Raw genomic sequence first — 102586 nt, 5'->3', positions numbered from 1 at the left:
TGCCTGGCTTCTGTGGGGTCGGGACGGGAAGGGCTTGTTCCCACCGTCCTCGCCTTCGCCTTGGACAGGGCGAGATGTCAGGATTCCGAATCCAAACCTCAGAGACAGCCCCCATCCCTCTCGCTACCTACCACCCCAACTCAGCAACAATAACGACCTGCATGTAGGGAAACGTGTGTTATGTACCGGGCCACACAGGCGTTATCTCACGTAGTCCTTACAGGCACCCTAGCAAGGAGATACTGCTGTTACCTGCATTTTACAGATAGTAAGACTGAGGCTCAATGCATTAAGGACTGCCAGGAAGTCCTGTCCTGTGGCCGTGATGATGGAAACGTTCCCTGTGTTGTCCAATATGGTCACTAGCCACAAGTGAGCACTGGAAATGTGCCTATTGAGACTGAGGAACTGATTTTTTCCCCTCATTTTGTTTAATTGTAATTAGTTTAAACAGTTACTTGTGGCTGTGGTATTGGACAATACAGGCCTAAGAGCTTCTCTTTCTTTGAGATGGAGTTTCGCTCAGTAGCCCAGGCTGGAGTGCAATGGCATGATGTCAGCTCACCGCAACCTCTGCCTCCTGGGTTCAAGCGATTCTCCTGCCTCAGCCTTCTGAGTAGCTGGGATTACAGGGGCCCGACACCATGCCCAGCTAATTTTTGTATTTTTAATAGAGATGAGGTTTCATCGCGTTAGCCAGGCTGGTCTTGAACTCCTGACCTCAGGTGATCCGCCTGCTTCAGCCTTCCTAAGTGCTGGGATTACAGACATGAGCCACCATGCCCCGCCCTGGCCAAGATTTTCAAGGTCATTAATGTTCAGAGCCAAATCCTGGCTGCCCTGGGAATCTGACCCCTCCTTCACTGTGGCCCTGTCTGGTGGAATGAAACCTGGAGGTTCTAATTCGAAATATGTCCCGGATAAAGCCATTCATTGTCCTTGTGCCCCTGCCTTCACCCTGATGACTGTCTCTGCATCTCCATCCTGCCCAACTGCACAGCCTCTGTTCTCACTGATTTCCCCTACAATCCTCCAAATCACCCTTTCTGAAACATCCATCTGATCATGTCACTCCTTTGCAAAACCAAGTTTCCCTTTGCACTCAAAACAACATCTGGCTGGGCACAGTGGCTCACGCCCAAGCCACCTGAGGTCAAGAGTTCAAGACAAGCCTGACCAACATGGAGAAACCCAGTCTCTACTAAAAATTTAAAAATTAGCCGGGTGTGGTGGCTTGTGCCTGTAATCCCAGCTACTCAGGAGACTGAGGCAGGAAAATCGCTTGAACCTGGGAGGCGGAGGTTGTGGTGAGCCGAGATCGTGCCACTGCACTCCAGCCTGGGCAACAAGAGCAAAACTCTGTCTCGAAAAAAAAGAATAACAAAACAAACAAACAAAAACAACATCTGAACGTCTTGCTCTAGTTTCTCAGGCCCTGCCTCTACCACTGATCTCAGCTCTTCCCCCCTCTCCATTGCTCACTGAATAACAGCCACCAGGGTCTGCTTGCCATTGCTGAAACATGCCACGCCCATACCTGCCACAGGCCCTTGGCACATGCCATTCCGTCTGTTTACAATGCTTGTCTCTACATGGCTAGTCCTTCTCAGCAGTTGGTCTCAGCTCAAATGTCGTATCCCCAACCATCCTACCTAAAGCAGTTCTCCCTACCTAGGCCTTTCTTTCTCACCATATAACAGATTCTTATTTCGTTTCTGTTATTATGGAACAGAATATTCCATTCCTGTTCTTGAATTGAAGCCCTATGAGGGCAAGAGATTTTTCTGTGTCAATCACTGCTATAGCTTCCACACCAAGAAAACTACCTGGCTGGCACACAGTAGGTGCTCAATAAATGTGTATTGAATGAATGGATGATGGTATCTTCAAACTACCAAATCCCGTCAGGCTCCAGTGGCTTACACCTGTAATCCCAGCACTTTGGGAGGTTGAGGCAGGAGGATTACTTGAGGCCAGGAGTTTGAGACCAGCCTGGGCAACATGGCAAGACCGTGTCTCTACAAAAAATAAAAAATAAAATAAAATGAGGGAGACCAGGAGGCTGAGGCAGGAGGATTGCTTGAGCCCAGGAGGTTGAGGCTACAGTGAGCCATGCTCATACCACTGCACTCCAGCCTGGATGACAGAGCAAAACACAAACACAAAACAAAACAAACAAAAAAAACTACAGAATCCCGGACCTCTGAGGCCTTGGGAACAGATAATTCTGGAATCTCAGACCTAGAGAATCATCCCACTTCAGAGTGGTTCAACTTGAAGCCTCTCACGACCCTTCAAGGCAGCAAGTAAAAGCTGGAAAAACCCATCCCACCCAATCACTGTTTGACAAGCCACCTAACAGAGGCCAGAGGTGTGGGCGACTGCTGGAGGATCTAGATGCCAGCCTGGCCAGCCTCCAACTCTCACCTCTGCCTTGCAGCATCCCTGGGAAGGGCGGGGCACTAGCAAGGCCGCTGCTCCCACCCCAGCCTCCCTGTCAGTCCTCACGGGCCAGCCGTGGGAGAGGGGCAGCCAGTGCCTGAGCCCCAGATGTGGCCCAGTCAGCAGGCCCGTGGTGGCCTGCTGAGGAGGGTCAATGCCACGACAGTTCTGGGGTTGGGGGAGGGGTGCTGAGGCCGGCGGGCGCCTCACAATGAGGTTTTGTCCCTCTGGGGGCCACTCTCGGAGCTGTTGCTCTTAGATATATAGAATGGGATTTTGCTGGAGGCCCCAGCTGTGTGTGCTGACCGCAGCTCCCCCACCACCCCCGCAGGGGCTGGGCTGAGAGGGGGGAGAGGGGCCACACTGAGACGCCTATTCTTTTCCAGCTGATACACCCCAGAGGTTTTTCTCCCTAGGCAGACTCCCTTAAGACAATTGTTATTCTCCACCCGCCCCTCCTCCACCCGGGGTCAGGCCTGCCTGTGGACAAAGTAGATACCCGCCTATACCATCCGATTCTTAAAAATGGATTTATGTTGGTCAGGAGCTGTGTGACTCATGCCTGTAATCCCAGCACTTTGGGATGCCAAGGTGGGCAGATCACCTGAGGTCGAGAGTTTGAGACCAGACTGATCAACATGGCAAAACCTTGTCTCTACTAAAAATACAAAAACTAGCCAGGCATGGTGGCACTTGCCTGTATTCCCAGCCAGTTGGGAGGCTGAGGCAAGAGAATCACTTGAACCTAGGAGGCAGAGATTGCAGTGAGCTGAGATCGCGCCACTGCACTCCAGCCTGAGCAACAGAGACTCCATCTCAAAAAAAAAAAAACAAACCGTAGCCCCACTTGGTGGCACATGCCTGTACTCCCAGCTAATAGGGAGGCTGAAGGCAGGAGAATCGCTTGAACCCAGGAGTTGGAGGTTGCAGTGAGCTGAGATCATGCCATTGCACTCCAGTCTGGCCAGCAAGAGCGAAACTCTGCCTCAAAAAAAAAAAAAAAGAAAGAATTTACATTTTGAGTTGCCTGGGTCCAGCCGCAGACCAGCTTCTCTATAAGCCTCCACGCACCCACGGATCTTTCCTCCATATCCCAAGTGCTGCATAACTGACCACCATCTAAGGTCTCACCACCATCCGCTGAGCTGCACAGTGTCCCTGTCCTGGTCGGCAAGGGCTGCAGGTAGGAGGGAAGACTCGTATTTTATTCCTAACACCCCAACTCCATCGCATTATCATCGATTAAGATTATAGGTGGTTCAGTCTCTGGAGTCGCCTTGAAGTTGGACAGGGCGGAATGGAGTCTCCTGTTAATCCCATACGAGCCGACCTGGAAGGAAGCTCAGGCCCTGCCATCTCCCCTGTTCCACTAGGTCACTGAGCACAGGAGCAGCTGTCCCCAGGGATTTTTATCTCTGGACTGGAGGAAAGAGGTGGCTGAAATTTCCCAGACTCAAGGACTCAGCCAAGAGTCAAGGCTGCCACCTGCCAACTCCATAATGAAGTTGGGGCCCAAGCTGCCAAGGCTGAGGCTAGGGCAAGAAGGTGGCTAGGTTGGTGAAAGGGCCCCAGGGGACTGGCACACCAGGACCTAGCGGGAGGCCCATCGATGGAGATAAGTCCCCATCTGTGCCCTGACTTCCCTACTGAGCCACAGTGAATGAGGGGCTGAGATTTCAGCCCTACTTCAGACGACAAGGCTGTCCCCTGTGGCCAGCGCTGCCTGTTCCCCAAGGCCTGCCCTCTGTCCTCAGATGCCTGATCTATAAAGCACGCTCAGTATCCCTGCCTCACAGTGGAGGTAAAGTGCTGGGTAAATGCTGCCCTCTCCAGTTCTGGTCAGCTCTCAGCACCCGTCACTGGCCCTTGAGTGGCAGCAGGGCCAGGAGGAGGAGACAGACAGAGGGCAGCGCTGGGGAGAGGGATGCTGGGACCTGACGGTTCATAGCTAATGGGCGTGGAGGCCAGCCCAGGAGAAGGTAGAGCCCTGCCCTCCCACCCCGGGACTCGCCTGCCCTCCCACCCCAGGATTCACCTGTCCTCCCCACCCCAGGACTCTCCTGGCCTCCCCACCCCAAGATGCTCTGGGCCTACCATGGACCCACCGCAGCACTAGCATGAGGCCATTTCAAAGAGGAAGAGAGGAGGGCTTAAAGTGGGGTGTGTGTCAACCCAGCAAGCCAGTGAGGCTGGAGGTACAGCTTGCCTGGACTAGGGTCTGAGGGCACATCTGAGTGTGGGGGCCCACAGGGTAGACTCCCCTCCTGACTGCAGAGGCGCTGGGACAGGAGGGGGCGGCTGCAGGTACTGAGTGGACCTGGAGGCAGAGTGCCTCTCTAGCCTTTCCCAGCACCTCCCTCTCAAGCCCCTCCCTATGCCACAGCCTGGCCACCAGCAAGCCACAGATCCTCCCTGGCCTTCAGTTTCTTCCGCCTGCGCTGCACTCACTGGACAGGATAATTTGCAGACCAGTGTGACCACCGAGGGCAAAGAACCTCTGAAAACCATCGATGCAGTGGAGGCCGGAGTCCTAGGCTAGGAGGCCCTGATTCTAGTCCCCAGTCTGTCCCCACCTCCCATGTAACCTTGGGCAGGTCTTCACCCTTTTTGGCTATTTCCTCTGGTGGGTGAAGACAGGCTCTAAGACCGAGGGTATTCTTTTTTTTTTTTTTTTTTTTTTTTTTTGAGATGGAGTCTTGCTCTGTCACCCAGGCTGGAGTGCAGTGGCGTGATCTTGTCTCACTGCAACCTCTGCCTCCTGGGTTCAAGCAATTAATTCTCCTGCCTCAAACTCCAGAGTAGCTGGGATTACAGGTGCCCACCACCATGCCCTGCTAATTTTTGTATTTTTAGTAGAAACCAGGTTTCACCATGTTGGCCAGGGTGGCCTCAAACTCTTGACCTCAAGTGATCCACCCACCTCAGCCTCCGAAAGTGCTGGGATTACAGGCGTGAGCCAGCGCACCTGGCAGAGGGTATTCTATCACCCTCCCCAGCCCCTCACCAAGTAGGGTCACTGGACACGGGCCAGAGATGGGGGCAGGGTGGGGGAAAGGGAAAGTATGGTCAGTTTGGCTAGGTCAGTGCCTGGGCAGGACTCAGCGGCCAAGGCGGGACTGGCTGGAGGAACAGCGCCACCTGCTGTGTGGAGGGGGCAGGCTCCACCGCCTGGGCCTTCCAGCCAAGCCAGGCTGGGCTGGGGTCTCTGGGCTGCACTCCCTGGGCTGCACTGTGCCTGACCAGGTATTTTGTGCCCTCTTAGGAAAGCCCTCAGCAAAGACTTCTAGTGGCCCTTATATTTCAGTGCTGTCCCATTGGGATCTTCATCCCTGCCTTCCCTGGCTGTCCACATTGTGGGGGAGGGAGGTGGCCATGGTCAGACCAGCCTGGTCCCCAAATCACCAGCTCGGCAGTCTTGGGCAGCTTATACCCTCTGAGCCTCAGACCCCCTAGGAGGAAGGGGTGGCTAGCAAACTGTATCCTTCCAGGCTGTAATATGAGCGTGCTTCCCCGGCACATCTCTCACATGGGCAGGACAGCACAAGTGGCTGCCTCCATTCACAGGGGGCTTCGAGGGTCTTCTATTCCCTCCCTACAACTCAAAGTGTGGCCCTCGGGCAGGGCAGGGGCAGAGCAGGAGCAGGTTAGAAATCTGCATTCTGGGCCCCAGCCTGGACCACTGAACTCACACCTGCATTTTAGCAAGTGCTCCAGTGAGTCATGAGCACCGTGAACTTTGAGAAGCAGTGTTCTAACCCAGCACAGCCAAAGGGCTGTACCTGAACCCCCCAAACAGACCTCCCGTCTTGGGGTGAAAACGGGCTCTTCCCAAGGAAGCTGTTTCCCCATGAGGCTTTCTGTTTCATCCAGGGAACAGTGGCAGAGGTCCCCCTGCTTCCCGCCCCACACCCACTGCCTGCTCTGCTGCCACCTCAGCATCCAATTTCTGCCCAGTCCCCACCTGATGCAGACATTCAAGGCAGCCAGCGTGCTTCTACATCCAGTTTATACACAGCTCTATACAATATACAGAAACCTTTATATACAGATATATTTATAGAATAAGCTATATTAATTTGTCTCTCCTTTTTACAGCAATATTAGTTTGGATCTTTCATACATTAAGTACAAAAAAAGTTCTGGGGAGAATGGCACGTAGAGAATGCGTGACGGTCTGTGAGGCCCGGCTGCTCGCTACCGATTGCATATGGAGTCACCTGGGCCCCGGGTGGACAGGCCTTCGCACTTGTGCTGTAGGTCTGGGGATGGAATGGGGGTCAGTCTGAGCCACACTGGGCTGAGGGGGGTGGCTCAGACCCCCCGGTGTGGTATGGGGCAGAGGAGGGAGACGTGCAGCAGGCCCATTCTTCAGGGGCAAGGTGGGTAGGGGGCAGGTTAGGGGTGGGCTGCCCCTGGGTGCCCAGGACTGAGCCCAAGCCTGCCCCAGCCCCAAGCCTGCAACACAGTGTGGCTGCAGCCTTGGGGGTGGGGGGGTCTGTCCCTGATGGCTCAGTCCTGGGATGGGTGGTGTGCCTATGTTAGCAGTCCCAGGACCCATCCTGGCAGAGGAGGAATTAAAAGGCCAGACAGCAAGTCTCTTCCTGTGACTGGCCGGGGTGCTTGTCAGATCTTTCCTCTAATTAAGTCTTTTTTCTAAACTCTAAGGGTCACTGATTTTGTCTTGCTTCTGTGCTAGGCTGAAGCTATGCCTCAGCAGGGGCAGGATGTCCTTGAGTCTGGCGAAAGTGGGAGTTACAGAGGATAAGGGGAGGCCCAGCTCCCAGGTCTCTGTCCCCTCTGTTAGGGTGGGCAGGGGTCCCCAGGACAGCCATCCAGGCCAGTACCAGCTGTGTGGGGAGCCACGGGCCAGGCTTCAGGCCCCTAGGTACCAGTGATCATGAGATGAGGGGCTCTTGGTCAGGGGAGGCGAGGCCACCCAGGGAGGCTGCGGGCAGGGCCAGAGTGGGAGGGACCATGCCACCGCAGAATGAAGGCACGAGCAGGCGGTCAGCCGTGCGGTCAGCGCCTTGGTACGCGCCAGTTTTCCAAAACAGGTGTCAGAACAGTAGGCGCAATGGGAACAGATGGTGTCTAAAGCTGAGCTTGTCCCTCGGCCCTGCCTCCCAGAGCCCATCATGCTCCCTGACCGTTTTCTTGGCAGGCTAGGAGGGGCAGCAGGCAGGCAGGGCAGGTAGGGTGGGCAGCCCCAACGGCCCCTTCCTCAGGAACGGTGCACTCTCATGCACATGCACACGCGCCAACACTAGCATGCACACCTACCCACCCCTCTTCTGGGGAAACACAAACACCAGGGGCTACCTCCCCAGCTGCTTCCCAAACCCAGCAGGGGAGGAACCCCTATGGGGACCTCAGGCTAAACCAGGACCACTCCCAGCCCCTGGCCCCTCCTTGGGCAGTGGACATGGGTCTCCAGCCAAGGCCCACCATACCCCACTCTCGGCCCCACCTCCTACCAACAGAACATTGTGGGTGGGAGGGAGGAAGGCCTGCTTCCCAGGAGGGTGCCCAGGCCAGCGAGGAGGGAAAGCTGAGGGGGGCAGAGACGTGTCGGTTCCAGATCCCAGGGCCCGGAGCTGCCTAGGTATGGTGGGGCTGACACAAAGGGGTCAGGTGGGGCCCCTCGAAGAAGGGGTCTCTCAGTGCCTTCCTTCCTCCCAGGGCAGTGACTCTGCAGCTGGGGTGGTCACAGCAGTGCCCACCACCCTTCGAGTGGCCAGGATCCTTGGGGGTAGAAGGTAAGCCAGGAAGCCAGGAAGTAGCCAGCAGGCAGGGCAGGCCTGGGTACTAGGACCCATGGGCAGAGGAGGCAGCATGAGGGGCACCAGGTGAAGGGGCGGCCCTGACCCCACCCTCCTCTGGCCTCTCCAGGCCCCTGGTTGCCTCGGGCCCTGCTTGGAGGAGGGCTACTGAACATATGATCAGGTGGGGGGCTTGCAAGCCCAGAACACACCCTGAGCCCAGCCCAGCAGCTTCTGTAAACATATACAGCACTGCAGGCCACCTCGGCAGGGGCACCCCAGGGGGCTGGCCAGCAGGCACCAGATCTGGGGGGTGGCCAGGGCAGAGACCGGCCTGGACCACATGTGAGAATGTGTGTTGGGGGCCCTGCTCTCCACCTGGGCCCTGGGAGAGCAGCCAGCAGGCAGTGATGGAGGCAGCTTGCCCGTGGCCTGCCCTGGAACAGCAGGTGCCAGAATGCCCCCATGGATGGCAGTCAGGCTGAGAGGGTGAGTGTGGCCCACCCAGCAGGCAGCCCTGGCTCCACATCCTTCCCCATCTTTCCCCATCTGCAGGGCCACCTTGGCTCTGGGGGTCCTAAGCTGAGGTAGGGATGCAGACCCCCAACTCAGCAGCAATGCCTGTGCCTGAGACTAAGCTGCCCCTTGGGGTCTTTCCTCAAAGCTGCCCGGCAGGGGGCAGCCACCAGCTGCCCACAGAGCCACCTGCTCCTGCCCGGGCCGGCTAGCCATGCGACGGGGGTGCTAGCGTGCTGAGATGGCCAGCTCATCCTGCTTGGCGGGGCTGGCCCCGTGGCCAGTGGGGGTAGAAGTCCGGATCTTGTCAGCTGCCAGGCATTCCTGGCTGCTGAGGCCTGTGGGCGTCAGGTCCATGAGCTCACCCGAGGAGCTGAGCGGGAAGGAGGGCGACAGCGAGATGCCCGAGGAGGGGTCGGCCGAGCCGGCAAAGAGCCGCGGGGGCTTGGGCACCAGGTTGGGCTCGAACTGGGCACGGAGCAGGATCTCTTGCTGGCTGGGGGACTTGGGGCCCTCGGCATAGTCGCTGGTGGGGCTCTCGGGCACCACCATGCAGTAGAGGTCCTGGAAGGAGCTGCTCTTGCTGTCCAGGTTGAAGAGGCTGTCGATGAACTCGGCGAATTCCAGCACCTGAGGGCTGGGTGAGTCCCCCAGGCGCCCATTGTGCAGCGCCAGCTCCCCGCGGGAGGCTGGCCTGCCACCACCACCCCCCACCTCTTCCTCCTCATTGGCCGCGGCACTGGGGGGCCGCTCAGGAGTGACGCCGCCGCTGCCCAGGGCCGCTTCCAGGGGCTGCGTGTCCTGCGAGTGCTTGGACAGGCTGTCAGCTGCCAGCAGCTCAGTTCGCGAGCTCAGGGACGGATTTTCCTCGGGGATGGCAGGGTCAATGTAGAAGAGGTGGCCCTCGTCACGCTCTAGCACGGCGTGGAGGCTGGGCGAGCCTCGGATGCTGCGGAAGCCGGAAGAGCGGCGCGAGTCGAAGCTGTACAGGGACTCGGTGTCCGAGAGGCTCTCCATGGTGGCCAGCGGTGCCCGCCGGGCCTGCAGCTCCGCAGCCAGCCGCTCCTGGGTGGACAGCAGCAGCAGCTCCACCGGGTCCTGGCGGGCTGCCGCTGCCGCAGCCACCGGCGACAGCAGCCGCCCCTCTGAGAAGCCCTCCAGGCTCATCTCAGACTGGGACTTGCTCCTGCAGAGGCAGGGGAGAGCAGGGGTGTGAGACTCGGAAGCGAGAGGGCACTGAACCCCACCCAGCTCCCTGGCTAAAATGGGCTTGTGGGGAATGAGGGGTACACTTCATTTACTTCATTTAGCAGTTGTTGAATGGTTTGGGGCAGGGAATGCTTATTTTTTTTTTTTTATTTTTGAGATGGAGTCTCGCTCTGTCACCCAGGCTAGAGTACAGCGGCTCACTGCAACCTCTGCCTCAAGTGATCCATCCACTTCAGCCTCCCAAAGCGCTGGGAGTGCAAGCATGAGCCACTGTACCCAGCTAAGAATGCTTATTTATTTTTATTTTTATTTTATTTTTGAGATGGAGTCTTGCTCTGTCACCCAGGCTGGAGAGCAAATGCACGATCTTGGCTCACTGCAACCTCCACCTCGCCCATTGAAGTGATTCTCCTGGCTATTATTGGTATTTATTTTATTTATTTATTTTTGAGACAGAGTTTTGCTCTTGTTACCCAGGCTGGAGTGCAATGGCGCAATCTCCGCTCACTGCAACCTCCGCCTCCTGGGTTCAGGCAATTCTCCTGCCTCAGCCTCCTGAGTAGCTGGGATTACAGGCACGTGCCACCATGCCCAGCTAATTTTTTTGTATTTTTAGTAGAGACGGGGTTTCACCATGTTGACCAGGATGGTCTCGATCTCTTGACCTTGGGATCCACCCGCCTCAGCCTTCCAAAGTGCTGGGATTACAGGCTTGAGCCACTGTGCCCAGCTATTATTTGTATTTTTAGTAGAGGGGATTTCACCATGTTGGTCAGGCTGGTCTTGAACTCCTGACCTCAGGTGATCCACCCACCTCAGCCTCCCAAAGTTCGAGGATTACAAGCATGAGCCACCACGCCTGGCTGGGAATGCTTATTTTTTAAAAACAACTCACAAGAACGCAAGGTAGAAGACAAAAGGGTTGCGGCTTGAGCCAGGATGGGGACCCTGAGGGGCTAAGACCCTGCTGGCAGCACTGGGGCTTCGGGAGTGCCACTGGGGTTCCCTGCACCAGAACCCCCATTGCTGCACCGATTCCAGAATGAGGCTCTGAGAGACTCCCAGGCCCCAGGTCACTCATGAGGCCACAGTAGAATGGAAGAGAAGAGGGAGGGAGAGAGGGACAGAGGGTAGCAGGAAGACAGGGAAGGGAGAGGGCCCTGCCAGGAGCTGCCCCATTGGTTCCACCCCAGTCTCAGAGAGAGCACCCCTGGGTGCTGGGAGATCTCATCACTTCCTTCCTCATTTGGGTCTCCTCCTGCCTCTCCCATGGGCTGCAGCCCTCTGCTGGATGTGGAACCCTGGAGTCCCTGGCTCCGAAGACCAGCCTGCAGGGGGTGAGTGACAGGGTAGGGAGTGGGTGGCTGGCAGCAGTCACTGCAGCCGGAAATGGACACTGGCTCCCTCATCTGGTTGTGCAGCCACCACAGGAAATGCGCAAATGGCAGGGAGAGATGTCCCGGTGTCCCTACCAAGGGCCAAGAAGCAGCCTCTTGGCCGGATCTGTGACCAAGGGCACAGGCCTGGGTGGGAAGGTCCTAGAAAGGCAAGACAATCCTCCCCTCCCCTGGAAGGACTACCACTTAAGAGCCTCACACCCTTCAAAGAGTATGTGAATTTGTAGAGTGCTATGGCCTGCATGTGCACCTACCTGTGAGTGTGTGTGCTGCACCTGTGAGCCTGTGCCCGTACCTGTGAGCATGTGGGCTGTACCTGTGAGCATGTGTGCATCTGTGAGCATGTGTGTGCATCTCTGTTCATGTGTATGAGTGTGTAGGCCAGGTCTATGTATGTCAGCTGGCCCATGTGTGTCCCTGCACCTGTGTGCCTGGGTCTGAGCACAGCTGTATTCATGCATTGACATGTGTGGCTGCCTACCCACTTGTGTCCTTGTATACCTGTGTCTACACCTTTGTCTTGGTGTGTGTCTTGTACGTGTGCACATCTGTAGGGGGTGATCTATATACTTATCACTAATTGCATGCACATGTATATGTGTAAGCTTAGATACAAATATGTAAGTAAACAGGTGCCCATCTGTTTGGGTCTAAGCGTGTACGAGTGAATCTGTGCTTTTGTGGCCCAGGGTTTGTGGGTCTGTGTGCCTAAATGTCCCCTAGCTCATGTGGGCTTCAGGGACAGGAGGCCGGGGGACAGCTGGAGTACAGCAAGAGCTCTGGAGCACAGAGGGTGCGTTTGATCCCTCCTTTGCACATGTGCAGAGCTGAGCCTGGTGCGTGCACGAAACGCATGTGTGCACAAGTTTGCGTGCTTTGAACCGCACTCGCCCTGGAAGGGCCTGGGAGTAGCCAAGCTCACCTGACGCTGCTGTTGCGGTGCTCTGCAGTCGGCAGCTCCAGGGCGAGGCCAGTGGGCATGGGCGGCCCTGTGGGGAGTGGCTGCTGCTGGAAGATGATCTCAGGAGTCAGGTCCACCTCGGTAGGGCTCACCATGACCTTGGCAGCAGACAGCAGAGCAGTCTTCCCCTTGTTGTAGTTCTCCAGCACCTGAGGACAGGATGGGGAGGCTGCAGGTGGGGGAGGGAGGGACAGCAGGCCCCACCCTGGGGCCGATGTGGAGCCAGAGCCCAGGCCTCGCAGGCCAAGCAGAGCCTCATGGTGGCACTTGGGTCCCACTCTCTTCCTCCTGAGATCACTGCTCCCCAAGGCCTGAGACTTGCCCATCTAGTCACGACGCGCCCCACAGCCTGGCTCCTGCTCTTGCCCTGGCTGCCTTCAGCCTTTCTGCAGCCAGGGGATGGCTGTGGCTGTCACTGCTTGCCCATGCGGCTGTCAGGTGGCCTTCAGGGCCTCTGAGCTTAGCTTGCCTCAGGGACAGGCCCCTGGGAGTCTCCTTATTTCCTCCTCACCATGGGGCAACGTGGTGATGTGGAAGGAGCCAGGGGTGTGGGGGTGAAGTGTCTGAGTGGGGCTTTCTAGCCCAGCCACCTACTTCTCTGAGCCTCAGCACCCTTGCGTGTAAAACGGGGCAGTGCTCCGACCTGCAAGGTGCCTGCGGGGCTCTGCTGGGCGCCAGGCCCTGCTCCCCAGAGTGGCCCTGTCTCGAGCTGCCTCACCTTGTTGAGCCCCTCCATGACCACATAGGGCAGGTGCTCGTGCAGCATGGCTGGCGAGATGATCACCTCATTGAAGGCCTTGTTGTCGCCCCAGATGGCAAAGTACGTGGGCTCCTCCTGCTCACAGCAGCTGAGAGGGACATGGACAGAGGGGAGCTGAGGGTGGGGTGGTGGCCTGGCCCTTGGTGCCAGGGCCTCCTGGCTCTGCTCTCTGCCCTGCTCAGCAGGGCTGGCATGGGTTTGGAGGCCCCAGGCCTGCCTGGCAGCAGGGCTGTATTCCCGGCCTGGCTCCTGTCCTGCCCTCAGCCTGGGAAAAGCTGACCTTGAGCCTCAGCCACGGTCCATCCGCAGCCTTCAACCTGCTTTTGGCCTGGGCCACGATGGCTCCACCTAGGGCAGGGCCCAGCTCGCCAGCTTGTGTCAGGGGAAGCAGCTAACCTGGAGGGAGGAGCCAGGCCCTGCATCTGGAGGAGCACAGGAAAGGTCTGCCCTCGCGCCTCTCCTGTTCCGCTCCTGCCCTGGCCCCCACCTTGCTCACAGCTGTCTCCCAGGAATCCCCCTGGTAGAGCCAAGTGACAACTGACAACTGAGGGGTGAGCCCTCCAGGGCACCCACTTGTAAATGGACCAGGAGTGGGAGAGCTGCCGTGGGGGACTGACACTGGAGGTGAAGCCAGACTGTGGAGAGAGAAGCCTGCTCAGGGTTGGCCTTTTGTTCCATTTCCAGGACCCGAGGCTGCGGAAGGCCTCTGTGGGGGCCCTGGGCCATCTTTTCCCAGCCTCCACCCCCAGCCCCGAGGGGCAACTGAGTCAAGGCCGGCCCTACCCTCCACTGCCCCTGCCCCGGCCATGGCCACGGCCCTCTACAGCAGCAGACCCTGGCAGAACCTACCAGCACTGCTCGGCAGGGTGGCTGTGGACCACGTGGATGATGCGGCCGGGCGGGTAGAGTGGGGTGCTGGCTGAGAGGGCGATAGTTAGGTCGCTGGGGTGGGTCCAGAGCCGCGTGCTGGCCAGGGTGGTCACCTCTACCTCCTCAGGCAGCTCCGACTTGGGGATGCATTTGGTGGCCCCCACGATGATCCGCCACTGTGTGGGGTGGAACAGGGGAGATGGAGCAGGGCTAAGTGGCACTGGCTGGGGGGCAGGGGCAGGGTGCTGAGAAGGGGGGCTCAGCAGGTGAGAGGTGGGAGGCGAGATGGCAAAGGGCAGGGGAAGGGCAGTGGCCAGAGCGTTAGACGTCGGTGCCCACCTGAAGAGGCAGTGGCTGAGGTGCACGGTGGCCAGACGGCCAATAAGGTGCCAAGGACAGATGACATGGAATTGTTGAATTTCAGGGCTGCCAAGGGGCTGGAAGCCCAGCCAACCCCTCATCTAGTAGATGGGGAGACAGGCCCAGTGAGGGGAGGGACTTATTCTGGGTCACTCCGCAAGTCTGAGGCCAAACAGACCCTAGAGCTGAGTCCCGCTGGACCTGCCAGGCCTGGCCTGACGAAGGCCCAGAATTAATCTAGTGGGAGCCGTTCCACCTCCCTGGAACCAGGCTCCTCCAGGCAGACACGGCCCCGCAAAGCTTTGCTGCCCTGCTCACCGCCTGGCACCTGGTACCTGGCCCAGGGCCCTGCCTGCATAGAGTCTAGGGCACCAAAGCTGGTAACGGTCCAGACAGGGCTGAGACAGTGAATGGGCTGAAGGCCCACCCAGAGCAGGGGGCAGGGGGCGAGGAGGGGTGACCACCCAGCAGACCCGCTCCTTCTACTACGCCCCGGCCTGCCTTGGTGTGCCTGGCCACCGCACGCCCACCCCCACCTAGCAAACCCACCCGCCATGTCCTCCAGAGACCTGATGCGGATTAGGAAGGGCTGACCCTCTCCTCTTGGCCACAACAGAAAATCAGAACAAACTGTACCCAAATCCTCTCCACAGCTCATTCCCAGCCCTCCCTGAGCCTGGGGAATCTCGGCGGCATCGGCAGAGGCCTTTCCTCGCCGCTCAGTCTCCGCATCGTTCTGACTGTGGGCAGCTCCCAGGTCAGTGTGACGGCAGCCCCCCTGGTTCCCGTCCTGATTCTGTTCTAACTTGCTATGTGAGCAAATGCAAGTCCCTCCCACTCTGGGTCTCAGTTTCCGCATCTGCACAATGACAGGGGTTGGATGGCTTGAGCCTGGGGACGCTGAGGGTCTGACAGTCTCAAGTTCCCACAATGGCAGCCACATGCTGCCCTGGCCTCCCATGGCAGGGCCTCTTGTGCTTTGCCCAAGAAACCGGTGGGGGACAAGGGCAGGGACTGGCGAGGCTGCACAGAGGCAGGGTGCCCAGGCAGGGGCTCACTTTGGGCTTGGTGCTTCGCTGCAGGACATCCAGGAGTTGTCTGCGGAAGCCTTCCAGCTGGGAGAGGCCGATCCTGGGGAGGGAGCAAGACAGGGCCATCAGCCAGGCCTGGTTGGGGCTATGAGAGGTACAGGGCGAGGAGCAGAGGGCCAGACACATCCCGGCCCTGGGAACAAGAAGACAAGTCTGCAGGGTCATGAGGTGGAGAGGAGTCCACAGAGCAGCTCCCCAGGGCAGGGAGGAGCAGGAGCACAGGCAGGGCAGGCGCCAGCACGTGTGTTCACCTGGGCTTCTCTCCACTGACAGGGCAACTAAGGGTGGGAAGGGGCATGGAGTCCCTTGAAAGACGGGAGGCCTGGAGGAGGGAGAAACAGCCTGGCAAGGGACCATGCAGCGTGAGGAAGAACTCACCTGGGAACCAGATCTTTGCCCAGAACCACAGCAGTCACGAACTCCTTGGAATACTCCATTGCATCCTCGCTGCAAGGGAAGCCAAAGCAGAAGCTAAGGCCAAGGGGGAGGGGTAGTAGTGATCTGGAATCGGTGGGGGGTCCAGCCAGATGCAAGCCCTGCCCCTGCTTCCTGGGTTGGCTCCTGGGGAGCTGGCTGGTGGCAGGCTGGGCTGCCTCCTCCTTGCTCTGTCTTTTCCACTGGCGAGGCTTTGCTGGGTGGATCCCAAGGGCACATGGCATTTCAGACCTCCACCCTCCACTCTCCAGGCCCCCAGACCTCCACGTGACCAGAACTCAGACTCCCAGTCTAGCCCGAGCCCCAGCCAACCCTCAGGCCCCACTGGTCCCAACTGCCCCAGCCAACTCCGAGGCCCCAGACAGCTAACCTCAGCAGGCCCCCTGGTGGGGAGTAGGCAAAGCACTTGAGGGTCGGGTACTGTGGGCGCAGAAGGAAGGAGAGGATGGCGGCCGTGCCCGCGCCCAGGGAGTGGCCCACCACAATCAGGCCGTAGTGTTTGGTTCCACGACCCTGAAGACCGAGAGAAGTCTGAGATCCCTGGCCACTGCCACCAAGCGATGGTCTTAGCCAACCCAAGGGAGGCCGAGGGGTCTTCCCAGAGTCCTGGGATCATGTCTGTGCTGTGTGAACACTGGGGCAGAGAGAACCAAGCTAGGTCCCTGCAGAGCAACTGCTTAGCCAGACTGTTCTAATAAACTCCTACTTACACTTCCAAACCTTGCTCAGGGGTTATGTGCTTGGGGAAGCCCTCCTGATGCTCCAGGAGTGGCTCGCTAACTCTACTCATTGCATCTGTAGCTGGGATGGAGCTTTTTATCATTATGGTCATTACTCTGTTACAAACGCGGTTATCTGACCCCATCCCTCTACCCTCACTACTAGACTGAAGTCTCCTGTGGCCAGAGCCTGCTTTGCTTTGGAAGGGGCAGCTGGTGGCACCTCAGGAGCTACCCGCACAGATCATGGCCAGTGGGCAGGGCTCAGAGCCCCCCAGGCAGAGAGGCAGCCTAGAGGGTACCTCTCTGCTGTATATTTTGAGCCTCTCCATATTTCCTTCTGACAAATGATTCTGCAGCTATGAGGCTGAAAAGCCACTTGCCCTGAATCATCATTGTGCCTCGAGTGTCGCATGAATCAGGTGCCCAACTGTAGGTGGGGCAGAGCAGGATGCCCCTGGGCCCTGGCACAAAAGAGGAGGGATTGGGAGCCAGACTCAAAGGGGTCGAGGGAGCCTGGATTTCATGGGAGGTTCGAGGTTCCATCACTCATCCATCCTCTCCTCTCTCTGCTGCCTCGGAGGAGGGGGACCTGGGTGTGACAAGGGCTTGGTGTCATGGAAAATGCCTCACCAGGTCTCGCCCGAAGGCCTGGGATAGGACCATTTCCTGCTCCAGTTTCTTCTTGATGTACTCAGCTGAGAGCACCATTCCCTGGGTGGGCAGAACAGAAGCAGGGTTAGTGGGAGACCTCCCAGTGACCAGCAAACCCACAGTGACCTGTGGCTCAGGAACCCTGCCCATTCATATTCCCCTTTGGGCTTGGTGACAACCCAGCTGTGGGGACTGGTGGATTCGCTGATCATGTCATTTCTACTTCACAGGTAGGCACTAAGGCTCAGAGGGGCGGTGTGGCTAATGGAGCTGGTGTGAGCTCTTCTCAGCTGCCTCTCAGGCTTTTCCATGGACAGGCTCTGGGATGGGCAGGGCTGTGGGGCTAACAGCAGTGGGCCGCAGTGGGCCTTTCAGACTCATCCATGCCTCTGACCCATCTCTTCCAGCGCCCAGTGAGCAGGGAGGAACCCGGAACAACACATGCTTCTGCACACTGGCAGGAGAGGGAAGCAGCCCAGGGGCCCTGGGGCCATGACTCAGGTACCTTGTGGCCCAGCCAGGTGCCATGGTGTCCCTCCACGGGGAGGCGCTCAGCATCGCCTGTCAGGTCGGTCAGGGCGTCCTTGGGGAGAGAAGAGACAGGTGAGGGGTGGGCTGAAGAGGACAGAAAAAGGGAGGCAGGTACCCCCGGGGGCTGGGAGCCACAGGTAGCGTACCTTGGGGGACAGGGTCCCCCGGATACTGATCACCACCTTCTTCTTGTCATGGTCCACCGCCACGTAGAAGGGCGTTTCATAGACCTAGGAGGCGGGCAGCTCGTGAGCCTGAGCAGCCCTGGTGGGGCCAGACTCAGGGAAAGTGACCTAGGCAGGTCTCCTTCCTGGCCAGGAAGTCTGGCTCCACCAGCCACGGGGCCTCTGCCCTCGGAAAGGCTGATGGGCTCCCAGGGTCACTGGGGATCTTCTCCTATCCCTAGCCACAGGCCTGGCCTGCCCTCCCAGCTCCTCATTGCCTGTGGCAGCCCTGAGTGCCACCATTCGCAGAGTCCAGGTGATGGCTGCCGCTCCCCGAAGCATCCCTGCTGCTGCCCTCTCTTCCTTTCCCCGGAGGGCTAGGGCCCAGCAACCTGAACACTGGGTGTGGGGCTGATGTCTGCTTTCCCAGCCCCAGAGGTGGTACAGGCCAGGGTCTGGGGAGGACGAGGAGACCACCTCTGGTCTGCCCAGCTGGGGATGCCTGGAAGCTGCAACCAGCCAGCACCAACCAAGCAAGGGCTCCTGCTGGCCTGGAAGGACAGTCTCAGTACCCCAGGCCCTCAGCTGCTGCTCCTGACACCAGGCCCCAGCCCTGCCTGCCCTGCCTGGCCTCACCGCATCGTGGCAGGAGGTGTAGACAATATCCACCGCCGTCATGTTCTCATCCAGGAAGTGGCGCCGGATGGCAACAGCATTGCAGCCACAGCAGTTGTCTTCCTCGATGGTGACTCCAGGGGCGAACCGCGGCCTCGCAGGACACAGGCAACACCTGGGGCAGGGTGGCAGAGGGTTCAGGGCCAGCGAGTTCCCAAGGGAACAATTTTCTCCCGCCATCGTCCCTGGAAGCAGTTCCAGTGGGCTTTCAGCCCCACTGCCTCTCCCAGAGCGCCCTCGCTAAGTCCTGGTGACCAAGTTACCAAATCCACAGGCCACTCTTAGCCCTCCTCTTAACCAAGCTCTCGGCAGCACCTGACCTTTTGGGCCCTTCCCTCTCCCCAACTGGCTGGGGCCCCCTCCTCTCTGGGACTCCCCTGGGCAGTGCCTACTCACCGGTGTCCCCAACACTGAGGCCTGGGGCCCCTCTAGGGGTACTGGCTCCTCCATAAGCTCATGCAGTCTTGTGTTTGGACACCACCTGCACACTCAGGAATCCACCCCAGGCCCGCCCCAACCCCTAGATGCGTCCATCCAATGGCCTAGGCAACAATCCCTCGGATGCCTGACAACCTGCTAGCTCCCAAACCCCATCCCCGCTGGGTACCCCAGCCCTGCTGAGGCCTTCCCAAGGCCCCTTGGTTGCTTGGGCGCTGGCTTGCAGCTGTCTGTGGCTCCTCAGTCCTCACCCCCATGGCCATGCCACTCGGTCAGTACACGTGCTCGGCTTCCCTTCACACTCAGAGCCAAACTTCGGGTGTTCCCTTCTTCCCCCGCCCCTGCCTCGGCAGCTCTGCCTGGGACTGCCCTGGTGGCCTAGACTGGCCTCCCTGCACTTGCCCCTGAACTCTCAGCTCAGCAATGAAGTGGTCCTTTTTTTTTTGAGATGGAGTTTCGCTCTTGTTACCCAGACTGGAGTGCAATGGCGCGATCTCGGCTCACCGCAACCTCCGCCTCCTGGGTTCAGGCAATTCTCCTGCCTCAGCCTCCTGAGTAGCTGGGATTACAGGCACGCGCCACCATGCCCAGCTAATTTTTTGTATTTTTAGTAGAGACGGGGTTTCACCATGTTGACCAGGATGGTCTCGATCTCTTGACCTCGTGATCCACCAGCCTCGGCCTCCCAAAGTGCTGGGATTACAGGCGTGAGCCACTGCACCCGGCAAGGTGGTCCTTTTAAGGAGTTGAACCACATCCTTTTCTTCTTAAGCCCCTGCAGCAACACTCTGTCTACCCACCAGGCCCTGTTCTCTCTGACCTGCTGCCGGTGTGGCAGCAGCACCTGAGAAGCAGTAGACCTGAGGCCGTGTGGCATCTGTTCAAATGTCCTGTCACAGTGAAGTCTCTCCTGGCACCTCATCTAACAGCCAGGGCTCTCCAGGCCCCAGCGCTCCCCATCCCAACCAGGCACCCGGGTTTATGTGGGTCCGAAGCACCCATCTGCTCCACCACCTGTCTTATTGCTTTGTTTATGCACTGTCCACCTTCCTGCTGGGCAGTGAGCACCTCAGAGAGGTTCACCGCTGTATTCCGGGCACACAAACAGTACCAGGCACATAGTAGCCTCCCTGCAGAAATGAATGAGGCAGCCCTGGAGCTGGGCACTCAGCTAGGTGCAGCTGTGCCTCTGGCCACCAGAGGGAGCCAGCACCCCACTGATCAGGCACTAGGAGCCGGCACCCACGTGACTGGGCCTGCCAGTTGTCACGGGATGACAGCTGAGATTTTATTAGGAATCTTAGATTCTGGTGATGCTGGAAGTTTGTCTTCACTTGGAGCATCACCTGGATGACTATTACACACTTTCCAATGGGGAGAGGCTTCACTGAGAAAGCCACAGGGCTTAGGGGGGACAACCCTGGTGTACGATGGGAGAGCATGGTCCGCCACACTGCAGATCAAATGTTGGCAGTCAGGGTCTAGGGGCTGACTCTCGTGCTCAGGCAGCTGTTCCTACTCCAACCTCAGCTGAGCATGAGGCTGTAACAGTGTGGCCCTTGGAGGCTGGAGGCTTGAGTCTGAAGCCTTGCTATGTCACTTCCTGACCCCAAGGGCCTGGAGGGCACTCGGCCATTCTAAGCCTCAGTTTCCTCCTCTGTAAGAAAGAGCGGGTGCTGACAGGCTACGTCACAAGGCTGGTGTGAGACCAAGGGTCCAAGATGCAGAAAAGGTCTGGCCTATAACTGGTGCTTAATAAAACGTGGCTCCCCGCTTCTCCAGTGACAGGGCTGCCTCTGAGTCACTGATCTTCAGGCCAGGGGAACCAGTCAGGGGAGCAGGGCCAGCACCCTGAACAGGAGGGCCCTGGGGTCATCCAGGGCAGGGCTGGAGCCAAGCCAGGAGCAGGCCTGGCTCGCTGTGCTCTGCATGGGCTGAGAACTGCTGCTGGGGGAGAGGCCTGGGCCCAAGACAGAGGCGCAGCCCTCTTCTCTCTTGCCAGGCTGCTGTGGACAGGCTAGGGCCCTGAGGGCAATGGACTCTGGCCTCCTCCCAACACCCTGGGCTGTAAGCCTGCCTCTCTCTGCCCGACAGGCAACTGGTTCTTCCAGGCAGGGGCCTGGCTGGGCCCTCATGAGGTCTAAGGACTCTGCTCTCTCTGCAGCACTAAGACACCTTATGCAAATGTCAGCATCCCTCCCATTTGCAGGGCACCAAAAGAGCCCTGCCGGCCAGTGATGCCCTCGGTTCTGAAACACCCTATGGGCAGGCAGGAGAGATACTGCCTGTAACAGGCAATTTAGGAAACTGAGGCTCCAAGAGATGTCCTCACACTGCGAGGGAGTCATGGAGCAAGGCCTGCCAGAGCCCAGGTCTCAGCACTCATCCCGGTGCTCATTCTGAGAAGTTCTCTGCATGGCTGGTACTCCCAGGGATGCAGGCAAGAATGCCAGGCACGTGCAGCTGACAAAGATGGGAAGGGGGCATGAGGTGCTCCAGTCCTCTCTGATCAGTCGCCAGATGGATGATGAGAATCAGGCCCCGAGAGCCACCCAGCTTTCTGAGGACAGGTCAGGCTCTGCAGAGTGGGTGTGGCTGCTGTGGGTCCCAAGGGCAGGGATGTCGAGGACAGAAGCTGCCGCCCAGCATGCCAGCCTTTCCAGAACGAAAGCCCAGGGAGCTGTCCTCCTTCTTCCTGGCATGAGCTGAGGGCGGAGACACCCAGGATAGGGAGGGGGTTCCTCCTGGAGCAGGTGACCTTCTCTGGCCCACTTAGGAGAGCAGAGTCCACCCAGCTCCCAAGCAGTAGGCTGAGGGAGGAGCCAGGCTGCAGGCCAGGTCTGGGGGCTAAGGCCTTTCTGAGATACCCCGGAAGGTTGGAGCCTTTAACTAATGGGCCTTCTCGGTGCCTTTTCATAGACCTCTATGGATGGGGCCTCCCTACCAGGAAAGCCCTTTTTTCCAGAAAGGCAGAGCACATGAGGGGAGCCAAGAGAAGGGAAGATGTGGGCAGGAGGGAATGGCTGAGGGGGCAGAGAGAGAACGCCAGAAGGGAGGGGGGGCAGCAGTGTGGGAGTTATGCAACATCTCATCTAGCCCTCTCCAAAAACTTCTACGAGGCATGTAGCAACATCTCCACTTCGCAGATAAAAAAACCGAGCCTCAGAGAGGTAGACTCACTCGCCCAAGGCTGCAAGAGACAACATCTGGATTCAAACCCATAACTGTGATTCCAAAGGCCACAGCTTCACTGCTCAGGGATAATACAGAACTAGAAAGGCCCAGAGAAGATGCAGAAAAGCAGCCACTCGGGACAAGGCAGTGGGCACAGCCCCTTACCTCAGCCCTTCCTCACACAGCTCCTGGGAGGAAAGGCGCGATCGCTGGGGGACAGGACTGGGGTACTCACGAGCAAGACCGAGCCAGCTGGCAGAGGCCACAGGCAGGTTTCCGCATCAGGTACATGGGCCACCCATAGGCGGCCAGGGCGAAGAGCATGTAGTAGCAGACCTCTTTGTATCGGAGCATCTCTTGCTGGAAGAGAGGAGGCAGAGGGCGGTCACCTCCTGCCCTTCCTGCCTGCAGCCTCAGCGCCCAGCAGTTCCCCAGGGTGGGAACCTGCAGACCCACCCCCAGGCAGGGAGGGGCTGCCGGTCCCCTGTGGAGGTGCGGGGGCCCAAGCCTTAGAGGAGGGACACTACTCCAGGCGATAATTGCGTTTCCCTAATTATCTCCATGCAACCAGGACATGAGTCCTCCGAGACCTGTCCTGTTGCTCCAGTCTCAGAATTAGTGATTTGGGGTCAGAAAATTACTTGGTCGATTTCCTTGCCTGTTTTCCAGAGAAGGGAAGAGTTGAGTGGCCTGAGTAGTAATCCTCCGCCCCCTCAGCATTCAGCCCTGAGAAGGGCCCTTGCTGCTGCGAATACATAGCCCTGAGAGGCCCTGGCCCTCCAGCTGGGCGGGCTGTGTGGGCTTGGGCAGCAGGGCATCCTCTCTGGCCTGGAGATCAATCACCAAATCTCTGGCCCTCGGGTTGTCTGCAAACATCGGGAGCCTTCAGCTTGACTCAGCCAGCTGCAGGCTCCCAGGGCTCCGGGCAGGGGCTGCATCTGTGCAAGACTGGGATCTCTCTGTGGGAGATTGGGATCTCTCGGGAGAAAGGTGCCAGTTTGAAAGCCAGTGTGTCTGAGGCCCTGCCGCCACTGTTGATGCTGAGGAGGTTATTGGCTGCTAGGGTGGAGGGAGGAAGCGGCAGGGGTGTCCCAGCAAAGTGCCTGCCAGCTTCCAGTCTTTCCCAAGTGCCCCAGGCACCGGGAGAGGGAATTAGCCACCTTGTAAAAGTTAAAGAGGGTGATTAGTCACCTTGTGAAGTCAAATAGGTGGCACCTTAATCAGGGCCCTGAGGCCCATGGAAACATCCCCAGCCAGCCTGGCTGCTCTTCAGGAACAAGAGTGGGGAGGTAATCATCCCCTCCCTGCAGCCTCAGGGGCGGGGCGGGCCCTGGCAGCCTCTGCCAGGTGGCAGGTGTGACCCTGGCACCTCAATGGGAGTCGCTTGATGGGAGTCACAGCTGCCTGCCCTCCCTGCTCCCTGTGAGGAGTGGGAGGGAGAGGGCGGTGAGAGCAGCCAGGGCAAGGCCTGGCAAGCAGAAATGGGCTGGTTTGGGGCACCCACTATGGATGTGGCTATTTTTAGAGAGGATACAAATGCCTGCTTTGTGGGGGAGCAGGGGCAGACAGAGTCTTTTCTAAGAGACTGAGTGTTAAGGTTTCTTTTCTTCTTTTTAGGAAACAGTACAGCTGGAGTGCAGTGGCACAATCATAGCTCACCCTGGTCTGGGCTCGAGCAATCCTCGTACCTCAGTCTCCCAAGTAGCTGCGGTCACAGGCATGCACCACCATGCTTGGCTATTTTTTGGGGGGTGGGGGGTAGAGACGGGGTCTCACTATGTTGCCAAGGCTGGTCTTAAACTCCTGGCCTCAAGCAATCCTCCCACCTCGGCCTCCCAAAGTGCTGTGATTGCAGGTGCGAGATGGCACACGTGGCCTAAAAGACTGAGATTTCTAAGAGACGGAATTCTTTCCATCAGCATCCTGGCTGGCACTGTGGCTCCCCAGCACTGTGATGGGAATGGTTCATGTCCTCCCAGCACAGCTCTGGTGGAAGGTGTGCCCAGCGTCATTTCACAATGAGGGGCCTGCTGGAGGTTGCAGCAACCGGCATCAGAGCAGAGGCATGCTCTACCCGTTTGCATCCCAAGGCAGGGCCTGTTCCTCCCGGCTGCCAGCTGTGGTTCCAGCCTGGGCTGTGCTGGGTGCAGGGCTGGGCTCTCCCAGCCCTGTACTGGCACCTCCTTTCCCTGTAACATGCCGGATTTCTACTACAGGCACTTGAGAAAAGGTTCCTCTATAAAAAAAGCTTGGAAATCAAGTTCTATGCCCGCTGTGTTTCATAACAGCAGCAGCAAAAATCCTAGCAGCTCACCCTGGTGAAGCACTCTGTCATCTCAAGAGGCCAGGACCAAACACTTCTGAACTTGGTAAAGGAATTCAGGGGATTCGTTTGTAGAACCGGTGTGAGGTGGGTGGCTCTTGTGAAGGGCATGATCTGAGCAGGGAGGCTCTCCAGAGAGCTGGGAGGGAGACCGAGCAGGGGCAATGTGGCTGGCACTGCGAGGACAGCTGGGAGGGGTTTGTTTAGGTCATTGTGGCAGAGAGGGAGGGATGGGGATGGAGTGGGTGGGATGCGAGCTGATCTCTGACTCACCGAATTCTTGAGGTCGAGGTACTTGGTGTTTCTCGTCACTGGCATCCCAGACAGAAAGGCCAAGATGTCATTGTTTGCCTGTAAGACGGGCAGGTGAAGAGCTGGCCCAGGCCTGGCTTCGTGGCCGGGAAAGGGGCCCAGGCCCTGGGATCTGCCTGCTTCCCAAAGGCCGAGAAGCCCAAAGGAGCATGCAACTTCTAGTTCTTCCAAGATTCAGCCACTTTTCTAAAATCTGAGGTTTCTCCATATTTCCAGATGCTCCCCTTCCACCCAAAACATCAAGTCCCTGAGGACATTCCTGGCCCCTAGTGGGGGGTGGGGAGGTATTTTTATGAGATGCTGAGAAATCCTAACCGGGGTTGGTGTGTTGGTGGGGATGTGGGGGGTGGAGTGGTCACGCACAAGGCTGGTTCGGGAGCTCACGGCAGCCACCAAGCCTGCGGTTAGAAGTCCTTCAAGTGCCAGCCCCAGAGGCAGCCACGCAGGGCCCAGAAAGTCCCTGCAGAAGTGGTCATGGAAAGCCTGGCTAAAGGACAAGCTCAGAAAGGCAGGGGGAGCCCGAGGCAAAAGGTGGCCTCCAAGGTGTAAGAGGGCACGTGGTGGCTGCAGAGCTGCGTGGGAGCGAGCCCTCCGCGGCAGAGGCCGCAGAGAAGGGGCCCGAAAGGAGGGTGGTGTGGGATGGTCACAGAGGAGGGGCTGGCGGGGCTCACCTCGTCCAGCACGGCGTTGCGCTTGGCCCGCTGCCGCTGCCGGAGCAGCACCAGGCCAGCAATGATGTCAGACGGGACAATGTCCAGGTCCCGGAAGAACTCGGCAAAGAGGTAGGCGATTTCTGAGTAGGCGTCCTATGAGGCCCGGGGAGGCGGGAGGCAGCGCAGGGGAGCAGGAGAGAGGACGAGAAGCCAGGAGTGAATCCCCCGGGCTGGGAGGCTGCAGAAGTGTCTGCTCGGGGACGGCCGGACAGGTTCTCCCCGGCACCTCTGCAGCCCCCGCTGAGCCTGACCCCGTGCAGCCCTGTGTGCCTGTGACCCTGAGGGCCCTGCCCAGGGCTCTGGCCTCCTAGACCTAGCAGTAGCTTGGAATTCCTGGGGTGCCCACTGTCTACCTAGAGTAGGTGCCAAGTTGAGCCACTCCTTTTCACTTTCCCAGACACTGGGATCAAGGTGGGTGGCTCTGGTTTCTTTCTCTCTAGCCTTTCTCTCCAGCAAAGAAACCAAGCTAAGCTCCTGGCTCCATCGGTCCCACCAGCTGTGACCTTGGAGGTCCCTCTTCAGGCCTCTGTGGAGCCAGCCAGGTCTCAGGCCCTGTCCCCCAGCTACCCACAGGCTGCTGGCTCAGTGACCCCCACAATGTACCCTAGAAGGGGGTGTTCTCACTGGCCCAGTGGCCCCCCACGGCTTCTCTCCAGGCCCTTGGCCTGAGGACAGTGTATGTCTGGGCCTCAGGGGAGGAGGCAAGCCCTGCTGGCTGGTGCACCGCAGTATCCTTCCCCACCCCACACTGCAGCCTAGAGCCTCTTCCCTAACCTGTCAGGAGACGCTGAGGTGGGAACCACCACATGGCAATGAACTCTGTCTCACTGGGTCTCGCCCCTGAGTGTCTGGCACTTGTATGTGGATAAATCAAGGGCTGCCAACTCAAATGCCGAATGGAGCGAAACAGAGCCAGCTACTGCTCAGCTCCAGCTGACCGGCCCTGGGAGAGGGCCCACTTCCCCAGATTCAGAAGTACAGGAGTTTATGGAAACGCCCTGATTTTTAAATGCTGGCGTCCAATTAAAATGTGTAGGCAACACAACACAGGCTGATCAAACTGTGCTTAGGACCGGACCTGGCCCCTGGGACCGTCAGTGCCTATCAGGACCCTTGCCCTGGGGCTCCGCTGTGAGATACTGCCTTTTCCCCAGATGCTGACAACAGCCCCAGCTCTGCCTGAGTGCCCAGAGAGGTGGGCATGCCTGCCACACAGCAGCCCCAGCCTCCATCTGCCAGGGGCCGGCTCTCTGCCCTCTGCCTGGCCTGCCTGTGGCCCAGACCCCTCAGACCACCCCAGAGAGACCCAAGGGGGTGCTCCCCACCCACCAGGGAACCTCGGGGGCTTTCTTCCACTGGATTACTCACTCTACAGCTCACCAGGGGACGCTGGTGGGCAGGAGCCACTGGAGGCTTCCTGGTGGCTTCCGTGGAAGGCACTTTGCTGTCTGCCTCAGGGAGGAGTGGTCTCCTGACCTCACTGGCTCTGCCACTAACTAGCTGTGGGACGCTGAGCAAGTCACTCCACCTCTCTGGGCCTCAGCTGCCTGATCTGTAAAACGAGGGGTGGGACTAGATGATCTCTAAAGTCCCTGCCCACTGTGGGGTGCTCCTAGAGGACCCCAGAGCCTGCCTCCCTTCCCTCCCCTTGGGGGCTGCCCCCAGCTGGCCCTGTCTTCCTTCTGCAAGTGCCTTGGCTAGTTCTGGCCCCCTGGCCACTTTTCTGAGCTCCCAGGTGCCGAAGGCTGACTGTGTGCCCCCATCTGGGCCAGGTGCCGAAGGCTGACTGCGCGCCCCCATCTGGGCCAGGTGCCGAAGGCTGACTGTGCGCCCCCATCTGGGCTAGGTGCTGAAGGCTGACTGTGCGCCCCCATCTGGGACCGTGCTAAGTGCCTATTGGCTTTGCCAGGTCTTCCTGATTAATCGGCTGCTGGTGAAACGCTAGTTTTCTTTGTCTTCAGGTCACCCTGACTTTGAGTATTTCTTCTCCTAAACTAGAATATAAGTTTCAAGGGCTTTGATACAAAGTCTTCACAGCTTTCTGTTCCCTTGACAAAGCAAGTGGACACTGTCTCACATGCTGGAGCCAGTGAGTCAGTGAATAACAGGCCCCCATGTGAGCAGGCTGCTTTTGCTCATGCTGGAAACCTAGCTCCTTCCCACCAGCCCTGCCCCATCCCACTTTGCCAAAGGAGCAAACGGCCCCCAAATCACCTGACCACAGGATGTGACCTAGATGGGAGCGACCTCCCAGTACTTACTGACTGGGAGTCTTTCGTCCGCGTGCAGCAGAGGAACACTTTGAGCCGGCGTGACCAGCTGGTGGCCTGACCTTCCTCTAAGCGGTGCCTGCAAAGCGGGAGAGGCAGTGTGAGGTCAGAGGGCTGGACCAGATGTTATGGAAACAGGGCAGCCTGTTCCCAGGACCCTACCAAAGGGTTCCCACAGCGGGGTCTGGGGGAGAACAGAGCCCAGGCCCTTTTAAAGCTGGTAGCCAGTGGCCTGGCTGCTGGCTAGCAGGGGCACTTCCTGACAGACTCCTGCTAGCCTAGGATGGTGTGTGCTGTTGGCCAAGGGTGAGTGGGTGGAAGAGGGAGGTGGGGAGCGGTGGAGAGGCTCCTTGGCTTTTGGAAGACTGGACCCAGGCAGGCTCTGAGGCTTCAGAGCTGGGAGCCTAAAGTGGGGCTACCCTGCAGCTCAGGTGTCCAAAGGCTCAAACCCTGGGAGAGGTCAGCAGGGTGTTGGGCCTCTCTGTCATCTCATTCTAAGGCCTGGAACAGACCTTCCAGAAAGACCTGCTTTTCCCCAGAAAGGATTTCAGACACCTATATACTTACATACTCTACTTATAGGAAATTGATGGGGCTGAATGAGGCTCTGCATTTCCCAGTTCCTTAGATCTGATACCTGGGTAGGGGGAGGGCTCCACCCCTCCTCAACATGGTCTATTCTCTGTCTATTATCACCCCCCACCCCCACCCCCAGCGGATCTAGCTGCTCGGATGGAGAATCGGGGTCTCCGGTAGTCTGTACCCAAAGGCAGAGCAATGGGCCAGTGATTCACAGAGGTTCCTCCTAAGGCTGGATGTCTGGAGTGTGAGTTTGAGCATAAAGATAACAGATCCAACATGAAAAGTGTAGACCTCCAAACTGAGCAAGAAGGGGCAGGCTTGCTTTTGTGCCACGTGCTGGCTCCTTAAAAGCCTGATGCTGGGTGGTCAGGAGAGGAAGGCAAGGGTGACCCTCAGATACATTCAAGGCACTTAACACCCATCAGGAGTGACAGGCCAGGCCCTTTTTGAGCCTCTTGACTCTTCCCTGTGTCTAATGACTGCTTCCCGCTCTCCAACCCTGGCTCCCTAAGGCAGATGGCCACGAGGAGGAGGGCAACAGGGTCTTCCAGGGCTGCAGGAAGGCGGCAGGGAAGGGTGCAGGGACTTGCTGCTTTGGGGACCTGCTGGCTCTTAGGGACTTGGGCAGCTGTACATTCTAAGACAGTGTCCCACCTTCCAGGGGCCTGATGAAGGGACAGTGTGCTGGCCAAGCAGGGTTTCCAGAGCACTGTGGGATGGGTGGTGATGGCCAGCTGGGCTGGGAGGGAAAATGGGCTCTGAGGCCTTGGCACCAAGACCTGACATTTTGGGCTGGGAGGTGGCCAGAGTAGGCACGGGTGTGGCTCTGGCTACAGTGCTGAGCTGACGTGGAAGGTCCACGAGAGGCCGAACGTAGCGGCACAGGAGGGTGGGATGGGGAGAATTCCTGCCGGGCAGGGGGCCCAGGCAGCCTACTCCCCAGGTGAGGGTGCCTGAGCCAGTTACTCCGGACTGCAGGTGTGGTGCCAGTTCTGCACCCCAGCAGCATGACCCGGGGCAGGTGACCCACCCTCTCTGAGGCTTGGATTCTTCATCTGTAGAATGGTCTCACAACCATGCTATAGCTCACAAAGGGATTCAATGGATGAATCGCAGAATGGACTCAGCATGGGGAGCTCCTTAGCTAATGCACCACAGAAGCCCCATTCACAGGAGGTACTGGGGCCCACTCTGGAAGCCCCGCTCTTTTTCTTTCAACACTGCCTGGATGCCCTCCCTCATTTTGCCTGCCATGGCACACTTTCCCCCATCTTTAAAACACCATGCAAGATTCACCCCCTCTAGGAAGCTTTCCTTGACTAACCTCTTCCAATCTCTGAATCTAGAGGCAGCCTAGCCTAGTGTTAATAGTTAGTTAAGCGGCTGGGCATGGTGGCTCATGCCTGTAATCCCAGCACTTTGAGAGGCTGAGGCAGGAGGATCACAAGGTTAGGAGTTCGAGACCAGCCTGACCAACATGGTGAAACCCTGTCTCTACCAAAAATACCAAAATTAGCTGGGTATGGTGGCACATGCCTGTAATCCCAGATACTCAGGAGGCCGAGGCAGGAGAACTGCTTGAACCCAGGAGGTGAAGGTTGCAGTGAGCTGAGATCATGCCACTGAACTCCAGCCTGGGAAACAGAGTGAGACTCTTGTCTCAAAAAAAAAAAAAAAAAAAAAAGTTAAGCAAGGGCTCCAAAGCCAGATTGCCTGAGCTAGTTCCCAGCCTCACCATTTTCTAGCTGTGTAACCTCAGGTAAGTCCCATAATCTCTTTGTACCTCAGTTTCTCCACCTGTACTATGGGGAAGATGGCGGCGGCCTGGTGGAGTTGTAACTTACTACAGGCAATGCTCGCCTTCGCTGCAATTAGGGTTGTTCTGATCAGCACTGACAGTGATGACGTAGCTACTGTTTACTGAGCACTTACCCCGTGTGAGCACTGCGTTAGTCCCTCTGCAGGTATTATCTCAGTTAAACCTCACGACAACATGAGACAAGAACGGTTATTATTCCCACTTTATAGACAAGGGAACAGGCAGGGAGAGGTTAAGCCCTTTGACTAATACCCACGGCTCACACAAGGTTGGCCTGTAGTCTGGAGGCCTGGGGCAGCCTCCTGGAGAATGGAGACCTCTGCCCACCAGTCAGCAAAGCCCACCCGGGGGCTGCCCGCCCACCCTGCTGACTGACCGCAGGTTGTAGGTCCGAAGGTTACGCTGCCGCCTCTTGGTGGCTCTCAGCTTGACAAAGGTGCGGCCCGTGGGGTCGAAGACACAGAGGACGGTGATGCACACACTGAGGATGACTACCCAGTTGCAGACAACCATCCCTGCGGGCAGCAGTAGGGGGCAGTATGTAGAGGCGCTGGGGACACGTCGCTGCCTTGTCCGCTCTGAAGAAAGGGACGCTGGAGCCTCCCTCCCCTCAAATGCTTCTGGGGACAAAAGCGAGGCTCCAAAGCCCCTGTTCCCAGCCTCTGGCCACATACGTGGCCACCGTCTTGCCCACCCACAACTCCAAGGGCCACTCTTGGCTCAGAGCAAGTGGCTCTGTGGGTTTTCAACAAGGTGTTGAGGAGCCTCGACTTGAACTAGGCAGCTCCGTGCCTGCTGCAGCCCACCCCAGACCAGGGTCCTCTAAGGGTGACAGGCAGGACTCAAGGGTGAGGGAAGCTGCCTCACCCAGTCAACTTGCTTGTGCCCTGACAAAAGCCATTTCCCTCCAGCAATGCCCAAGCTTCTTCCTCTCTAAACTGATCCCGTCCCCTGTGCCCCTGGGGCTGCTGAGGCTCCAGCAGGCCTTGCCCCGACGTACCGAGGGTGACATTCTTGGCAGTGAGGTCATTGCAGGAGTTGTAGTACTGAGTGAGCCACACGATGCCCACGATGGCGTAGATGAACTCGATCACCAGGATGGCTGCAAGGAGAGCAGGCCTGGCTGAAGGATGGCCGCCACCTGCCCACCAGGGAAGGGCCTGGCCTCTCCTATCACAGAGCCTTCAACCAGCTAGCTCAGTAGCAAAGGCAGAGGCAGTGGGCTAGCAGCACACCCCCGACCTCTGCCTCCCAGGCCCCAAGGCTGTCCTGTCACCATTTGGCCCTGTTGCAGGGGCCTGACCCCTTGCAATGTGCCCACCACTTGTCCTAGCTTCTGTGCCCTCAGGTCCCAGGGGCCTCCCTGAGAAGGTGGCTGGAAAGGTGGGTGATAAAGAGGCATTTCCTCATCCTTTTTTTTTTTCTTTTTGAGTTTTGCTCTTGTTCATTAGCCAGGCTGGAGTGCAATCGTGAGATCTCAACTCACTGCAACCTCCACCTCCAGGGTTCAAGCGATTCTCTCGCCTCAGCCTCCCGAGTGGCTGGGATTACAGGCACACGCCAACACACCCAGCTAATTTTTGTATTTTTAGTAGAGATGGGGTTTCACTACATTGGCCAGGCTGGTCTCGAACTCCTGACCTCAAGTGATTCGCCTGCCTCGGCCTCCCAAAGTGCTGGGATTACAGGCATGAGCCACCACGCCGGCCCATTTCCTCATTCTTTCAGGATTTCAGAATCATGTGTCCAAACTCTGGAATCAGACACATCTTAGGCAAGTCACCTAATCTCTCTCTGGGCCTCCATTTCCTCATCTGCAAAATGGGAGTGACAACATCTATGTTGTAAGACTATGCAAAAGTTAGATAAGAGTGTGTTCACTTTATGGAAACTCTTTCCCAGCAAGAGGCCCCTGGAACCTGATGGAGGAGAGGGGAAGGGTCCAGTGGCCGGTCTGCTCAAGGTCTGCATCCAGCTCAGGCCCCTCAGTGCTCGGAGCCCAAGGCCAAGACTGGAGGGGTAGGGTATGGAGTGGTGGCTGAGGAGGAGATCTGCTGGCCTCACTGGGGCAGCATGGGAAGCCTCAGCCCCACAGGCAGCAGCATGGCAGCTCAGAGACCAGAATTTGGAGCCAGACAGCTTGGGTTCAAATCCCATCTCTGACATTTACGCGCTTACTAGTTGTGTGACCTTGAAGGGGCTGGGCCTGGGCCCCAGTTTCCTCGTCTCTAAAAGGAGACCAATAACACCTGCTCCGTGTGAGTTAACACAGGAAAAAGGGCTCAGCATGGTGCACAGAAGGACAAGAGGTGTTCACGAGGAGTGACCAGAAGAAAGGGCTGCAACCTGAGCCCAGGGAGAGGACACAGGCTGGTCCTCTGGGGAGCCGGCCCAGACTCCTGAGGCGGTTCTCAGGAAGTGGCGAGCCTATGTGGAAAAGGATCACAGGGAAGACGTGCTCTGAAGAGATGCACATGGTTTATGATAAGGGTCAGCAGCCTTTTTCTATAAAGGGCCAAAGAGCAAATGTCTTGGACTCTGGGAGTCCTACAGTCTCTGTAGTAACCAGTCAACTGGGCTGTTGTAGGGGCAAAGCAGCTGGAGACAACCCTAACTGAATGGATATGTTCCAGTAAAACTTTTTTGTTTTTAGACTGAGTCTTGCTCTCTCACCCAGGCTGGAGTGCAGTGGCACGATCTTGGCTCACTGCAACCTCCGCCTCCTGGGTTCAAGCGATTCTCCTGCCTCAGCCTCCCAAGTAGCTGTGATTATAGGCATGTACTACCATGCCTGGCTAATTTTTGTAGTTTTAGTAGAGACGGGGCTTCCCTGTGTTGGCCAGGCTGGTCTTGAACTCCTGACCTTGTGATCCACCCGATGTGGCCTCAAAATGCTGGAATTACAGGCATGAGCCACCCCACATCTGGCCTAAAACCTTACTTATAAACACATACAGCAGGCTGGATTTGGCCCTCAGGCTGCAGTTTGCTGGCCCCTCATCTAGAATGTAAGCCGTAGAAGGCCTTAATTCACCGGTGTACCCCACTGCTAACACAGGGCCTAGCTCATAGCATGTGCCCAGTAAATCCTGACTGAATGAATGAATGGAGAGGTGGGAGTTGTCTGGGGCAAGCACCCCAGGGTGGGTGGCCCTTACCCAGGCGCACGTAGAGCACGTACTGCATGGAGTCGCGGGGCTCCGTGTAGAGGATGCCCCCACGCATGCTCAGCCAGATGATGGCCATCTCAGCGATCATGCAGCTCAGCAGGATGCCCAGGTAGCCTCGGCCGTGGTCCACCAAGTTCAGGGAGCAGGCCTCATGTGGGCTGTAGACCAGGCCGAAGAGCACCACGGACAGGATCACAAACCTGTCAAGGGAAAGCCCGTGTGAGCAAGGCCGGGCAGCCCCCACACCTCAAGATGTCCCTAGCAGGCAGGCCCTTCCCCAGCCCGGATTCAGAGGAGGGAGGGGTGGCAGCAGGTACCTCCTCCTAAGACCATTGTCCACCTGGCACTGAATGCCTAGAAGGGCTGGGTGACCAAAGACTCAGGGTCAGCCTTGGGGAGTCAGTGGCAGCAACTCCACCCAGTGCCGGGGTCAGGTCCAGCAATGGCAGCAGGGGTCTCAGCTCCATGTGGGTACTGCCCTAAGGGGCTCAATGTTTCAGGCACCTCCTCCGGGCAGCTGGGAGCATGACAGGGTGAGGATTTGGGCCCAAACAGGGAGGAATAAATGGCCAGAAAGCTTCCTTCCAGGCCTTTCTCCCCAAGCCCAGGCCTATGGTCCCAGGCCCGGGGACTCACCAGGTGGTGTGCAGGAGGAAGAGGAAGATGGCTGGCAGGACGAGGTCATCACTGCCCACAGACCAGCGCCGCCGGAACACCACGATCCCGGGCATGGCTGGCGGCTCTGCAGAGGCTCAGCGGGCCTGGCGCTCACCTCCTGCAAGAAAGCAGAGGACCCTATGGCTGCCTGGGGAGGTGGTGGCACCCAGGGCCAATGGATCAGTCACTTCTGTGGCCAACAGCACAGGCATTTCTGGAGCTGACCACTGGAAGTGCTGACCCATCTCCGGGCAGGAGCCCACACAAAGCACCTTAGCAGCAGGACACAGACTTCAGCCTTCCCCCTGGGGTCTCTCCTGTCCCCTAAGACTGGCATTGGCCCATCAGTTTCTACCTGGGGTTACCCCAGTAGTCACTGTCCAGATCTATTAAAAACCTAGGCTCACCCCCTGTTTCCTCCTACATGGGATCAGGACCCTCAGCCCAGCCCTCAAGCCCTATAACCTTTAGACCTGGCCCAGTGCACCCTGTCCTTGGAGTCAAGGGAGGGGCTTCCCAGACCAAGAACAAGCCTGCCCAATAGCACAAGCCTGGAGAAGCCAGAAAAAGTCTGAAGGCCTTGGGAAGGTGGGGGCAAGGGACCGTGTATGGTCGGACTCACAAACACGGAGGATGAGGACTGCCTGGCAGAGAGCAGGTGCTCAATAAGTATTTTTTTTCTTTTCCTTTTTTTGAGACAGAGGAGTGCAATGGCACGATCTCAGCTCACTGCAACCTCCGCCTCCCAGGTTCGTGCGATTCTCCTGCCTCAGCCTCCCGAGCAGCTGAAATTACAGGCATGCACCACCACACCGGCTAATTTTGTACTTTTAGTAGAGACGGGATTTCTCTGTGTTGGTCAGGCTGATCTCGAACTCCTGACCTCAGGTGATCTGCTTGCCTTGCCTCCCAAAGTGCTGGGATTACAGGCATGAGCCACCGCCTGTATTCTTGAATGAGTATTTCTTGAATGAGGTTCTCAGTGTCTTGCTTTGCTGGAAGTCGAGAGCATGCTCTATGACTTGGTTTTGAACTCATCAGACAGAAGTCCCCACCACAGCTCTGCCTCCAGGGAGGGAAGGGAATGGTTGAGGTGCAAGGTCAGGAGTAGGGCTTGGGACACCTTCCACCCCACACTGCTGGAAGGATGAGGCGAGCCCTGCAGGGTAACCGCCCCCCTGGCCCCCTGCAGTCCACAGGCCCCCTCCCAAGCCCACCCTGAGCCATGCAGCTTTTACGGCTGGATTTCCAACTCTCTGAAGTAGCTGAATTCAAGTCAGCCCCAAGCAAGCTCAGGGAGGAGTGCCCAGGAACTCAGGGCCCCCACTCCTCAGCACGCCAGAGAGAAGGGAAGCAGCATGGGCGGGAGGTGACCCCACAGGGAGTTTGGTTCCCCAGAGATACCCATAAAGGGCTCCAGGGTAGCCCTGCACTAAACTGTGCAAAGGGAGCCCTGCTGCAGGGGGCTAGCCACCAAGTTGGTGGGCAGCTGCCCCCCAGGCCAGTAGAGGCTTACATGGCACCTGGTCCGGGGCAGGCAGCAGATCCTCCTCTCCCCAGTGACAGCTCCAGGGAAAACGTGTGTCCAAGGAGCCCGGCATCATTCGGGAAGGAAGCAGCCAAGTCTTCCCTGGCCAGTGGGCATAGCCCTCGGGGTGGGCGAGAGGGCGTGGGGCCAGGTGGCCAGCCCGCATGTCCGCCCCGCCCACCTCCTTATCCCCGCTGCAGCCACTTGGCAAGCTGTGGCCTGGGAGGGCTGGCGGGCTAGCCTGCCGGGGTCGTGCCTACTCCTCCCCCCACCCTCAGGAAGTGACATCATCCCACTCTCTCTCCAAGGAGGAGTCGGAGCTCAGCTTCTGGGAAACGGGGAGAAGGGTGGAGAGTGAGGGAGCGTGGTGGTGGGGTGGCTGGGCTTGGTGGGGGGGCCTGTGGACTGCAGGGGGCCGGGGCTCCAGCAGTGCCTGTGACAAGTGGCTGACAGCACCAGCTTCAGATTAGGGTTGGACAAGATAGGACAGGAGGGGGCTGGGGCACTGCGGGTGGCAGCTGGGCTGGGTCAGAACAGAGCTGCCAACAGCTGGTATTGCCACCCCCTCCCCCTCTCCAGGTGGCTCACAGAGGGTAAGGTGCAGCACAGGGTCGGGCTAAGGGGGCTGTCAGGCTGCTGGGAGTCCCTCACATGAATGGAATGAAATGGAATGGAATGGAATGAATCTAATGGTGGGGAGGCAGCACGCCCCCGCAGGTGCTATAACTCTGCATCCTGCTCTGATTTGGCCAGATCGGGGAGGAGGGAGCAGTGCTATCCCAGAGAGGCTGGCTAGCAGGCGAGGGTCCAGCCCTACCCAGCCTGCCGCCAGGCCTGCCCCTGTCAGCACCCCAGAATATCTCCTTCTCAGGTCCACCCTGTGGACGGCCCCTCCTAGTCACCCTAGGAGGTCCCTCCTCTTGCTGCCACCCTTGGCATCATGGAGCCCAGGATAGCTAACACTCCTCCGGCTCACACACCATCCACCCAGCACACTCACACTCACTCTGCACTCCCCTCCTCTGCCCAAACTGTGCCTGCTCGCCCCAGCTCTCAGGCTGGAAGGAGTGAGCCAAACCTGGCACTGGGCCCTGCAGAGGTGGCTGCAGGACTGTCAAGACGCTGGAGGGATATAACCAGTGCTCACCACTGTCCCCAGCTCAAGGTGACCAGCCTGAGGCCAACTGCCATGGTCAATACTGGTGCCTACCTAGAGCATGTGGCGGGACTCCTGGGGACCGACCCTGCTGGGTCCCCGTTGACAGGCCTGCACCTGTGGCCAGCCCACCACCATAGAATCTGAGGCACAGAGGTTGGGATTCAACTGCCAGCCTGGTTTTGAACCTGGGCTCTACCACAGACCCATTGTGTGACTTGTGAGTTGTGCCTCAGTTTCCTCAACTGTAAAATGTCAATTTGTAAAATGTCAATTATCCTACCTCCTAAAGTCCTGGTGAGAATTACGTGAGAGAAGATCTGCAGAGGCCCTAGCTGTCTTAGCTGGGGCGGGGGAGGCAGAGGGAGTGCAGGGAAAACCTTTCGGGACCAGCCGCCCCTCCCTCCTGGGCTGGTGGATTCTCCAGCTAGTCACCAACAGGTCAAGGTCTGGGGTGGGGGTGGCAGGGCCTGTGTGGCAGGGAGATTGGGGTGGGCCACACCACTCTACAGGCCAGTTCATACATCTCTCCGGGCTGCTATTTTTAAGGGCCTGAATGGCACCCTTTCTCTAGAGACCCCAGCCCATCACAATAAGGGCCTGTTCCTCTGCTGGGGATGTGATTTCATCTGGAGGAAATGTCTCAGGAGGGGGAGGACAGAGGCTATTTCCTGGTATGGGGCTGCCACAAAGCACCTCTTCTGGCTGTCTTCCCCTGGGGCAAAGGGTCCTGCCCTCTCACGGCCACAGTGAGGCCTAGGCGGGTGCTGCCTGTCCTTCCTATTCCACACCAGTGGGGCTCCCAGGACAGGCCGGGACACCTTCCAGCAGGGGGCACACACTGCTGGGGGCTCCTCCTGCCTCTGGCTGGGCCCCCAGCACAGGCAAGTGTGAACGGCGTGGCAGGGCCCCTCTCACATGGATGGAATGACTTCAGCAGCCCGAGGAAGCCTCATTTCTTCCCCCACCCACACAGCCCAATTTCCCCGCTGGTGATTCAGGCCCCTGGACTGAGTATTAACCCTTCTGGGAGTTCCTCTTTCTAAAAATTCAAACTCTTTTTAAAAATGCACATGTTGCCCCCTACTTTAAAACCCTTTCTGGCCCCCCATGGCCTGCAGGACAAAGTCCAAGCCTGTCGGGCAACAGCTAAAGGCCTCAGTTACCCTGGAAGGACAACACATGCCTCGCCCTCTCTGAATCCATGCATTCCTTTATCCCCTGAGCAGAAAGGGATCCTGGTTCAGACAGACTCCAGCACAGAGCACACCCTCGGCTGACCAATCCTTCTGGCTGGGGAGGCTCTCCAGCACCTTCTTACACTGTCACACCCTTCTGTCTTAACACCCCTGAAACATGCTGCTCCCTAGACACTGGAAGGGTCCATATTTTGCTTACTCCAGTTCTGACAAGTGAAATTCGACTCATTTCTCTAAGTCAGCTAAAAGTCACCTCCTCTCTGAAATCCTCCCTGTACCCCACTCTCCTCCTGGGAAACAGGCTGCTCTCTTATGGAAATCCTGGACCCCTTCCCCCAGTGTGGCCCTGGTCACACTGTGTTACAGTTAACCTGCTGACTCCTTGCTGCCCATCCCTGCCCCAGCTCAACAGAGAGTCCCTGGGGCCCGGGTCTCATACCACCTATCATTACACCTCCAGGTACCAGGTGCAGTGCCTGGCTCCAGCCCCTCAGCCTCACCCCATGGTCTCCTCGACACAGCTCCCCTCCCAGTCACAAGGGCTGAAACAGTGGCTCCTTCCCCCTCTGAGCTCACACCCTTCCCTCTGGGGAAACGTCCCTCCCTTCCTGACTGCCAGGCTGGGCTCCCACCCCAGGGCCTTCCCTGACAGCTCAAGGAGAACCCTCTCCCCATCCTCTGGCTGAATGAACTGCTCTGGGGCCTCAGTTGCTTCTTTTATAAAATGGGGTTAACAATACCCCTCTCAAGGCTGTGGTCAAAATGGACCGGGGTGATGTCACTATAGGACTCTGCACAGGCCCTGCACACCCCAAGGATCTGCTGATGGCTGCTGCTGCATTAGCAGACACCCGGGGGTCTTTGTGGGGACCTCCTGTGATGTGACCGGTGCCTGGGTGCTGGGTCGGGAAGGTGCTGCTAGTGCCCAGCCGGTCAGAAAGGGCTGGAGCAAACAGAAGCCCTAACCCAGGAGCCTGCCCCCACCGTTAGCGCTCCAGCGCTAAAAGCACCCTAGGCTGGGTCTCGACCCCTCGTCCCAAGGTACCCTGTGGGCTTGACCCCAGGAGCAGGTTTTAGGGAGCAGAGCCCCTTGCAAGCAGGTCTCCCAGCAGATGGGACTCCAAGAGCTCCCAGGGGAGGGAAGAAGGTGCTGGCTCAGCCCTCTGGGATGTCCCAGGTAACTGGACAATGAGTGCCACCTCTAGCCCATGAGATTTCCCACCTGGCCAGTGATGGCCTTGGTCGTTGGCCTGGGGATGGGATGGAGGTTGAGCCTGAAGGAGGGGATGACAGCCAGGTCCAGCCATGGGGACCCATCTGACATTAGCTGAGCACCTTCTGTGCCCCAAATCCTAGACTAACTGCCTTCAGTCCTCACAGCAGTAATGCCAGGTGGCAGTGTCACTCTCGTTCCACAGAGTGCGTGAGAGGTGATTAAGAGCCTACACTCTTAAAAGCAGGCTATGTCTGAGTCTTGGCTCTCACAAGACTTGGACAAGTTACTTCACCTCTCTGTGCTTCAGTCTCCTCCTCTCTAAACCAGGGATAAGAGGATTACCTACCTCAAAATTATCAGGAGGGTTAGATCAGTCAACACTTCAAACAGTGCCTGTCATCTAGTAAGTGCTCAGCAGACGCTGCCATTATTATTACTACGGAAGAATTCGGAGACAGATGCAGAGACTGCCTGACACCACCCGGGGATCCAGAGGCCAGGCAGGCCCGAGGCACAGGTCATTCCTGCTGCCATCCAAACCCCCACACCTAACAAAGGTCAGAGTTAAAAGGGGTCTCAGGACAGTCCCACTGTCCCCTTTCATGGGTGAGGAACCTGAGGTTCAGAAAGAACACAGAGGCCCCAGCTCTTCCCACGACATCCATCCCTGCAGCGTCACCGCCAGAGGCTGGACGCAGAGCCTGAGCCCCCAAGCCAGCCCACTCCCTTCTACCTCACTCCACACCCCACTCAAACTCCCCAGTGACACCAGCATTAACAGTGTGTCACCCCAGGGAGCCTGGCTGAGATCCTCTCTTTCACGCTCTTGGAGATGCCTAACCCTCCTGGAAGCCAGCAAAATCGCAGGAGCTCCCTCACTGGAGATAAATCTGCAGGGAGGCATCAACCATGTGCCTACTTCAGTCACCTGGGGCTGGCTCTCCTGGCTGCAGCAGGTGAGTCCCTGTTGCTCTGCAGCAGCTGTGATGATGGAGGGGAGACTCTCAGACCCAGAGAGCCACCATCCCTGGGCCCCCATTTTACTCCTGCCTGCTGGGGCTGGAGATGGGGACCAGGTCCCTAGAGCTGCCTAGTGCTGGACCAAGAGCAGTGTCCCTAGGACAGAAAGTCCCGACCCCTCTAGGCCCCAGTAAATCAAAATGGAAGGCCCGGGAGGATGAATCCATTGCACACGTGTGAGACATAAGGGCCCTCACGGTTGCTATATGTCAAACTATCACCAGCCAGGTGTGGTGGCTCAGGTCTGTAATCCCAGCACTTTGGGAGGCTGAGGTGGGCAGATCACAAGGTCAGGAGTTCGAGACCAGCCTGATCGACATGGTGAAACCCTGTCTTTACTAAAAATACAAAAATTAGCCAGTTATGGTGCTGCGCGCCTGTAATCCCAGCTACTTGGGAGGCTGAGGCAGGAAAATCACTTGAACTTGGGAGACAGAGGTTGCTGTGAGCCAAGAGTATGCCATTGCACTCCAGCCTGGGTGACAGAGCAAGACTCGTCTCAAAAAAAATAATAAAAAAAATAAAACTACCACTGAACACCACACTTCTTGGTGGCCAAAGTAAATGGGGAAACTGGCAAGTTTGTAAGGGCTCTTTTCAGCCTTTTCGGCTTAAGGGCTCTTTTTGCAGGGTTTTCTGCCCCTTGGTATCATGAAGAGAGAGCCCAGGACTCCCATTTCCATGATGAATGGGATTCCTGTGTGAATCACTGTCTGCCCTCGCTGGGCTGGCAGACAGGTCCTGCTCTTTTTAGCAATGCTTTGGTGGTGGTGAGAGTCCAGCTGTTGGGTCTGCAGCTGCGGGACTGTGGTAGTGAGTTAACCTCTCTGCGCTGGCTCACCGGGCTGACAGAGGATAGCAGAGGGAGGGGATCAATACCTAGTAACTGGAACCATTTTACAAAACTGCAAGGTGGCTCCAGGGTCCTAGGTGATGACGGAAACGAAATGAGCTCAGCTCACCTGTAAGTTGGGGACTGGGCTGATTCGGTTCTCCTAACATTTATGAATTGCCTACAAGGTCTTGGAGCACGCCTATGACCTTTATAAACATGAACTCATCTAGTCCTCATAATCGCTCTGTGAGGTAGGTACTACCTTTGCCCTTATATGACAGATAAGCTGAAGTGACTTGCCCGCAGCCACACAGCCTAGGTCCAGAACCCAGGTCTTAACCTCTGTGTGCTGCTTCTGAGAAGCAGGATTCAGCTAAACACCTGTTTCTGAACTCAAAAGCTGGCTCTAAACCTCTTCTTACGGACTGAGAATACTTCTGGGTCTTCATCTGGCTTCAGACTCACAATCATATGGGAGGGCATGGGACCCATTCTGCAGATGAGGAAAACTGAGCCCAGGGAAATTCCACCGAGCAGGCTGCAAAGTCGGGAGAGAGCACAGCATGAGAAACACTACGTGCCATCCAACTCCAGCCTCATCAGGCAGCAGGGGTATTACCCCAGCTTTACAGATGAAGAAACTGAGGCTCTGAGAGGCAAAATGGTTTGCCCAAAGATCCCTCCATGAGGACGTGGCAGAGCTGGGATTTCAAGTAGCCTTGAATTACTTGCAAGAAAAAAACCCCTCTCTGTGTGTTAGTCTGACTCCTTATCCTCACAAACATAGAGTCAGAAAGACCCACATATCCCACCCAGGGCTCTGGGGGCTGCGGAGCCATCCCCTTCTTCCCAGTAGCCGAGCAGCTGGCCTCTGAAAGCTCAGGAGGGGGAAGGTGACAAGGGAGACGATGGAGAGCAAGCACGTGTGGGCCGGGGGCCGCATGCGCTACCAGCCTGTACCTGGGTGTATGCAACCCAAGTTAGGGGCCTGAAAGCTGTCGCTTTTCACACGTCAGCTGTGCTGGAGCAGAAGGCAGAGTGGAGCCTGCCCAAGGCTGGGGCCGGATTTCAGCATGAGATAGGTCCTCACATGCCCAGGCCCAGGGATGAAAACAGTGTGTCTGGTGCAGCCGGGGGCAGGAGTGGGAGGCCACTGACATTTGTCTCCTCCTACCCGCCGCCCAGGGTCTTGTACTAATAAATACCTTTCCCACTCTACCCAAGGACAGCCTGGAAGGACCAGGGGAAGCACCTCCTCCATCCCTCGCCACGTGCCAGTCACATAACCATCCTCACCACAACCCCAGGGGTGGGTAGAACTGTTTGCAGGTCCGGGATGGGGATGAGGCTCTAAGAGTTTAAAGAACCTAGTGAGTGAGTGGCTGAGTCAGGCTCTGAAGCCAGGTCTATCTGTGTTCTCTCTGTACCCTCCTCATTCTTTTGGCCAGAGACCCCTCCCTATAAAACAGCAGTCAGGGAGCTGGGCACAGAGTTCAGGGACGAGGATGAAAAGAGAAACCCCAATGACTTGGGGGCAATGCCAGCCTGGGCTGGACCCACAAATAGTTCCAACAATTAATCATGTGTTTACTTAAAAACAAATTCTTATATAGCGTTTGCTACGTGCCGGCTACTTCAACAAGCAGTTCACAAAGATTACCTACCTCCTTTAAAGTAATCCTTTTAACCTCTTATACCCTGTGTTATGGATGAAGAAATGGAGGCCCAGAGAGGCTAAGTAATTTGCCCAAGACCACTCAGTTCTTCAGTGGCAGAGCCAGGCCTGAGGCTCTGGAGCCTGTGCTCCAAGCCGTCTCCCCTGAAGCCTTTACCAGGGCCCCATTTATTACCAGACTCCAGCTACTCATTCTTACGCTAATTATTTTCTACTTGTCTGCAATGAGCAGAATTTGCCATCTGCCATCAGCCCTGCTCCGACACCAGCCAACTCCCTGGGAATCAACTGGGGCCTTTCGTTTCCTGCTGGTTGTTCTGGAAGGGTGGCTGGCTGCTGGGGAGCGGGAAGCAAGGGCCAGGAGGGCGGCAGGACCGTTTTCTGGCAGCCAGGCTGGGTCTTCCTCCTGCCCCCAGCCTCCCTCTGACCTCTCCTTTCTGGTGGGGGGTTCACACCAGGGCCCACTCAGTCCTGGGCTCTGATGGACATTTTCCAATAGTGGAAGGAGTCCCCAGGTTCTGGCCAGGCCAGGTCTGGCTTCTGGACTCTTCCTTGGAGACTATTCATTTTTTTGAAACTCGGAACAAGCCAATAGTCCCACACATCCATGTCCCCTCTGGGGAGGCTCAGATAGGTGGGCTCTGCTGGCCTCTGTGATGGGTGCAGCCGGGCAGCCTGGATCACCAAGACCTCGCACACAGGCCGACACACCCCACACTGGGTGGCGCCAGGCTGTTTTCTCCTGCCTGTCTGTGGGGAAGGGCATCTGTGGTCTGTGTCCTTTCTACCCGCCCCTGTGGTCTTCTCACTCCCCTCACTCTGCTCTCTCAAGGGCATTGACATGGACGGGGGTGGCCACCCCGTGAGCTGAGCCAGGGCCGCCTTCTGGCCCTGCAGCGAGGCAGCCCTGAATTTGAATCTTAGTTCCATCACTTCTACTTGTCTATGACTGTCACTTCTCTGAGCGTCAATCTCCTCATCTGTAAAATGGAATAATGAAGGTACTCACTTCATAGCGAGTGAATCACGAGGAGTTAATGAAAGGATGCACACAGAGCGCTCAGCCCTTAGAAGACGGGACCCGCGGTCATTGTGATTTAGTAACCATCTCTCCCCGGTGTGTGCAGAACCTTTCCCTCACCTTGCGAGGCAGGGGCAGTAACTCTCCGTGATCTAAGTCAGTGCTCCCAAACAGACAGATGACCAGGCTGACCGCACCTGCCCTCGCCCTTCCATCTGCGGAATCCTCTGACCTGCCTTCGAGAGCAGTCAGGGCTGCATCTCCTAGGAGCCCGGCACGGCCGCACTAAGGCTTTAGTGGCACTGCCTCCTTTAACCCACAACCACCCAAGGAGAGGAGACTCAACACCCCGGGACAGCCTGAACCACAGAGCTCTCACCCAAGGCCCCAAGACTCTAGAACACTCCAAAGCCTGAGATCCTGCCGGGATGCCCTACCATCTATCTGCCTGCATGCCTGAGCTTCAGGGTGTCTCACCGCAGGCCCCTTCCCAGCTCAAATGCAGGATGCCCTGACAGGTAGAGCCCCCTGCTCTCTTTAAGCCCATCTGCCTTTCCAGCTTTCCACCGACCCCACCCTCTGCTCCTCCCTCTAGTCACCCCCTCTCCTAGGAGCCACTTGCTGGGAGTTCACTCCCCAGATGGCCTCCCTGCCAGGCAGTTCATCAGCTCTCAGCAAGAATCCCAGTGCTCTGGCTTCTCAGAGCTTCCTCCAGAGGAGACTCCGTCTGGGTGCTGGCAACACCTCAGTGAAGAATTAGCACCTTCCACTTCATTAGGGAGCCCCCTAATGAAGCTGTTAATGATATGCTAAGTGGGCACACCTAGCCTGACACCTCCCCTCTTGGGGCCCTGCCCCCTTGCCCAGCCTACCCTGAGCCCTGGTCCTGCCGCCTCCTCTCCTCAGGTTGTGGGCTGACCCTTGGGGTCTGGCTGGCGTGGGTGCATGCTGCTCAGAGGTGGGGAGGCTTCGTGGGCCACCTCCTTAAGCTGCGTGGCCATCTAGGGCACAGGCTGGCCGCTCAGGCTATTGGGTTTCCCTTTGACTGTTTCCTGGGCATCTGGAAAGCAAGCAGGGATCGAGTGACTTCGTAACAGGAGCTCTTTCCCCAGGGGAGAAGGTCTGCAGAGCTCCAGTATGTGACAGGAAGGGCCAACATCCCCTGCCCCCATGAAGACTGGAGAGGAAGGTGGCATCTGCTGTCACCAACAGCACACAGGCTGCACCCCGTCCCCTCCCTCTGTCACCCTCTTTTCCTTCTGGGCTGAATGAAGAGGATCTCAGTGCTCTTCAGTGGGTTTTCCGAAGCCCTCGGGTTCCCCAGATGAGGGGAGGTGGCCATAGTGGACAGGCTCAGGGGACTGGCAGGCAATGTCAATCAGAGCAGCTTTCAGCTGCTTTATGTATTGGGGTTCCTTGTAACATTGTGTTTGAACAAAACAGTTCCAGTGCTTAAAAATGTTTGAAGGGGTCGGGCACAGTGGCTCACACCTGTAATCCCAGCACTGGGAGGCTGAGGTGGCAGATCACCTGAGGACAGGAGTTTGAGACTGGCCTGATCAATATGGTGAAACCCCATCTCTACTAAATATACAAAAAATTAGGTTGGCATGGTGGCACACTATGCAGCTGTGGTAGAATTGCTTGAACCTGGGAGGTGGAGGTTGCAGTAAGCCAAGATCGCACCATTGCACTCTAGCCTGGGCAACAGAGCTAGACTCTTTCTTAAAAAAAAAAAAAAGTTTGAAAGCCACTGTGTGCTCTCAGGTCAATTCTAGACTTCACTTTTAGAGTTTTACCTGCAGAATGGCCAAGGAAAGCGCCTGGGGGCTCCATACAGGTACCCGAGCTCACACAAGGATCATAGCATCTCCTCCCCTTGCCTGAGCCAGGAGGGCAAAAGGGGCCACAGAAAAAAGACACTGACCCAGAAGCTTAGAGACCTGGGCCGACAGCTGAGCATTCTGTCCTTCAGACCTCCCCATTCCCTCCCACCACCCCAAGCAGGGCAAAGCTGGACCCCAAGCACAAGGCCTCCAGGAAGGGGCAGGGGCTCGGAAGGCCCTCTGCTGCCAGGTGGAGGACAGGACTGGAGCTGGCTTTGGTCCCAGTGCCTTGATTTACTCAAACGGCCACAGAGTTGTGACCTTCGACATACAATGCAGGGGCTGGCCACTGCCCAGGCTGAATCAACCATCCTCTCCCTGTCTGTCAAACAGGATGATGATGATGACAGTGCCTCCCTCTTGGGGTGGCTGGCAGGACCAGGCTGCAGCTTAGAGGAGGCGATTGGTGACATCCAACTCTAATTAAATCCACCCCCAAGGCAAGTGCGGTGGCTCACACCTGTAATTCTAGCACTTTGGGAAGCCAAGGCAGGCAGATCACATGAGGCCACGAGACTCCTAAAAATATAAAAATTAGCCGGGCATGATGGTGGGCACCTGTAGTCCCAGCTACTTGGGAGGCTGAGGCAGGAGAATCACTTGAACCAGGGAGGTAGAGGTTGCAGTGAGCCAAGGGCATGCTACTGCACTCCAGCCTGGGCAACAGAGCAAGACTCAGTCTCAAAAAAGATAAAAAATAAAATAAATAAATACATAAATAAATTCCCTTCTCAAGAGCATATGACTCCTAAATGACCTTTAAATAAAATTAAAACTCCCAACCATCAGCTATAAAGCTTTCCACCAACCACACCCCTACCCTGCCCTGCCCAGCCCCGCCACGAGCACCCACACCCTGAACTTCGGCCGGCTCTGTCCCTGCCGGCCGGGCATACCCACTCCCGCTCCTGTCTTTCCACCTGCTCAGCCGCTCAGTGTGCCCTGTGCCCGGGCATTTCCTCTTCTCCAGATGGCACCACTTGCTTCAGGCACTCTTCCCCGACGAGGCCTCCATGGCCTCCGAGGCCTGCTCGGGTGCCTGTCCCAGCTGGCCTTCAGCCCCAGCCCTGGAAGACCAGCCCACAAATGATCAGGTAAGCCCATGACCCACTTTCCTGCCGGCTTCTGGTGCACTTGCCTCGCCTCCTCCGTGACACGGTGGGTCATGGCCTCCACCTGCTTCTCTCCTGGCCTGTAGGGGAATAGGCCAGGAGGCTCTGGGCAACATGGAGAATGGAAAGAGGAGGGGAGCTCAGGCCTCCGTGATGAGGGCAACCCCAACAGGCCCCTGACAATTGGCAGCCTTTGCCTGCCCATGCCGGAGCAGGGCCACGGACCCATCTGTTCTGGGCAGGTAAGGGCCCACCTGCTTGACCTCTGACCCCAGAGTTTGGCATCACTTTCCTTCCCAGGGCATTCGCCCTCAGAAGCTTGGGGCCTTGTGACACTGTCACTTCTGTGACCCCTGCTTCCTGACCTGCTCCAGGGGTAACGGGAGGTGAAGCTGGGTGGTGCCACATGCTGGACACAGCCCCTCTAGTCCCAGTGGCACTCTGCTCCCACTTCATAAGAACAGGGCAGGGAGGCGGCAGGAGTTTGGCAGGGCCTCATCCCAGTCAACCAGGGGCCAGTGCAGTCGGCCCCCTTAACTAACAGCAGTGGGGAGGAAGCAGGCCCCAGCTGACCCCTACTGCTCAGGGGAGGTCAGTGAAGCTGCCATCGCTCCAAAGGATGAACCTTTCCACGAAAGAGCTGATGGCACAGTCCGAGAGAGACCAGCAGTGCTAATGGGATGCCCAGCTGGGGCTGTCAAGCCAGACAAGGTCCTGGTGAGACCAGCTGAGGCCAAGGCTCCTGCCAGGCAGAAAGTGGCACCTCATCTCCCCTGGAGTGTGGGGAGGCAATGTGACAATGCCTGCTTCCTCAGCAGGCCCAGTTCTTCCCTGCTCATCCTAGGAAGACTCTGGTATGGGGGTGGCGGTAAGGGACTCAGTGAGAGCTAGGGGACCTTGGCAGGTCAGCCTGCGTCACAGCTCGTGCTGACTTCTCCACCCTCAGTGGCTGCTGGCTGCTATAAATACCACTCCTGTCTCTGGATGTTGCAGGAGGTGACCTAGAATCATGGACTCTGAGGCCTCCTGGGTGCACTCCCCGCCTGTTTTAGACAGAGCCTGCCTGACCAGAAAATCCTGGCAGCTTAGAGCCCACCCCCAACCATGAGCAGGGCCCTCAGGTAAAATTCCAACCCTCAGGGAGATGGCTTCAAACCCAGAGCTTCCTCCAGCTCGCACCTCCACACGTTCGTGGACAGGATGTGGCTACCAGGTCCCTGGGGAGCAGAGCCCTGGCCAGCCGAAAGAGACATGGCACCCAGAGCCACTGGCTCAGCCTGAGACCTGCTGCCATTCATTCTCATCCATGCCCAACCCACTCTGAGGTCCAGCTGGAGGGTGAAGGCTCCAAAGCCATTTGATCCCAAGTCCCTTCCCCGCCCCCAACTTCTCAGTCCCATGCTTGTCCTCGATTCTTGAGTCAGCCTGGTTTCCAAACTTGTCATCACCCTGGAAGCCTCTCTGGGATGCACTCTACTTCGAAAGGGGACCTGTTAGACGTTTAGCAGTTGCAGTGAGTCCTCGACAGTTTCGTGCTTCTGTTCAGTAGCGTGCTTCTGAGTGAGCCCTTCCCTCCTCGAGAGGTCCCAGGCAGGCCCAGGCCTCAAATCCCAGGCTTGGCCGACCCAGGAGCAAGGACAGGAGGTGGTCCTGGCCCTGGTAGGTGTGAGGACACCAACACCCACAGATGGCCAGGGCTTGGTTCCAAGCTCCTGGCTTAGGACAGGGGCAGGATCTCAGAGGAGAAAAGGCTGGAAACAGCACCGGGGCTGGGCCCTGGGTGGTGTGAACACAGGTGAAATCTGGATAAAGTCAAGTTCATGCATGCAGCCATTCTCCATCCATCCATCCTTCCACAAATTACCAGAGTGCCTACTATGTGTCAGGGAGTGGGTGGATGGTGACAAATAAAAGCTGACACGGTGCCAGCCCTCATGGAGCCTGCAGCCCAGAAGGAAAGAGACTGAGCAAACCTTCACATACAACAAGGAAAAATCCTCTGATACATGCTCAGACAGGGAGGTGAGGGCAGCTGCCTTCAGAACTAGGAGCTGGAGCTGTTTCTGAAGGACTAGCAGAGGGAAGCAACCACAGGAGAGGGCAGCGGGGAACAAGCACCGGAGGACACCCTCAGCAGCAGGGCCCAAGTGTGAGGACAACAGAAGCCAGGAGGATGGAGCCGAGGCCAGGCCAGCAGAGAGGAGGCCGAGGCAGACAGCTGGCAGGGCCAGGCTCTGGGCTCTGAGCCTGGGAACAAGCCAAGGTGGGTGTGAGGGCGAAGAGAAGTGGGTGGCCCAGACGGAGATTCAGCAGACAAAATGGGGACAGACAGGGTGGGTAACTAGGATGTTTACTGGGCTGGGAGCCATGGCTCATGCCTGTAATCCCTACACTTTGGGAGGCCACCTCACCTGAGGGCTGGGGTTCGAGACCAGCCTGACCAATAGGTAGAAACTCCATCTCTACTAAAAATACAAAATTAGCTGGGTGTGGTGGCACATGCCTGCAATCCCAGCTACTCAAGAGGCTGAGGCAGGAGAATCACTCGAACCAGGGAGGCAGAGGCTGTAGTGAGCCAAGATTGCACCACTACACTCCAGCCTGGGCAACGAGAGCGAAACTCCATCACAAAAAAAAAAAAAAAAAAAAAAAGATGGTTACTGCCCACTGTAGCACTGGCGCTATCAAAGACGATCCCAGCTGTCTGGCCCATGCAACTGGGCAAGCAGAGGGGGCACCCAATCCCAGAGGAACGCCTTGAGAGCGTGCCTGGGGCTGCCCACCCCACCCTCAGGACTACAGCTCCAGGAGCTGGCCCTGGATTCTGTGAACACAGGTGAACTCTATGTCCTCCCCTCTCCCCAGTCTCAGTTCAGCCCAGTCCCGAGCTCAGGCGAGCCCGGGCACAGCAGGTCGGGAAGTCGGTCCAGAAGTCCCACTCAGGGGTAGTCAGTGGGCTCTGCCCCCACGGCCAAGGGTTCCCAGTCATGTGCTTGAGGGGGTTTGAGGCATTTCTCCTGAACATTCAGCTCCCCACTCTTCCTGCCATGCGGGCCTGACCATGAATAGGACCATGCAGAGGGGCTCTCAGAGCTAATTCAACCTATTACAGGAGGCGAATGGAGAGAGGGCCTCTGTATGCCAGTCACCCCCACCCTACCATCTGTTGGCACTCAGAAAATGGTACCTCAAAGTGAAGTCCTCACAAACAGCCTGGGAAGCAAAACTTTTCTCTAACCTCCGCCTTCCTGTCTCTACCCCTCACTCTCCCGACACAAGACACAAACCACAAACTGTAGAAACAAGAATTCTCTTCCCCACCCCTCACTCTCCCCAGAGGCAAGCCAGAGAAACTAGAATTCCTCTTTCCCAAGGCAGGTCACAGAAACCAGAACTCCTTTCCCCCAACGCCACCCATAAAAACCTGAAAGTATCAGCCTGCCCCTGCCTTTCTGTGTAGGAGCTGGCCAGAAATACATTCTCTGGCTCGGTGGCTCACGCCTGTAATCCCAATACTTTGGGAGACCTGGATGGGCGGATCACTTGAGGTCAGGAGTTCGAGACCAGCTTGGCCAACATGGTGAAATCCCATCTCTAGCAAAAATATAAGAAATTATCTGGGCCTGGTGGCACCCATCTGTAATCCCAGCTACTCAGGAGGCTGTGGCAGGAGAATTGCTTGAAACGGGAGGCAGAGGTTGCAGTGAGCCGAGATAGCACCACTGCACTCCAGCCTGGGCAATAGAGTGAGACTCTGTCTCAAAAAAAAAAAAAAATTCTCTGACTTATTTTGTTTGATAGTAAGTCATGAGACCCTCATTCAGACTCCTGCCCCATACGCTGGAGGAAGGAATGCAGCACGAGAGGCCAAGAAGAATCTGAAGGAGCAGGCCTTGCTGAGTTCCCCACTCAGTTACTCCCATGAGGTCTTACTCTTTCTGTCCAATCCCAGTTCTACATGGTTGTCTATTCCTCCTCAAACTTAAGTAGCATAAAAATGGAGTTTTCCCTGGATCTTTGGGTCTTCATTCTGAAGGCTCCCATGTCATGTAAAACTTTGATTAAATAAATTTGTTATGCTTTCCTCTTGTTAAGCTGTCTTTTATTATAGGAGTGCTGGCTGTGACCCTTATAATGGGAGAAAAGGGATCACCCCATAGCTGTGCCTACAATCCATCCATCCAGCCATCCATCCATCCATCCATCCCTCCCTCCCTCCCTCCATCCTTCATCCACCCACCCACCCACCCACCCACCATTTCCAGTCATTTTACACTGTTCAACACACTTAGAAAGCCCTCTCCTAGCCAGGCGTGGTGGCTCACACCTGTAATCCCAGCACTTTGGGAGGCCGAGGCAGGTGGATCGCAAGGTCAGGAGTTTGAGACCAGGCTGGCCAAGATGGTGAAACCCTGTCTCTACTAAGAATGCAAATATTAGCCAGGCATGGTGGTGGGCACCTGTAATCCCAGCTACTCGGGAGGCTAAGGAAGGCAACTGCCTGAACCCAGGAGGCAGAGGTTGCAGTGAGCCAAGATTGCACCACAGCACTCCAGCCTGGGCAACAGAGCGAGACTTCATCTCAAAAATAAATAAATAAATAAAGCCTTCTCCCTCTCACGCTGGCCTGCCAGCCCTGCCACCTGGCCTCTGCCTGCCCTCACCCACCTACCAGGCACACTGGCCTTCTCTCTGTTCCTGCAACAGGCCAGACATGCTGAATGCCTTTGTCCTCACTCCTCCTCTAGCCTGGACAGAACCCCACCCCCACCCCCAGATCTCTGCGTGGCTGGCTCCCTCCTGTCATTTAGCTCCTAGCTCAAACGTCCCCTCCTGGGACTGCCTGCCACGTCTCAAGTACCCCGAGCGCCCCATCACAGGACTGTTCTGTTTTCCTATCAGTACTTCTCATGATCTAAGGTTCCCCTTAGTGTGTTTACTGTCTGGTTTCCTCCACCAGGGTGTGGCTTCTCGGGGAGGGGTCTTGCCTGTTTTCTTCCTTGCCAGGTTCCCTGCACTGAAGAGAGATTTGGCAGGTGGGGGGAGCTCACCACGGCCCTGCTGCCTGAAGGAGGAACCATTTCTGAGCACAGCCTAAGAAGGATAGAAACAGGAGATTGTAGGAGCCAAGGCAGAGCTGCACCTAGAACCCAGGGCTCCTGACTCCCAGCCCTAGGCTTCTTCCACACTATCTGCTGGCCACACCTGGGATCCACAGCCTTATCCTGAACTGCCCAATATGCGACTTCACTGGCCACCGACCCAGCATGGTGGAGGCAGGGAGGAAATGCGGCATCTTGACTGATGAGGCAACTGTGACAGGAAGGGGCTGTGGGGCAATTTGCCTGCAGTAATGCAGCGAGCGGTCCTGCTACTGGAAGGCCCCCCAGCTTTGACAGGCCTGGCTCCATGCCACCTCCCTGTGCATCTGGCGATCGTGACCCTGTGCATCTGGGCGAGGGTGACTTTCGTCCACCTCTGTACAGCAGCCTGTGGGAGGGAGGGGTCCCCTCTAGGGAAGAGCACAGAGAGCTATATCCTCAGGATGCAGCTAGGAGACTCAAGCGCTTTCCCACCCTGGGCCTGGAGGGCACCTCAGCCATGGCCTGGCCGTAATCGAGAAGGGGAAAAACCTGGGAAAATGACTTCCCTTCTAAGGGCCTCAGTGTCTTCATCTGGAAGATGAGGAGGTTGACCAGATGTTCTCTAGTTTCCCTAGGATCTACTTCCCCTGTCCCCCTGCTCAGTTCCTAAGGGTCTGTAGCCTCTGGCTCAGGAATATAATCCCACAGAAGTCTCAGAGCCTTAAGGCTCTCACCCACTTTCTTCTGGGCCCCAATGCTGTCCTGGAGGTAGAGAGGTCAGGAATTTCCACAGTTTTGTGTCCAGAAAACTTTATGTAGTTTATTTTTTTAAAGAACCCATCGTACATCTTTATCAAATAGAAACTTGGGCTTCAGCTGCCCCCTCCACTAAAACGGACTTATTCTTTTGACTAGAATGAGAGAATGGCAAGAATCTTAGTAAGTTGGTGGCCGACTTGGTAACTGCATAGTAATCGAGAGGCTGTAGAGTGGGAAGACACCGTAGGCAGCAAGGTGGAGTGGGTCCCCTGAAATGGGATTTGCTTGGTGCTGCCTGTTAAACAAGAGGCGGGGGAGGGGGTTGGGATCTTGGTTTTGTCCCCTCCCAGCTTCACCTGCCCACTTTGCCCTTCTGGCAAACCTGTTCACATGGAAGTCCAGAGCCAGTGGACAGAGAGGAGGGGAATGACTACAGAGGGGAATGACTACAAAGTTTGTGGCACACACTTTGCTGCAGTCTGCTCTGCTCCAGAGCAAGAGTTGCAAACCAGGCTCTTGGGGCTGGCCATTCGTTTTTGTAAATAAAGTTTTATTGGAACACACACACACACACACACACACACACACACACACAAAACCCAGTGCTTTGACAATTCCCACTTTTGAAATCTGTCAGAACTAAGTTCAAAACAACATGCTCAGCTTGCAATTACCAGAGTAAAAAAAGAGAGAGAGAAAACCCAACATGGATGGGCTAGGTGTGTTGGCTCACACCTGTAATCCCAACACTTTGGGAGGCTGAGGCTGGAGGATCACTTGAGGCCAGGAGTTTGAAACCAGCCTGGGCAACATAGTAAGAACCTATTTCTACAAAAAGAATTTACCATTTAGCCAGATGTGGTGGTGCATGCTTATAGTCCCAGCTACTCAGGAGGCTGAGGCAAGAGGATTACTTGAGGCCAGGAGTTTGAGACTAGTTTGGGCAACATACAGAGAATCCGTCTTTATTTAAAAAGAAAAAAAAAAATTATCTGGGCATGGTGGCAAATGGCTGTAGTCCCAGCTACTCAGGAGGCTGAGGCTGGAGGATCACTTGAGCTGAGGAGCTCCAGGCTGTAGTGAACTGTGATCCCCCATAACTACACTAAAGCCTGGGCAACAGAGAAAGACCCCATCTCTAAAAACAAAACAAGAAAAGCCTAACCTGCTACTGACTGCCACCGTGTGACCTCAGCAGATTCGGGGGTGAGACTGGGGAAAGGGTAGGTTCTCAGGGTCCTCATTCGCTCCCTTCTCTGTGACCCAGAACTGCCCTCTGCCAGCTTCCAGTGAATGTGGGAACAAACAAGATATACTGACGGCTCCGTGGCTGGGCGTGGTGGCTCATGCCTGTAATCCCAGCACTTTGGGAGGCCAAGGCAGGCGGATCACGAGGTCAAGAGATCGAGACCATCCTGGCCAACATGGTGAAACCCCGTCTCTACAAAAATTAGCTAGGCATGGTGGCGTGTGCCTGTAGTCCCGGCTACTCGGGAGGCTGAGGCAGGAGAATTGCTTGGACCCAGGAGGCAGAGGTTGCAGTGAGCCAAGATCGCACCACTGCACTCCAGCCTGGCACCTGGCGACAGAGCGAGACTCTATCTCAAAAAAAAAAAAAAAAAAAAAAAGATACACTGAAGGCTCCTTAGAGGAAAGAACAAGAAAAAGCCTCAGCAATATTCTTTCCCTTTAAGCAGAGCCTTGGGCTCCTGCGCGCACACATCCCCACCATGTGGGGCTCGTGGAATGCTGGCTTCTCTCCTCCTCCAGGTTCGCACAATCCAGGAGAGCAGAGGAAGACAGCAGGTGCCCAAGATGTGCCTGAGCCTCAGCAGCTTTCCTACCCAGAGCAGAGGGCGAGGCGGGTAGCGGGGCTGAGGCTGGCAGCAGAGAGACTGGCTCCTAATCCCTACGGCCACTCTGAACCCAGCCTTCTCTTCCTTCTTCTGGGGCCTTGGGAGGACACATGAGATAACGTCTGGGCAGTGCTCAGGGCATCTCAGAGAGAAAAGGCCCAAGGGATGGAGGTGGGATTAATTATGTATTAAATGCTTCTTTATTAGCACTTCTGTTTACTGCAGGGCACAGTGGAAAACACACGGGGCTTGGTGTCAGAGAATCTAGGCTGGAAATGGGTCATTCAAGAGGTTCATTATGGCCTCTGCCATTATGCCCAGATCATTTTTTTCCTGGACATTCTGGCCATTCCAGAGGTGTGGGCAAGTCACAACTTCTTTGAGCCCCAACTCCTGGAAAAAGGGGATGAACATCTGAGCGATGTTGGAGAAAGCGTGACACAAATCAGATTTTCTCAGCTGTCAGTGGGATTGCAGGAACACCAGCCTCCCGGCATCGATCACTGTGAGGAGACCAAGTGTCTGGCCCAGGGCTACATGTGAGTGACATGAGAGGGTCTCATTATTGCTGCTGGAGGAACAGGGAGGTGCAGGGCGAACAGCCTGAGGATCGGGCTGTTGGCAGTGCCATCCAGGCTGGCACTCTCTGGGTGTGTCCCACGTGGGCATGCTGGGCCAGCTCTCCCTAGACGGATCCCCACAGGGCAAGAGAAGGAAGGGGCAGTGCAGGGCCAGGTGGGCCACGGCAACTCAAACAAGTCACATGCCTCAGAGGGAACCAGCACATCCTCTCCTCCGCACCTGTCTTGCCTCCCAGTTAAGAGGCGTGGGTGTACTTGGGCTCCCCATAGTCAGGAGCCAGAGGCTGCCCTACCCAGGTCAGGCTACATTGACCAGGCTCCCCACAACCCCTAGTTCATATCCAGGCTCCCCAAGCGCCAGCATAGGAGTGACCAGGCAATCTCCTACAGCTGTGCCCACCTGGGAAGGCTGTCACCATGAGTGCACCAAGATCCCCCTCCCAAAGTTGCTCTCTGTTTACAGAGCTCTTTGCCCACAGAGGGCACAGTACAGCCTCTTGGTGGCAGCCTGCACATACTCATGGCTTGTATGACAGGTACCAAGTAGTGGACAGATCACAGGCCAGAGTAGTGGGTTTGCTAAAGGCCAAGCAGGGTGGAAACTCCAAGACAGTGCCTTGAGATTCCCCTCCCCACAGGACCAAAGCCACTCCAGGAAGCTGGCCATAGGCGGGACTGCAGGGAGGGAGGCACCCGGCTCCGTGCCTGGCTAATGCAAACCCCTCTTTAAAGTCCCAGCTGTAGGAGAGAAAGGGCTCCCTCTTCCCTAGGATGCCAGCTCCATCAGCAGCTGATTAAATCTGTTCCCCTTGGCCTGAGGACCACGACCACAGCCTCAAGGAGTCACTGGCCATGAGCTCAGTCTGACAGGAGAGGATGCTGGGAGGCCCCACCCTCAGGAGGGCAAGTGTTGGGGAGGCAAGTCCAGGGCTTCTGCCTCCAGGGCAGGCCCGGAAGCTGGAGAAGTCCAAGTTCAAGTTCCTGGGGCTGACTCAACAGAAAGAGGGTAAAGAGAAGGTCAGGGGGCAGGGACTGGCTGCATCAAGACAGGCTTTCCTTGCTAGGAGGAAGGGTGAGGGCCTGCAGACAGGCTGCTGCAGAAAAGAAAGGGGCAGATGTGTCCACAAATACTCCTGGGTCCAATCATGTGCTCCTCTGCCTCCTGCCATACAGAAGTCCTATTGATGCATCCCCTTACCCCCACGCCGCAGGCCAGTGCCCCAACAGGAGGGCTCTGGGGGCCTCTCCAGCTCCTTACTGACAGTCCAGCTGCTGCTGCCCTGGCATGCCAGGCATGCCAGGCCTGGGCACTGCCAAGTCACATGCTCTACGTGGGCGAGACACTGCTGGGGCAGCCTCGGGGATGCAGGGTGGCGTGGCATTCGCAGGCAGTGTGGGGCTGCAGGAAAGCTAGGTGGTCAGAGGCAGCCGGTCACCTGTCCACCACCCTTCCCAGCCCCACCCACCTTCCAGGGGAGAAATCCCTGGGCAAACAGTCAGCCAGGTGTGAGCAGCACAGCAAACACAGGGCTGGGAAAAGCAAACACGGAGGGCCTCCACACTGTGGGGCCTGCTGCCCTACCAGATGGCTTTTGGATGGCTCTGCCCACAGCTGCCACACTGGTGTCCCCAGCACTTGGCCCAACAGTATCTGCAGGGTCTCCCAGGATGAATGCTTTGGCCTTTTCTTCATTGTACTCCCCAGAGGGGCCCGACTGTGAGGTGACAGGGGCAGCCACAGGGAAGGGCGGGCAAGGCATGAGTCTTCAGAGGGTGAGGTGTACCTGGGCCTGGAGTCTCTGCTGGGCCACGCCTTGGCTGGGTGACTTGGAGCAAGTCAAAGGAGGACCGTAGGGCCAGGGATGCCTATCGCACATGGCCTTTGTGAAGGTTAAATGGGATGAGGCCCGTGTGGGACCACTGAGAGAGGATTTGGCACAGAAGAGGGTCTGGATGCATGGGCGGCCTAGTGCTGCCTGCGGGTATGGGGCAGAGCCAGGGTGGGTTGCAGCAGGAGAGGCAGTGCTGGGGTGATCTGGGCACCACACTCTCCCAGGGCATGCTCATTTGGCTGATCTGTGACCCCCTGGCCTTAGCCCCAGGGTAGTAAGGCCAACACCAGGCTGCAGAGACAGCCAGGAGGGAAAGACGGTCCAGTTCTATTCCACCAGCAGGGGCTGCATCTGCTGGCCCCAAACTCAGGGAAGAACTCCCCCCAGCTAAGGAAGGCCTGTGCCCCCACTGGCTCCCATCCAGGGCTTCAGCTTGAGGCTGGCCCCCACTATTCGCAGCCAGAGGAGGCACTGTCTTTCTGAGGTGCATAGCATGTCCCACTTGCTCTGCTCTGCTGCGTGCCACAGTTGAGCGTGCTCGGCAGGCGGTCTTCATGCCTCTGTGCCTTTGCACAGTCTGTTCTCTTTGCCTGAAAGGCCTTTTCTAATCTTGCTCTCCTGGGAACACCTCAGCGTTCCAAGGCTCAGCATAAACACAACCTCCTCCGTGAAGCTGCCAGGGCCCACCAACCCCCAGGGGCAGACCTAATCAGTGCCCCTCCATTCCGGACTCCCCACTGGGCCGGGAGCTCCAGGAGGACAGGGCTACACTTTGCATCTCTTGTCCTTGGCACCCAGCACCACGCCTGGTACATCGCAGCTGCTAGAGAAATGTCAGACAAGGCCCCCGGCCCAGCTCCCTTGCTCCTCTTAGATCACGCTGCCTGTACATTTGGCCAAGGAGACTCAGAGATGGTGTATGGGAAGCAGGGCGAGAGTGAGCTTCCCCGGGGAAGCAGGTGAGGCACAAGGTTTCCTTTCCTTTGGAAACTGTCCGTGCTGCATGCACCAAGCTTCACCCACAATCAGAAGTGGCTCTGGAGGCTTGCAGGCTGCCTCCCCATCTCCAAAAGCAGAAACCAAAGTTAGCAGGGCGGTGAGCACGGGAAAGGGAAGTGCACCAGCACTGCAGAGAGAAAGGCAGTTGTGGCTGCCATCTGCTGTGAGCAAGATGTTTGCAGAACATGCACTCCCCATTCTGAGGTCTCCCAGCCAACTTGCAGAGAGCTGGGCCGCCCCTCTGCAGATGGGAGCCAACAGCTCAGCCAAGCTACAGAGTCCCCGCAAGAGAGATGTCAGGGACCCTGCCTGCCTGCCCTGACCCTCTGGCTGTCCCAGTCTGACCTTCTGATTCTTGAGCAGACTGGGAGCCAGGATGCCAGGCCAGGACATGAGTCACACTGCCTTTTTCCAGGGAGCCCCCAACAGGCTCTGAGATGGCAACTCCACAATAAGACCGATGATAACGTAAACACAAGGGTGATAAGGGCAGCAGTACCAGCCATTGCTCACTGAGAGCCCAACTACCTGCCAGAAGACCCAGTACTGGGAACTTCTAGCCATTATCTCACTTTGTCCCATGACTCCCAGGGGAGGAGGAAATGGAGGGTCCAAGAAGGGACCCTGGCACTGTTCCTCACTGCAGAGACACCTGGCTACCCAGGGCCATCACAGGAGAAAAGTAGCTGGGCATGGCAGGGCACACCTAGAGTCCCAGCTGCTTGGGAGGCTGAGGTGGGAGGATCGCTTGAGCCTAGGATGTGGAGGCTGCAGTGAGTGCAGGGAGCTATGATTGCACCACGGCATGCCAGCATGTGTGACAGAGCAAGACTCTGTCTCTTAAAAAAAAAAAAACAGAAGAATATCTGAGTGGGAAGGAACCTCTGAGCTCTAAGCCACTGAATCACAAACGCTCATTTGAGGGAGGGAAGCGAGGGCCAAGGAGATAGACAGCTGGCCCAGGCTACACCGAGGTCAGCAGCAGGCTGGGAGCAGAACCTGGAACCCTACCCCGCAGCCCAGGCTCCTGGGGCTTAGTGCACTCCTGTGCAAGAATGGCTCCGGTTACTTCCTGTCCTGGGTCCCCACCTAGGGGCTCAGCCACGTGGGGTCATTCCCCCAAGCAGCTCAATTCATTTCCTTGAGCCCGGGGGGGGGGGGGGGGGGGGGAATGAGGTAAAGCTGGCCCTGCCAGGAGGGCCCATCTCAGTTTAGACCAGGCCTCCCCTCGTCCTGTTCTGGCTTCTATGCTCCTGACCACAGCAGCGGGCCAAGCTTGGGAGGCTGGGCAGGGCCAGGCCAACCAACCACATTCCTTTCCAGGGCCACCCTACCCTGGGCCTACCCACAGAGGAATCAGCACAGCCAACAGGCTCATCAGAGTCACTGGACTGTCCCATGGCACTGGGCCAAAGAACCCACTTCATTTCTCACCGGCCAGGCAAGCAGGTAGGGGGCAGAGAAGTCTGCCTCCCAAGACCGAACCATGCCAGGGTCCTGAATGTCACCCTGTGCCCTCAGCCCTGGCAGACCAGTCCCCAGAGGCTAACATCCCCTGCTATGCTATCCCAGGGAGGTCGGGGTGACCTTCCTCCCATTGGCGATAGGAAGGTGAGGATCTTGGGGCCACCCAGATCTGCACCTCCTGTCCCATCCCCCACAGCTCTGCTGCTACCGCCCCCACAGGCCAGCTCACAAGCCGCACACTCCACAAGTCTGTCTGCTCAGTCCTCCCCCAGCCCCCCACACACTGTAATTGCAACACCTCCGCCCCACTGACAGCGCCTGCCGCTGCCTGCTCGCTGCCAAGGGGGCTGGGAGGGCCCAAAGATGTGCTTCACGCAGACCTTACTATGGGAAGGGAAGGCAATTTGCCCCTCTTCTCCAAGGGGTCGTTGGATCTGGGTGTTGACCCCACTTCCTGCCTCTCTCACTGCTCCCCACCCCACCCGCAACCCCGGGTGGCCCAGTCTGCAGAATGCCTCTTACTCTGGGAGGGATGGAGGGAATCAATGGTTTCCCTATTCTCCTGCCTCTCCCACAGGGGAAGGGGAGGGAAGGCATGTGGGCCCTGGGGGGATCTTTCAGGGAGCAACTGGCCCCATTGCTCCTCCCCTCTGGGAAGTAGGGGTGGTGTGCCTGATGGACTGCTGGGCTTCAGGTCCACTGGGAGTGGAAGGCAGGCAGCCAGGGCGGTGGGCAACTCCACCCCCACTCTCCCGCTCCCAGGACTCCATGGGAATCGCTGTCACTATCCAGACACCTTCACAAAGAACTCATGCCTAGGCTGAGGCACAGCCAGGCCGAGGGTGAGTCAGCCAGGGAAATCCCGGCACTGGCACCCACCGCTGGTGACGGTTCCGCTGACACCTACAGAACGGGGTGCCCAGCCCCGCCCACAGAGGGTGAGAGGAACACCCGGGCTCCCCTACTCCCATTTCCTGCTCCCTGAGAGGGAGCCTGGTGGTGGGGGCAGGGAGGAGTCTCAGTGGGGGCGGAGTCCTGGAGGGAGGCCTCGGGCACACTCTCTGGGCCTCTGGTCCCTCATCCTTGGACATCAGTCGGGGAGGAGGTGGGAGAATGGTCACCACGGCTTCTGGGCTCTGGCCTGGAGCCTGCCACCCCCACTCTGGGTATCAGGCTTTCCAGGGTCTCACAGGGGCATGTGGGGATGCACACCCCACCTCATTCTTGAAGGGCCTGCCCCTGCCCTCTTCCCAGGCAAGGCCACTGTTCTGCCTGAGCCCAGCACCCCCACTATATGCTGCCCAGGACCCCAAAAAGGCAGGATCGAGAGCAGACCCAGGCCAGGAGTCAGTGCCCTCCCTGAGAGGAGAGAGGAGGAGCAAAGAGGAGCTGAGAAGAACGGAAGCCGGGCACAAAGCCTCCTCACAGCAGGACGTCCAGTCCCTGGAGAAGTGCCTGTGGCCAGGTCCCCACAAACCCGCTAGACCGGTTGGCTGGAGGGGGTGGAAGGCTCAGACCTGGGCCAGAGAGCCGAACTAGGACCTGGAAGCTCCCAGCTAAGAAGCTCCCACCATTCCTCCCCACTGGGAAGTGGGGGTGAGCTGTACTCAACAGGCCCTTAAGCAGGAGCTTCTGGGGACATGGACTCAAGGATGCCAAGCCCCATCCTCAAGGAGCTCATAGTGCAGAGTAACAAGGAAACCGGAGCAGGTCGGTGAGCACAGAGCTTTGATGCTGAGGCCTGTACCACTGCTCAGCCCCAGGCAGACAGGGAAAGCTTCCTGGGGGGCCTGGTGGTTGAACAGAAAGAATGGGGAAAGCAAGGCTAGCTACCCTCCTCTTTCCCTTCCTCCCACCCGGTATCCAAAAGCTGCCCACCCCCCCTCACCAAGCCTGCGGGCAGATGCACCTTGTACAGGGCCAGATTCCAGCCAGCAGAGTCTGGGCACCACCATTGGCTCCCAACAACCCCGCCTCTCAGTTGCTGGCAAAGGTAGTTTCTGCAGGTTCCCCAGGCCAGGAAAAACACGCTCGAGAGTAGAGAGAGGGCCCGTGGGGCTGCTTCCCTGGCATCACCAGAACGCACATGCTTGGTATTGCCCAGGCAGGGCCCTTCCACTGGTGGGGGGACACACGCATGTTCCGGTTTTGCCAGCCCCCCAACTTTTATCTGCTAGGCTTCCCCTTGCCATGGTTCTTCCTGAAGACCAGGCCTCTTGCACTTCCCAGGCAGGGAAGCGGGTGATGCAAGCCATCTAGAAACCCATCTATTACTTCGAAAGAAGACTGAAAACATGTGACCACATGAATCCCATGGGTTTACTTCAATGTCTTTAAAGCAAATGGCTTGAATGGATTTCTCCCACCCTTCCTCCCCACGGAGCCACTCAATGGAGAACAGCAGCTCAAAGGGCCACAGACTCAGGGCTGCCGGAAATGGGGTATCAGACACAAAGCCTGGCAGGGGGCACTTGAATAAAGGCAGCTTTGACCAGGAGAGGATGAAAGGCAGACACCTGACAACTGCCAGCACAGAGCACAAAGGGTGCACGCGAGGCTGACACGAGGCCGACGTCAGGTCCAGGCACGCACAGGCACCCCGGCCCTCGGCCATGGGTGGTGGATCGCTCTCGTGTCCCAGCACGGGTTTCCCTTCCTCCTGCCACGGCATGGAAGCCTGGCTGTGGTGACAGTAGGGCCCTTGCTCAGTCCCTTGCCTGGAGAGCCCTGACCCGAGCAGCCATTAACTAGCAAACTCACTGGGCAGCTGAAACACGCAGGTGAGGTCTTAGGCAGCACAAATTGCTTAGAAAAAAAAGGCAAGGAAGCAGGGCTGAAGACATGTGACAGTCATCAGAAGATGCGAGCTGGAGGGGCCTGGGGAACTCAGAGGCCAAGCCTCCCTGATTCCCCGAATCCAGCAGATGAGTACCCTAAGCTCGTAGAAGAATGCTGATGTGCCAAGGTCACACAGCTTTGGGCCTCAGCCCGATCCTTGGCTGCCATCCCAGCCTCATTCATGCAGACATTACTTTCTGAGCACATCCCATGTGCCTAGACGCTGGAATTTAGGTTTAATCGCCTAGGTGACGCCCTGAGAAAAACTAAACTCGGCCACAGAGGTTTGCAAGTTGGGGGCTTCCCACCTCTCAGCTGTCCCCTCCTGACCCTCTCCTCTTATGTAAAATGGGAGGAGTGCTGGCCATCAACAGGAAAGACTCAAAGCAGAGAGGAAGAAAGCAGGAGAGGCCGGGCACAGTGGCTCCTGCCTGTAATCTCAGAACTTTGGGAGGCTGAGGAGGGTGGAGCACCTGAGGCCATGAGTTCGAGACCAGCCTGACCAACATGGAGAAACCCTGTCTCTACTAAAAATACAAAATTAGCTGGGCATGGTGGCGCATGCCTGTAATCCCAGCTACTCACGAGGCTGAGACAGAATAATCGCTTGAACTCGAGGTGGAGGTTGTGGTGAGCCAAGATCGCACCATTGCACTCCAGCCTGGGCAACAAGAGCAAACTCTGTCTCAAAAAAAAAGAAAGCAAGCAGGAGAAGCGGTATGAAAGCCTGGGGATATCAGCCACACCCTGAAGGTGAGGGAGATGATGGTGAAAGTCACCCCAGTAGGGGAATCTGGGCTGCCCTGGCTGGAAGAGGCCTCAGCTCCGGTAGGGCAGGTGTGCTGTGACCAGGGACCCCAAACCAGGCATGCTGACTTATGCAGACCATTTTCTTCTTATTGCAAAAATAATCGCTATAGGAAATAGAAACTGGCCGGGTGCAGTGGCTCACATCTGTAATCCCAGCACTTTGTGAGGCTGGGATTGTTTGAGGTCCAGGAGTTTGAGACCAGCCTGGCCAACATGGTGAAACCTCATCTCTACTTATAATGCAAAAATTAGCCAGATGTGGTGGCGGATGTCTGTAATCCCAGTTACTTGGGAGGCTGAGGCGGGAGAATCGCTTGAACTGGGGAGGTGGACTGCACCACTGCACTCCAGCCTGGGCAACAGAGTGAGACTCGGTCTCAAAAAAGAAAGAAAGAAAACAAAATAGAAACCAAAAAGAAGAAAATAGAAATCACCCATGATCCCTTTAGGAAAACTATCAACTATTAGCATCCTTCTCATCTTTTTTTCTCTGTCCAAATGTGGGATCATTCAGTACCTACCACGCTTTTTCACTGAACTGAAAGGTGAACACTTCTCCTCCTTAAACATTTTCCTGCCACCACCTTTCCTCATTATTGTGGAGTGGCCCACATACGTGATGTACGGAAGTTCATTCAACCAACCCCCTAGTGGAGGATGTTAGATTGTGAGAAAACCCTGCAGCTGGGCCCCAGGCGCAGTGGCTCTGGGGTCCTGGGCTTCAGTGGCAGGATCATGCAGGAGCCCCGGACTCCTGACCCCAGCCTAGTATTCCTTCTCCCCCTGGCAGAGTGGAAGGTTTATGTGCAAGGGATGGGTGGGGAGTGAAGATTCTGCCCTTCAGAGCACTCAGGCAGTGAGTGGTCCCCTAATGACTCTCAAACTCAGGCAGATTCCCAGGCCCCACCCAGCAATTCTGAATCAGTAAGCCCAAGGCAGGGCTCAGGAACCTATATTTCTAAGTTCCAAGTTGTTTTTTTTTTTTTTTTTTTTTTTTTGAGATAGAGTTTCGCTCTTGTTGCCCAGGCTAGAGTGAGTGCAATGGCACAATCTCAGCTCACTGCAACCTCTGGCCTCCTTGGTTCAAGCAATTCTCCTGCCTCAGCCTCCCAAGGAGCTGGGATTACAGGCATGTGCCACCACACCCAGCTAATTTTTTTATTTTTAGTAGAGACGGAGTTTCTCCTTGTTGATCAGGCTGGTCTCAAACTCCCAACCTCAGGTGGTGATCCACCTGCCTCAGCCTCCCAAAGTGCTGGAATTACAGGCGTGAGCCACCGCACCCAGCTAGGTTCCAAGTTCTACTGTGGCCAACCCCAGGAGACTCTGAGGCTGGAGTTAACAAACCTGCACCCAGAAACCCTGCTCTGAAGGACGAGTCCTGACCAAGACTGCTCAAGTGTGATAAGCAGAACTTCCAGAGCTGGTTGTGGGCTCCCCTCCCAGCAATGATGATGTGGAGGAGAGTGGTGGTGAAGGGGTGCCGAGATGCTGCACGTCTAACCTGGTCCCAGGTCATGCTGCTGCTGCCTCTCAGGAGCCATGTGGGCACCTGTGCAGGCCCTGGGCTCTGCCTGAACATATGATCACAGCAGGTCCTAATGCACTAACTATGGGTCAAACACTTCGCCCTCCAGGCTCCAGGTGAGCTGTGTTCCAGGACCCGCAGCAGCGCATTACTGGGTGCTTGTATAGAAATGCACATGTGGGCCCAGCCAGCCTGAACTGAAATCTGCATTAACAAGCTCCCCAGTGATCTGTGTGCCTATCAGAGAAGCACGATGCTGAGTCTGTCACAAGCCAGCGTCATCTCATGTCACCTCCTAACACTCCTCAGAGGCCAATTATTCCCTGATTTTACAGGTGGAATCTGCAGCTAAGAGGTTAAAGGACCTGGTTGAGGACTGAAGACTAACCCCAGCAGGAGCTGCAATGGGAAGCCAGACTGTCTGGCCTGACTCTCAACCCCACGTCCCAGCACCCCCTGTGGTTCCCCATTCAATCACCACCAGCGCTCTGAGTGGGTTCACTCTCCACTTTATGGCGACTTGAGGAGGTCAAATCAACTGCTCCGAAGCTCTCCCTGGAGCACGGTGGAGCCGGCCCCTGTGCCTGTGTTCCTTCCCTCTCTGCCCACTCTGTCTGCAGGCACGGAGCCAGAGCGCAGGGCCAGGTTGGGGGGGGGGTCCCACCTCCAAAGCCTGCAGACACAGTTGGAACAGGAAGTGGGAACCCGGGCGGAAGAACCGGGAGCTCAGTTTGGGCTGAGGATATTCTTTCTTCGCAGCCAGACTCAGTTTTGTGTGCCTTTTGAAAGGAGACAGAATAGCTGCACTCGGCCCAATGAGGCCAGCCTCTTTCAACCTTCTGGTTGCTGCCATTTCCAATTACAATTTCAGAGGGCCCCTATCAGTTATACATCCCAGGATGCACTGCTCCAGCTGCTTTCTGATGGGAGTTCATTATACCATTAAGGTTAAACTTTTATCAAGTACTGAGCAGCTGGTAGGCTGGGCGCCCGCCTTCGTTACTGCTGCCGGAAGCCTGCTGAATAGGGTTCACCTGGGGAAAGAAGAGGGTTAAAGGGGCCAAGAAATGGAGACGGCAGCTGCTCAGGTGCCCCGAGCACTCCATTAGGCTGTGTCCTAAACTGCATGGTGTAGCAGGCAGGCAGCAAGGAGAACAATCTGGAGTGGCTCAGCAGCACTGGCAGGGGTGTGTGGGGTGAGAGGAGCTATGCTGTGTGAGCCTGAAACCTGCCTGCCACGGCTGGCAAGGAACAAGGTCCGTGAAGGTCAGGTTGGGCAGCAGGAGTAACAAGGTGGCCCCAGCCAGGGAGGGGTCTACCCATGGGGGGCATCGAGGGCTTCCTCGGAGCAGGGGCTGGCCTTTGCAGCAAGAAGATGGCCAAAAGGGGCCTTTCTTTTGTGGGAGGCTGTTCCTCCCGTGGCTTACAGGGTCTCCAAACCCCATGCCAGGTGGGGAGAGTGAGAACACCCTGAGAGCAGGGGTCAGACAGAAGGGACCTGAGTCCCAGCTACAAACACACAGCCTCTAGCAGAGTCCCTCAATTCCCCTAGGAAGCTGAGGTCCTAGACCTGGACCCCTGCTGTGAAACGAGTGTTCCCTCCATGGATGCATGGGACTGTCCCGAGCACAGAGCCTAGAGGGGGATGAGTGTCTAGGAAATGAAAACCATCATTGTTCATTGCATTAGATGTGTCCCTACACATAAAGCACCGTGTGGCAGACAGGACTCACCACACAGCATTTGCCCTTGTGACTGCTGGTAGAATGGTAGTGTCTGTTTAGGCTAACCCGGGAACTCCCTTAGAATGAAGTGATACCTTTTCTCTTACTATTCCCAGCTCCAGGCACAAGGCTTACTGTCAGGTCTCCATACACAAGCCTGGAGCCTCAAAGTCTGAAGCCCTGCTTGCCTCTGCTGATGTTTCCCACCCCCTGCCTGCGTTTGCCATTGACCCTGATCACCCAACGGAGCTTCCGGGACAAGCCCTCACCCAACCCTGCCGTCTTAACTGTTCTTATGATAATGTAAATACCTCTCGCCCAACCCTGCCATTGTAACTGAACTTGTGGTCGTGTATACTCCTTGCCCCACCCCCACTACTGTAACTGAACTTACTCTGCAACACCCCAAAAAACTACCCAAACTTATAAAACCAACTCCTATCCCACTGCCCTTTGCTAATGCCCTTTTCGGCCTTAGCCCACCTGCACCCAGGTGAATAAACTGCCATGTTGCTCACACAAAGCCTGTTTGGAAGGTCTCTTCACTCAAAGTGCTCGTTCTTCAACACTTAGCATGCAGTAGGTGCTGGATAAATGTCCTTGAATAAAAGGGTAGATGGGAAATGACCCATGGCAAAACTACTCTCTGGTCCCAGTCCCAGGGTGTCAGAGAACCAAGTTCTTTACAAAGGTGTGAAACAAACAATCTCTTAAGAAAAATCCCTTAAGTTCCCGGGGGGAAAGAGACTTGGATATAGCTGGTGTTCTGGCCCCAGGTGTGCACCGGGGTAGACTCTGGTCTTGTAGCCCAGGACAGTTTGTGGTGCCTGGAAGCTCCAGCCTCAGCTGGGACTCTGCAGGCCCCGTGGGCTGGGCTCCTGTTGCCCCAGAGAGACTGCCCAGGCCTGGAGGCTCCCCAGACCGGAGAGGATGGCATGGAATTCTGTGAGGCCAAGTCGTGACCCCCCAACTCTTAGGAGGGGAGCTGGAGGGGCTGAGGGGCTTTGTGCGGGGAGACTCAGAGAGTCTGAGGAAGAAACTGGCTTCCCCCAGTAGCCTCAGAGAGGAAAAGTTAGAAAAGGCAGCGATGGAAGAGATGCCAAAGGAAGGAAACCAAAATAGAGGAACCAAAGGCAACCAGGGATTGTGAGGCTGGGTAGACCAGTTCTCGTGGAGGATCAGGACAGGATCAGGGTGACATGCCAGGCGGGTGGCAGGATACTGCCAGCTTTGAGAAGTGGCTCAGCCGCTCGTGGGGAGTGAAGCCCAGGAGGCCAGCTCCAATGCAGGAGTGCTGCAGGGGAGCCAATGCATCAGGAAAGGGAGGGTCCCATCAGACGCAGCACAGGCCTGGGCTGATCAGAACAATTATGAGAAGTAACCGCGATCATTAACAGCAGCAGCTAACCTTTCCTGAGTACCCATGATGCTCTTGGCACTGGGCGGAACTTTGTACATCATCTCATTTGATCCTATTGTGCCACGTTCCATTAGAGCCCCATTTAAGAAATGAGGAAACTGAGGCTCAAACAGGTCAAGTGACTCTCACAAGCAGTAGAGCTCTCAAAGTGCTGTCTTTATGCTGCAGCCCATGTCTAGAGGCCTATGCCATGCTGAATTTAAAGAGGGAGAGAGAATGAATCAGAAGTAGATAATCTTGGAGACCCGGCAGACTTGAGTGGGTGAAGTGAGCAGGTGCTAGCTGGGAGGCAGGGCACTGGGGGTTCCCAGGCCCTGAAGCTGAGGCTGGAAAGGCCAGGACAGCCCCCTTAGCCACTGGGCCTAGGGCTGCCCGGTGATTCTGCAGCCTGCCCCAAAACTGCAGCAGAGCAGCTGTCCCAGGGCAGTGGAGGAGCTTGGATGAAGAGGGAGTTGGCTACAGGGCGTGCCAGGGGAGCCTGATGTCATCTCGGCCTGCAGAAGGCGGAAACTTGGGAAGTGAAACAAAACGTCCCCTAACGGTAGCCTGGCTTTAATTCCCAATGAACGATGGCAGGCATGCCTTGCCCCCACCCACGAGTCCAAGGGCCCTGCCCTTTTCGTCAGGCCCTGGCAGCACGTGTCATCTTCCCCAGCCCCAGCCCAGCACTGAAATGTGCTCCAAGTAAAGCTGATGAGAAAGCAGAGGATCCCCAGCCAGCGCCCCGGGAGCCTTGCCACTGTGAGGCTGGCGGCCTCACCACTTTCCGGAATAGACACAGGACTCAACTCCTCACAAGGCTTTCTGCATGTGTTGAGGGGTGAGGGGAGGTCTGGGCGGCTGCCTGGCGAGCTATCCTCCTTTCTCCCCACACCCAGCCTGAACTGACCTAGTTAGGCGGCATGTGGAAGATGGAAGAGGAAGTAGGGCCCAGACCCCGCCTCCCCGCAGGCCCCCTGCACTTCCACACAACCCTGGCACCCAGAGTGGGAGGGACCACTTCCAAGGACCCAGGCACTGCTCATCCAGCCAGGACAGCAGCCCAGGGCCTGGCACCCACTATAAGGACCTCCCGCCCCTCTCCTGGCCACACAGGTTCCTCAAGCAAGTTCTTGGCAGCTGGCAAACTGCAGAATTCATCTGCTGGGCCAGGGTGGCTTGGAGGGTGGGTGCAGATGGCTTGGCTTGGGTTTAGGTGCCCAGTCTTAAGAACTCCCGGCCGGCTGGGCATGGTGGCTCAAGCCTGTAATCCCAGCACTTTGGGAGGCCGAGGCTGGTGGATCACGAGGTCAAGAGATCGAGACCATCCTGGTCAACATGGTGAAACCCCGTCTCTACTAAACATACAAAAAATTAGCTGGGTATGGTGGCACGTGCCTGTAATCCCAGCTACTCAGGAGGCTGAGGCAGGAGAATTGCCTGAACCCAGGAGGCGGAGGTTGCGGTGAGCCGAGATCGTGCCATTGCACTCCAGCCTGGGTAACAAGAGCGAAACTCCGTCCCCGAAAAAAAAGAATTCCCGGCCTTTGTGTCAGCTCTTGAATCTCACATATGAGCAATCCTGATCCTTGTTTAGTACAGCGTCTTTCCCAAAGTCCTTTCCCATCCGGTGTCACCTTTGAACAGTGAGGGAGATAGGATAAATATTGCCGCCATTATACAGACAGGGCAACTGAGGCTAAGGAAGGAAAAGTGACTTGTCCACAGCTGCCCAGCAGAGCCAAGAACACTCCAGGCCCAGCAGTCCCATGCTCCTTGTTATGGTCATGAGGGTTAAATGAGAGAAGGTATGGGAACTACTGAGCATGGTGCCTGGCACCTATGTCCCCTTAACGTTATTTCACCACGATCGTTATGCTTCAATGAGGACACAGATCAGTAAGGGGAACACACATGCTCTCTCTGAGGGTCGCCAGCACTATTCAGATAAGAGAGTGCTAGAAGATACCTCTGTTTGGCCAGGCGCTGAGGCTCACACCTGTAATCCCAGCGCTTTGGGAGGCCGAGGTGGGCGGATCACCTGAGGTCAGGAGTTTGAGACTAGCCTGGCCAACATGGTGAAACTCCATCTCTACTAAAAATACAATGATTAGTCAGACGCAGTAGCAGGTGCCTGTAATCCCAGCTACTCAGGAGGCTGAGGCATGAGAATCGTTTGAACCTGGGAGGCAGAGGGTGCAGTAAGCTGAGATTGTGCCATTGCACTCCAGCCTGGGCAACAGAGCAAGACTCTGTCTCACAAAAAGAGAGAGAGTGCTGGAATCGCTGGAACACAGAGAAAGGGTCCATGAAGGAGTTGGGCTTGTGTGTGACCTGAGGGAGAGGTGGGGTGTGGACAGGGACACCAAAAAGAACCTGTCCTGGGTTCAAACCTTGGCTCCCTGCCTCGCTGAGTGTCCTTGAGCAGGTGACCCAAACTCTCTAAGCCTCCTGTAAGATGGATGTTGGAGGGATGGGGCATGCCGAGGGTTGCTGTTGCAAGGAGTAAATGAGATCCTCTATATACTGTGCTGGGTCCAGTTCCTCCACATTCAGAAAATGGAAGCTAGGCCAGGCGTGCTGGCTTACACCTGTAATCCCAGCACTTTGGGGGACTGAGGCAGGCGGATCATGAGATCAGGAGTTCGAGACCAACCTGACCAACATGGTGAAACCCTGTCCCTACTAAAAATACAAAAATTAGCCAGGCATGGTGGCATGTGCCTGTAATCCCAGCTACTCAGGAGGCTGAGGCAGAAGAATGGCTTGAAATAAGGAGTCGGAGGTTGCAGTGAGCCGAGATCGCATCACTGCACTCCAGCCTGGGCAACAGAGCAAGACTCCATCTCAAAAAAAAAAAAAACCAGAAAATGGAAGTTATTGTTATTATTACTATTATTTTGTGGCTGAGCAAAGCCTCCTGGAGACATGCTCTGGTGCCCTCCCTGACCCCAAACCTGGAAGGCTTTGAGAAAGCTAAGTGCAGGGCTCTGTCCACAGAGGACAGAGGTGCAGCCCCAGGGAGCTCACTCTACTGCAGGAGCAGCCAGGGGCTGGGAGGTGCAGGGTGTGTTATATAAATGAAGGGACATCAATAATAGATTAACCTCAAGGAAGTCCAGGAACATCCATCATCAATTAATTAAATGGCTCCAGGAGAGACAATGACAAGGGGCCCATTCAGGATGAATTAGAAGCAGCCTCCTGTCTCACCTTCCACAGCCGAGGCCCACCGCCCAGACTTCCACCCCAGAGCCGCAGGCTTCCTGGCCAGGACCTTCTCCAGGTGTAGGACTGGTTCGCAGGAGCTGCCCCCAAACACAGGTGAGGGCAAGCCCTGTTCTCCTCCCAACCTCCCCCAGCTCAGAGAACTCCCAAACGCTGAAAGGGTTTTGATGAAACTTCCCAGAATAGTAGTAACCTCCTGGGCTGAACTCAGGCAGGCGAAATTTCAAGGGGTAATTTGGTGAGAAAATGATCAAATGCCTGGAAATAAATACTGGGGAACACTGGAACCCCTCAGTGGGTCCTCGGGGATAGGAACGCCCTTGAGGGCAGCCCTGAAAACCTGGCCCTCACACCCCCACCCAGCACTGACGGAAGCCAAACCCCCTGACAGTCAAGTGTGGCCAGCACATTCCAGGCAGCGACTCCCGAGGCCCAGTTCAGCTTCCCGGCCCCACTTCCCAGCCCTTCCCCTCCTAGTACCGCACTGACACATCTCACGGCTTCTGTCTCTCCTCCGTAATCAGCCAGGCTTGGTCTCTCCCTTTCTCCTACAGAATGGCCACTGCCCTGGTTCGAGCCTTCTGCAGCTGGGCACCCCCAACTCCTGTCCCTCAGTACCCTGGCACCTGCTGCCACACAACTCTTCCCAGGGGGTCGCACCAGCCCCCAACCCTTGCTCAGCACAGTTCAGTGAACGCCCATGTGTTCACAGATTGGAGACTAAACCTTTAGCCCTGCCATCGTGGCTCCCGGGGACCCAGCTCCAACTAATTTTTCCAACCTAACCTTTCACCACCTCTGTTGTGTGCGTGCTACACTAGAGCCAGACAGCAAACAGGCAGCAGGTCTCCTTTCCAGCCACCAGTCACCCCCCAACCCGCCCCCATTGCTGCCAGTTCCTCTACAATCACCTTCCTGTGTCCACAGGTCCCCATGGCCCACGTAAAAAGGCTGTGCCCACCTGAGTCTCCCTGGCTCGAGTAACTCTCCTTCCTTTGATCTCTGGTGTCACTTACTTCTAGAAATTAATTATGTCACACCTGTAATCCCTGAACTTTGGGAGGCCAAGGCGGGCAGATCACCTGAGCTCAGCAGTTTGAGACCAACCTGGCCAACATGGTAAAACCCTGTCTCTTCTAAGAATACAAAAAAAATTAGCTGGGCGTGGTGGCGCATGCCTGTAATCCCAGCTACTCAGGAGGCTGAGGCAGGAGAATTGCTTGAACCCAGGAGACAGAGGTTGCAGTGAGCCAAGATCACGGCACTGCACTCCAGCCTGGGTGACACAGAGACTCCATCTCAAAAAAGGGGGGGGGGAGAAATTAATATTTTCTCAATAGATTTTAAGTCACTTGAGGTCAGAATCTACACCTTCTAGGTGTCCTCACTGACCCCTGGCTCACAGCAGGTGCTCAAGAAACAGCTATCGACTATGTCCAAGTGGAGACATTCCTCAAGGCTAAGAGAGACTCTTGCTGAGAACACTGTTGATGGATATGCAAGATTCTGTCTATCCCAAGGATGTGGGGGGCCAACTTCTCATCAAGTAATGAGACCCATTACATCTTCCCTGCTGCTAATATATGCAGATCATGACATAACCACTTTTCTGTGGAAAGGATTCCGGCTGCAAGAGCAAAAACATTTTTTCAGTGCATGCTTTCCTCATGATCCATGTGCCGGCCATTGCTCGGTAGAATTCTTGCCATTACGCCCTCAGAGGTTTTACTGTCCCCATCTTACAGGTAAGGAAACTGAGGTATGCCAGCATCCAGTCTGGGCCTGTGAGGCTCCAGAGTCTAAAGTCATAACCACCCATGGGCTATGATGCTATCTTCTGTCATGGGGGGAGGGGACTGTCCCCAGCTGACTTCCAGGTGGCTTGAGGAGGAGCATGGAAGCAGGCGTGTGAGACGCCCCCAGGTAGCGCACAGAAGGGTGTGTGAGAGCCCCGCCTGCAGCCCACCTTCCTTCTAAGGAATACTGAGAAAGCACTCGGCCCCTCATGTTAAAAGTCAAAACATGAGGTATGAAACCCACCCTCCGCCCTCCCACAGCCTGAAGGCAGCCTCCTCCAACTCCCACTGTTCCCTCCTGCTGTCAAGAGCCCAGGCTCCACACACCCACCAAGACCAGGCCAGCCAGACACCACCAGGCGCTCCACACCCCCTCAGCCCTCACTTCCCACAGAAGCACTCATGGGCACAAGCAGCTTTATACAGGTGCATGCCCAGGGTAGCCTCGCGGTGACAACAGCCCCATCCCCATCTAGAGGACTTGGGCATTCCTGCCAAACGCCCTATGAAAACAACACCCTCACCCGTGGTCACACCGATCCCCGCCACGGCATCTCCCTGGACTCCTTCCTCAGCAGCAAAGAGGTCCTCACAGATAAGGCAGTTTCCTGGGTCCTTCCTGCCCACACACACACCCACGTCCACACCCACACTCACGCTTCCCATCCAACCCAGAAAGACCACGCCCAGCCCAAGTCAGTATCAGAAACAAAAAAAGAAAATCAAAATAAGCCATTTTCAGCCCTGCCCACTGGGGAAGTAACCGCATCCTGCAATATCTTGGGCTCCGCGGTTCTAAAAGATTTATCTTCCTCCGACCACATGCTCATTCATATTTCCCCCAGCGCTACTTGCCCAGTCCGCTGGACTGTAATGTAAAGCCAGTCCAGTGAGAAACTGAACTCCTGGAGTGACAGGCCAACAGGTGACTGAACACTGAGCTTCCCCTCTGGTCTCGAGGAGAGGAACTGGGGGAGGAGTGGCTTCCACCGACAAGCCATGCTTTCAGCTGTAGCCTTCTGACCTGCTGCTGTCAGCTCTGGTCCAGCATCCTCTGGCCACAGATGCTTGGCTCCCTGGCACCCCTAAAGCAAAGCAGCCAGGCACTGATTTATGGGGCAGCTGAGGAATTGCCAGGAGCTGAATAAAGCAACTTTGAGAGAAACATGGACAAGGAAAATGGGACTATGAGGAGCAGGATTGAAATATCGCAGCTCCAGGGAGATGCTTGACCTCAAGGTCCACTCCTAAGTGATTGGCCACCTGCCTCTGCTGGAACCTGGAACCTGGAACCTACTCAAATTCAGCATCTGTTCACAATGACAAGGGTGCTAACCTGGCTGGGCTTCCTACTGCCCCCAAACCCCAGGACTGGGAAGAAAGCTCAGCTCTCCTTTTGGGGGACAGAAGCCAACTCCTCCTCGCAGTGTCTTCAGATCTGCCCTGCCTGACACCCAGCGCTGCTGTGCAGTCCCTCCATCCCAAGCAGATGGCAAACAGTGGCTGAAAAGGGATCCTGGAACCCCAAACTATAAAGCTGAGCCATAAATCAGAACAAACAGGCGGAGGTGTGGAGGGTGAGCTGAGGGGACTTGAATACTGAATATTCACAACAGGGAGGCTGGAGACTTCCTCCTTAATGGACTCTGCACTTAAGAGAGCTTTCCAAGCATGAACTGATGTGCCCAGCAACTCCTCGGGGGAAGTATGAAGGCGCCGCAGGGAGCGGGTGGGACAGGCCTTGGACACCCCTCAGACCGATGTGAGAACAACCAGGAAAGCACCTGCAATGCCGGACAGTGTCTGGGTGGCAGCCACTGGGACAGGGTAAGTCCACAGCATGGAAAATCAGCTCACAACCCTGGGTCTGGCAGGGTCGTGTCCTTCTACTCACATGGCTTGACAATGCAGCCTGGACACAGGGCAAAAACCTTCCACTTTGGGGAGCAAGGATGTGAAATGGGTTGGTTGGTGGCTAAGGCAGACACCACAGGGAATGCTGGAGAAACAGCCTGGGTTAGATGAAAACAGGCCTTCCAGCACCACGGGGCAGGGTCTGCAACTCAGGCTCTGCAGCTCGTCATGGGGAATTAGGCTCCCAGTGGCAGAGAGCAAAGCCTTGTGCAGCCGCCCTCATCCTCCCAACCTGGGAAGGAACTTTGGCCAGAAGTGGGGCCGCACTGGGAGATGTGCCATACCTGTCTGCTCTCAGAGCACCCTCTAATGGTGCCCGTAGCCTCCTTTCCTTTCCCCCATGTGTCTGAGGGTATCCTCCACACTCTCTGGGTCCCCCTGCCATCCAGCCTCAACCTCCGGCAGGACCATCCAGGCCCGAGCCACATCAATCAATGGATGGTCTGACCCACTTCATTTCCTTCAGGCCACAGCCCAAAAGACGCTGATGTGACTGCTCCCCACCCCTGTTCTCAGAACCCAGAGCCAAAGGAAATTCTCAGGAGAAAACACACACTTCCCAAGTCTTCCTCCCACACTGGTACCCCAGATCTGTCAGCCACAGACACCTCCCAGACCCACCCTGGTGACGAGGCATGTCTGCCACCCAAGCAAAGTGCTTCCTCCTGCTTGAGCCATTCCTGCAGGACTTCACAGCTGCCGGGACCATGCTCAGGACCATCCTCAGGAGACTGGGGGCCTGGTTCCAGCTCAGCAGCTGACTCACAGTGTCAACGGATCCACTGGCCCCCACCAGGAGCATGTGCGCTCATGGCCTCTAATTCCCCATGACAGGCCCTCGACCTTCCGGCTCCCTTCCTCCCAATCACATCCCGTGCCTCCATTTCCTGTGGCTCCTGCCTCCAGCCCGGGTCTCTTTACTTGATGAGACTCTGACCTTTGTACAGCCTTTCGCTGTTTGCAAAGGGTTTCCACGTGCACCATTTCCTTTCATTCTTTACTACCAGACTACCATGTGATATGCCTTGATTGGTGTAGTCACCTGCTGAAGGTCACACAGCCAACACTGGAATTCCAGTGATCTGACTCCAAGGGCGCTGGACAATGCTCCAGCTATAGGGAACTCATCAGCATCTCCAAGCACCCACCTTGGCAATCTGGCGACCACCTGCCACCCTAGTCTCCAAAACCCTCACCATCATCTCTTTGGACTCTTAAGTGCCTTCCCCAGCACAAGCTCAACCCTGGTATTCTTTTACCACTGATCCCATTCCCCCGAAAGATCCACAAAGAACTGAAGATGTCCCCCATACCCTAAGACCTCTCCTGGGGTCAGGGGCTGGAAATTGCTCCTCTATAAAGTAAGGCACTAGGTGATGCCGAGTGATACCTTCACTCAAAGCTTCCCAAAGACTGGTGAGAGTAGATACAATCCCAGCACACTTTAGGTGTCCCCAGCAGACTCCTAGTGCCTGCAGAAGCATCCTTCAAGCATCCCCCAATCGATCCAATCCTCTGAACCCAAAGGCTGCCAAGCATCAAAGAAGAGAGATACCCTGGAGTGAACCCATTAACCCTAGGAGAAGGCAGGACCCAGTGACTACAGAGAAATGGTGAACCATACCACTCCCTGACCGCTGACCGGGGTTACCTCCCAGCCCTGCTTGCTTCTTAGGATATATTCCAGGACAGTGACCACCACTGAAAAGCATCCACCCCTCCCTTCTTCTCCAAAGCTACACGAATAGGGAGTCCAGGACAGTGGTAGTACCTGGACAGGTCTCTGTCTGGGCTATCATCAGGGACCCTGTGGTAGAAGCTTCTTCTGGCATCTCTTGTTTATGCCCATTATAAAGGACAGCAACCTTCTCCCAGCCCTCTCTGCCCTCCTCAGTGCAGTGTACCCAACAGGAATTAAAACTGGACCCCCAGGACAGAGGCAGTGTCCCCTTCATCACCCGTGAGGAAGCATAGGCATTTACCCTTCCCATTCATCAGGGTGGGAGGGCCACGGATTCCCCCCGTGGCAGTGCCAAGCAGCCACCTGCACCAGAGCGTGCCAAGGCCCTTTCTCACAGTCACACCACGAACTCTAGCCATGCTGAGGAAACCAATTCTTCAAGCTCCCAGTGCTATCACCCCAGACCATGTCAAGCCCAAGGCCAGAACCATCCCAACACCCAAGCAACGGCAGCACTTCCTCACACCTATGCCAGCAGCACCACCATGCCGGCACGAGCCGGCCACTCAGCCCAGAACCAGTCTGAGCGCCGTGTCCATCACCTACCTGTGCAGACAGCTGCACCGTCTCACACCTGGGCGGCCACCACGGCACCAAGGTGGAGGCGAGTCTTCTGACACCGGTGCCAGGAAAACCACGCTGCTTGTGCCGGACCCACGTTGCCCACGCCCGTGCCACGCGTGTCACCATCCCCACGCCCGTGCCAGGGACTCCACAGACCTCACACCTGCCACGGGCGCGCGTGGCAGCTGCAACTCCGCCAGCCGATCCGTCGGGCCGGCCACCGCGCGCCCTGGACACTGCCCAGCCCGCCGCACCGCTTGCACCGCGCCCGCGCCCCGGGCCGGCCCGCCGCGCCCGAGGCCCCCCTTACCTCCCGCCCTCCGCAGGGCTCGGCCCGCCGCCGCGACCGCCACCTCCATCCTGGGCTCCCCAAGGCCCCGATTCACTAACGCCGCTTCCGCAGGGCGCCGGCGCCGGCGCGAAGGCCGCCTCCGCCCCCCGGGGGACGCTGCGTCCTTTACGTAAACCCCTCTCCGCCGCCAGCGGTGACCATGGCGACGGTCGTGGTGCGGCAGCGCCCTCTGGCGCCAGGGAGGGGAGCGGCGTCGAGGCCCGGGCGAGCCGAACCTTCTGCGGGCGGGGGCCCTGCGCGTGGAGGCGGTGGGCGCCGGGCTCAGGCCGCGGCTGGGGGCCCTGTGGGCGGCCGGGAGGGGCTGGACTGGGCGCGCTGCGTGCGGGAAGGGAGCTGCCTGGGTGCCCCTCCTTTAGGCCCCTCGTGACCAGTTTTAGCGTGGGAGAGGGGAAAAAAGCAAGTAGGATCACTGGAGAACTGGTTCATTTGTGGGGAGGAGAGAGACGGGTCCCACCTCCTCGGGGTGACTGAGCGCTGCTTGAGAAGTCGGAGCACATCTTTAGCATCTGGGTACCCCCTCCTCCCCAGCCCCCGCGCCCAGTGTCCAGCATCGTGCCTGGCCTCCAAAGGGGCTTGCTTGGTCAATTTTGAATTTCTGATAAATGAAGAAAACCGCCCCTCCTGTTCCCCTTCACGCCCATTCATTCACCATAAGTCGCTTACACCTCCTTGGGAGCGCTGTGCCGAGCTGGGGGAGTGGAGGACAGAGAGGAGTAGAAGGCGGGCCCTGCCTTCAAGGAGCTCATTCTGCTGGGGAGGAGACGCAGATGGATGGGGTTTTAACATAGGAGCTAAGCAGAGAGCACAGGCAGAGCTCTTGGAAAGGAATTTAAGCCTGGGGGTGGGAGTCCAGTCTGCAGGTCAGGATGACTCAGCTGGGTCTCAAAGATCCGGTAAAGATTCATCAGAGACAAAAAGGGGAAGAATGTGTTTCTTTCAGGCAAGAGAAATGCCTCTAAAATGTTTACTAGGCCCTGGTGCCATCCCCCAGAATGACAGTGATCGCGCAGTTCAGTACAAGTGGGAGCCATAGGTGAACAAGAAGGTGTGTGTAGCAGTGGCCTGGGGTTGAGGAGAAGCCTCAGTCTGAAAATTACCTGAACATTTGGGTTGGAAATGAGATTGTGAGTCCAGGACTGCCTTCTATTGAAGCAGATGGAGCCACTTCTGGAAGGAGTTCTGTTACCTGTGATTATTTAGAACGCAAACTCACATAGGTAACAAAGAAAATGGGGAGTGGGCACATATACCCAGTGGGACACCTCAGGGGATTCAAGGAGGAGTTGAATTCCTCAAGGCTCAGGAAGGGCAGAAATCAGGGGAGACTTTAAGGGCCCACTGTAGCAATATCAGTTTAGGGATCTTCTTTCTAGATCATTGCCACTAATCAGAATCAAAACTGCCAGACTTAATGTCTCTTGGTTCAAGGTTCTGGATTCCCAGAAAAAAAGAATCTCATTAGTCCAGATTGGGCCACAGTCAATCAGCTATGGTCAGGGCAGAAAGTGCCTTGTGTGTGATACAAACATGTCAGTCACTTTTCCCTATTGAGACACACTCGCAGAGGAGGAGAATCATGACCTGAGCAGCCATTCCAAAGACTGTCTACTACAATCCACCCCTTAGCTGCCCCATGCACACAAACTCACAAATGTCCATGTGCACACATGTGAGCCCACACACGCCAGTCTTTCTTCCCATTTCTCCAAAGTTGTCCTCACCAAACAAGTTCCAACAGTCACACTTGATGCCATGAGGCTACTATTATTTCAAGATCTTCAAGGTGAATGACCCCATCAGGCCATTTAACTGAATTAAAGGGTAACTTACTATCAGCGAATCCTTTGAACTGTGGCTACTCAGAGTGAGCCATTGGCGCCACCCAGGAGCTTGATGGAAATGCAGAATCTCAGGCCCAAGAATCTCAGCTTGGCAACAAGATTCCCAGATGACTTGAATGCACGTGAAAGGCTGAGAAGCACCACTCTTAGAAATGTTAGGTGGCTGGGTGTGGTGGCTCACACCTGTAATCCCAGCACTTTGGGAGGCTGAGGCAGGTGGATCACCTGAGGTCAGGAGTTTGAGACCAGTCTGACCAACATGGTGAAACCTCATCTCTACTAAAAATACAAAAATTAGCTGGGCGTGGTGACAGGCGCCTGTAATTCCAGCTACGGGGGAAGCTGAGGCAGGAGATTCGCTCGAACCTGGAGGCAGAGGTTTCGGTGAGCCAAGGTGTCTCCACTGCACTCCAGCCTGGGCACAGAGTGAGACTCTGTCTCAAATAAATAAACAAATACATATATACATACATAAATGTTAGGTGAAAGAAAAAGGAAAGATAGGAAAGACATTTTCAAATTGTGATTCATATTTTGTGTGTGACGGAGTCTTGCTGTGTTATGCTGTGGCATGATCTCAGCTCACTGCAACCTGCGCTTCCCAGATTCAAGCAACCCTCCTGCCTCAGCCCCGCTAGTAGCTGGGATTACAGGCATGTGCCAACAAGCCTGGCTAATTTTTGTGTGTTTTTTTTTTAGTAGAGGCGGGTTTTGCCATGTTGGCCAGACTGGCATTTTCTTAAAGGAGGGAGTTGCTAATTATTTAATCTTCAGCAACTCTAGTAACAAGCAAAGAAAGACAGGGAGAGACTCCAGTCTTAATTTTTGCAATTGGTCACAAACTAGAAGGTACTTTGGACTTCCTCACTCTAATGCCTTGCTTCTGTGCTCTGCAGGTCTCCTGCCTGCATCTCATTCGGTCAGGATTCTTTGCCTGACAGACTGACCTAAGTCTTCTTCTTGAGGGCTGAGCAGTGGCTGTAACGCATCTGAGCAGGCCTCCAGTGACATTGACCACTGGGCACAGTGATGTAGGAGGAGCTCCATGGGGGCTGCGGGTTCATGGGGTGTGTGTGTGTGTGTGTGTGTGTGTGTGTGTGTGTGTGTGTAAGATCCCCAAATGGGCCGGGCAAGGTGGTTTACGCCTGTAATCCCAGCACTTTGGGAGGCTGGGGTGGGTGGATCACCTGAGGTCAGGAGTTTGGGACAAGCCTGGCCAACACAGCAAAGCCTCGTCTCTACTAAAAATACAAAAATTAGCCGGACATGGTAACCTGCGCCTGTAATCCCAGCTACTTGGGAAGCTGAGACGGGGTTTTTGCAGGAGAATTGCTTGAACCTGGGAGGCGGAGGTTGCAGTGAGCCTAGATCACATCGTCAAACTCTAGCCTGGGAGACAAGAGTGAAACCATCTCAGAAAAAAAAAAAAAATTCCCCAAATAGTCAATCCCAGTTTCCAGTGAAACCACAATGGAGCCTCCTGCTGGATTTGTTCCTCCGTTCCATTCTAAAACCACCAGACACACAATCAAAACCCAGAGCCGCCTGCACAGGAAGCAGGCATTTTGATGAGAGAGGCACCCTCATCAACTCTATTTCTAGTTCCAGGACACTCTCAGAAAGGGTGGGTGTTCCAGATCACACACTCCCTACTGGCCTGCCCTGGTCCAGCTACTGGAGCTTCATCCTCTTCACCTCCACCTCCCAGGTCCAAGCAATCCTGTTGCCTCAGCCCCAAAGCCATGCCTGGCCTTCTCTCTGAGCACCTTCAGGCCCAGTTCAGAGTTTGGCCGAGTGTCTTTGGAGCAGACAGGGGCTAGGAAGGAGGACAAGAGCAAGGGCACCAGAACCGACAACAAGACCTACGCTGGTCCCAGTCCAGCTGTCAGGCTGTGCTCCCTCTGCTCTGTGCCAAGTTCCCACTCTGGCCTCAGTTTCCCTCTGAGTCCCAGTAGGGATAATAACATGACTCTTCCTCCCAGGGGGGCTGAGCAGATTAACTAATTAATGAGTGTGACAGCGTCTGCATCCACAAAGGGGCTGATTAAATGCTGAGTGTTGTTATTAGGAGCTGTGGCGGGTGTGTGACAGGCAGTTGGCTGGAGACAGACCTGCCCCCTGCCTCCTCCCCACCCCCTTCCTCCATCTGCCCCACCCTCCACAAGCCGAACATCTTGCAAGACAAAACCAAGATGATTTTTTGCACCCCAAAGGCAGTGTAGAACTTTTGCGCATTTCCCCTGAGCTGGAATGTGAGTCACAGCCGAGCTTCATCGTGTAATCTATCTCCGACAGCTGGCACAGCTGTACCCTGCCCAAGACTCAGCTCAGCAGCTGCAGGATGGGATGGCTTGGTCAGTGACTGCAGTCGGGTAGAGCTGCCTGCAGAAAGACAACTGCGGAATTCCTGAGCTGGGCACCACCCCCGACTGCAGTGCCCTGTGGAGGCAGGGACTCAGTAACCACCTTTCCTCACTGCATGAGACGGAGGTGCCAATATGACACCTGGGCTAAGGGGTGGGGGAAATTCAAAGCATGCAGGAGTTTAAAGTACAAAGTATCTGGTTATGGCTGAGGGAGATCCAGTGACAATGTTTTAGCTTGGATGCAGGGTATATGGTAACTGGATGAAATCACAGCTCTGGGGTGTGATGGCTTTAGCCTAGCTTGCTCCCAGGTGTAGAAAGTCCAGAGAGGCCGCCGAGTTAAACAGTGACTGTGACTTTGCAGTACACAGCCCTGGATCCCCGTGTTGGTGTGAGATCTGTTGCCCACTCCTCTGATGCTGGGTCTTCCACCCTTGCATGTGACAGAGTGCTGGTTCCCACCCTGAGTCCTGCTGCCTCTGAGAGGGTGGGTAGGAAGGAACTGCTGCTACCAGGTAAATAAGTCTGCCTCTGACAACCAAGGGGAATGTTGTTTACCCGAATAGCACAAACTCAGCCTGTCTGGGGAGGCCGGAGAAAAGCTCTGGAGTCTGGGCTGCCAGACTCATACAGGCAGAGAAATTAGCCAGTTGCAAGGTCTAGGAAATGCATGGGAAATGGACCTCGGGATACCTGGAGCCAGCTCTGGATCACCCGGGCTTCTCCTGGTAAGATTTCAGACCCTCTTGCTTCTGAAAACAGCGACTCTCCCTGCACTGCCAGGACTTTTCTCTCCCTGCCTTCCTTGTCCCTCCTGCCATGAGGTAACAGGAATGGATCACAGGACCAAACAGGCGGGAAGTGAGAGCTGGACCACACGGCTTTGCTAGTACCCCAGGGGTTAAAAGGTCAGCCACAACCAAGAGGTAAGTTGTTCCCTCTTGCCAGACAGGCACCTACAGGCCCCTATATTTTACCCGAGTAAACACAATTTGCAGTCAGAGTCTCAAAAATCTGTGTAGTGATGGTTGTAATGGAGGTGGTGACAGAGAAGATGCTGGGGGTGGTGGCTGTGATGGTGGTCTGGTGATCAGGACAAGAGGGAGGAGAACAAGGACCGATGGCTTCCTAGGGGAAGTTGTGGGAGCTTTTTCCACCTCTGCTTAATTCCCCATTAGCTTGGATATCACCAGCACTTCCCTGAAATGCCCAGAGGATTGGGAGATCCTTGCATCTCATCAACCCAGCCTATTTGTGTCTGCTCACTGATGGGTATTGTAGCAACTAGTTTTTCTCCCTGGGGCACTGGGGAGCTATGGGAGAGTAAATACAGATGTCTCAGAGGAAAACTCGGGTATTTACTGACTAGTGTGATTCATCTACGCTTTCTGGACACCAACAACCAGAGGAGAGAGTCTCCTCTTGAGGGCGTTCATCCATCCACTCATTCACCCACATACTCATTCTCCCCCACCTCTTCACCCATCTACTCATCTACACACCTGCAGACCTAACCACCCATCTGCCCACCCAACCATCCACCTACCTATTCATCCACCCAGTCTGTCCATTCACCCATGCACCTTCCTATTCACTCATCCATCCATCCATCCATCCATTCACCTATCCATCCATCCATTCACCCATTCATCCATCTACTTCTCAACCTGTTAATCTGTCTATTCAACTACCATATATCTCCTAAATCATGTCCTGTTGATTTTTTCTCCTAAATATATTTGAAATCACTCACTTCTGTCCATTTCCCTCAGTACCTCCTAAGTCCAGGGCACCTTTGTCTTCAGGGCAATAGCAGCTGCTCTCATATCTCATCTGTTTTCCACCCAACAGATAGAGTGACCTTTTTTTTTTTTTTTTTAAGTGGAATCTCGCTATGTTGCTCAGGCTGGAGTGCAGTGGTGAGATCTCAGCTCATTGCAACCCCCACCTCCTGGGTTCAAACGATTCTCCTGCCTCAGGCTCCCAAGTAGCTGGGATTACAGGCATAGGCCATCATGCCCGGCTAATTTTTGTATTTTTGTTAGAGATGGGGCTTCTCCGTGTTGGCCAGGTTGATCTTAAACTCCTGACTTCAGGTGATCCACCTGCTTTGGCCTCCCAAAGTGCTGGGATTACAGGCATGAGCCACTGCGCCTGGTCTTAGAGTGACCTTTTATAAGTGAACACCAGATTATGTCATGTCACTGCTTGAAACTCTGCTGTAATTTCCCGTTGCCTTTGAAATGCAGACTTCAATTTTTCTAGATATAATTCATAGACAGTAAAGCACGCAGCATGACAAACTTCTATATATGTGCATACCTATGACCACACCCAGATGAAGACTCAGATAATTTTCAGCCCTCTGTCCCCTTCAGAGTCAGTTCCCACCCCCGAGAAGTAACCGCTATTTGGATTTCTGTACTGTGGATTGGCTTTGCTGTTCCTGAACTTCCTACAAATGGCATTGCCTAGTTTGCAGCCTTTTGTGTCTAGCTTCTATAGCTCAACATTATGTCTGTGAGATTCATCTGTGTTATTGTGTGTACATTCTTTTTTTTTTTTTGAGACAGGCTCTTGCTCTGTTGCCAGGCGGAGTGCAGTGGCATGATCTGGGCTCATTGCAACCTCTGCCTTCCAGGTTCAAGCAATTCTTCTGCCTCAGCCTCCCAAGTAGCTGGAATTACAGGTGCCCGCCACCATGCCTGGCTAATTTTTGTATTTTTAGTAGAGATGGGGTTTCACCATGGATCACCAGGCTGATCTCCAAATCCCGGCCTCGTGATCCACCCACCTCGGCCTCCCAAAGTGCAGGGATTAAAGGCGTGAACCACCAGTCCCGGCCTGTGTGTACATTCTTTTTTATTGTGTGTAATATTTCGTGAGATGAATAGACAATGATTTGATAATCTGTTGGTGGATTTTGGAGCTTTTTCCAGCTTGGGGCTCTTGTGAATAAAGCTTCGCTATGTGCTGTGGTTTGAATGTCTGTGTCCCTCCAGAGTTCATATGTTGGCTCTTCACCTCCAAAGTGATTGTATTAAGAGGTGAGGCCCTTGGAGGTGATTGGGCCATGAGGGCAGATGGCATTAGGACCCTTATAAAAGGGCACAAGGGAATTTCTGCCATGTGAGGATACGAGAGACACCATCTTGAAAGCAGCCAGCTAGCTTTCCCCCATAGCAATCCTGCCAGCAGCTTGATCTTGGACTTCCCAGCCTCCAGCACCATGAGAAACAAATTTCCATTACTTGTAAATTACCCAGTCTAAGGTATTTAGTCACAGCAGCAGGAACACACTAAGACAGCCTGCTATGGACATTCCTACACAAGTCTTTTGACAAATATTATACTTATTTCTCTTGGGTTAGTGTGGTAGGCAGAATAATGGTTCCCCAAAGATGTCTGTGTCCTAATTTCCAGAAGCCATGAATGTGTTAGGTTACATGGCATAGGGAAAACTTTTTTTTTTTTTTTTTGAAACAGAATCTTACTCTATCACCCAGGCTGGAGTGTAGTGGTGCAATCTTGGCTCACTGCAACCTCTGTCTCCCAGCTTCAAGCAATTCTCATGCCTCAGACTCCCAAGTAGCTGGGAGTACAGGATGTGCCACTATACCTGGCTGATTTCTGTTGCGGGGGGGGTTGTTTCTTTGTTGTGGGTTTTTTTTTTTTTGAGATGGAGTCATGCTCTGTCTCCCAGGCCAAAGGGTGGTGACGTAATCTTGGCTCACTGCAACCTCCGCCTCCCAGGTTCAAGTGATTCTCCCTGACTCAGCCTCCCAAGTAGCTGGGATTACAAGCACCTGCCACCACATCCGGCTAAACTTTGTATTTTTAGTAGAGACAGGGTTTCACCATGTTGGCCAGGCTGGTCTCAAACTCCTGACATCAGGTAATCTGCCTGCCTCAGCCTCCCAAAGTGCTAGGATTGCAGGTGTGAGCTGCCACACCAGGCCAGCATAGGGAAATTAAGGTTGCATATGGAATTAAAACTACTAACTGGCTGACCTCAAGATGATGAGATTATCTTGGATTATCCAGATAGGCCCCAGGTAATCATAGGATCCCTATAAGTGGAAGAGAACAGTAGAGTGAGAGGACCAGAGAGATGGCAGGGTGAGAAAGACTCAGCCAGCCATTGCTGGCTTTGAGGATAAGCCCGGGAGCACAGGCAGCCTCAGGGAGCTGGCAGAGACAAGGAAACGGGTTCTCCCCTATAGCCTCCAGAAGGAGCAGCCCTGCCACCACCGTGAGGACAGCCCAGTGACACTGTTTCTGACTTCTGACCTTCGAAACTGTAGGATAGTAGATTTGTTTTAAGCCACCAAGTTTGCAGCAATTTGTTACAACAGCAATAGGAAACTGAAAAAGGAAGAAGCCTAGGAGTAGGATTGCTGGATCCTAGGTTAGGCTAAAGACTCCAATTCTTGGCCGGGCATGGTGGCTCATACCTGTAATCCCAGCACTTTGGGAGGCCAAGGCAGGCAGATCACCTGAGGTCAGGAGTTTGAGACCAGACTGGCCAACATGGTGAAACCCCATCTGTACTAAAAATACAAATATTAGCCAGGCGTGGTGGTGCATGCCTGTAATTTCAGCTACTCAGGAGGCTGAGGCAGGGGAATCACTTGAACCCGGGAGGCAGAGTTTGCAGTGAGCCGAGATTGCGCCATTGCACTGTAGCCTGGGCAACAAGAGTGAAACTCTGTCTCAAAATTAAAAAAAAAACAAAACAGACTCAAATTCTTTGCATGGTCTCCACCACCCAGCATGGCCAGCCCTGCCAATGTGTCAATCCTATCTCCTGCCACTCTCTGTCCCTTTCCTCCGTACTCCAGCCATGCCAGCCTTCTCACCATTCCTCAAAGATCTCCTTTGCTTGTGAGTGATCTGCTGGGATGCCTTTCCCCGTCCTGCCCTTCAGTTACCAGTTCAAAGGACATATCCTCAAGGGAGCGAGGCCAGGTTCCTTGTTCTGTACTCTCTCAGTGCCCTGTTCTTTTCCTTCAGGGCACTTGCCAAGGTTTCTCATGCTGTCTTCACTTTAGGGATTACTTAACTTTGTCCCCTCATGCTCCACTCTCAGACTAGAAGCTTCATGTGGGGAGGGACTGAGCCCATTGTGTCCTCAGCACTTAGTAGGCTGTGTGCCTAGCATGCAGTAGGCCCACCACAGCTACTTGCTCGATGTGAGATGAACTCTTTCTGTTTGGTAGGGAGGGGGAGTTGTTATCTGGATGCCTGAGGATGTCAGAGAGAGAGAATAGGAGGGAGGAGAAGGAAGGAAGGAGAGAGGAGAAGAGAGAGGGAAAACTTATACCCTGGAGATCAGCTCTGCCCTCAGCTTTAGTCTCAGGTCAGCATCCCTAGAATGAGAAGATTCTTGAAAACCATTCAAAAATCTTGAGTGGAGGGAGGGAGGGATGGATGGATGGATGGATGGATGGGATCAAACCACAGAAGGAAAATGTTGATTTCTCAGTGAGAAAGGCTCTGTATTCCTCTATAGACAACTCTATGCCTTTCCAGGTACCTTGTGATCTATGGTTACTGCTCTGGGAACAGCTTGCCCTGCCCCTGAGGCAGGAGGGACATCATAAGTAGGTGAGGAAAACTCAGAGAGGGGCAGTGAGTTCCCCAAGGTCACCACCATGTTAGAATCAGCAGGCTGGGACCCACAACTGAGACTCTTGACTCCCAGCTCAGGGATGGGGTGAGATAGGGTTGCCAGATTTAGCAAAGCAGAAAACAGGGCACACAATTAAATCTGAATTTCAGATAAACAACAAATAATTGTTTAATATAAGTCTAGCCCAAAGATTGCATGGGACATGCTTATACTAGAAAGTTCCCTGTCCATCTGATATTGGAATTTCCCTGGGCATTCTGTATTTTATCTGGGGTCGGGGTAGGGCTTCAGGGGGATGGTGAGGGTAATCCTTGCTTCACTACCAAGCAGTCCTTTCTGGGCACCCTGCCCATGCTACCCAGAACATGGCCTGTTTGTCCCCTGGACAGAGCTGGTCGGCCTCTGACCTGTTTGGCCTCCTTCCTTGTCGCCTCTGAGGAGACTCCAGCCTTCAGACAGGCCACTGGTTCCCAACTTAACACATTAGAATCCCCTGCCCCAGTAGTTGGCACCCCAGGCCAATTACCACAGAAACTCGGGGGTTAGACAACAGGGGTTTTACAACTTGCCAGGTGATTGCAGCACACAGCTGAGGTTGAAATCTACTCTGCTAGAATTGTTACCAGAAGGGTCCCAATCCAGACCCTAAGAGAGGGTTCTTGGATCTCGTACAAGAAAGAATTCAGAATGAGGTCAGGTGCATTCGCTCACACCTGTAATCCCAGCACTTTGGGAGGCTGAGGGAGGTGGACCATGAGGTCAGGAGTTCAAGACCAGCCTGGCCAACATAGTAAAACCCCATCTCTACTAAAAATACAAAAAATTAGCTGGGCATGGTGGCAGGCACCTATAATCTCAGCTACTTGGGAGGCAGAGGCAGGAGAATCGCTTGAACCCGGGAGGCGGAGGTTGCAGTGAGCCATTGCACTCCAGCTCGGGCAACAGTGTGGGGCTCTGTCTCAAGAGAAAGAAAAAAAAGAATTGAGAACAAGTCCATAGTGCAAAGTGAAATCACCTTTATTAAGGAAGTAAAGTGGTGGAAATACAGGTCGGGCATCCCCTACAGTAAGAGGAGGAGGAACGAGCCCGCCGTAGGGCTGATACTTGTTTATCTATAGGAGAAAAAGAGATCGGGGGAGATGAGCTGGGCTACAAGGGTTTGTGACAAAGGATTAATTCTCTTAGTTACCGTGTCTTGCAAGAATCGATATTACTATCTTCGAAGCAAAATTAGAAATGCTTCTGCTCTCTAGACATCGGGATATCACGACGCTCCTAAGTCTGGGTCTGTTTAGTCAATGTTATCAATCTGTTTCCTTAACCGTAAAGAGGCTAGGAATATCTAACTTTCTGGGAACACAGCCCAGCAAGTCCCCGCCTCATTTTCCTAGCCCTCGCTCAAGATGGAGACGCTCTGGTACCAATGCCTCTGACGGAAGAACTTGCCTCTCTGCTGTTAATGTGGAATGAGCTCTGCCTTCACCCATCGGAGGCGCCTCAGGAAGCTCTGCAGTCCCAGCTCCCCCATTTGCAAACCTCCCTGGGATGGACCCTTCTGCCTTTGACCTTCTCAGCCCTTTCTGGTTGATTCGAGGAGTTTCTGGTTCTGAGGATGACAGTTTATGTCTGCCTTCAGGCTCATCAGGAAAGCAGGGGTGAGAGCCCCTCGACTGAGGATCTGAGCCCCTGATGTACTGACCCCAGGTAGTGGGTATCTGGACCATTAGGGAACAAGAAGCTACTTGGGGCTCCAAGACAAAGCCCAGGCAAAAACCGAGTTGTTCTTTGAGCTGCTTCTTTGTTCTAACGAAGCCCAGTGCCTAAGGCTGGGTTGGATCTGTGAGCCCCTGCAGTCCCCTGGACTTCTCCCCAGAGTGCAGTGTCCTTGTGATTACTTGTCAGTATCTGTCTTTCCCTCTAGACTCAACTTCTGGAGCAAGGGACAGGTCAGTCTTGCTCCTTACTGTATCCCCAGAGCTTGGCTGCCGGCTGAAGGAGGGGCTTAATTTGTGTCGCCAGTGCATTAACCCTTAGCAACCACGAACTCCAATTCTACTGCTGTACAGATAAGAAAACAGAGATGGCCGGGCATGGTGGCTCATACTTGTAATCCCAGCACTTTGGGAGGCCGAGGCAGGCGGATCACAAGGTCAGGAGTTCCAGACCAGCCTGACCAACATGGCGAGACCCTGTCTCTACTAAATATACAAAAAAATTAGCCAGACATGATGGTACACACCTGTAATCCCAGTTACTCAGGAGGCTGAGGCAGGAGAATCGCTTGAACCTGGGAGGTGGAGGTTGCAGTGAGCTGAGACTGTGCCATTGCACTCCAGCCTGGGCGACAGAGCAAGACTCTGTCTCAAAACAAAAACATAAATAAAAAACAGAGACACTGACAGGGGAAGGGACCTGCCCCCGGTTGCACAGTGTGGTGGGGGTTGAGTCAAGAATAAAACTCATGGTCCTGCCGGGCTCTGTGGCTCACGCCTGCAATCCCAGCACTTTGGAAGGCTGAGGCAGGCAGATCTCAAAGTCAGGAGTTTGAGACCAGCCTGGCCAATATGGTGAAACCCCATCTCTGCTAAAAAACATAAAAATTAGCTGAGCGTGGTGGCGGGTACCTGTAATCCCAGCTACTCGGGAGGCTGAGACAGAAGAATCGCTTGAACCTGGGAGGCAGAGGTTACAGTGAGCTGAGACCATGCCAGCCTGGGCACCAGAGCAAGACTCCATCTCAAAAAAAGAAAAGAAAAAGAAAAACTCATCTCTCTGACTCCCACTCCAGGGTTCTTTCCACTCAAGAGCACTAGGAGTGCCCTGACTCGTATACCTACCCTCCCATCCCTCTCACCCTGTTCTGACCCATCGACCTCTCCACTCAATTATTGTTCCCCAGAGGGAAACACTTAAAAATTTTGAGTGGAAATTATTCTCCACTCAATTATTGTTCCCCAGAGGCCAGGCACGGTGGCTCATGCCTATAATCCCAGCACTTTGGAAGGCTGAGGTGGGCAGATCACCTGAGGTCAGGAGATCGAGACCAGCCTGGCCAACATGGTGAAACCCTGTCTGTACTAAAAATATAAAAACTCGCTGGAGTGATGGCAGGTGTCTGTAGTCCCAGCTACTTGGGAGGCTGAGGCAGGAGAATCGCTTGAGCAGCAGAAGGAGAATGCCTTGAGAGGCAGAGGTTGCAGTGAGCTGAGATCGCACCACTGCACTCCAGCCTGGATGACAGAGCAAGACTTCATCTCAAAAAATAAAATATAAAAATATAAAAAAGATGTGCTCACACCCCAACACACATACATTCTCTTTTCCCAAGGCTTCCCTTTCTGGGAAGGATTAGGATGGCCCTGGCTGTTGGCAATGAGGCAGGCAAAGGGGGAGGCGAGCTGTATTCTGTGGGAGATACAGAAGTCCCTCTAGCCAGAAGCCTCCTCTACCTAGAAGACTTCTGGGTGAAAAGACCCTGCCGGATATGCAGGGAGCCAGGACTTCTATTTTGACAGGCATTGCAGAGGGGGCTGAGAGTGGACTTTGCCCTCTCTCTCCTGCCTCCTCTTATCCCTCTTATCTCTGAAAAAGGGCTCCTGTTGCTTCTAAGCTCACAGAGGCTACTGCCCACCAAGGCCAGCCATGAGTCTGGAAGGTCTGCAACTGGGATTTAGAGCTGGCTCTAAAGTGTGAACCCCTCATTTTCCGGTTGTGGGATTCTGTGAGGCTCAGTTTCCTAATCAGGAAAGTGTGTCCAATGATGTCCTCCTTGGGTGGTGGGAAGGATTCCAGGCGTGGTGCTTGGTGAGCAGCAGGTGCTCAGTCCAGGTGCTTCCCCTGAGCTTTTGCCTGGGGTGCTGGCGGCATTCAACGCTGAACTTGAGCACTTAGCAGAAACTCAAGGCCAATTCCTTGATTGGGCAAACATGTCATCCCATTCTCTCTGGCCTTTTTGGTAAATTCATGAATGATGATGGCTTCCTAATGGGCCCCCAAAGGGACCAAAGCGCCTTTCAGAGACCTTTCCACCTTGGGAATTTGATGTCAAGGAAGATCTGCAAGCCCTTGAACTCCAGGGCACTGGAGGCAGGTTTGTGATGGGGTCTCAAGGAACAGGACCAGCTGGACAAGGAGGGAGGAATCCAGGAAATCTCAGGGCAGCCTCGGCTCTCAGACACCTTTTTCTTAGTCGCTTTAAAAAAGAAATTGAGACTGGGTGCAGTGGCTCACACCTGTAATCCCAGCACTTTGGGAGGCCAAGGCAGGTGGATCACCTGAGGTCAGAAGTTCACGACCAGGCTGGTATCTCTACTAAAAATACAAAAAACTAGCCGGGTGTGGTGGTGCCTGCCTGTAACCTCAGCTACTCTGGAGGCTGAGGCAGGAGAATTGCCTGAACCCAGGAGGCAGAGGGAGGTTGCAGTGAGCCCAGATCACACCACTGTACTCCAACCTGGGCAACAGAGCAAGACTCCATCTCAAAAAAAAGAAAAGAGAAAAAATTGATCATGTTAAAATATACATAACATAATGTTTGCCATTTTAATCTTTTAAAAAATATTGACAGAGTATCCCTGTTAGCCCAGGCTGAAGTACAGTGATGTCATCATAGCTTGCTGCAGCCTCGAACTCCTGGGCTCAAGGGATCCTCCTGCCTCAGCCTTCAGAGGAGCTGGGACTACAGGGTGTACCACCATACCTTGACTACTTTTTCACTTTTGTAGAGATATGGTCTCGGACGGGCACGGTGCTCACGCCTATAATCCCAGCACTTTGGGAGGCCGAGGCGGGTGGATCACGAGGTCAAGAGTTCAAGACCATCCTGGTCAACATGGTGAAACCCCGTCTCTACTAAAACTACAAAAAATTAGCTGGGCATGGTGGCACGTGCCTGTAGTCCCAGCTACTCAGGAGGCTGAGGCAGGAAAATTGCTTGAACCCAGGAGGCAGAGGTTGCGGTGAGCCGAGATCGTGCCATTGCACTCCAGTCTGGGTAACAACAGCAAAACTCCGTCTCAAAAAAAAAGAGAGATATGGTCTCGCCATGTTTCCCAAGCTGGCCTCAAACTCCTGGCCTCAAGTGATTCTCCTGCCTTGGCCTCCCAAAGTGCTGGGATTACAGATATGAGTCACCATTTAAACATTTTTTTTTTAGACGGAGTCTCGCTCTGCTGCCAGGCTGGGGTACAGTAGGATGATCTTGGCTCACTGCAACCTCCAAATCCCCCATCAAGAGATTCTCCTGCCTCAGCCTCCCGAGTAGCTGGGATTACAGACATGTGCCACCACACCCAGCTAATTTTTGTATTTTTAGTAGAGACAAGTTTTCACCATGTTGGCCAGGATGGTCTTGGTCTCCTGACCCCGTGATCCACCAACCTTGACCTGCCAAAGTGCTGGGATGACAGGCGTGAGCTACTGTGCCTGGCCACATTTGAACATTTTTAAGTGTACAGTTCAGGCTGGGTTCAGTGGCTCATGCCTATAATCCCAGTACTTTAGGAAGCTGAGGTGGAAGGATCCCTTGAGCCCAGGAGTTGGATACCAGCCTAGGCAACATGGCGAGACACTGTCTCTACAAAAAATACAGAAATTATCCAGGCATGGTGACGCACACCTGTAGTCACAGGTACTTGGGAGGCCAAAGTGGGAAGATAACTTGATCCCAGGAGGCTGAGGCTACAGTGAGCCAAGATCACACCACTGCACTCCAGCCTGAGTGGCAGAGCAAGACCCAAAAACACATTGTTACCCTATCATTACCACCATACAACTCCAGAACTCTCTGACTTCACAAACTGAAACTCTGTTTCCATTCTCCTCTCCCCCCAGCCTCTGTCACTAGGATTCTACTTTCTGTGTCCATGAATTTCACTATTCTAGATACTTTATAAATGTGGAATCATATATATATATATATATATATATTTTTTTTTTTTTTTGAGACAGAATCTCACTCTGTCACCCAGGCTGGAGTGCAGTGCTGCAATCTTGGCTCACTGCAACCTCCTCCTCCTGGGTTCAAGTGATTCTTCTGCCTCAGCCTCCTGAGTAGCTGGGATTACAGGTGCCTGCCACCACACCCAGCTAATTTTTGTATTTTTAGTAGAAATGGGGTTTCACCATGTTGGCCAGGCTGATATCAAACTCCTGACCTCAGGTGATCCACCCTCCTCGGCCTCCAAAAGTGCTGAGATTACAGGCATGAGCCACTGTGCCCGACCTGGAATCATATAATATTTATCCTTTGTGACTGGTTTGTTTATTTCACTTAGTGTAATGTCTTATAGAGATTCATTTATGCGATAGCATGTATCAGAATTTCATTACTTTTTAAAGCTGAATAACATTCCATTGTATGTATCATATTTTCTTTTTCTTTTTTTTCTTCTTTTTGTTTTTTTGAGATGGAGTCTTGCTCTGTCACCCAGGCTGGAGTGCAATGGTGTGATCTCAGCTCACGGCAAACTCCGTCTTCTGGGTTCAAGCGATTCTCCTGCCTCAGCCTCCCTAGTAGCTGGGATTACAAGCACCTGCCATCATGCCCTGCTAAATTTTGTATTTTGATAGAGATGGGGTTGTACCATATTGGCCAGGCTGGTCTCAAACTCCTGACCTCAGGTGATCTGCTCTCCTCGGCCTCCCAAAATGCTGAGATTACTGGTGTGAGCCATCGCGCCCGGCCATATGTATCACATTTTCACCCATGTCTGAAAGCTACATTTCATTCATTGTTGGGCGCTTGGGTTGTTTCCACCCTTTGGCTGTTGTGAATAATGCTACTATGAACACAGGCGTACAAATGTCTGTTCAAGTCCCTGCTTTCCATTCTTTTGGTTGTATACTCAGAAGTGAAATTGCTGGGTCATATAATGATATGTTTAATTTTCTTTTCTTTTGAGACACAGTTTCACTCTGTCACCCAGGCTGGAATGCAATGGGGTGATCTCAGCTCACTGCAACCTCTGCCTCCTGGGTTCAAGCGATTCTCCTGCCTCAGCTTCCCGTGTAGCTGAGACTAAAGGCACTTGCCACCAGGCCCAGCTAATTTTTGTATTTTTTAGTAGAGATGGGGTTTCACCATGTTGGCCAGGATGGACTCGATCCCCTGACCTCGTGATCTGCCCACCTCGGCCTCCCAAAGGGCTGGGATTACAGGTGTAAGCCACCGTGCCCAGCCACACTGACCAGTTTATTATAGAGGATTACAAAGGACACAGATAAAGGGATGCTTTGGGTGAGGTATGGGCTCCGAGCTTCCGTGCTCTCTCCTGGGCATGACTACAGGATCCTCCAGGTGTTCAACTCTCTGAAGTCCTTCGGGGCTTTTTTTTTTTTTTTTTTCCTGAGATGGAGTCTTGCTCTGTCACCCAAGCTGCAGTATAGTGGTGCAATCTTGGCTCACTGCAACCTACACTTGCCGGGTTCAAGCAACTCTCTGCCTTAGCCTTCCCAGTAGCTGGGAGTGCAGGCACTGACCACCACGCCTGGATAATTTTTTTTCTTGCATTTTTAGTAGAGATGGAGTTTTACCATCTTGGCCAGGCTGGTCTCGAACTCCTGACCTCGTGATTCAACCGCCTCACCCTCCCAAAGTGCTAAGATTACAGGCGAGAGCCATCACTCCCAGACCTTTTGGGCTTTTGTAGGAGCCATGGGAAAACTTCCCCTTCACCCATTGAAGGTTTGCTGAAAAATCAACTGACAAAAGGCTGATTAATAGAAGAAAAGGCAGCTGGGCATGGTGCCTCTCACCTGTAATCCCAGCACTCTAGGAGTCCAAGGTGGGTAGATCACACGAGGTCATGTGTTCAAGTCCAGCCTGGCCAACATAGTGAACCGCCCCCCCGCCACTCCCATGTCTACTAAAAATACAAAAGTTAGCCAGGTGTGGCGGTGCATGCCTGTAATCCCAGCTACCCGGGAGACTGAGGCAGGAGAATCACTTGAACCCAGAAGGTGGAGGTTGCAGTGAATCAAGGTCATAGCCACTCATTCCAGCCTGGGTGACAGAGCCCGACTCCGTCTCAAAGAAAAAAAGGAGAAAAGGTATTCACATTTGTTAATGTGAATGAGAGTTTTACAAAATATAAGTTCTCAAAGAAAGGGAAGTTGGTGGATGCTTTTATACCATCTTGACAGGTTGGTATAAAATTTTGACAGAAAGAATAGGGGCTTGGATCCTGGAGAAGCAGGTTGTGTTGGCAAGACAGGTTATGGGAGGGAAAGGAGAGGAGGCCTGGCTGGCAAAGATCATCTTCCAGTGTAGATAAAACCCCACAGGGAGCAGCCTGCAGATGATGTAGATGGTCACTATTTCTTTCAGACCTTCAGAGGTGTCAGGCTATCAGTCCATCATCCTAGACTGAGACAAAGCAGGTCTCAGAGAAAACTGGGCGCGCCAATGCACATTTTCTCTACAGATGCAAATTTCCCCCACAAAAGACAGCTTTTTAGCTGTTCTCGTATCTCTAGCCCTTCTGAATAGCCATTTTGAAGTATGTCAAAGAAGCATATTTTGGGGCAAAATATTCTGGTTTCCTTCACCTTTTATGGAGACTTCAATGGATAGGCATGATCAGCAACCATGTAGAAATGCAATCAGATAAAAAGAGGATGCTCAGCCAGGCGCGGTGGCTCACACCTGTAATCCCAGCACCTTGGGAGGCCGAGGCAGGTGGATCACGATATCAGGAGATCAAAACCATCCTGGCCAACACGGTGAAACCCCATCTCTACTAAAAAAAATTACAAAAATTAGCTGGGCATGGTGGCACGTGCCTGTAATCCCACCTACTCAGAAGGCTGAGGCAGGAGAATCGTTTGAACCAGTGAGTCGGAGGTTGCAGTGAGCCAAGATCATGCCACTGCACTCCATCCAGCCTGGTGACAGAGGAAGACTCTGTCTTAAAAAAAAAAAAGAAAGGATGCTCTAATGCTGTTGGGCTGACAGACTGAACAGGGAAACTCAACAAGGCCTGTCTGTTCAGATTCTTGGCCTCTCAGGGCAACCTTCCTCCTCAAGGACCCCTTCTGAAAGATGTGGGAAGATTAGAGTCCTGCCTTGGAGACAAAAAGGAGCAGGTGAAAAGAGGGCAGGGGGTCAGAGAGAGAGAAAGATTCTGTTTTCTGAGGCCTAAAATCCCCCAACATTGTAACAAAAGTCTATAACAAGAGCTAGGGGAGGTATGAGCCAGGAACCATGGACAAAAACCTATACAGGTATACACCATAATGTCACAGTACCTATTGTCAAGGTTAAGATGGAGAACATCACAGCACCCCAGAAAAGTCCCTGATGTCCTCTTCCAGTCAGTACTCCCTGAAAGAAACCACCATTCTGATTCCTATCACCATGGATGATAGTACCTCTTCTAGAACTTCAAATAAATGGAATCATAAAGTCTCTTTACTTTTGTGATTGGCCTCCTTCACACTTGTGCCTGTGAGATTCATTCATATTGTGGCATGTAGCAGTATCTCATTCCTTTTCATTGTTGTGTAGTATTCTATCGGATGGATATTAGGTTTAATCATACGTATTTGCTAATTTTTGACCTGTTTATCTTTTTTTTTTGAGGCCATTACATAAGGCTCAATCTTATATGTTTCCTTTTTTTTTTTTTTTTTAGCTGGAGTCTCATTCTGTCGCTAGACTGAAGTGCAGTGGCACGATCCCAGCTCACTCCCAGGTTCAAGCAATTCTCCTGCCTCAGCCTCCCAAGTAGTTGGGATTACAGGCGCATGCCACCAAGCCCAGCTAATTTTTTGTATTTTTAGTAGAGACGGGGTTTCACCATGTTGGCCTGGTCTTGAACTCCTGACCTTGTGATCCGCCTGCCTCGGCTTCCCAAAATGCTGGGATTACAGGCATGAGGCACTGCATCTGGGCTGTTTCCATTCTATAGTTGATGCATATGTGGTGCTGTGAACACTTGTGTGTAGCAATTGTGCATTTACTCACTTGGTGAGTATATGTACCCATTTCTGTTGAATATATTGAAATCTAGGGGTAGATTTGCTGGGTCACAGGGTAGATGTATGTTAGATTTGGTCAGTTCTTCCAGTTTTCCCAAGTGGTTTTACCAGTTTACCAATTTACATTCCCACCAATACAGTTTGGCTATTTGTTCCACCCAAATGCCGTGTTGAAATGTAATCCCCAGTGTTGGAGGTGGGGCCCAGTGGGAGGTTTGGGGCAGATCCCTCAGGGCTTGCTTCTGTCCTCATGATAGTGAGTGAGTTCCGCCAAGATCTGGTTCTTTGGTGTGGTGGGGGGGCTGGGGGCGGACACAGTCTTGCTCTGTCACCCAGGCTGGAGTGCAGTGGCACAATCTCGGCTCACTGCAATCTCCACTTCCCGGGTTCAAGCAAGTCTCCTGGCTCAGCCTCCCAGGTAGCTGGGACTACAGGTGCCTGCCACTACACTTGGCTGGTTTTTGCATTTTTTTTTTTTTTTTTTTTTAGTAGAGACGGGGTTTCACCAGGTTGGCCAGGCTGATCTCGAACTCCTGACCTCAAGTGATTTACCCACCTGGATCCCCAAAGTGCTGGGATTACAGGCAGGAGCCACCACGCCCGGCCTCAGTTCTTTCATAGCAAGTGGCAGCTCCTTTCCCCCTGGCTCCCCCTCTGGCCATGCGGTGTGCCTGCTCCCACTTCACCCTCCACGATGAGTAGACCTCCCTGAAGCCTCATGAGAAGCTGAGCAGGTACCAGCACCATGCTTCCTGTAAAGTCTGTAGAACCATGAGCCAATTAAACCTCTTTTCTTCAACAACTATGCAGCATCAGGTATTTCTTTACGGCAGAGCAATAACAGCCTAACACGCTCACTAACCACATCTGAGAGTTTCAATTGCTCTACATCCCAACTTTCCAGCCACTTTTTTTTTTAATGGAGTCTTGCTCTGTCAACAGGCTGGATGGAGTACAATGGTGCAATCTTGGCTCACCATGACCTCCATCTCCCAGGTTCAAGTGATACTCCTGCCTCAGTTTTCTGGGTAGCTGGGATTACAGGTATGGGCCACCAAGCCAGCTAATTTTGTATTTTTAGCAGAGACAAGGTTTCACCATATTGGCCAGGCTGGTCTCGAACTCCTGACCTCATGATCTGCCTGCCTTGACCTCCCAAGGTGCTGGGATGACAGTTGTGAGCCACTGCGCGCGGCCTCCACTTTTTGAAGACTGTAGCCCCAATCTGCCCCTTTTGTTCCCGGAAAGGGGCCCTGATCCAGACCCCAAGACAGGGCTCTTGGATCTTGTGGAATAAAAATTTGAGGTGAATGCATACAGTAAAGCGAAGGTGAGTTTATTAGAAAAGTAACAAAACAAAAGGGCTGCCGGTTGACCATTTTTACAGTTCTCCCTTTTTCTTTTTCTTTTTCTTTTTTTTTTTTTTGAGACGGAGCTTCACTCTTATTGCCCAGGCTGGAGCGCAACAGTGCAATCTCACTCACTGTAACCTCACTCACTGTACCTTCTGCCTCCTGGTGCAAGCGATTCTCCTGCCTCAACCTCCCGAGCAGCTGGGATTACAGGTGCCTGCCACCACGCCCAGCTAATTTTTTGTATTTTTAGTAGAGACGGGGTTTCACCACGTGCCTCCCAGAATGGTCTTGAACTTCTGACCTCCCAAAGTGCTGGGACTACAGGCGTGAATCATCGTGCCTGGCAGGTTATTTCTTGATGATATGCTAAACAAGGGGTGGATTATTCATGCCTCCCCTTTTTAGACCATATAGGGCAACTTCCTGACATTGCCATGGCATTTGTAAACTGTCATGGCGCTGCTGGGAGCGTACCGGTGCGGACCACCAGGGGTCAGCCTCATTGCCATCTTGGCTTTGCTGGGTTTTAACTGGCCTCTTTACAGCAGACTGCTTTATCAGCAAGGTCTTTATGACCTGTGTCTTGTTAAACAGGGGCCGCAGGAGCCGACCTAGCTCATCTTGTGACTTAGAGTGCATAACCATCTGGAAATACAGCCCTATAGGTCTCAGCCTCATCTCACCCAGCCCCTATTCAAGATGGAGTCGATCTGGTTCAAACGCCTCTAACACTTCATCCATCCATTGCAGTGGGCTCCACTGGGCACAGCTGATTGCCCTGGACTCACCTCCAATCTGTCCAGTGCCTCCATCTGGGCTGGACAGGAGGTGAGTTACCCCCTTTGTGGGGGCTGGCCTAAGCCCTGCCCCATGAAGTTGCTCCATAATGAGTGGCACTAGGATGGCCCAATCAAAGCCTTCCCTCGATACATATACAAGCAGGGAGTAGGTGACCTGAGTCAGGACTGTTGTAGTGGCCCTGAGCCACCCCAGTGTTGATCTGGGCCCTGGGGGATGGTGGCACTGGTGCATCAGTCACTCCTTTCTTGCCTTTTCCTAGTTCCCACCTATGCCTTCTACTCAGCATTGGCCTTAAGTGCCCCAAGCAGTGTCGCTGGAAAGCATTTGGCTTTTGCAGATGTAATGTTTTCCAAATGAATGTGGACGCCACTGTGATTAATAACATTCAAATTCGCTGAAAGCCTTTCAGAATTCAAAGTAGTCTTTTGTGCTGTGTCTTTCTCGGCCAATGAATACATTAAAATACAGCTATTAACAAATGGGGTGGAAATAGGTAAAATGTAAGAGTTCAGAAACAAACAGAGTTCGGATGGGCCCTGGCTGTAAACCAACATGGCAATTTTGGGGTTTCCACTGGGACAGGATGCTGTAGGTCTTCTGCATCCCTGGAGTCACCCTTGCTTGTCAGATCCAGTGAAAACGGCTGAGTCCCTGTCCTTCCTACAGGGAAGGCTAGCATCCTTCTCAATGTTTCTGCGACTCGAATCTCCAGTGGACGCCTATGATCTCCTGTTGGCTCTTAGTCCAGATCTCTTCAACCCCGCCCCGGCTCCCGGCATGCTGCTGCGGTTTCCCATCACAATGGTCCACCGGAGCACAGGCCTGGCCCTTGCCAGTGGAGCGATCAAACAGAAGCCACAGGAGCCAGACTGCCTGGGTTCAAAGTCTTGCTCTGCAGCTGATGAGCTGATTGGCCTTGGGCAATGGTCTGTATCTCTCTGGGCTTTGGTTTTCTCATTAAGAACTGGGGGTAAGTGTGGCCCCACTTGTTGCAGGCCACATGAGTTGGTGTGAGTAAAACATCAGCAGTTAGGGAGTATGAGCCATCATTTTTATTGATCCCCATCCCCCACTATAGTGTGTAACCGCCTTTTTTTTCTTTTTTCTTTTTTTTTTTTTTTTGAGATAAAGGCTGGCTCTGTCAGCCAGGCTGGAGTGCAATGGCCCAATCTCAGCTCACTGCAACCTCCAACTCCCAGGTTCAAGCGATTCTCTTGCCCCAGCCTCCCAAGTAGCTGGGACGACAGGTGCACGCCACCACTCCTAGCTAAGTTTTGTATTTTTAGTTTTTTGTAGTTTTAGAGATGTATTTTTGTATTTTTAGAGATGAAGTTTCACCATATTGGTCAGGCTGGTCTTGAACTTCTGACCTCAGGTGATCCGACCACGTCAGCCTCCCAAAGTTCTGGGATTACAGGCATGAGCCACCTCACCCAGCCTGTGTAACTGACTTTTATGGATGGTTTGGGAACAGCAGAGGGGAATGATACCCAGCACTGGGACGACTTACAACCGAACCAAGAATTTCACCGTGTTTGGCACCTCTTGTCTCTCCCCACCCCAGGAAATGTCTCAGCAGCCTTCCGTCTCCTCTGGCCCTGACCTGTTGCCATTTCTTGGGGCTTGCTCACTTCCACCTCTCTGGACCCTCCTCCCAACTGTCCTCTAAGTTCCGTAGCCTCCCGTCTGCCTCTCAGCCACCAGGAGAAGATGCAAAATTGATTTGACAGGGCATCTGCATTTTGGTTTCAGCTGCTGACATTACAGAAGAGGCTCTAAGACAATGACACCTAGTGAAGCCCCTCAGAGGAGTCTGGAAAATCTGCAAGGGGATTTTTCTTTGTCAAAATGGGAGAGAGAGACCTGTTTATATATAAACACAAGATAAATAATTTTTGCATGCTTTCAACATACACGGACTTTTCCAGGAACATGGCTATTGTGAACACAAAGAGAAGATTGTCCTTTGTTTGGTTTGGAATTTGACCAAGATTCGTTGCCCATTTCCTGTAGCTGGCAACAGAGCTGCTTGTGGGGTTTGACTCACCATCACAACCACCTGTGTTCATCTGTCTTGTGGCCGCCAGAGTCCCCGTGGCCCCACCTCTAGGAGCAGGTGTGGGGCCACCTCATCCCAGCTCCTGCTGTAGTCAGCCTGCAGATTTTTTCTTTTTTTTAGATGGAGTCTCACTCTGTCGCCAGACTGGAGTGCAGTGGCTCAATCTCGGCTCACTGCAACCTCCGCCTCCCACGTTCAAGCGATTCTCCTGCCTCAGCCTCCCAAGTAGTTGGAAATACAGGCATCTGCCACCATGTCCGGCTAATTTTTTTTAGTTTTAGTAGACGGGTTTCATCGTGTCAGCCAGGATGGTCTCGATCTCCTGACCTCATGATCCGCCTGCCTCAGCCTCCCAAAATGGTAGGATTATAGGCATAAGCCACCATGCTTGGCCTATTTTTTGAGATGGAGTTTTGCTCTTGTTGCTGAGGCTGGAGTGTAGTGGCACGATCTTGGCCCACTGCAACCTCCACCTCCCGGGTTCCAGTTGATTCTCCTGCCTCAACCTCCCAGCTGGGATTACAGGTGGCCACCACTATGCCCAGCTAATTTTTGTATTTTCAGTAGAGATGGGTTTCATCATATTGGCCAGGCTGGTCTCGAACTCCTGATCTCAGGTGACCCACCTGCCTCGGCCTCCCAAAGTGCTAGGATTATAGGCGTGAGCCACCATGCCTGGCCTGCCTACAGATTTTCATCCTGAAATTTATATTATTCTATTAGAAATTACCCTCCTTGGTTGGGCACGGTGGGTCACACCTGTAATCCCAGCACTTTGGGAGGCTGAGGCGGGTGGATCACCTGAGGTCAGGAGTCAAGACCAGCCTGGCCAAGATGATAAAACCCCGTCTCTACTGAAAACACAAAAATTAGCCCAGCATGGTAGCAGGCGCTTGTAATCCCAGCAACTCGGGAAGCTGAGGCAGGAGAATTGCTTGAACCAGGGAGGTGGAGGTTGCAGTGAGCCAAGATCGTGTCACTGCACTCCAGCCTGGGCTACAAGAGCAAAACTCTGTCTGAAAAAAAAAAAAAAAAAAGAAATTACCCTCCTTTTTTCTCCTTCATATTGTAGTTAGAGTTAGGATATCACTGATTTTTTAAAAGTATGTGTGAGAGTAAGTTAGTTTATTTATGAATTTCATCTCAGCTTGGTGAAGGGGACATTACAAAATATTTGTAACTGGGGGCTAAGGATTAAATGACTTCTCTACCTTTGCATAATTCAAGAAACCCATTTCTGAGCTCTTGGCAACCGGGAGTGATTTGCTGCTGAGAAGAAGTGCCCAGATGTGCAGGCCACGGCTGCCCTTTAGTCTTTGGAGTCAATTTTTCCTCTTCACTGTAAGTATTCTGGGTTCACCACCCTATTTCTGGTCCCTTGCTCCCAGGCCTTACCCTAGACCTGTCCTCCGCAGAATGGCCCAGGAGATGTT

The 102586-nt window shown here is 54.9% G+C and overlaps 1 protein-coding gene across 8 annotated transcripts; it reads right to left on the bottom strand.

Annotated features, from left to right (window-relative positions):
- Positions 1 to 6431: 6431 nt before the first annotated feature.
- On the bottom strand, positions 6432 to 77209 carry DAGLA (diacylglycerol lipase alpha). 8 transcript variants are annotated; one of them, XM_035262916.3, is made up of 21 exons: positions 77080 to 77209; positions 44524 to 44711; positions 33981 to 34119; positions 33333 to 33544; positions 31175 to 31276; positions 30551 to 30689; positions 27765 to 27852; positions 25462 to 25596; positions 24752 to 24829; positions 22391 to 22515; positions 18505 to 18658; positions 17851 to 17934; positions 17679 to 17756; positions 17153 to 17233; positions 16171 to 16313; positions 15744 to 15812; positions 15333 to 15405; positions 13894 to 14090; positions 13003 to 13132; positions 12246 to 12433; positions 6432 to 9903 (listed from the first exon to the last, which is right to left on the bottom strand). In XM_035262916.3, the coding sequence occupies exons 3-21, from the start codon at positions 34073 to 34075 to the stop codon at positions 8946 to 8948; spliced, it is 3129 nt and encodes a 1042-aa protein (XP_035118807.1). In that variant the 5' UTR covers positions 34076 to 34119; positions 44524 to 44711; positions 77080 to 77209; the 3' UTR covers positions 6432 to 8945. The 8 variants fall into 8 exon arrangements, with proteins under 8 accessions (XP_035118807.1, XP_078197302.1, XP_002755529.2 ...); XM_078341176.1 differs by having other exon boundaries at positions 33356 to 33544; XM_002755483.7 differs by lacking the exon at positions 44524 to 44711.
- Between the last annotated feature and the right edge of the window lie 25377 nt (positions 77210 to 102586).

The sequence above is a fragment of the Callithrix jacchus genome, chromosome 10 (genome assembly GCF_049354715.1).
Source record: "Callithrix jacchus isolate 240 chromosome 10, calJac240_pri, whole genome shotgun sequence".
Lineage (NCBI taxonomy): Eukaryota > Metazoa > Chordata > Mammalia > Primates > Cebidae > Callithrix > Callithrix jacchus.
The sequence above is the reverse complement of the archived record's forward strand: the minus strand, read 5'-3'. Positions and strand labels throughout refer to the sequence as shown.

Coding starts and splice junctions, on each gene's coding strand:
- DAGLA (XM_035262916.3), bottom strand. CDS start 34,075: ATGCCCGGGATCGTGGTGTTCCGGCGGCGCTGGTCTGTGGGCAGTGAT. Junction 17,935..18,504: donor ACACCTCCTGCCACGATGCG/GTGAGGCCAGGC, acceptor CCCGCCTCCTAG/GTCTATGAAACGCCCTTCTA. Junction 16,314..17,152: donor AGGCCTTCGGGCGAGACCTG/GTGAGGCATTTT, acceptor CTCGGTCTTCAG/GGTCGTGGAACCAAACACTA.